The 144,179-nt window shown below is 36.4% G+C and overlaps 1 protein-coding gene and 3 long non-coding RNA genes across 15 annotated transcripts; 2 read left to right on the top strand and 2 right to left on the bottom strand.

The window, feature by feature from the left end:
* Positions 1-1,560: 1,560 nt before the first annotated feature.
* On the bottom strand, positions 1,561-11,123 carry LOC311433052. 3 transcript variants are annotated; one of them, XR_014690527.1, is made up of 5 exons: positions 11,036-11,123; positions 7,698-7,816; positions 6,580-6,745; positions 3,805-3,942; positions 1,561-2,427 (listed from the first exon to the last, which is right to left on the bottom strand). It is a non-coding gene; the product is annotated as an uncharacterized lncRNA (long non-coding RNA). The 3 variants fall into 3 exon arrangements; XR_014690528.1 differs by having other exon boundaries at positions 11,043-11,123; XR_014690529.1 differs by lacking the exon at positions 11,036-11,123 and having other exon boundaries at positions 7,698-8,363.
* Positions 11,124-44,348: 33,225 nt separating this feature from the next.
* LOC311432098 lies at positions 44,349-102,903 on the bottom strand. The gene is made up of 7 exons (XR_014689821.1): positions 102,775-102,903; positions 97,934-98,018; positions 67,946-68,009; positions 63,929-64,037; positions 51,911-51,998; positions 50,011-50,149; positions 44,349-44,718 (listed from the first exon to the last, which is right to left on the bottom strand). It is a non-coding gene; the product is annotated as an uncharacterized lncRNA (long non-coding RNA).
* LOC311432097 lies at positions 102,666-104,132 on the top strand. The gene is made up of 4 exons (XR_014689820.1): positions 102,666-102,990; positions 103,073-103,230; positions 103,425-103,511; positions 103,664-104,132. It is a non-coding gene; the product is annotated as an uncharacterized lncRNA (long non-coding RNA).
* A 291-nt stretch (positions 104,133-104,423) lies between these two features.
* Positions 104,424-125,350, top strand: PEX2 (peroxisomal biogenesis factor 2). Of its 10 annotated transcripts, none has more exons than XM_084510175.1 (5): positions 104,424-104,528; positions 104,798-104,912; positions 111,616-111,666; positions 113,643-113,772; positions 123,658-125,350. In XM_084510175.1, exons 4-5 carry the CDS (start codon positions 113,717-113,719, stop codon positions 124,601-124,603), a joined length of 1,002 nt encoding a protein of 333 aa, XP_084366301.1. In that variant the 5' UTR covers positions 104,424-104,528; positions 104,798-104,912; positions 111,616-111,666; positions 113,643-113,716; the 3' UTR covers positions 124,604-125,350. The 10 variants fall into 10 exon arrangements, 9 of the variants coding, with proteins under 9 accessions (XP_084366301.1, XP_084366302.1, XP_084366300.1 ...); XM_084510176.1 differs by having other exon boundaries at positions 111,613-111,666; XR_014689813.1 differs by lacking the exons at positions 111,616-111,666; positions 123,658-125,350 and adding an exon at positions 114,584-115,167.
* Positions 125,351-144,179: the final 18,829 nt, after the last annotated feature.

Here is a 144,179-nt window from a genome sequence, read left to right as displayed (position 1 = left end):
GACAGACAGGATTTATTATGGGATACCAGGCAAAAGAATTTGGGGATCATGTAGAACTTGAAGTGTTCTAAGTGGATTGTCGGAGAATACAAGAGAATACAAGTGAAAAGAGAATTTACAGATTATAGAAAGCCAGGAGGGAATCACTATAAGGCCATTGGTGCTGTCTATGTTTGTATGTGTGCTGTTTTATGTTTGTATTGATCTGTGTGGCCAGCAGCGCATCTATGTATATACATTGTATGTATGTGGGTTTGTGGGCCTGTTGTGAATTTCTACTCATCCTTACTGCTGATTCAATCTGGGGACATCACCACAGCAGTTTCAATTCTATTGAAAAAATGAAATACAGTATGTCCAAAAGTTACTTTGCCTAACAAAACAAAACAAAACAATACAAAAAAACTACAACAAAACAAAAAAACACAAGGGAGTTGGAAAAATACTCAAATTCGTTAGTTAGAAAAGATGTCTTCATACTTCAAGGTATTCTTAACTGTTGAAATACATCTGTGGAGAGGTAGTTCAAATCTCTGTAAAAGAAAATTATCACTTTTCAACAGATGTATAACAGACCAAAACAACACACAGCTGAGAGATATCAGCTATGATCTACTCTATGCCTTTGTAAGGAAAAACAAAGATTGTGAGATACCAGGGCAAGGTGATTTCCATCCTGTTCTATCTTTTTTTTTTTTTTTTTTTTTTTTTTTTCCAAGGACTCTGCAATTAGTAAATAAAAGGGAAAGAAATATAACCCAAACACACAAGGAGTGTCCATTTCCAAAATCACAGTATCAAGGGATTACATCTGCCATTGGGGCAATTTTGTTGCTAACCTGCCAGTAGGTAAAAGAAGTGTTAAAGAAGAATTGTTAAAGAGAAAGGAAAACTTTAGAAACATAGGGTCCATTTTCATCCCAGTTATTAACTTAACTGAAACAGGGACAGAGCTCCATCATTCTGCTCTTCCCTCTAAAGCACACTGTCCCAAAAGAGTAAATTGAAAAGTCATAGTATTAGAGAGGTATGAACATTTCTGATATCATTCTTCAGATTCATCCATTTTGTCTGCAATACATAATAGCTGTGACATTTATGATGAAAGGTTTTAAATGGGTAGAAGAGCAACGACGAAGAAAAAAAAAGTGAAGAGAAACACTATATAAAAGCTAGGAATTATGGCTTCAATCTGCTTCTTGATGAGGAGACAGAAAAGCAAAAATGTTTGTATTCATATATTGACCTTGGCTGATATCTGTCGGGTCTATTGTGGAGCAAGTGCAGTTTGTAGCATGCTTTACAGTCATGATTCCCTCAGGAATCCAAATTATTTGCTTTGTTTTCTCCTTACAGAAGGGCAAGGGCATGTAATTTTTTCCTTAGAGGGAGATGGGACCCTGCTGAGAAATGTATATGGACATAGACCTGCTACTATACCTGTATTAATGCTGTGACCCAAAGCTTGGCAATGACCTCTCAGTCCCATTGTACAGATGTGGCTGTTTTCTCCCCACAGACATGTAGGGAACATTTGTTTTGTATATAGAACCACAGAGCCCTTGCTTCTCCGTTTTTAACAAAGGTATGTAAAAGGAATTTAAAAAATAAAAATAAAAAACACTCAGAATACAAGTTTCCTGCTTTAAGACAAGACTCATTTGACTAGCTATATCACAAGATATGAATCCTTATGAATCAGCCTTTAAGATTGAGATAATGATAATCCACAAGTTATATACCATTCAGATTCCTTCCTTCTCACACACAATAATGTATCTTGAATTGTGACACATATAGGATATTAGATGTAAATTTCATAGCAGAATTGAATGTACAAAATATTTGAGAGTTCCTGCATCACATTTTTAAAGGATTAGTTACTAGTGCTCTCCTCAGTCACCACAAATCATACCATACCAAAAACTGATCAGAGAAAAGAACACTACCTAGTAAAGTAGCAAGATATTGAAAGGAAGCACAGAGCATGACAATAAACTTTCACTTATAAAATAGCCAGTTAACTCATATGGTATTTCAACTGTATTATTCTTTCTTTTAGTCTCATCTATCTTATGAATAACAATAGACAACAAAGTCTTCAGGGCTACTTAAGTATTTTGGATGACCATAATATAAAGCAGACTTGCCCCAAAAAAGCAAAACAGTGTGTGTTTCCCTTTTTCTGAAGAGATGTAATCACTTCTTATTAATACAATAACACATAGGAGAAATTTAAAATAAATGACCACTATCAGTTCTAAACAAAAACATAAATAGTTCACACTGTTGAAAGTGTTGACAGTCACAGCACATGGTTCAGTACATCATTTGCTTTCTGCAAATATGTATCAGGAGCCCATCCAGAAGAAAAGAGCTTTTTTCCAGATGCTTCTTGTGAGTAGCTTTGGGTCGTGTATTACAACACTGTAGAAATGTTCCAGGCACATTTTTTAAAAAAACAGATGAATTATTTTACCAGCTGTAAATGTAGGTGACATTTATACCAGCTGAAAGTTAATGCTAAAGAATTCACACTGTTCACAATTGATGTGCTTTACAGAAAGTGAAATTCAGAGACATTATGATCTAGATTATACTGAATATACATTGTCTGTAGACAAGATCCAGCTCAGACCATGGAGATGTATGTGCACACTGGTGAATGTTTTTTTCTTGTTTCTTCAGAAAAGCAGATATACAGAAGCTGATAACCTTGGTTGGTGCAGTATATGATCACTACATGTACTGTCTATCAATTTAATAATCAAAACCTCTTTGCATTTTATTAATTAAAATTATATTTCCCTGATTTCCTAGTTTCTGTTGGCATTGTTACATAAGTAAAGTTTTAGGTGTTTTTAATCATGTTTAGCAGATATATTCCATCTATCCTGTTCTGAGGCTGCAGCAAGTGGATATTTTCAATTTTATGAAATAAAATGAAATGACTACCTTGCAGTAAAGCCTCTATGCCTTAACCCATGCATTCTGGGTAACAGCAGTGCATGCTATAACCCATTATTTAAACACTCTGCCACTATCTTATTGAAAAATGATGAGGATCCTGGGGGGTTAGATTGTCAAAAACCATACACAACACTATTCACAATTTCAGTGACACATCACTAGTGCATTAATTACAGCACAGGCATTACCAAGTCATTTCACAGAAGGTAAGGTATCTATAGCAGCCGCATTTTCTAAGATTGTTTCAGCTTAATCTTTTAAATTATACTTTCATTTTACTTATTGTGATATAAATTCTGATATAAATAAAGTGCTAATTTTGGAACTGCATACTCTATGATAAGAGTCTATGATACAGTCTTTAAACAGTAAACTTGTACACCTACATTTTGAATTTTGAATTGTTTGAATTGTTTGAATTTAAATAGAGAAAAATGTTCCATCCTCACAGTGCTGCCACATTTTCTGTGCTTCAAAAGTAAACAGTCTACACACTTAAGTCTACTAATTTTACTCAATATAAACATGAGACACACAATGGCATGTTTTTATAATAATGCTAAGTATAAGTTCATAAAAATCATGTGGTATTTTTATAGTGAACTAATTAGGGAAAAAGTGGTGTTTGTACTTAATTCTTTTTCCCCACCATTAATAAATCTACTTTTGTCTAATTACCATGGTTTCTATAGTCCAAAATAAAATGGGAATTTATTTAAGTTTCACACACAGTACCATTTTCAATATACTTTGCATGTTGCTTTTGATAGTTTTGTTATGAGATCTTTTGTCATTCCTATTTTGTGGCTGAGCTGTATTAAATCTTTGACGTACCTTCTTTTCAAGTTCTGTGAAATCAGATTTATGAGCAACAAAGGCGTCATGCCAGTGAGTTTCTCCAGCTGTAGGCACATTCTGATTGTCCACTGAAGGCTGCCTGTGCTCTTGAACAATCATCTTTCAGTCTTCCAGCTGTGTATTTAAATCAACAGAAAAGACAGAGATAAGAAAAAGTAATGATCTAAATATGCTACAAAGAGGTTAACCTTTCTGTCATTCTATACCGTTCCTTACTGTTTAATACATATTTACATCTACCAAGCTATCTTATTGTTCCATTAACTTACATGTTATATGCACCACAAAAGTCTTTTTGTAGTGAGCTTTTTAATAAATCTTTAATAAGCATTTCCTGATATACAACAAAATCTTAGCTTGTAAGACTTCTTATCTCATCCTTTAGCAGTAGCTACCTATAGTATATCAAAAACATGTTGCCAAAAGATGTTTGTCTAACTACTAGATTTCAATTTTCCATCACTGAAAGATAATCTTTATAGCATATATTTTCTTAACAGTAAATAGAACTGGAACTTCTCTGAGAATATTTTTCATTTTAGTATTTCCAGCTTCTATGTCTTTATATTTGTTTTTCAAAACCCTTTCTGTTGTGCAACAAAAGAAACTATTCTATGTGGCAATCTCCAGTCTGCAAAGGTCATTTATTATGAAGCTTACTGTATACGTCTAATTTTATATTGCATAATAAATCTTCAGCTACCCCTAGATGTGACAACTCTGAAGGTTCAATCAGAGGTTGGATGTATCAATGTTTAATGCATCTCTTAATAAAAAATTAGCACATGCCCTCAATGAAAATAAATGTTCTTGGTTTATGTGGTCTGCTTCATAGGACTATTAAAATGATTTTTATTACAGTGTTAGTATTCATATAGGCATAATAACAAAGTTAACTATTAGGTTTAACAAAGCAAAATAGGCACTGAAACATGTCTGCCTTCACAAGGAAAATGTCCTCAGTCAAATACTGGCAAGCTATGAAGTACAATGAAATCCATTACAAAGAAGAAAGAAATGTCTATGCACGTAAAACAGTTACCCATTGTAATGTAGCTCTGAAAGAAAAAAAAAGTCATCTTTGATGCCATATTATTGTAAAAAAAAAAGATGTGGTCATCATATTTTAAATAAGACAGTGATGAAAAAAGAACAATTATATTCCTTAAATGTTGTATTTGGCAAGTTACTAAACTGGCTGAATACACCAGTGTGAAACAGATTCTGTTGTAAGGGTCTCAGATTTAATAGTCAACACTTTATTTTCAAATTAAATGAAATAAATTTTTAAAAATCAAACACCTATTTTGGACTTCCTATAATGGAATTTTTATTTTTCTGTAAGTCAGTAATGTATTCAATAAATATTGTTTGAGAAGGAATTTAAAACCAAACATTTTTTTAAAAAGTTAGCTGCTTCAATTTTGCTTGAAAATACTTTCCTCTCATTTGGATACGTAAAATAGATTGATGTTAAGTATTCTAATTGAATCTATTATGCAAATGAATGTTCTTCTTTTTTACTTAAATGCAAGATAGCATTTGATGAAAAGAGATGATTTATATTGAGCCATTTTAGACAATAAAATTTCTCATGGTTTCATTTGTGCTGCAGCGGATTTACCATAAATTCCACCAGTATGACAGATTCAATCAGTCCATTTATGAAACAACAGGTCATATTTGCAGCACCAAATATTTCAAGAATCACCAAAGATATTAAAAGTGACAAAGAATACAAAAAGCAAAAAGTACATTCTTGTAAAATAAAATTTCAGAGACAAAAAAGCCTACAATCTGCACATGCTGTATGCAAATGTGTTCTAGCAAACAGTACATTATGGTTATCATTAAAAAACACACTTCTGAACATAATCTTTAAATAGTATTATATTTTGCGGATTAAAAGGTACATTTTTGAACTCTGTTCACATTGTCAAAAATGAAATAAGGACATAGTCTTCAATTTCATTTTCCCACGAAGAGAGTTTATTCTCAATGGACTTGTCTAACAAAAGCTAATTTTACAGTTTTGATTGTTTTTCTCTAGGATATTTGAGCATGCTAAAAACCATAGCTGAGCAAAAAGGAGATTGTGGGTACCGTGACCATTTCTAAAAAAAGAATTAAACGTCTGGAAAATAGCATGTCAATTAGTAACATTTTTCTAACTGGCTTTACTGGAAAACTTATATTACCTTGTTATTAAATAGACATTTAATATACATTTTTAAAATCTAAAACATAAATACTGGAGCCAATAAAAGTTCAAAGATGGTAGCAACACCATTCTTGCTAAAAAGCTTTATATACATATAAATACTAAACTATATATATGTATATATAGTTTTAAACTTAGCTGAAACATAAATATTGGTTTATCTAAATTTATACATATTAAATAAAGAACATTTTAAAAAGCATAAGCATACATAAAAAATATAATGTCATTTGTCAATGGCTGGGTATTGTTCCCTTTGCTTGAACTAAAGATCATTGAATACAATAGAAACAATAAAAAGATAAAAGCTACATTCAATCCAAAGTTCCATTGATTATAATACAACTCCTGAAATACCATTAAAATAGTTTGTATTGTCCAGACAGGAAGAACAATCACAAAATACTTGTTTCATAATCAGAATGATTAATGAGGCTTACCTTACTATGAAGTTTTATCACTCATTACCTAATATATCCCTTTTATTCCACTGAGTTGGAGAATATAGCAAGGCCCAGCTTGTCACTAACCTGTGATGGCAATTGAGACAGCACGGTGCTTCTACAAGGAGCCTGTAACACACTTAGGTGTAGATGAATCTGGTGGACTTGTGGACATCTCTTGTCTCAGCCCAAAAGAGTCAAGGCTTCTGCAGCTCCACGTTCCCAGAGAGCAGCAATATGGAGTTATATATTCCTGATAGGTGCATGCACATAAAAAATGCAAACAGTAAACAAGTGGCCAAACACTCATTTCACAGAGGAAACATCCAATACCACTACAGTACAGTAAACTAAGTGCTTTAGGCACTTAGTTTAAGTGTAATTCCCACACCCTGCTCGCTCTACTTTTTGGCACCCAGACCCATTGGTCCTTCAGACCATAGTTTCTCTCTAGCATCTGGCACTAATACTCGTACTCATCCAGCCTGGAGGTTGTTACTATTCGCATGTACAGGCCCAGGTTAGAGAGCATGCCCACATACAAGGTAGCTAAAAATAGGATTTAATAGAAACATGGGTAATGCTCGGGTGATAAAATGCAGGACTCAGTCAGATACATCCTATTGTAAGTTTTATACAATACCAAAATTCTCTCTCTTTTCCCTGGCATCACATAATAAGTCTTAAACCTCTTTATTTTAGAGCAGTGCAGGGAGATGGCCTTTGTTGAGTTATCTTGGTAGATGTTGCATCAGCAACAATGGGCTAATTGTTCTCCTCAGATGGTAGACAAAGCATCTAGTTCAGTGTATTCCACTACGCTAAAAAGTTTTCTCTACCTATCATATTGCTCCTCTGATCCTCACCAGGACACCTTGTTTAATCTGCTAGCTTTCAGTATGATAACCTAGCATCTACCCTTCTGTCAAAGTGAATTGTATTTTGAGTTTTCACTGTATACCTGCATTGAGACTTGTATTTCATGTTTGATTCTGAAATTAAAGGAGGGATTGAAAGTGTGGCCACAAATGACTAATTTTCTTAGGAAATGAGGAACAAAATTTCAGTGATCTTCCTTCTCTTCTCTCCTTACTACTCCACTGTCTTCTTTACCTTTCATTAACTAGTTTCTTTCCTTCGTTGCTAGCTAAGACTGTTCTTTTCTCTCTAATGAATAAAATTTCTTTCAACCTTGTATTACTTACTGATCATTCCTGCTGTTGGTGTTTTCTGTGTTTTGTTTCATTCTCCCCAGTTTGTCACTTCAGCCATACAAATATTTTACAAACTGGATTCTTCACCTTTAGTCTCGTGGAACACAAACCTAAAATTGTTGCCTTAACATTTTTTTATGCAATTCCATCTTTGATTTTTGTCAAACTTAAACCTTGAAAACACACTTAAACTAGTCAAAGTGCCATTTTAGGAACAACATTTCTTCCCATCATTCTTAATTTGTTTGCTGAGCTAGGAAACAGGTTCTGTTTTTCTTCTTTCATTTTCTCCTAGTGAAAACAGATCATGGCCTGTTGCTACCTAGTGCTGGTGATGTAAAAGGCAAAATAACCTTGTCAAGACTTTTATTATCGAATTGCTAAATACCTGGAAGATTTCTATGGAAATATATTTCAAAACAGATGGTTCAGAAAAAAAAAAAAAAAAAAAAAAAAAACAGACACTTAATGTCCTTTGTTTCTCCTTTGTTTCTGGTATGTAGCTTCAGTAGACTTTCCTGGATTAAATTGATAAATGGACACAGATATCCACCTATTTCTGTGAACAGCTTACTTTTTCATGATTTCTACTGAAAAAATACAAATGATACTTGCAATACCATCAACCACAATTTATCCTTTAAAATATACTTTTAATAAATATGGGCAAACATTATTTTTATGGTTTTTAGAATGTAATATTATAATTCCATTTTGTAAATTTTTTTGAACAGTGATATATATTAGTTCCAAATCAAAGTCATATGCAGATTGCTGTAAATTTAATGTGAAAAAATGAATTCAACAGATAGCATGACTAGATTTTTTCAGCAAGTTAAAATAATGCAAAAAGGTTTGTGTGTTTGCATTTCTGTTTTAGTTTGAATATAACAGTCTGTACTGTATATTACAGAATCACAGAATCACAGAATTTCTAGGTTGGAAGAGACCTCAAGATCATCGAGTCCAACCTCTGACCTAACACTAACAGTCCCCACTAAACCATATCCCTAAGCTCTACATCTAAACGTCTTTTAAAGACTTCCAGGGATGGTGACTCCACCACTTCCCTGGACAGCCTGTTCCAATGTCTAACAACCCTCTCAGTAAAGAAGTTCTTCCTAACATCCAACCTAAAACTCCCCTGGCGCAACTTAAGCTCATTCCCCCTCGTCCTGTCACCACGCATGTGGGAGAACAGACGAACCCCCACCTCGCTACAGCCTCCTTTAAGGTACCCGTAGAGAGCAATAAGGTCGCCCCTGAGCCTCCTTTTCTCCAGGCTGAACAAACCCAGCTCCCTCAGCCGCTCCTCGTAGGACTTGTTCTCCAGGCCCCTCACCAGCTTCGTCACCCTTCTCTGGACTCCTTCAAGCACATCGATGTCCTTCTTGTAGCGAGGGCCCCAAAACTGAACACAGTACTCGAGGTGCGGCTTCACCAGAGCCGAGTACAGGGGGATAATCACTTCCCTTGCACTGCTGGCTACACTGTTTCTTATGCAAACCAGGATGCCGTTGGCCTTCTTGGCCACCTGAGCACACTGCTGGATCACATTCAGCCGACTATCAATCAGTACTCCCAGGTCCTTCTCCGCCAGGCAGCTTTCCAACCATTCCTCTCCCAGTCTGTAGCTCTGCTTGGGATTATTGCGCCCCAGGTGCAGGACCCAGCACTTGGCCTTGTTGAACTTCATGCAGTTGACCTCAGCCCATCGGTGCAGCCTATCCAGATCCTCCTGCAGAGCCTTCCTACCCTTGAGCAGATTGACACACGCACCTAACCTGGTGTCATCTGCAAACTTACTGAGGGTGCACTCAATGCCCTCATCCAGATCACCGATGACGATATTAAAGAGGCCCGGCCTCAACACCGAGCCCTGGGGAACATCACTAGTGACCGGCCTCCAACTGGATTTGACTCCATTCACCACGACTCTTTGAAACTGGCTATCCAGCCAGTTTCTAACCCTACGAAGCGTATGCCAGTCCAAGCCATGAGCAGACAGTTTCTTGACGAGAATGCTGTGGGAAACAGTGTCAAAAGCCTTGCTGAAGTCAAGGTAGACCACAGCCATAGCCTTTCCCTCATCCACCAAGTGGGTCACTTTGTCATAGAAGGAGATCAGGTTCGTCAAGCAGGACCTGCCTTTCATAAACCTATGCTGACTGGGCCTGATCGCCTGCTTGCCCTGCAAGTGCCATGTGATGACTCTCAAGATAATCTGCTCCATGAGCTTCCCTGAAACTGAGGTCAAAACTACTTATGAATACTTATATTCATAAGCATTAATAAATAAATAAATAAATAAATTTGTAGAATCACAGAATCACAAAATGTTTTGGGTTGGAAGGGACCTAAAAGATCATCTCATTCCAACCCCTCTGCCATGGGCAGGGATACCTCTCACTAGATCAGGTTGCTCAAAGCTCTATCCAGCCTGGCCTTAAACACTTCAAGGGGTGGGCCATCCACAGATTCTCTGGCTGCTTGTTCAAGTGCCTAACATTCCACCCTCATAGTGAAGAATTTCTTCCTTACATCCAATCCAATATTCTTGTCCTATCACAACACTCTCTGACAGAGTCCCTCCACAGCCTTTCTGTAGTGCCCCTTTAGGTACTAGGAGGCCACTTTAAGGTCTCCACAGAGCCTTCTCTTCTCCAAGCTAGACAACACTAACTTTCTTATCCTGTCTTCATAGGAAAGGTGCTCCAGCTCATTGATCACCTTTGTGGCCCTCTGTGGTGGTTTTACTTATATGAACAGCTGAGCTCCACCACAACCTCTCTCTCACTCTCCTCAAAGGGAAAGGGGGAGAATATGATGGAAAGGGCTCAGGAGTTGAGATAAGGACAGGGAGATCACTCAACAATTATTATCACAGGCAAAATAGATTCTGCCTAGGGAGATTATTGTAATTTACTGCCTATTACTAAATGTAGAGCAGTGAGAAACTAAAAGCTAACTAAAAACTTCGCAAGTATGATGGATAGTGGCTTAGCAATTTGTGGTGGTTTTACCCTGCTGGGCAGCTAAACCCCACAACCATTCTCTCACTCCCCCTCTTTTTAGATAAGGAGGGGGAGAAGTAAAGCAAAGAACAACTCACAGGTTGAGATAAGGATAATTTAATTAAAGGGAAATAATAATAATAATTAAATAAAGATTATTATGAACTAAACAATTTAACTAAAGGGAAATAAAAAGGGAAAGGGGAAAAAGGAGGGGGAAAGGGAAAATTTAAAAAAAAAAAAAAAGGAGGAAAACAAACAAATAAAACAAATGAAGGCTATGTGGAAGTGCAGAGGAAAGAAATTATTCTCTACTTCCCACAAATGAGCAATGATTGACCACGTCCTTGAAGCAGGGCCTCAACACATATAGCCTGTCTTCAGGAGGAGGACCGACATTTTCACAACGAGAGCCCGCCCCTCCCCCTCTTCTTCCTGTTTCCACCTTTTATTGCTGAGTGTGACATCACATGGTATGGAATAGCCCTTTGGTTGGTTTAGGTCAGCTGCCCTGGTGATGTTTCTCTTCTCACTTTTTGCCCACCCCCTAGTAGGGTTAAAGAGAGGCCCGATGCTGTGTCAGCACTGCTCAGCAGTAGACACAACACTAGTGTGGTAACACTGCTGTTCCAACTACAAGTGCAGAGTACAGCACTGTATGGGCTGCAGGGAAAGTTAACATTCCAGCCAGACCCAATACACAATTTTATCTGCCAGTTCCCTCAGGACCCACAGGTACATCTCATCAGGTTCCATGGACTTGTACACTTTCAGGTTCCTTAGGTGCTCCTGAACCTCTTTTCCTACAGTGGGTGGCGCTTCATTTTCACAGGCCCTGCCTTTGTCTTCTGGGACTTGGGTGACACTCCCTCTATGCCTCCCCTCATTGTTGTTCCTAAAAGGCTGCATACTTCCATTCAAACACTCCAGTCCTGGGAGCCATCCCACCATGTCTCCATAATGCCAATGAGGTCATGGCTCTGCAGGTGTGCATAGATTTCTAATTCCTCTTATTTATTCCCCATGCTACATGCCTTAACATAGAGACATTTGAGTTGTGCCCCCGAAGAAGCTGACTTACTGGCTGGAGAGGCTGGAATTCCTTTGTGCTGCTCTTCAGGTGCTCTCCCATTGACCTATGACCATACTCCAGGCTCTGGACATCTATCACTAACACTGGTGTCAAACTGAGAGGAGTTGGATGGACTGAAGTTCCTTTCCCCCGGAAATTGTAGTTTAAAGCCCTCTTAACTTTCTTGGCAAGTATATAACCAAAGATGCTCTTCTCCTCTGAAAGTGTACCCCATCAGCCTCCAAGAGACCAGGTTTTTCAAAACAAATCCCACGGTCTACCTGGACAAACCTCTGTCTGTGGCACCAATCATAATGCTCAAAGTTACCCTACTCTCTATTATAGATCGTAGAATTAAATACTATGATTTTGTTTTAGGAGTTTTGTGATTGCTGTTGGAAACAGATAGTTAATAAATATAGTATTAGTGAGATACTGAGATTTCTTAAAATCTGAGTGCAAATCAATGCAAATCTTTACTTGTTTCAGATGAGGGATTAGAAAGTACAGTGGTAGATATCAGAACCAACATATATTTTACTTCTCTGTTCAAAAGGTGTCCATGCAGGATATAAAATGGCCTAATGATGCTGTCCTAACTGATGCCCACCAGATCTTGAAGGTCTTTTCCAGCCATGATGATTCTATCATTTTGGTGTAAGAAGTGAAGGAAGAGGAAAGAGAAAATCAGGAGAGACACTGCTTGAGGACCTCGGCAGTGTCTGCTAGGAGAACCTTGGCAATTCTAAATGCTATTGAAAACTTTTGGATTGGGAACCATCCTGGAGGAAAGAGGCTACTCTGCAAAGAAACAGTGGGCAGGGTTTCACATGCATTTCACATCTCCTTTGTCTAAATAATTAACTTGTTTTAGTTAATTAGTTTGTGAATTTTGAGTTTTTTTTGTTTGTTTGTTTGTTTGTTTGTTTTTACATAAATAAATAAATCGCAGCTCGGAATATTATAGTACTTACAATATGTGTTTATTTTTAAGAACAGTGGAGCACTTTCACTTCAAGACTGTTTGTACTGAGTCACAGAGTCACATGCCATCTCCTAGTTCCCAATAACTGCTATATACGCATAGGATGTGGAGACACCATGATTTCCTTTTTGTGTGTGTGTGTGTGAAGATTAGCCCTTTATTTTGCCAGTCTTAAAAATAAATAAAATTTTAAAAGCCCAAAGGGGAAAAAAAAAAATATCTTTCTTATATGGTGGGTTGATCTTGGACAGAATCTCAGTGCCACACAACTACCTGGCCCCAAAGCAAGACAGGGAAGAGCGGAAAGAGCAAAAATGAGAAAACTCATGGGTTGAGATGAGGGCTGTTTAATAAGTGAAAGAAAAAAGAAGAAGAAGAAAAATTCAGAAGTCAATCACTACCACCGCCCACAAGTACAGCAATGCCCAGCCAGTCCCCAAACATAGGTACCTCCCATAAACGCCCATCCCCTTTAGGATTTCTGCTGAGCAAGACTTTGTACAACATGGAATATCCCTTTGTTCATGTGGGTCAGCTCTCCTTGTTCCGACTCCCACGTTCTTGCCCATCCCCAGCCTGCTCCCTGGAGGGGCAGAGTGAGAAAAACAGAAAGCCTCAATGCTGTGCAAGCCCTGTTCAGCAAGAGCGAACACAGTGTGTTATCATCTCAGTTTTGGTCACCAATCTAAAACACAGCACCATACAGGCTGCTATGAAGAAACTGAGCTCTATCCCATCTAGACCCAGTGTACTCTAGAAGTATTTTTTATTTTACAAAGCAACTCAAAACGTTTTTTGTTTGTTTATTTATTTATGTATTGACTCAACTGTTAATTAAGCTACCTAAATTCCATCCATCTGATGCCTGTATAGTCATTTTATCTATAAGGTTTTAAGTTAGGCATAACTCAAGTAAATTAATGAAGAATAATAGTGAAAACCTAGACAATATGTTTGTCTAGGAAAGTTCAAAATATATCTACTTGCATTCACAAATATTGGGCCTTTTTTCAGTATATTAATTTTCTTGTAGTTATACTACGTGGCATTCTTTGTAAGATGATATTTTATCAGCCCAGGATACTGACTAAGTTAGTAATTTGTATCTAAATCTTCTGAATGCTTGAATTGACAAAGTTGCAGTAATGTGAACATCTTGGCTGTATGTACACCTTTTAGAACCATACAGAACCATATAACATTTTAGTTCTCACTTCAAAAATGTATACAACTGTATATGTCCTGAAGGATACAACAACATATTAGCACATTGAAAAACAAATATATTTTAGACAGCTTATATTTAAAAATAAAATAATTATTCTTCTCTTATAAGATTTTACTCATGGAAAATTTAAGGGGGAAAAATTCATGCATGATGATGAAATTCTGAGTAAGTTAGCTCAGAATAATTATTTTTTTAGCTGTTTATGAAAAACAGTTTAACAAAATTACATAGCTCTATAACATTTCTTAACTGTAACTTCACTGCCATTACCTATGTCTTCTAATTACAGAAGACCTATGGAATATGTTTTTTGGTAAAAATGTTGATAATCCACACAATATCTGTAATAGAAGTATGTCATAATGATCACAGAATTATTTTTGCCAAACTAGTTCTTCACTCGTTGTAACTGCAAATACAGTAATGAAAAGCAATATTCCCAGTGATCATATGGTAGAAATCGGATCTCTAAAATTAAAAACTAAAAAAAAAATAAAATCCTCTTCTATAATCAAACAAAAATAGAGCAAAGTTGGGAAACTAGACGTATGCATTTGTGTATTTGTCATTTATTTTTTATTATATATAGTTTGAAAGATTAGATAAAACCACAGGGCACTCCTACCAAAATGTTTTGGCAATGAAAATTCAGATAATGCGAACATATAGACAGACAAGTTTTCAAATGACATATCTAAGATAGTTTTCAACAGCTAGCCATTAGAAACAACACCATTAGGGCTAGGGTCCAGCTACATCTGCATTATCTCACTTAAGAAAAATGCTTCAAAAATACTCTAAAAACAAACAAACAAAAAACGGAGAGAACAAAATGTAAAGAAAAGAGACATGAAGAAATAGTGCATAAACTGATGCCTCCAGCATCTCATCTTGGAGATATGGCAAATGTATCAAAGTGAGGTTGGGAAGCAGATCATAAAGCCCTGGGTGTGTTGACAATACGTTGTTGCAGATGCAAGCTCTGTGCTGAAGGGTAGCTGTCCAAAAGTACAGAGAAAGGTTTTCAGAAAGATAGAAATACAGTGATAAATGGTAAAGTACATGACAACACATTCCTATGTTGAGGAAAAGATACAAGGACAGACCTTGTACCTTTGAAGATGAGTACCTTGTACCAATGAAGAGAGTATTAAAGAAAATGCATAAATAGTTTCCTTTGTCACATTTCCCAGTGAAGACCTTTTTGTGTGACACACTTCCTAATATTCTTACCTAAACAACAGAAACATTTGGGAACAGATAACAGGTGTAATGAGCTGTAACCTGTAAAGCTGAGTTTCTTTATTGTGGCTCTTCTAGAATCATAGAATCATAAAGATTGGAAAAGACCTCCAAGATCATCTGGTCCAACCACCCCCCTACTAGCACCCACTAAACCATGTTCCTAAGTGCTACGTCCTACAGTCCAAGAACTACAACCTAGAGCACAGATTGATACAGGTATAAGAGTTTTGTCAGAAAAGGGGAATGATATCATTCAGCAGGAATGCCTACACCCGTCACTGTCTGTGATGCTGAAATACCCTTCAAGGTCAATGACTATGGAATTCTGATGACTTTAGCTTACATGTTGAAATTGTGCTAGAAAAGGGGTCTTTAGCAGAAGCCCTCCATCTCTGACAGGAATGCAAATATCTAGGCAGAAATAATTACGTATTATTCTCTGAAAAATATATACTACATCTTGTGCTGCATAGAAAGGATCTTGTTAATCATTTAAGATTACTTACCCTCAGATCTATTCTTAGTTTATGAAAACAATATTATAAATTCCATTTCATCTTCTCTCAGCCTAAATTGTTGCAGTTATTAGTAGAACTACTATTGTTTGTGGTAAGGCAATGATAAAAGTCAGTCAGGATCAAGACACTTTGACTACATTCATGCCAGTAAATTAAACATGCCACACACTGCTATTTGTCACTGAGGCCTGTGGTCATGGTTCAGCCAGCATCCATTGTATTAAACATGTTGACTTACTGTTGGATATGAGCCTATGTCCATACAAACACCTGAACAATTCCCATAAATTACTTGTATGTGCACAGATAGCATTAGAATCCTTACTAGCAGTCCCTGCTACTATTACATTTATAAATATAGGTGCAGCCTTTTATTCTGGTTGAATTAAATACATAAAATAAAATAAAATAAAATAAAATAAAATAAAATAAAATAAAATAAAATAAAATAAATAAAATAAAATAAAATAAAATAAAATAAAATAAAATAAAATAAAATAAAATAAAATAAAGGAGGCATGATTATCTCTAATTATCTCTAGTCTGTTTTGAAGTTAATCATAAGTGAATGTGATAAATAGAAAGACAAGAGAACCAAACACTGTAATTAAAATACAACAACATGAATGTGCAAGTTGTAAAACTTGATGGTCAAGCACTACGAAAAGGTCTGGATTCTTGTCAGGAAGACAAGAAAGACAGGGTAGGGTCATCAGCTTTCTTCCAGTAAAGCAAAATATAATACATTTACATATATATATATGTATATATATATATATACATGTATATGTGTGTATATATATATATACATATAGCATGCTTCAGAATTATAATGGGAAAAAAAGTATAGGAACAGGCAGTGAACAAGCAGAAACAGAATATAAATTAACTGGATGGAGAATACAGATAAAACACTGAGAACCAAGCAGGTGTGAGGCAAGCTTTAAAACACATAAAATGTTGTTTTTTTTAAAAAAAAAAGTAAATAATAAGTCAACAAAAATCATGGAAATCACATAGGAGAATAACAAGTTACATGTTAATATACACATCAATAAGAAGGATAAAATATAGAGTTGGTTCGGTCAGTTGGTGATATTCAAAGCAGCTGGACAGCAGCTGGGCACCACATGTTGGGGCTGCCGCTATCATCTAACTGTAGTGAAGTAAAGGACCTATATCAATTTACTTTTATGTATTTTGTGTTCTGTATATGACTAGTAAATATCAAAGGCTTGTAGACAGCATTTGAATGAAAAGTGCTGCATGTGTAGACAATATAGTCATCTTCAGTATAGACTGGGAAAACCTTAGGGAATATTTTAATAAGGTGATCACTGAATTACAAAGGGCAGGTTTAACCATAATCCTCAAATGAGTGGTATGCCATAACGTAACTGAATACAATAAATGTGTCAAGATGGAAAACTCATATTAAAGAATCACCACCATTTTAAAAGCTGAAAATAAATATTTAATCTTTTTATTTATTTATTTATTTTTTTAAGATTCAATTTTGGAGATGACTAATATTTTGGAGATGATTTGTCAAAAGATATAATAAGTTTTAAAAATTTCAAAGATTAATATTGTATATGTGTTAATCAGCCATGAAGCAAAATTATAGATTTATTTGAATAAACAATTTTTACTGGAACATTTTTTTCTAATAATTCAAGAGCATACGAAGCAACAGAACATTTTCAAATAACTTACAAATTTAAAAACCTGCTACAAAACATAAAAGTAAACTCCTTTTCTAAGTAGTCTCAGTCAATAGTAGAACTAATTGAAAACCTATAAATTTAGTACAGTGCAGCATGTAGTCTCTATCTTATTCTGCCTATACATCAATAGGTCACTCTCAGTTAATTAAGTGAAGGCATAATCAGCTTAATTTATGTAGTTCAAGGCAGTTAATGATATCTTAGTACAGTACGTGAACATTTGGCCTGCCCATATAACTAGCTGGATATACCCAATTCATTCTGTAGCTCTTCAACTTCAACTCTCCATTTTTTATCTCAGATTTCATTTTACAGAGCTCCGTCTGGAGCTGGTGAGTCTGATTTCTTAAGGCTAGAGCTGAAACAAAGCCAGAACAAATTAGCAGGTTAACAAAGCAATATGATCAGGTTGTTGTCAGTGATAGTATATTATAAAGAACAATCATAAAAGAAGATAATAATGGTGAATGGACTATTTGTATCATTTAAGTATGCAATATATTTATTTAAATAGTATGATAATAGCAAACAAAGGAATAATAATTGACACAGAGGTAGCACTGAAAAGCATATTATTTCTTCCATAAATTATATAGTGAAAAATGGCAACAAATGCAATAATTTTACAGAGCACACTTACAATATATAGTGAGGTACTTCAGTAAGATCATCCTTCTTCTGTTGCAGAGAAAGTGTTTCCTTCTGCTGTCTCTGTAGCTCATCTTCTCTTTTCTGAAGCTGCAAGTTTACACACAAAGACAAACCACAATGTCAACCAATTGGACCTCACTTAAGGAACCAAGGAGATCGATTTGTAAAGCAAAGGATGAACAGGACCCCATTTCTGAAGTACGTTGCTCAAACTGCTCTTTCATTAAAAGATGCTCTCTCTTATTGATTTTGGCTTAAGTAATGAGAAAGCTTATCCAAAAATCTTTAGCATTTGGGCTCAAGTTAAGGAAATCAATAGAGTCATTTCCCATTTGAACTGCATATGTGAGTTTTATGTACGAGAGACAAGACAAAGCCCAAATCAGATAAATCAATAACATTGTCAATAGAACATGAAGCTGACAAATGGCATTTTTAAGCAATTAAGGAGAGCTGTAAACATACAGAAGCTAATCAATTGCAGTGTTCCGCTATTAACAGTTTTTAATTTATACAAACGTTATTAGGAATCCAAGGGAATGGAGATAACAAAACATGTTTCTTGCTACTGTTTAGGGATTATGACAGTAAAGCTCTTCTTGTCTCTGTATGTAAGCATCTTCCAATGTTGTGGGATGAAAAGGAAATATTTAATTAATCATTGAATTCCTATACTATCATGTCTACATGTGTAATAAACATAGTGGTCAGCGTCCCTGACTGCATTTTTTCACCCAATTTAGTGTACAAGGACAGATGAAGTATGCAAGTAGCCAATAGTACTAGGCATAGAATCATAGAAATGTTGATTACAAGCCATCTAGCTTGAACATCTTACTCAAAGTAAGACTACAACCACTACTAGATCAGATCAACTATGGCATTGTCTAGAAAGTCAAAAACAAAACAAAACAAGCAAACAAAAATAGGATGAAGATTCCATCACCCAGCTTCATAAATTGTTACAGTGCTGCACAACCCTCCTGGTGAATCCTACTTGGCCATTTATTTAATGTCTGCAGTGGAGCTGCATCTTGTGGCTTTTGCCTTTTATCATAACAAAAGTCACCACTAAGAAGAGTTAGTTTCATTGTCCTTGTAGTTTCTGTTCAGATTTCACAGGCTGCTATTAAAGGTGACTTTATCCTTCCTTTGCCCAGGCTAAGTAAACCCCTTAGTCAAACCCTCTCTCACAATCCCTCATTGAAGGTCATGTGCTCCAGGCCTCTAACAAATTTAGACTCTTGATAGCCCCCTTTTGGATCGTTTGCAATATTTTTTTTTTTCAAGATCCTTCTTGAACTATTAGGCTTCAGTGCAAAGTATAAAGGAGTAATAAATTCTTTAGATATTTAGATTCCCCGTGCTCTTTCCATTGTAGCCCAGTTTGCCTTATTTGTGATGACAGCACACTGTTCATATTCAGCTTAAAATCCACCACAGCCTCTGCTTTCAGCAGAGCTGCTGCAATCTGTTCCTAGACTATATCAATGAACTAGGTTATTCTGTCTGAAGTGCACTACTTCAAACTTTTCCTTTTAAACTTCTTTAGGTTTCTGTAGGCCCAGTCCCCAGATTTGTCAAAGCTTTTCTGTCCAGCATATCACTCATCCTTCTCTTTCCAACATAGCCTCATGAAAATTTTCTGTAGATCCATTCTATGTCATCATCCTGATCACTGATGAAAATGACTGTGTAAGAAAAACTATGATATTGACTGGCTGCCATTTGGAAGATGAGACATTAGTTACTATACTTTGAGTCCAAAGACCCTTTTAGTTTTCAATCCAGCTAAAATTCCATTAATCCATTGCATCCATTTCAGTTTACAATTAAAAATACAGTGGAAAAGGATGCCAAAAGCCTTCTTAACCTTAAGCCTTCTATATTCCATACACAGCTCTTCCTGGTCCACATAACCAAACATTCCAACACAGAAGGCAATCATATTAGTAAAACATGATCTATCTGCCAATGGTGACTGTTCAGGCCCAACAGGTGCATGTGCTTAACTCAACATGTGCAACATGTACTTCTGACACAGCATACTTCTGACAATAAAAACACACTTACTATAGTTGAAGATAATTTAAACAAAACATATTGAGGCTTATAAATGAGGCAGCATTTAAAGAAAGGAGAATGCTTGAACTGACAATACGTACACTAACATAAAGCACTAAGTCTCTTGAAGACTGTAGATTATTATTTTTTTTAATTTTCCTACTTACATTCATATTCTACAGTTGCTTATGCTCAGCACACACACAGGATTTTTACATAAGGTTATAAGGCCTTTCTGTTACTGTTCAACTAGTAAAATTTATATTCAGAAACATCAAAGAACTTTGAAAGAGAAAAGCAGACAAGAAACGTACAATTTTACTCAAAATCTCAAACACTATCCATTACAGCTATGCAACTTCTTTCTTCTGTTGATAGCCCAAATGTACATTCACATATTAGGCAACTCCAAGGAAATGCCTCATCAACTACTTAATGGAGTGCGTTTGAGTACTTGATGCAACTACCAAATGTAGAACTATATTGGCCCTTAGCAACTCAAAGTACTATTGCATTTTATGATGGTATGCCAGACAACATGGAAGAAAAATTTTCCAACAGTGCCAGTAATATTGCCTCTGGTGGAGTATGCCCTCATTACATTAGAAGATTCATAGGAAAACTTAATTCAGACTACCATCCCTTGGACACTCATTGAGTAAAAATGGCTAAATATAGAAAATGAACACTGCAGAAAATTTCCTGTTGTCTGTGGAACTGTGAATATCAACAAATTTGTTTACGTTGAACATATGAAAGTTAAATGCTTATTTCATAGGTCTTATCAGGAATAAAAACTGGGAGCTTAATTTAAGCTCTTACAGACAAAAAGAGAAATTTTGAGAACATTAAAAGAGTGAAAAAAAAATGCAAGGAAGGTAAATGGTGGTAAATTTTGGTCATTCTCTTAGCACCAGTAATAGCAACAAGAAAGAGACTTTCAAAGTTAGATGAAGAAATAAACAGGTACATGATGTTTCAAAAGGGGACTCATGAATATACATAACACTAATTTTAAATCCCACTGGATCGTAGCTTCTCTAATGGCAGAGCATTTTAAAATCCCCCTCAAGAAGTCTCACAACAGCAAAAGAAAAGCAGAAACCTGATCAACATAAACATGGTAATAAAAACAGACCTTAATTAAGAGTTGAGTGAGAGTGGACTCATCAGTTTAGCCAGATGTTTCAAAACTGTGGGAACCTAAATGGAAAATGAAAGAAAAAAATAACAAACAAAGCTAGTCTTCAATAAACTTGTTTCTATTATTGTTAGGATAAAATACTGTGTTCTCATCTATCTTATACAGAAGTTTCATCATCTTATCATGGTGGTTGGTCAGGAGGTCAATTGAACAACCACGAGACTGGAACATTTCTGCAGGCAAGGAAGCTCTAATGACTATTGACTCTCAAGTCACTTCAATGACTCCATGATTTGTAAAGATACATAACCTGACTTTGAACATTCAACTTCACAACCTAGACACTGGAAAGAACCTTGGTATTCTACAGAGATGTGAGTGTGTAGAGCACGTATTACTCTGTTAATCTCTTTATTGACCACTCATTTCAATAGGCATCAAGAGAGATCTTTATATGCCAGTGTTTGTGGGTAATTATTGTTAATTTCTTGTTGACAACTAACAGCATCAAAGAAGACTAAAATGAAAGATCTTGAAATTGACCCTGCTGAGAACAACTGAATACATGAAAAAAAAATAAATAAATAAAAAATTGGGGGGATCAAGAGTTTTCAGTATTTCATAGTTTTCAAACAGTTTTCAGTATTTCATAGGATTTCAAGCTGTATTTTTTTATCCTTTCACTTTGTATTGGTTTTACATGCTGAAAATTTCTATTATTATTATTATTATTATGTATTACTTTATATTTTTTTATATTTATGTTTTAAAATTCCGATTATTAACTGGAAGATAAGAAAGTTTTGCTTTCTTATATCCAAAACGGTTTGCTAAACTTCTTCTCCTCTGGTATCAAAATATTGTTACTAAAGAAGACAATAGGTATATAGGTTTAAATATTCCAAAGGTGTAGAAACACTGGTGTCACCAGTGGCCTTTAATAGAAGAAGGGTGTATGGTTTATTTTCTTACAGAAGCCAGAAAAATATATACAGTGGAATAACATCCCAAATGGGAAATATAAAAGTTAAAGCAGCATTCTAAACTTAAGTGGCAGGAGGGAAATACAATATTATTAAATTAGCATTCATTACAATAGACAAAATAGACAGAAACCTGCATCATATGTCAAGGTTTTCATATACCTCCAGGCAAGCTACAACAGGAAAAAAAAAAAAAAAAAAAAAAAAAAAAAAGCACAGAGCATGCCCATTGTAACTCTGCAAAATGACAAAAATGACAAAAATTAACATCTTTAGCTGAAGATGAAAACTTTTTATTGGCTATGTTTCAAAGTGCATTCATTCTCTTTCTACATTTCTCTCTAGCCTAAAATGTGTTTACGATGTCTATATTTTATTTTGGTCTCTATAATTTGGAAAAATTTCAAGCACTGAACTGATATTACATCACACACATGCAACAAGGAAATAGTATTCAGTGCTGTTGAAGGCATATGACCTTGCACATGGTAGTGAATAAAATAAGTGGCATAACTAAGTCCTAAAGATAAGTACATGAAATACAGTCTATTTGTTTGTTATTGGACTCTGGGATTCAGAAACAAACAAATAAAAACAGCACCACCATTAAAAAATATAAAATAAAAAAATAAAAATCCACCTAGTTTTTTTCCCATCAGAACTTTAAAATACAGTTACACAGAACATAACCAATCCATTAATGACATAGATTTTTCTTGGTTTTCTAACAGTTTAAAATATTATATACCTGGACAATGAATCATAGAGTATCCTGATTTGGAAGGAACACGTAAGGATCATCAAGTCCAACTCTTGACTCCACACAGGTCTACCCAAAAATTCAGACCATATGACTGAGAGCATAGTCCAAACACTTAAACTTCAACAGGCTTGGTGCCTGTCCTGGTTTCAGTTAGGATAGAGTTAATTTTCCTACTAGTAGCTGGTAGGGTTGTTTGTGGTTTTTTTTGGATTAGGATGAGAAGAGTGCTGATAACATGCTGATGTTTTAATTGTTGCAGAGCAGTGCTTACACTAAGCCAAGAACTTTTCAGTTTCTCACTCTGTCCTGCTAGCGGCCAGGCTAGGGGTGCACCAGGAGCTGGGAAGGGACAGACCCAGGACAGCTGACCCAAACTGGCCAAAGGGGTATTCCATACCATCTGACCTAATGCTAAACAATACATATGGGTGGCTAGCAGGGATGAGGGGGCGGCTGCTTAGGGATAGGCTGGGCATCGGTCAGCGGGTGGTGAACAATTGCATTGTGCATCACTTGTTTTGTACACATTATTATTATTATTATTATTATTATTACTATCATCATCATCATCATCATCATCATCATTATTTTCCTGTCTTAATAAACTGTCTTTATCTCAACTCACAGGCTTCACTTTCCCATTTCTCTCCCCCATCCCAGAAAGGGAGGAGGGTGGGTGAGCAAACAGCTGTGTGGTGTTTAGCTGCAGATGGAGTTAAACCACAACAGTGCCATGACTATGTCCCTAGGGAGCCTGTTCCAGTGTACAACCACCCTCTTGATAAAGAACCTTTTCCTGATGTCCAATCTGAACCTCCCCTGTCACAGCTTGACTCCATTCCTTTGGGTCCTATCACTGGCCACCAGAGAGATCAATGCCTGCTCCTCCATTCCCCCTTGTGAGGAAGCTATAGAACATGATGAAGTCTCCCCTCAGACCCCTCTTTTCTATGCTGAAAAAAACAAGCGACCTCAGATGCTCCTCATATGTCTTTCCCTCTAGGCCATTCACCATAGCCCTAAACAAGTTAACCAGATAGATATCTAACCAGATATACAATTCCCACTGCATGCATGATACAATCACATTGAAAAACTGACTGAACAGTTATGAGGTATTTGTGAAAGACTTCTTAATGCATTTTTCAAAAGGAAAATACTAAGACTAGAAAATGATAATTAAAATTATTAATGTCAAGAGATATTGATATATTTTAAAATTAATGACTGTCATCGGCTTCCACAGAGGCTGTGTTCTTGATGCAGTGAATCTTCTTTTAATCTGTCTTCAGCTACTTACCAACTATTTCCTACTGTCTCTCTCTGAGAGTATAGCTATAATCTCTGACTGGTATAATTAACTAATTCATTCACCACGGTTAAGTTCTTCCTTGAGTCTTCTCAGGATATAAAACAGAACAAATTAGGAGCTTACAAAGTCATGTAGGTATACCTCATTACCGGCCTAGTCAGCTCACAGAGGCAACACTGGGCCTTGTAAAGCACAGAAACAGAATTCACAAGGTTCTTTTGTCTGTCACAGAGCTTGGTATTCTTGATTCAATTCATCTTTTTATGCCTTTCTTCCTAATCAGTAAATTCCTGACAAGATCTCCCTAGATGAAAGGGCCCTTTTGTAACAATATCCATAAAAACTTAGAAAATACTCAGAAAAAAATAAGAAATTTATAGTCTGAATTTTTTGAAAATTTAGTGCATTATGTGTCGGCTCTGAGCCTTCATTGTGTGATTTCAGGAATGGTAGAATTTCACTGAAGTCTGCATTAGTATGGAGTTTCTATTTCTTTTCTAGTGTTGCCTATGAAATTTGAAAGACTGTGGTTAAGCTCGTTAGAAAACTTCTTGAAGACAAGAGGATAAAGACAGGGATTCCTGCTCCATTTGATATTTTAAAAAGTCTCAGACAAACCCTGAAGTTCTTTTTTATTCACATCTCAGAAAATAAAAAGAAACTTCATCCTTCTTCCAATTTCTTTAGGTTTCCTTGTCGTCTTTTTTTTTTTTTTTTTTTTTTTAATGAAGAAGACATTTATATTGTATATTTCACAGTGAAAGTTAATTGGTTCAGAAAAGCTGCATTCTCCAAAACACCTTGCCAGTTTAAGCCTGACGCTATAACTGCAAGTACTCCCTTAGCAAAGGGAGAACTCCAGGGATTGGGAGTTGAATGGTTATATGCTGCTGTTAAATGAAGTAGTGGTGCTTGAGAAGCCTCTGCCTGAATGCAACTCATTTTATAGCATCATCTGGGGACAAAGTATAGTTTAAGATGTAAACTGAAATGACATCTTCTGGTAATGCAGAAATATCCCTCAGTTGACTTGAAGAAAGAAATGAAGCTGAAAACTGGACCAGCAGAAAACAATTGATCATTTTATTTTTGGTAGGAGTAGTCTTAACAAGTGTTTCTTGGACTGAATGTTATTCTGTGTATGGGAATGCATTAAGTGTGTCACTGAGGGTAATCATATCTAAATTGCTTAACCATGCAATGTCACTAATGTAATTCATTTATTTTTTATTTTTTTTCCAAGAAAGGGAAATGAATTAAAAATATGAGTTGTAAATGCAGGTGTGCTTTCCAAAATCTATGTATTTTTGAATGTACAGATATCCAGAAAAAATGCAAAAATACATTATAACAGAGAAAAAGAAAACAGCTCAAGTAGCTCAGGACAAATACACTGAGATAAACTAGGACCTAGTTTACATATTTGTTTCAATATTGGTAATTGTACCTGTCCATGAAAAGGATCCTAATCCATTACTGGTTAACTCTAAACTTAATAAAGCTTTATTTATAAGCCAGGAAAATGTAAGAAATTAATTCATATCAGTAAATTATCAATATCAATGAAATGCATAAATCCTGAAGATAAATGAGCAGAAGTCAAAATAAAAAGAAACAAAAACAAATTTTTGAACAAAACTAAAACTCAGTGGATAAAGAATTGGCTTGAAGGTCACACCCAAAGAGCAGTGGTCAATGGCTCTATGTCCAGGTAGAGGTCAGTGATGAGCGGTGTCTTACAGGGGTCTGTCCTGACACTGGAACTTTTTAATATCATAGAATAATAGAATCACAGAATATCCCGAGTCGGAAGGGATTCATAAGGATCATCAAGTCCAACCTGTGGCACCGCACAACCCAAAAGTTTAGACCATGTGACTAAGTGCATGGTGCAACCGCTTTTTAAATTCAGACAGGCTTGGTGAAGTGACTACTTCAATGGGGAGCCTGTTCCAGTGTGGAACCACCCTCTTGGTGAAGAACCTCTTCCTGATGTCAAGCCTAAACTTCCCCTGCCTCAGCTTAACATCATTTTTGTAGGTCCTATTAATGCTGTTTACAGAGAATAGGGCACCTGCCTCTCCACTCCCCCTCGCAAGGAAGTTGTGGACCGCAATGAGGTCCCCCCTCAGCCTCCTCTTCTCCAGGCTGAACAGGCCCAGTGACCTCAGCCGCTTCTCACACGTCTTCCCCTCTAGGCCCTTCACCACCTTCGTCACCCTCCTCTGGACACTCTCCAACAGTTTAATGTCCTTTTTGTACTGTGGTGCCCAGAACTGCACACAGTAGTCGAGGTAAGGCTGCAGCAGCACAGAGTAGAATGGGACAATCACCTCCCTCAACCAACTAGCAATGCCATGCTTGATGCACCTCAGGATATGGTTGGCCTTCCTGGCTGCCAGGGCACAATATTTTTATCATTAACATAGACTGTAGGATCAACTGCGCCCTCAGCAAGTTTGCAGATGACACCAAGCTGGGTGGTGTAGTTGATAACAAAGAAGGAAGAGATACCATTCAAAGTTTCCTGGATAGGCTGGGACCATGTGAACTGGTTCAAGAGCAAGGTGCTGCACCTGGGTCAGGGCAATTACAGATAGGAGTACAGACTGGGAAAAGAACTCATTCAGAGCAGCCCTGCAGAGAAGGACTTGGGGGTTCTGGTGGACAAAAGGCTTGACTTGAGACAGCAGTACACACTCACAGTCCAGAAGACCAACTGCATCCTGGGCTACATTAACAGAGGAGTGGCCAGCAGGTTGAGAGAGGTGATTGTCCACATCTTCTCTGCCCTTGTTAGACCCCATCTGGAGCACTGGGTCCAGGTTTAGGGTCCCCAGCACAAGAAAGATGTGGACCTGTTACAGCGAGTCCAAAGGAGGGCTACAAAGATGATCAGAAGGCTGAAGCACCTCTCCTATGAGGAAAGGCTGAGAAAGCTGGGGATGTTCATCCTGGTTAAGAGAAGGCTCCTGGGAGACCTCATCGTGACTTTTCAATACTTAGAGGGGATGGAGAAGGACTTTTTACTCAGGCAGATAATGATAAGACAAGGGGGATTGACCCTAGACTAAAAGAGGATAGATTTATACTAGACTTTAGGAGGAAATTCTTAATTGTAAGGATAATGAGGTACTGGAAGAGGTTGCCAAGAGAAGTTGTGGATGCCCCATCACTGGAATTGTTCAAGGCCAGGCTGGATGAGGCCTTGGCCTGATCTACCTGATCTAGTGGGTAGTATCCCTGTTGGTGCCAGGGGGGTTGGAGTTAAATGATTTTTAAGGTTCCTTCCAACCTGAACCATTCTATGATTCTATAAAAACTAATTTTATTTATTTATTTATTTTCTAGTCCACAAACATGGAAAAAGCCCATGGTTTAACAGACCTAAAACTGAACAGTGATGAAACTGACTAAATGTATAAATACATAAATAAGCAACACCTTTAAAAATTCAGTTCCACTGTATATCCAAGGATTTTGATCTTTGCTTTTGATGAACTTTTCACTGACAGTTTTTCCTCCCTGTTATTTATGAACAAATACAAGCAAGAGTTGTGAATGTGAATAGACAGTGAATATAAGGGTTAGCACGAAGGGCAACCAAAGCATTCGGTGTGGAAAAAATGTGATGAAAAGCTAGGTCACCTGAGGTATAAAATAAGTACTAATAAAACACGAGGTGGAAGATGAAGCTAGAAAAACACCTGGCACTCACAGACTCAGCAAGAGACATATAAAAGCAGCAATACAGTAGAATAAACCTAAGGAATAATGACATTAAGGAGAAAGGGTGTGGAAAAGTTGGACAAGGAAGGGACACAAAGTAGATAGAAAGTGGCACTGGAAAAGGTACATGAGTAGCAATATAGTATGTTTCAACCATTTAAGGTTGTATGTGAAGCTTTGTTTTCATTAGGTTAGCTTCATTTTCACTAGGTTATTTTTTTTTCCTTTCTCCTCATCTCTTCTTTACATACATACTTGACAGACTCTTCCATACTGTTATTTTACAATCTTATTCTCTTACTAAATGCTTTGAACTGCTTCAATTTGAAGTTTGCATTTCTCTAAATTTTATAATCCAAATGATGCTTTTATTTTGATGAGAGGCTCTCTTTGTCTCAGCAAAGAAAAAAAAAATAACCACACAGAATTCTCTAGGTGGAATCAGGCCCTTTTATGAAATTTATTCATTACATGATTCAGCTCCTTTAGCCAGGAACTTAAGCAGAAAGACCTTTTGCATTATATTACTGCTATTAAGTCACAGGAGCATGTTGTGTTAATAGAAGACAGGTGGAAGGATACAGGATATTTCATTTATGCAGGAAATTTGTATTGGCAAAATATTTTCTACTGTCAATGTATATGAGTCATCATTAAAAACTCAAAATCTGTGTTTGGATAGACTCTGAGTTTGTCAATATTTTTCTAGAATTTTGTCTTGTCAATGTAAGGAACCCTTGCTCCACCAAACTCTTCAAATAATATATGAATTTAAAATAACTAATTGCATAGATTGGCACAGATTACTCTTATTTTACTTATAATCAAGCTTTTTCTATTGAAAATATTTCAGAGGCTTAATTTCTTATGCTTTTTACATTGCATCATAGGTCCATATGAATGTACTATTAATTCATTAATATCTAAAATAAGCTTTTGTCCACTTAGAACCAAATTAAATAAATAAAAAGAACCAGTGCTGTTCTGTTACCTTCTTTATAGCTTTTAGAATTACAAAACACGTGCTACTTATAAAATTACTTTTTTGCAAAATTCATTGTTCATTTCATTCTGTACTTGTAGATATAACTCTTTCAAAAACTCGTTTGGCTGCAATGCTTAAATGTGAGTTTAGCAGCAGTGTTGGTGTCACAGAGATTACATGCTTGGACTTCGAAGAGGTCAATGAGATGACTGCAGTACTCACTGTACAATAGCTTTCACTAGCTAATTCATAATGCAGCACTGTCAAATTATGAACATGCACCTGCAGTTTTTCAAGGAAGAGAATTCAAAATAAGAAACTCCATCTGGAACATTCTCTCTCTCTCCCTCTTTCTCTCTCTCTCTCTCTCTCTCTTTCTCTCTCTTTTTCTTTTAAAAGGTGTTCTCCTCCTATTGAATATAACAATGACAAAAACAATTAAAGACCTTTATGGTAAGCATTAGACACTGGTATAGAATGCAACATCTACTTACTAAACACGCTTTAGTGCATAAAGACCTATCTGAAAATACTTATTCAGGAGTCTTGCTGAATCTTTGGAAGCTGTGTGAAGAAATACTGTTATAGGAACTAGCAGTAACAATTCAGTAGCTCTGTAGCAATAAATAAATAGGCAAAACCAAACCAACAAAGCAAAAAACTACAATAAGAAAATAATAAAGTACATATAGATCACTAAATACAGAAGAGAAAGATTATGAGACAGAACGCCTTCAGAAAATTAACACTTCCCAAATATTTTACATAATATCTTGTGAAAACATTTTGAGTATTTGAATATATTCAAGTTTAGTCTTCCCCTAGATATAGTGGATGTCTTTTTACTTTACTTACTTATCACTATTAAATGTCTGCAACCATCTTCTTCCTATGTTCAGTGCTGCATATATAACTCAAATAGTAGCTTTTTTTCTTGTGACAGGAGATCTCCCATACCTTTAGTACATGTAATAGGTTGCACATGATTCTTAGTGTACAAGAACTCTCCTTTCTCTTCCTTCCATCTCTACTCACAGGTATGAATTCTATAGTTATAAAACTGCCCAAAGCTCAGAAGCAAAAATTTATTTCCAGATTGGAATGCTATTATTGTTCTCTTAAGTTTTTACATTTGCCATGGACAAAGCCCTGGAGGGAAGAGGCTCCCAAGAACACTGGTTAATATTCAAGGATCACCTCCAAGCTCAGGAGAGATGCATCCCAACAAAGTGGAAGTCAAGCAAAAATGCTAGGAGACCTGCATGGATAAACAAGGAGTTCCTGACCAAACTTAAGCAGAAAAAGAAGGCTTACAGAGAGTGGAAACTAGTGGTGTTCCCCAGGGGTCGGTGCTAGGTCTGGTCTTGTTCAACATCTTCATTGACAACCTGGATGAGGGAATAGTGTCCACTCTCAGCAACTATGCTGACAAAGCTGGGAGGAGTGGCTGACACGCCAGAAGGCTGTGCTGCCATTCAGCGAGACCTGGACAGGCTGGAGAGATGGGTAGGAAGAAACCAATAATAAGAGCAAATTTAATAAGAGCAAGTGTAGAGTCCTGCACTTGGGAAGGAACAACTGCATGTATCAGTAAAGGCTGTGGGACAACCTGCTGGAGAGGAGCTCTGAGGAGAAGGACCTGGGGGTCCTTGTAGACGACTCGTTGACCATGATCCAGCAGTGTGCCCTGGTGGCCAAGAGGGCCAATGGGATCCTGGCGTGCATTAAAAGGAGTGTGGCCAGCAGGTCAAGGGAGGTGATCCTCCCCCTCTACTCTGCACTCAGGCCACACCTGGAGTACTGTTTCCAGTTCTGGGTTCCCCAGTACAAAAAAGACACAGATCTCATGGAAAGAGTCCAGTGGAGGGCCACAGAGATGATACAGAGCCTGGAGAATCTTCCCTATGAGAAAAGGCTGAGAGACCTGGGTCTGTTCAGCCTGGAGAAAAGAAGACTGAGAGGGGATCTCATCAATGTGTATAAATACCTGAGGTGTGGGAGACAGAGGGATTTGGCCAACCTCTTTTCAGTGGTTTGTGGGGACAGGACAAGGAGCAACGGCCACACAATTGAGAACAGGAAGTTCCACACCAACATGTGAAAGAAATTCTTCACAGTGAGGGTGATGGAGCACTGGAACAGGCTGCCCAGGGAGGTTGTGGAGTCTCCTTCTCTGGAGATATTCAAGGCCTGTCTGGATGCCTACCTGGGCAGCCTGCTCTAAGGGCCTGCTTTGGCCCAATGATCTCTCGAGGTCCCTTCCAATCCCTACAATTCTGTGATTCTGTGATTCTTTGAAATAAGGATGGATAGCCTGGGAGACACTGTCTGAGCAGCTGGGGGTCAGGTCAGGAAAGCCAAGATCCTTTTAGAATTAAATTTGGCCAGGGACATCAAGGGCAACAAGAAAGGCTTCTATAGGTATATTTGTGGTAAAAGGAAGACTAGGGAATCTGTGGGCCCTCTCCAAATGGAAACAGGAGACCTGGTCATCCAGGATATGGAGAGGGCTGAGGTACTTAATGATTATTTTGCCTCAGTCAGACAAGAGCTCCAGCCACATAGCCCGGGCCCCAGATGATGAAGGCAGGGACTGAAAGAATGATGAACCACCCAGTGTAGGAGAAGATCAGGTTTGAGACCATCTAAGGAAACTGAAGGTGCATAAGTCCGTGGGATCTGATGAGATACATCCACAAGTTCTGAGGGAACTGGTGGATGTAGTTGCTAAGCCACTGTCCATCATATCTGAGAAGTTGTGGCAGTCCTTTGAAGTTCTCATTGACTAGAAGAGTGGAAATATAACCCCCATTTTTAAAAAGAGAAAAAGGGCAAGATCATGGAGCAGATCCTCCTGGAAACTGTGCTAAGGCACATGGAAAAGAAGGAGGTGATTGGTGGCTTCACTAAGGACAGATTGTGACTGACAAATCTGGTTACCTTCTATTATGGGGTTGCAGCATCGGTGGATAGGGGAAGAGCAACTGACATAATCTATTTGGACTTGTGCAAGGGATTTGACACTGTCCCCCATGATATCCCTGTCTCTAAATTGGAGAGACATGGATATGATGGATGAATTAACTACTCAATGGGTAAGGAACCGACTGGATGGTCGCACTCAAAAATTTGCAGTTGTGTCCTAGTAGAGATCACTGTGGAGCAGTGTTCCCCAGGAGTTGGTATTTGTACCAGTACTGTATATCATCTTTGCTGATGATGTGAACAGTGGAATTGAGTGCATCCTCAGCAAGTTTTCCAATAACACCAATCAGTGTGCTGTGATCGACAGGCTGGGGGGAAAGGATGTCATCCAAAGGAACATGGACAGGCTTGAGAGGAGGGCCTGTGCAAACCTCATGAGGTTCAACAAGGCCAAGTGCAAGGTCCTGCACTTAGGTAGGGGCAATACCAAGCACAAATACAAGGTAGGTGGAGAATGGGTTGAGAGCAGCTCTGAGGAGAAAGAATTGGGAGTGCTGGTTGATGAGAATCTCAACATGAGCCACTACTGTGCTCTTGCAGCCCAGAAAGCCAACCATAACCTGGGCTACATCAAAAGAGGCATGGCCAGCAGGATGAAGGAGGTGATTCTCCTACTCTATTCAGCTCTCATGAGACTGCACCTGCAGTTTTGTGTTCAGCTCTGATGCCGCCAACACAAGAAGGACATGGAAGTATTAGAACAAGTCCAAAGAAGATCCACAAAAGTGATCAAGGACCTGGAGAACCTCTCCTATGAAGACAGCCTGAGGGAGTAGGAGTTGTTCAGCTTGGAGAAGAGAAAGCTCTGGAGAGTACCTAAAGGGGGCCTACAGGAAAGCTGGGGAGGGACTCTTTATCAGGGGGTGTAGTGATAGGACAAGGAGTGGTGGCTTTAAACCAAAAGAAGGGAGATTTAGATTAGATATAAGGAAGAAATTATTTGTTATGAAAGTGGTGAGACACTGGCATAGGTTGCCCAGAGAAGCTGTGGACACTTCATCCCTGGAAATGTCCAAGACCAGGTTGGATGGGGCTTTGAGCAACCTGGTCTGGTGGAAGGTGTCCTTTCCCATGGCATGGGGTTGGAATTAGGTGATCTTTAAGGTTCCTTCCAATCCAAACCATTCTATGATTCTGTCATTCTACATGTGTTTGTTTTGATTTGTGATTTTAGTTTCTCCTGCTGAACAAAGTTTACAGCCTGTTGCTATGATTTTTTTTTTCCTTTTCCACCAGCATAGACTTTGTATGTACTTAAGTATTAAATGTAATTACATTATCAAAAAGAGTCTTACTGAGAAAAATCCCTTCATATGTAGTTAGTAATTTACATGATGCATATACCATTACTACCTATTAATTGAATAAAAGCAATAAACAAAAGTTATTTTGGCAGATAAAACCATCACAGCTTCTATCAGTAAATGCACTGGCAGTCAAACTGTGAAATAAACAATTAAAAAAAAATAAAGAAAATCAAAACAACAGAACTAAAGTCATGTTGTTTTCATGCTTTTTCATGGGAAGCCAAGCCAAAGAAACACTAGAAAAGGAGGTTGCAAAAACTGTGGTCCTTTCAGAAAAATATTGCCTGAATTCTCCTATGGAAAAGAAGAGTAATGTGCATTTGAATAGCCTCACAGATATTTAGTGGTTAAGAATCTCTCTTAGGAAAACAGACATAGATTTGAATATTATCCTTTGTATTTTGGACTGCTTCCAAATTTCAAAACAGTCTCTATAGGTAATAATCTGTAACGCATATCACAGAAAATAAATTGACAATTACTTTTTGGTGTGAAAATAATATACCTTTTCCATTCACCTTTCTATATTCTTCTAAACAATTCAGTAACAATAAATAAATAATTAATAAATAATAAAAATGAAAATAAAATCACATCTTATCTACTTTGTGTCACTGCCTTTCAGTTTAATAAAAATACCTAAATTGCTTACTTAAGTAGCTGCAGTATAAAGAAGAAAAGAAGACTGCTTAATGACTTTTGATGTTCTATTAGTATTGTATTCCATCAAAATTAAAAATCTCATTAACAAAGTACAGTAAAATTTTACTCTTAATTTAATGCATATATTTTGGAAAGTTGATATCTGAAAAAAAAAAAAATCAGAAAGAATTAAAATAATGTTTCATTCTTCTAGTCCACAATGATTAGAAAACCATTTTTTTGTTTGTTTGTTTGTTTTCTTTCCCTTAGTCTTGTGTCAAGTAGATGGAAAACTATAAACATTGGGACAATGCTGTTCAAAGAAAAAAAGACAGGAAAAAGTCCTCATAGACACTGCATGAAGAAAGAAGAATATCTCCAGAAGATTTATAGGATCCACACAAATGCCTGAAATAGCCAGTGTAAATGTCCAATACCTTCAGTAAGAAAAAGAGCCTGAAAATTGAGACAAAAATGAAAAAAATGTAATATCCCAACACATTAAAACATTTAGATGTTAACATTTAAATGTTAAATTTCTGGAGGTTCCCAAAGTCTGCTTTACTGGCCTTATTTTATCCAGTGATTTTTTTATTTTCTCTTCAAAATTTATTCTTTTTAAAAAACTATTAAAAATTTGTCCTTAATTCAATCTTGGATAAATAACTGAAATGACATATGGATTTATGAATACCACTGGGACTTCCATATTTCACACATTCATTCCCATTGTAGATATAATACTAATGCCATCTAGCTTATGCCTTACTGGTCATAGAATATAACTACATTTATTTATTCAGTTGCCAATGGCCACAAGATAGATGAAAAAATTGGCATTTCTTAGTCTGTGTATTTTTAGTTTCCACCTTCTGAGACACTGTGCACAACTCAAAACCTAATATTGTTTGTCATTAGGTAGTCATTAGGTAGTCTAATAGTCCCAGTAATATGATATGGACTGTGTACAATTGTCTGTGCAATGGACTCTTCCTTAAAAAGTACTATAACTCTGTATGTTATGTCCTGAAAGCAAATGGAAGAGAAATATGAGGACATGTTCCATGTCTTTCAGTGCTTGTTCCCATATCGTTCCAGGGGAGCTGGAAAATCTTCAGCATCATTTGCTGCTTCTCTATGTGCAGCAACAAGGCCTTTGATTTCTGCCACTTTACAGAGCTAAGTGATGGTTCTAGCAGTGTGACGCTAACAATTAACCAAATAGAAGTTCTCTGAAATGATGCTCAGTTGGGATCACCATTCACAGCAGCATATTCAACTTCAGCTAAGCTTGGTACCTTGAAGTACTTATTTGTCAACTTTTAATAAAGAACAGAAAATAAACTCTTTTATTTCCTGCCAAGATATAGTGATGAAGGGTGGAAGAAAGTTAGGTTCAAGAATTTCACCTTCCCTCTGTGCTGTGTCCTATCAGGATGCCCACAGGTTTGACATGATTTGTCTCACTAACTCAATTAAAATCATAGAATCATAGAAGCAATGTTAGACATATATTTTTGGCTCTGAAAAATTTCCTTAGCATGATGTAGGTCTTACCTTGAATGTTTCCCCACAAACATATATTCACTTCTGTCTTTTGTTGTTCTTGCAAGATGAGTAAACAAATGTCTTAAATCTAAACCTACTAGTGAGAAAAAAAAAAAAAAAGAGAGAGAGAGAGAAAAGGAAAATTAAAAATGAAAAAGAGAAAAAGAAAAAAAAAAAAGAAAAGGGAAAGGGAAAGGGAAAGGGAAAGGAAAAAAGGGAAAGGGAAAGGGAAAGGGAAAGGGAAAGGGAAAGGGAAAGGGAAAGGGAAAGGAAAAGGAAAAGGAAAAGGAAAAGGAAAAGGAAAAGGAAAAGGAAAAGGAAAAGGAAAAGGAAAAGGAAAAGGAAAAGGAAAAGGAAAAACAATGTACCGTAATGTTTTGGAATCAAAAGCAGGCAATAATATTTTTTTTTACTCCCAAGAAGTTCACTTTTCTTTTTTTTTAATATATATATATATATATTTATATATAATAAGAAAATAGACATAGCTCTAAACTTCCCTCAGGCTGCTAGGAAATCATATCAAAATTTTGGTACACTACCATCCAATATGCTTGAACGTATTGCGAGAAACCAGTCTATCACAATGCTTTTAATAGACAGACATGTTTGTTATGCTAAAAAATACAATTAAAAGTATCTGGGTTTTATCCTCAATATTTTGAAAGGTACATTTTCTGCAGATTCAACAATAGTAGCCTGTATCAAATTAATATTTTTTATGTGCTGTATGTGAGAGTTCAAGCACTGCTTTAAATGCATAGTTCTCCACAAAAACGAGATTAGCAGCTTCAACACTGCAATGTAACAGTATTATGAAATTATTATTGAAATCAATAACACTTTCATTTCCAGAACTAATCTGATGGTAAGATCTTGTTTATAAAGATATTAAACAGATGCATTATTCACATTTTGTAACGATTCTCCAGGAAAAGGATTTTTTTTTTAATTACCACATGGAAGTAGTGTAATAAATGAGTGTAATTTTTAATAATATAAGTTAATTTACATAAAACAAATGCTCATTGAATTATTGAGTATGATAATATCTACATGCCTAGTCCTGTTTGTCATATTTTGTGCCTTTTGGCGACATCAGAATTATAACAACCTGATTTATGCACTAAATTTAATGCATAATATGACAACATACCGATAGGTATGCCTTATAATGTATAATTTAAACATGATTGCTATATATTTCACCCATATTTTCTTGGCTTTACAAAGATTTCTCATGCATCTAAAAATCTCAATTGTAATGTAGGTTGCCAGATATGAATGTCTGTTTGAATTAATGAACATTTTTATAAAAATACTCTGACTATGAATGTTTTAAAAACCTTGTCATAACATTCACCAAACTTACACATGACAGCTAGCATGTGTTACTGCATTTTCATCTTAAATATTTGATGACTGCCTCTTTAAATCCAAGATTCATAACCCAAAGGGTTTCATTTTCTTACAGCATATGTAATTCAAGAGACATTTATTAGTATAGTTCTCATTTTATGCATCAACAAAATATTTTTCAGAGAACCATTAGATGAACTCCCTGGTTTTCAGACTTCTTTCTGAGCATTTGAATTATAATTGTATGTTTTCTTTGACACTATTTGTACACAGTCTATTTGCAATGTTCCCTGCTTCCTTATCTTCATCCCCATTGGAACTGAAAGAATTCTGCAATATACAATAATGCAGAGTCAGAAAATATGAAAAGCATCAACTGGAATCTTATACACACTAGATTAAATATGTGAAAACCCTTGGTAAGCTTTTTTTAACCTCTGAACATAACCTAAGAAATGTTACTGTAAACAACTATGATTCATAAAATTTCCTAAACAAAGATGTTCATCTAATGCTATTAAAATATTACTGAAGCATAAAATGAAGATTTTCACATTCATTGTTATCTCCATTTTAAAAATTCAGCCATGAAAAATACCAAATATTAAAATGTTTATAATTATTTAAGAAGCAAATCAACAAACCGTTGTTGGTGCAATATATTACTATGTTAGCACTGAAGGTTGTCCACTGACAGGTCACTCTCACTTGACCTTGTATGCACAGAAAGGTAGTTCACCATGGTAACCTTGGTCTTGTGGCTTTCCATACAGTAAATCATTTCAGCCCTCTTCATGTAATTCTTTTATTGGCTGTGCAATTGAAATGTCATGCTTCACGGACAGAGAAGCTAGTAATTTCTTATGGGTGATTAAACTACGTGAAATGTATGAGTATGGATAGAACTATATGCAACAGACTAAGGCATATACTTCATCTATTAAAATTTTTGATTTTTTTTTTTCAGATGCTTACAAGGAAGTTTTCTGTGAGAATGAAGATCACTTCTTTTTCATATATGCATAATAAACAAATACTTAACATCTCTTTTAGATCATCTATATGAACAAAAGGAAAACTGCTTAGAAAAAAGAAGGAAAAAAATATATTTTTAAAAATTAATAGCTAATTTTAATCAGAATGGCAAATTCCAAAAGTTAAGATAGTTTATAAAGGCCAAGTTGGGCCCAAAGCAGGAGCTGACATTGTTATTGACATTGTTATTTTAATTATAATACAGTTATATATATATATATAGTTAGATAATGATAGTTATAAATAATAATTAATAAACATATCATAGTAAATATATGATATGCAATAAAAATATAATAAATTATGTAATAAATGAGAGTTTATTATATAGCTATATTTAAGAATAATTTAGTTTATATATAACATATATATAACAATGTATATAATATATATATAACTAAATTATAGCTATTATATTAGCTCACCTATATATCTCACCTGTAAAGGTGAGATATTACAGAAAACAATCAGAAAAAAAATAGAGAGAGAAAGATGGGCAGACTCCTTCAGCTACTATTTTATTTAGTATTTACATTGATATAGAATTGAACAAATAAACCTAATGCTTTCTTTGAACAATTACTCCTTCGAATTTAAACTACAACAGCAGAAAACAAATGGGCTTTTAAACTATAAAGATACATTTAGAAGAACTTGATATCTTTTACATTTTCTTTTGTAAAATGTCACACTTCCATATATAACTGTAATATAAAACAGTCTACTTGCCTGAAGTTCGTACCTGGATTTTTTTCTTTTTCTGCTCTTGCATTTGTCAGGCTGATAAAAAGTCTGAATGACAGACATATGTGAGTATGTGAGTATGCAGTAAACAAATGGATATGTATTTCAAAAACACAAAAAAAGACATTGATACTTTAATTCCACTTACATTGTTTTATAAAAGTTTTTTAAAAAAATCCTCAAGTAGTAAAAATAATCATGGTTTTTGAAATGGTTTTCAAAACTTTAATTAATGATAATTTACGATAAGCCTGACTTTTATTTTAGTTTTTCAGTTGTGCCAATTTCTGAACATATGGAAAAAAAAATCAGTGATTTATTCATAATTAAAGTAATTAATGGTCAACTGAAGATACAATGATAAATCTGGAAACAATTTGATTACTGAGTTCTAGATTAAATCTGATAATTTAACTACCTCTAATCATTGCATCAAATAAATAATGTGGAAGAAGCTTATCAAGGACAGGGTGGGATGATCTAACAGATGTTACAAAATTCTACTTCTGTGTTTTTATAAGACCGCAGAAACATGTTTCCACTGAGCTTAAGAACCCAGTTCTGCTATCAAGGGATCTATTTGTAAAGGTATACAAGTGATAATATAGCGGACTGACACCCCATTCAGCTAGATTAATGACCTCATGATGAGAATGGCAGCTGCTGGCAGAAACTTGAAAACACTCCTAGTTCAAACCTTGAATTTTGTATCTTGCCTATTTTCTATAAAATATTTCATGTTGTATTTATGGCAAAGGTATCATAGCAAAAATAATAATAATAAAAATATCATGCAGACTAGGAATTTCATTTTGACAATAGCATTATTATCAAGCAGTTGGACATCTCAAATATGTGGAAGTGCACAAAAAAAAAAAAAATCTCTTTGCCCTTCAGTTACTAGTGGTACAAAATGAAAGTTATGATTGCATTTGTAAACTGTAATAATGGAAGAGATCTGCTCTCATGTCATTTTATACAGGGTCAGCATTTCACACAATGTCTGAGCACTGGCCCAAGTATCATTTCATTTTAGAAAAAAATCTCAGATAAATTTATTTTTACAGTTGGGAGACAGCAAACACTTTCTTGAATGAACGATCACTGGAAAAGGGCTACCTCCTGTTTGAGTCAGCAAAATGACAAATAAAGAGAATGGATTTAAATAGTACTCATTTAATCTTTTTTTCTCTTTTGCTTTGTTGTGGAAGATTAGGCTCTGGAACAAGCTGCCAGAGAACTGGTGGATGCCCCAGTATTCATGTGTTCAAGGCCAGGTTGCATGGGGCTTTAAGCAACCTGATCTAGTGGGAAGTATCCCTGCCCATGGCAAGTGGGTTGGAACTAGATGGTCTTTAAAATACCCTCCAACACAAACTATTCTATGATTCCATGACTGAAGGAATTCCACCATGTTTGAGAAAAGTTAGGTACAACTCTTTAGCATGCATTTGCAAGCTACATCAAGATGTGCTCATGAAAAAATCACAAAAGTGGGAGATTATAATCCCTCATTCATCTACTTGTCGCTTTCTACTATCCAATAAGCCAGACTACACCTTTAAGGGCTCTTAAAGAGAGAAAAAAAAAAAAAAAAAAAAAAAAGACTTCAGTTAGATTGTGTTCTTCTAGGTATGTTATTAAGAAAATACCTACATATCCTCATTGGTCCCACGGATTTTGTTTAGGTGTTAAATCTAAAATTAACAGCGATAATAGACCAATAACTCAGTGAAATGGCATGGTGTTGTTTAAGCAGGGAACAACAACAGCAAAAGTTTCTTTACAAGCATAATTATCTAGGAGAAAACAACATAAAGGAAGCGTCACAACAAGTATGACCTTACATGGGAAAAACAGGTGTTTTATCTCCCTGATGGGAAATAAATAAATATGTTAGAAATATCTAACACATATATATTTTATTATTAAAATAAATTTATAAATAAATTTATTAAATTTATTATTAATCCACATATATTTTTTTTCTGATACATATAGATATATCAGAAAAAAAAATAAAAGTAAGGATTCTATAATGAGAAGTACTTACATCAGAACTGAGATTGCTGACTAGAATTCTTTCTTTTTAAAAATATATATTTTTATATGTTATATAAATATATATATTAATGTTTATATATATATAATTATATATTTAAACATATAAATATATATATTGTATATAAATATATATATATTTATATTTTTTAAAAAATATATATTTTTTTGTAAACGGTGTTACGATTGAATTTTTGTTTTGTTTCCACATTTTCACATTTGTACATGTCTCTATATACTACATCTAAGCTCTACAGACTATAGCACTTAGACTTTCACGACAAAGAGCTGTGCATCATATTAAGTTGGAATCTCTCTTTTTTTTTTTTTTTTTACTGGAACTTTAAATGAGAATTCTAGCCTGTTGTCTTTTTATTTTCTTGTGAAAACAAACAAAACAAAACAAAACAAAACCTGTCACTACTCCACAGGTTCATCTATGTATCTTGCCTGATATCTAACATTTTCACTTACAACTAGATGCAAACTGCCAGCAGGAATTAGATTTTGCTTCTTAAGAGAATTATTCTTTCCTTCATATCATGAAGGAAACAAATAGCCAGGAAATCTTTAAGATTGTACATTTAGGGTCCACTTCACTATGGTTATTTTCTCTTGATCTTTATGAAAATACCTTTCTTTTTCCTTTTTTTTTTTTTTTTTTCTTTTTCTTCTTTTCTTTCTTTTTTTTTTTTTTTTCCACTGTAAAAATATTGTCTAATAACAGGTAGTTTGAACTGACTTTCCAGGGATTTCTGTATGAATGTAAAGGTGGACCAATTAACTTGGAAACAGTAGGGACCTAACTACAAGAAGCTCTAGTTAACCTTGAAGATCAAAGGACAGCCTGGACAAGTGTATCCAGCACTTTTTTATTACAACAAGAAGCTTGCTCCATACCCAGGAGGACTCACACTTCTTTTCACCCTTAACCAGTCACCCTCCCTCATGAAGGTAGCATTTGTTTAAATGTTTAAAAATAATTAATTAGTGAAGCTGCCAGTTTTAAAGTTAAGCTCATTAAAAGCAATGACAACAACAACAACAAAATATTTTTGCAGTTGTGCACTACATCAATTCAGTTGGAAGGAATTTAGATTTTTGCTGAATTTTTTCTCTAAGTAGAGAAAATTTTGGCTTTTTTTTTTTTTTTTTTTTTTTTTTTTCTAAGTAGAATCCTAATGAATCAAATATGATGATAAACTTTAAGGTGTCTTTACAAGAACAAGAAATTTAGTAATATATTTGCTAAGCTAGTGTTTTCCAGGTACATTACTTTGTTTTACAGTAATTTTAACTGATAAAATTTTATGTTTTACTGCCATCAAATCCAATTTGTTTTGATCTAATAATCTATAGATACTTTGACAAAGCACTATCCCACTCTGAACCCGTTTGTAAACTGTTTACACATGCTATCCCATGATGTGAAATTAAATACCACCACAACTATTTTCTGCACAGTATAACTCCTTAATTTTTTCTGCTATACAATGTCTACCTTCCTACTATTGAAAACCATCCTTGAATTCACTCAGTGTGAATTCAACTCTATCTCATAGTTTTCCTCTGTTTCTTGGCCTATGTATTTTGGTCCTCCATGCTCAACACTAGATTTTTCCATTCCCAGTAACTCTTCTGTGTAATTGTCTGTTGCCATTTATAGAATTTAGAGGACAGATAAAAGGAATGGCCATGTTTCAGTGAACTACTCAATTTTTATTGGACTACTCTCCCGTACTTAATCCTTTACACATCATTTAATCTCTCTTCAAACACTCATATCAAATTATTTTTTATTTTATTTTTATATATTTTCTCTGGAATTCCCTTCACAAACTATTCTGAAATAATTGACTGTTTATTTGTACATGACAAATATATAATATGTTGGCATCTCAGAATACATAGCATGGAAGTGAGAAAACATTTGTGAAAATGCCAGAACGTCATATGTGCAAATACTGCACCATATGTCAATGAACATTACTGGAGGAGGAAACTATATTATTTTACTGCAATTATTGCAAGGCATTTTAAAGTATAAAAATACATAGAAAAAGTCTGAGCCTGAAATCACATTTATATATTGCTATTTCTGAGATACTTTATCCTTGTCCTTACTTGAATTCAATGTTTCTGGTATTTCTCCACTTCAGACTGCTTAGTTAAGGTATCAGGTTATATTTAAAAAGAATTACTTCGATTTTCTTTAAAAATGTACTCAGTTCATTTCTATGTTACCTTTTCCCTGCGGTCTCTCATACCAATTAGTGAGGTACTTTTTAGATACAGACTCCATTGCAGGTCTTTGAATTTCCTGAAAAAATAATAATAATTAAAAAAAAAATTAAGAGATTTCTTGACTTTGAATTCATCCTACTTCAGACAACATAAGTAGTGTTATAGTCAGCAGAGCCTCATTAGTCCCTGATATCACAATAGCTGAGGTTTCAGTCAACTGAGAGTCTTCAGTTTGAGAAAGATCTATTATACCCTGTAAGTAACTGCCAGTGATACAGGCTGGTCTCATTGTGAATTGAAGGGTTAAAGAATGCAACATTTGTACTGCAGGCTGTTGTACTTTCAAGAGATGTCCTCCTGCAATTACTTGTTTTATAGAACACTATAAATTTGAGGAATTAGTTGGTACTGCAAAGAATAAGGGTCTGAGGGGAGAAAAAAGTTAGCACTGTGAGATTAGATGATATGGTAACAAGCCTGCACCCTGGAGTTCTCCTTTCAGAGACAGTGTGGGACCTATGGGAACCTTGCTCTGTAAAGGTTTATTGAGAATTGGTGCCTCTTCTTCATAGCCAGAGCTATGAAAGATGATTGCAGAGAGCCAATCATACCCAATAGTCTAGTCATTGTATACACCTGATGCTTCTTTGGAAAGAAGTTTGACAGGTGTCTAGTAATAGACTCAGAACTTACAGAGCCTTCACATGTCATATCATGTGGAGACCCCCTGCTGTTTGAGACCATAAGTAACACAAAGGTATTTGCCTTCTCAATCCATTTTCTTTGCTGTAAAAGAGAGATTCCTGCAGTGCTCATAGGGATAGGAGAGATGTAAAGATAGCATAGATGCAAGGTATTCTTTTTCTATTAATACTTTTCTTTTACTTTTTCTATTAATATCGTATAACATCAAATAATATGTATTTCTTTAATATAAGGCATGTAGCTCTGCAGGTGTGGTAAAGGAAAATTATTTGAGGACTTTGTTTTCTGTCTGTCTATAACATGCTATCTATTGTAAGCAGGGAAAGTAAAAATATATATGTTTGTTTGTTTGTTTGTTTGTTTGTTTTGGGGGGATGACATCCTTACCTGATTTCTGCAATATATAATACTTTCCAGTTTTTAAATGTCAATACCAAAACAAAGAAAATAAATTCAACAAAGAAATTCAACTGCGGACTTTTTTATTTATTTTTTATCTTCCTTCTTAATAATAATAAAAATAAATAATTCAGTTCTTTCAAGAGACAGCAAAATAACTACAACAGAAAGCTAAGAAACAAGATCCTTGGAATCATTTTCGATCCTTTATTAATTATCTTTCTCTAAACAGCATACCATACAAGTACAAGGTGAATCTAGCTACGTCATACATAAAATGATAATATTCAAACATTGGGAAATTGTTAATATTAGCAAATCCAAATATGAAATCTTCCAAGAATGTTTCATCTTCATATGTTGACCACAATACTTAGCCAAGAACTTCACCTCTTGATCTACTTAAAATGTATTTGGAGAAACAGCAACCTCATTAAAATCATTCCACTGAGTGTCATAGGTTCTCAAGCGAAACAGAACCACTGCATATCCTCATGAAAAGGTCAATGTTGACTCAGATTCTGTTTCTTTGATCTAAACTCATCTCAAGATCAATTTCAATTCTAAAGAAAAAAAAAATAACAATTTAAGGTTATTTTTATCATTTAATTTTTTACATATTTAATCTTGTTTATTATTAAGTGTGAGTACTGTTTATTCAATTTGCTATTTTTTCTGCTTGGCCTACTGCAGAGAAAACCAATGATGCAAGAGAAGCCATATAACTAAAAAAGAAAAAAAAGAAAAAAAAAAAAAAAACACTGGATCATAAAATTTGCTAAATCAGATGTTAGCAATTGCCTCTTCTATCCAAAAAGAAAACAAACAAAAAAAAAAAGCACCCCAATATTCTTTAATCTTCATTACTATTTTTCTTTACAAGAGCAAGAAGTGTATATGACGTCCTTTGACCACTTCTACTCTATGTGTTAATAAAGTATTTAAATTTAATGTGTCCCTCTGAATGACAACTTGCTTCTCCTAGTTACTAGTTAGTTAATAACCAAGTAAATAGTTCGTTGGTAACTTGTTAATAACTAGTTACTTAGTTACTTTCTCTGAAACTAAACAATTAATAAGCTAGGAGTTACATGAGTTATAAATTATTCATTCAAATAAATAGTCAATTTTAAAGAGATAGAGTTTGTTTGTTTGTTTGTTTGTTTGTTTAAAAAAAAAAAGGAATAGAGACAACTGCTTTTAATATAAAGCCTACACTAGTCAAAGTCTCTTTAAACACATGTAATTTGCATAAAGGAAATGTAAGCAAAGCTATATTATAGTTATTTATGTTAAAATAAATGAATGCATGGTTCAAACAAAATAATGAATCCATGATAATTTACTGATAAACAGAGGGAAATAAAAATATTACAGTTCTGTACTCTGTATACGAAAAGTATATTAAAGTTCTCCAACAGTGCTAGTCTTACCAATATTCAAGAATCTTCTCTCTTGGACTCATACAAAAGTTACAATACAGCTTTAAACTTTCTCAAGTTCTTTGGAAAATATTCAGTGTTCTCATGGGCATGTCAAATAATTTTCCTGACACTTAGAAGAAAGCAAGACAATGGGCATAGTCAAATTTTAGTTTAGCCATGACATACATAGAGATATATGAGAAGCACAGATCAGTTCTTATTTCTTGATTTAAGTTAGATTTATTCCAGATGTGGGCATTTGTAGCCAGAAGGAGACCAGAATTCTTCTCCTATAAAAAATGTTCTTTGTGAATAATGTTTGCAGTCATTTGTAGGAACCGTGGAAAAGCTGCATATCTTTTATTTATTTATTTTCCTAGAAATGAAGTACCAGGATGATACCAGGATACAGATGTAACAACAATAAGGTCAAAATAGGCAGGAACAGACACCCTTTCTTTATCAATGCAAGAAAACCCATGCCCTTATTATAGATACAATCTCTCACAGATGAGCCATCATTCTTTAATTTTGTATCTCATTCTCCATATTTGTTAGTTACGCAGATTTTAAGCTCTTAAATATAAGACTGTCTCCTACATAATACTGGTATAGCACATATCCTCCAGTCTTAAGGGACTGACAAAAAAAAAAAAAAAAAAAAAAAAGTTGTATGTTCTCTAACAAAAATACATCATTTTTTAAAGGATCAAATCTTACCATGAGAATGTCTGTTCTGTATTACAATTTTTTCACTGAAATGTAGCTTCCAGTTTTCCACATAGAGGGACACTTATTTTAATAGCATGCTGGTATTAACTTCCGACAAAGGCAGTACTTGATTTTGAAGTTTTTCATGATGTCCAAAGGAACTCCAAAGTAAACTCCTGTTTTTATTTGTAACCTAATCAATTCCTTATTTTATAAGACTCTACACCAAGCTACCTAATCCTACTCAGAAAAAAATGAATGAGAAAATAGTAAATTCATATTAGTCTTCACACAGAATAGCTGCAAGAAAGTTAAAATCTAAAGAAAGCCTGCTAAAGACAACATGCCAACTCATGACAGTTTGTTTCATTAATAATTCTTTTTCAAGTCTACAACTTTCCATGTTTCTATTACTTTGTAGATTGATTTAACTGATCTTAACTGCTTCAAACTGAGGTAGCTACAAAATAAACAAACAATCAAACAAACAAAAACAACAAAACAAAACAAAACAAATAAACAAAAAAACATTTTCAAGTGAAGACTAAATTCCATTCTGGGAGCATTTCATTAAAACCTCAAGAATTCCAGACATTAATACTTGCTGTAGGGATTTCCATAGACATAGTAGGAAGGGAATGGCACCTCTCTACAGTGAGCATGGAAAACGGTGCTGTAAAGTTTCTGTTTCCCACCATGCAATCTTCACAATTACCTATTAATTATATTCTTTGGTTGTTGTATCAACCCCAAACTGCTCTAAAAATATTCTTAAGGACAATTATCTAGCAAATCTAGAAGAAAATATTTATTGTTTACAAAATAAGTATCAAAAAGAAGACTAGGAAATGGACTGGGAGGAAAAAACAAACAAACAAACAAACAAACAAACAAACAAACAAACCTGTAACAGGATATACAGCAGGAGGAATGATTTTGCTTCATGTTGGAGGTGCACAGCTGGGAGACATGCTATTCATTCATTTTCATTAAAATGCCCTTAGACAGTTTAGCTATTTTTATTCATCACATCATTTTTAATAAAAGAAAAAGAAGGAAGAAGAAGGAAAGGGAAGGGGAAGGGGAAGGGGAAGGGGAAGGGGAAGGGGAAGGGGAAGGGGAAGGGGAAGGGGAAGGGGAAGGGGAAGGGGAAGGGGAAGGGGAAGGGGAAGGGGAAGGGGAAGGGGAAGGGGAAGGGACTTGGTTTCTACTGTGATAGAACCCAAGTTCACCAAAATCTGGAAGTGGAGCAGTCTCACTTTTCCCTTATCCGTTGTTTTTAGGATAAGTTCTTTCCTCCAGCTCAAGCTCAGCGATTTTCATTGGCTTTCAGTTTTATTCACACTTCACAATCTCCTCTACATTTTCCTCCAGAACACTTTCTTTCTATCATATCTTGAAGCTTGTTTATGCGACTCTTCACAACTACAAGAAGAACTTTTGTTCAATTCAAGATTTTGTTGAAATGAACTCTATTTTCTTCTCTTTTAATTGTTGTTCAGCTCACAGTTTGATACTTTTTCTAGCTGTATGCTGAGAAAGTACTCTCTGAGAAGAAACTGTCTGTCCTTTCCCCTGTTATGCATCCTCTGCTGTCTCTACAATGTTTGACTCAGAGCTCATCAGCCAGAATAAGGTAAGCAGGAAGCCTTCCCTTCTGTTTTCCTTCTGGCTACGTTTATTAGCAAGAAAAAATACGCAGTGTACTGATGGTACATGGTGAAAAGATACTATCACATCCATCACAGTTTTCACCAGTCTTTCTAGATTCAGACTGCTGGAACTTTTTCTTTCTACATTCAGACTGCTATAACTATTTGTGCTACTATAAGCTGACCATTCAGCAAGTTTAGACTATTTGCTCTTCAGTGTGCCTTGAAACATTAAGAGCAGTAAAAGATTTTTGACTGCATCCAGTGATTGAAGACCTTAACTGTGTGAGCTCCACAAAGATCATAATTTGAATTTATAAGAGCACATCTCTTTCTGAATAGCTAAGCATTTATTTGTGAATGGGGGACAAAGAAGAAACTGGATAATACAGAACCATAAGAATTTTTACTGTTTATATAATTTCTTGTAACATATATGAGCTTAAGCAGATAAAGTTATTCTTAGAAGAATTCTTAACTTCCCCTTAGGATCTGTTTTATTATTTCCTTTCTTGAGAAGAATGAGATTCCTATCTACTACTGATTCAGAACCTCAGCAAAATCTCCTTTTATGCCTAAAACCAGGGATTGCCTCTGCTCACACAGGAAAGAAATCCAGAATACAGGAATAAATATCTATCAACATAAATAGTTTTTCTTCTTCAGAATCCTAATTAATATTCTTCCTTTCATCCAACTCTTCATAAAACCTAATGATTTCTAAGCTGCTGAATGTCCAGATTCCTCTTATCATGTTGACAAGTATCACATTTTGTCCCCTTGTTTCTAGTTCAAACTGCTTCTAGTCTCATGTCTAATAATTCATTTTAAATACCTTAAGGATAAATACCTTTTTATTCTGTATTTGCATGTTACTAGCTTAACATAGGCTTATGACAGAAGTACTATGATAAGGCAAGTAATAAGGAATAGAAAATGATTTTTATTTCCAGATTAAAAGACATACCAGTAGCAGTTCTAATGGATCAGATGATAAATTTGCAGATTTAATTAAGTACACATTAAAACTTTGATTTAAAAAAATTGTCACTGGGCCTGGGCTTATTAAAAAAAAAAAAAAAAAAAAAAAAGTCACTAAGTATAACATAGGAAAACTATTTAGAAAGCGGCAGAAATGAGTGTAATGTTTCCAAAGAAACAGAAAAGTAATTATTACCAGAGAATTTTGTCATGAAAACAATTTTCTCTTCTACACTTTATACTAGTGAGGTTAGAAGTAAAGCTTGGTTTAAATATAAAATTCATTAAAATTCTTAGAGACATTGCTACTCTGGATAGACAGAAGCAGAGTTAAAAGGAAAGGTGAGGCTCTCATCATGGACTGTGCATGTGTATCATATAAATATATGAGAACTCTGATGCTCAATATTTAATATACATTTCTGTTTATCACCAGCATCATTATGAAATAACAGTATGAAAGCATACTGTTATATCTTGTAAAGGACCCTTAACATAGAGCAATAATTAAAAGTAGGTTTTATAGACAAATTACATATATGAAATGTTCAAATACATGTCATTCTCCAAAACACTTCCTTCTTGCCCTAATTTTCAATATTGGCATTCACAGAGAGGATAAGCCTACTTGTAAACATTCCCATAGTCATGCAACACATAATAGTTTCAAGTGACACAAGATAGAAACATTTTTTTATTATTTGACAAATTGACACTGACTGGTGCATACCCCACACATCAGTACATGCCTGGGGACAACTGGCTGGAAATAGATCATTGTGGACATGCTGGATGTGACAACTTGGATAAGTTGAACATGAGCAAGCAACATGCCCACATGGCAAAGAAAGCCAAAAGCATCGTGGGCTGCATTAGGAGGAATGTTGCCTGCTGGCCAAGGGAGGTGATCCTTCCACTCTCCTCAGTACTGGTGAGGCCACATCTGGAGTACTGTGTCCTGTTTTGGACTCCCCAGTATAAGTGACATGGACATATTGGAGAGAGGCCAGTAAAGGGCCAAACAGATCATGAAGGAAATGGAGTATCTCTCATATAAGGAAAGTCTGAGAGAACCGGGACTGTTCACCTTGGTGAAGAGGAGACCCACAGGTGTCTTGTCAATGTATACAGAAAACAGAATTTATCTAATGGGGAAAATAAAGCAGATGGAGACAGATTCTTCTCAGTGGTGTTCACTGGCAGGGCACCTCAATGATTCTGTGATTCTTCATTGCAATGGAAAAAAAGAAAAACAAAACAACAGAACAGAATAAAACAGAACAGAACAAAACAAAACAAAACAAAACACACTGCAAGTTAGCAACAGGAGTTAAATTCACAGTTTAGTATCATGTTTCTTGAAGTGTGAATATTTACTACAAATATTAATAAAAATACATGGTTGGCATCAAACTTGTAATAAATATTCTTGCAATTTATAGAAAAATCCACAGTTTCTCTAGTATGGGAATTATTAATTCAAAATACACCATCCAACTATAACATAATAAAATTATTGATATTAAATAACAAAATATTTTTCAGATCAACTAAATATATGGAACAGAAATAGCCAAAATCAATACAAGTCTTGTTTCAGTAAGCTTTAGCCAAACCAAATTTTTACTATTCTTGAGGCTTTTTTTTTTTTTTTTTTACTCTTTCTTGTCTTAACAAAAAATGTGAAACAATTCTAGATGGTAATTAAAGATGAATATGCCAACACTCACATCTGTCAAAACTGTATCAACCTCAGCCACAAAGTAAAGGATTTTTCCATACTGCAGTACTGTTGATGTGGCAGCATGAAAAGATTTCACTGTATTTCCACATGAGGAAAAATTTTAGATAGAAAAATTATCGGTAATGGCATTTGTTGTTTTCTTGCTCTATCACTATGCACAAATAAAATCTCTTAAAGACAGCTCTATTTTTATACCCACCACTAATCAGAACAGCAAAAATTTCTCAAAACCAAAAGGTCTTGTCAATCAAGAAAAGTATTAAGACAGCATCTTGCTAACACGTTTCATAGTCAAAAATTCCAGAGTAAATTAATATCTAGAAATAAGCATAGAGATATCTAGAAATCAGCCTAGCATATAGTATATTATAAAGAATATAATAGGAGAAAGAAAAATAAAAATGAGCAAGACAGGAAAGATACAAATAGGTGAATTAAACTATATGTAAACAATATTTCCCTAATTCATATTTCCTTTTCTGTTTGCAGCTTGCTCATCAGAATTCCTTACATATATAAAAACATTCATACATACATATGAATGGGAATGTATATGAAGATGCACTGCAAAGTAGGGTGGAAATAATTTCCAAAGGAAGCTGTGTATATTTATTTAGTAGTACCTACTAAATATAAATATTGGTTACCTGGCTTTCTTAGTGCTCTTGATGTAAGATTCCATTTCAAGTGTTTTGTTTTGTTTTGTTTTTTCCAGAAATTAAGGAAGACTTAGAACAATCTGTATAAACCCAGAAAGAAATCTTAGAGTACAAGGCCTCAAATATTATGTTGATTTATAACTGTGAAGTGATAATACAAAAAAAAAAAAAAGGTATATTTTATGAAAATGTCTATATAATTCCCATCTAAATAAATGGAAGTGGCTTAGAGTCTGAGCATTGTCTAGCATGGATTTTCACTATGAGAGAAAATAGATATATGATAGAAATTTGAATAAATGACTAGAAGACACTAACTTTTATACAGTGAAAAGGAAGGGAAACTAATGAAAGGGATAATAATTATAATAAAATACTTTAACAAGAACCTGTTTAGAAAGTATGGTGCATATGGGTTACTTATTAATTTAAAATTGCAGCATACTAGATTAAGACAAAAACAAGTAATAGTAATAGGGTTGGCTAGAAATAATTGTTTTGCAGGGAAAGTGATTGCAAAAGATAACTACAATTATGAGATGTAGAATTTGATACAGGAAACATGCAATGGAAAACTCACCTACCTGCAGGAAGGAATAACGAGGAGTCGAATACATCCAAACTACAGATTGAGAATAACCTCATTGTAGTAGATTTTTTTTTTGGTAAATCCTGAAAGAGGAAAACCAACCATAGTCTTCTTTGCATTTTGTTAACTTATCTTTTCAATCTTATCTTGGCAGATTTTCTATCTGGTTTCATACTAGAAAGTAGGATGGCACCAGATTAGTTATATGCTGAAAGTGCAGATGGCAGAACTGAAGCTCAGCTGTTACTGTTCAAATGAAAGAAAAGAAGATTTAAGGAAGTAAGTGGACAAGACCTCATAATGGCCTTGATTGACGTGCCTTTTTGCAACATTGTAAGTGGATTTTTACTGCTTTTCTTCTATGGAGATTTCTTTGAAGGACAGGGGTACACCAGGAATAGAGGATTTTCACTTACAACAATAATTAAATTAAACCTAATCAAACCATTTTATTATTTTGTGCCGAAGGCCAATATATTTAGCATCTCCTTCCATGCATAATAAATTACATTAGCTCTAGGCATTTTCAGAATGCTGATTTGTTAAAGATGTTCATATATATTCAGTGGCATTTTTCATATTATCCACGTAAATATAACCAGTTGAGTCCTTTTGTTTTTGAAAGGAAATAAAGTATTAAGTTAATTTGGTTTATTTTAAAGATAAAAAATATAAACCTATCCACTGATATGTCTTTTACACTTGAGACTTTGCTAAGGTCATTCCTACACTAACGTTGTCTTTTGCTGCAGTTTTAAAATAAGAGGCTCAACATTTTAACATAAGAGGCTCGAGGAGAGAGGAGAGGAGAGGAGAGGAGAGGAGAGGAGAGGAGAGGAGAGGAGAGGAGAGGAGAGGAGAGGAGAGGAGAGGAGAGGAGAGGAGAGGAGAGGAGAGGAGAGGAGAGGAGAGGAGAGGAGAGGAGAGGAGAGGAGAGGAGAGGAGAGGAGAGGAGAGGAGAGGAGAGGAGAGGAGAGGAGAGGAGAGGAGAGGAGAGGAGAGGAGAGGAGAGGAGAGGAGAGGAGAGGAGAGGAGAGGAGAGGTCCACAGACTGCAGAAGTTAAATATCTTGCATAAAACATATCAGTACTCATCATTAAAATAATTATTCTTGAAATGGCTTCATTATGTGTTGGAAATATTTTGCATAAAAACAAAGTAGATGGGATATAAAATGTTTCTACCAACTATGTACAAAACTACGTATGAACTACCCACAGTATAATATTTCCCATGTTGAAAATATTGCATTTGTATAAACTGACTTGCATATCAGTCAAGAATTCCCAAATAATATTAAGAAGCTTTGAGTCTCAAATTTCATCTGGCATATTCAAAATTTCTTTTAATTTTGCAATGTGAAAGTATGCAAACAACTGAAACTGTATCTCAGTTTATTCTAACTCCCTCTATTGTATCCAAGTTTTGAGAATCTCACATATTGTTTCACAGATTAACCAATATGGAAATGTACATATTTATATGTACATCAAAGAACTATTGAAAATCTTATTTCTGGCCTTCCATCCCAAGTTTTATATTATGTCTGTTGTTACCACCAACTTTTTCAGGTCTTAAGGGCTACAAAGATGGTGAAGGGCCTAGAGGGGAAGACGTATGAGGACCGGCTGAAGTCACTTCATTTGTTCAGCATAGAAAAGAGGAGGTCGAGGGAAGACCTCATTGCAGTCCACAGCTTCCTCACGACAGGGAGTGGAGGGGCAGGTGCCAATCTCTTTGGTGACCAGTGATAGGACCTGAGGGAATGGTGTCAAGATGCAACAGGGGAGGTTCAGGTTGGACATCAGGAAGAGGTTCTTCACCAAGAAAGTGGTTGCATGCTGGAACAGGCTCCCCAGGGCACCAAGCCTGTCAGAGTTTAAGAAGAGTTTGGACTATGCTCTCAGTCATATGGTCTGAATTTCTGGGTAGACCTGCGTGGAGCCAGTATTTGGACTCGATGATTTCAACTCGGGATATTCTATGATTATATGATTCTATGACTTTTAAAAATTAAGCTTGTTGATTTCAAAATTTTTAGAGGCCACTAAGATTTTAATGTATGTGATCTATAGTAATGTTTTCTGGAATATTAGTCATGTCTATGGAACTGTAGGAAAGAAGGGAATTAAAAATGAGATTCTATAAGTTCAGAACAGTAAGCCATTAATAATATACAATGAAACTGAATCTGAGGTACAATTCTCCTAAAGAGGTAGTGCTATTTTTGTAATGTTTTTGGCACAAATATATGAGATAAAAATGCATTAGATTTATGTCTTGAGATATTTACACCTATATATTGGGTTGTAACTCAGCTTAAATTGAGTATATCACTATTTTTGTATTTAGAATCTATAGATCTGGTACAGTATTACTTGACAACTTCTTAAACCAACCTGCAACCCCAATCCTTTAGAAATATCAGAAACATAAAATAAATAAATAAATAAATTGCTAAATCAGCATGTAGCAACATGATTATAAGAAGGATTTATCATCAGCTTCTGGTTTATGTTATATTAATATCTGAAAAAGCTATTTAAACATTAAAATTAATACATCATAAAACAATAGAAATACTTCATATAAAATAGTTTTATTTGAATCACAACTACTCACAATAGCTATGAATATCCCCATTCAAATTGCTACCATGAATACTGTATAAAATGAGAATAAACTAAAAGTAAAATTAGAATACTCCTTTATAAATTACTATATGTCAAGCTAACAAATGGTAGACTTGTCATATTGAACAACTAAATGTCTAAATGATCATTCAGCACTCATAGTGTAGGGAAAAAACACTAGCTTTGTTGGCTATAAAGCAGTTGCTCGATTTTTCATACTGTCATTCTGCTCTATTAGCAAAGCCTAACACAATTAGGTATGAATATGCAGTAATAACATGCAAATTGTTCCCTCTCAATTGCCCCAAGGCAGCAGTCTCAGCCTTTCAAAGCTTGATTTCTTCTACATCATTACAGGCTTGGCATAATTCATCAGAATAAAAAAATACCTCAGCCTTATTGCATGTGGCCAGCTAGTAAAATCATCAGTAGTTGTTAACCATTCTCCCTCAATAGGTTTGTTAGCAACGCTGTCCCCAGCTCCCTGCCACTCCTGCACTTGTACATGTTTCCCTTGGGTAATGTTAGACACTACATTTGAGCCTGCCAGAACAATTAACCCTACTGTTAATTAGAATGAAATGTCAGGCGCACAGATGGTACAAGCTGGCACCCTGCCATCCTGCCAACTGCTGCTGAAAGCAGCTACCCCACTGCTGACAGCTGTTCAGCTATGTCCCAAACCAGCAGATGTCAAAACTTTCCAGCTGAGGAAAGCTAAAAAAGCAATGATGGGGGTTTCTAGTCCCAGCAGTAATGATGACTGTTTTACTGTTATTGTATCTATTACCTGTTGTCATACTGTACCCATCAAGTGGAGTCATCAAGCAGCAAGATACAAATTAAAAATACCGAAAGTCAATAATTGTAAAAGTGCTTTTCAAGCTAATTCTGTAAAACTGTCTCTCTCTCTATATATAAAAGAATGGAAGAATGACAAAGAAACATACCTATATGATGATACATTGTATTAGAAAGTATTATTCTAAATATTTAAATATTTGTACAGTGGAGTATGAAAATCTTTCCTGAAGACAATTGTTAACATATGAACTCATTTCTTCAAATCTTAGTAACATGAGCAATTTTCACATGAGCAATTTGCCTATTTGATTTTTTTTTAATTGTTTTGAGATATGAAACAATGAAGACAAAGTTTCAGAAGTCCAACTGTACCCAAATTCTCTCATTGCCTAAGCAACCAATAATATGAATTTAACGCTAAATATGTGAAGGAAAGATCACAGAACTTCTTCTGGAGTGAATCAGGGTTCTAATTCTGGCAACTATGCTTTGGTTACTTAAATTCCTCTTTGATTTTAGAAAATCTGTTTTGGCTTTTAATTTTTGAAAATTTAAAAAAATATTATGGAAGATACCATTTCTGCAATGTGAGAAATTCTCCCTTACGTTCATAGCTGCATAAAGATAGTAGAATGAGTACTTTCTTCAGGATTTCTTTACAAATATTATATCACTTAGCTTTTGGCAATAATAATAATAATTAAACAAATTAGAAATATTTTTAAAAAAATAATATTGTTTCTTATATACTTATTCTAACCAACTGTTCAGCAATTAAATGATTTTTACCAAATAAAAAGAAATACAGAATAAAATACTATTATTAACATAATTATGATATATTTCTTTTACAATTCAACAAGATTACACTAATATCTGCAAAAAAAAAAAAAAATCCATGAATTATAAATTTTGAGCAAATGACTTCAGTTACCTTAGAAGTTTTTGGGAAAGAAGTTTTTGAAAAGAATTTCTGTAAAGTTAGAATTAAGGAAAAAATAGATGTCAAATATATAAATAACAAAAATCAGTTAAATTGACTTTTTTTTTTTTTCTTTGAATACACATTTCATATATTCCTATAGGGATGCACTTTCAAATGTATTGTTTCTGACTCTGTCTTGTCAGTCTATAAGACACGTATCTGTCCATATTTATTATGTTTATATTTAGCTAAATGCCTTTGATATAGGTTCGTTTGGATTCATATATAGCTTCAGCTTATGTGGTGCTAGTAAGAAAGTAATCACTTGCATATTTTAATATTAGTTTGGTTCTGGTTTAGATTTTTTTTTTTCTACAGTTAGGTAGTTATATACAAACTTTAGGAGAAAGACATAATATAAAGAAATAAATGTAACATATACTTAGTTCATCAGATTGCTAATGGTTCATTGAACTTACTTTGCAGTCAGAAGCTTCATATAAATATCATGTACACTAAAAAAAGGAAAACAAATATGTGCTAGCAGAGGATCTAAGGCACTTGTTGCAGAAGGCAGTCTTTGATAGTTATACTAGAATCTTGCCAGATATGGCAGCTCTAGCTTTAGATACAACTAATAACTGTCATGGATAAACTACTCTACAGTAATTCATAAGACACTTCAGACACAGTTGTCTTCAATGACCGTAGTAAAATTTAAATCTAAGGATAGGTATCAGCCCAAAGTACTTCAATTTTTCTAAAGAACGTAACTGATAAAAGACTCTTGTTTCACTTCCTTTTTTCACGTCACGAAGCTTTTCTAAGATATTGCCTGTCCTTTATACGGTGTGGAGATGCTTGTTGGAGGCCTCATGTATTATTTTGGAAGGCATACCTTTCAAGAGTGTAAGAAGAGAATTTAGGATTAAGTTGTTCCTGCTTTGTCTGGACATGAAAAGAATTTAGTAGGAGACCTTGTTGATATGGTGTATGTTTGCAGGCAGCTGTCACTAGTCATGAAAGCCCATTTGTTATTTGTTGAGCTACCATTAACCTGGATGTACAGTTTGCATTGTACAGCCACGTATCTTCATATAATACTTCTGATGCAGACAACACACCTTCTAGACAGAAAAGTAGCCAGGCATACTGCAAAAAATCAAAAAAAGGAAGGGAAGGGAGGGGAAGGGAGGGGAAGGGAGGGGAAGGGAAGGGAAGGGAAGGGAAGGGAAGGGAAGGGAAGGGAAGGGAAGGGAAGGGAAGGGAAGGGAAGGGAAGGGAAGGGAAGGGAAGGGAAGGGAAGGGAAGGGAAGGGAAGGGAAGGGAAGGGAAGGGAAGGGAAGGGAAGGGAAGGGAAGGGAAGGGAAGGGAAGGGAAGGGAAGGGAAGGGAAGGGAAGGGAAGGGAAGGGAAGGGAAGGGAAGGGAAGGGAAGGGAAGGGAAGGGAAGGGAATCCAGAATTAAAAGATTGGCAGCTTCCCCACACAGACTTTGCAGTAAAGTTTCAGTGACTCTCAGACAGCGTCAGTGCTGGCACCCTCCCTGTTACTGAGCTGTCTGCAAGCCTAGACTCTCTGCAGGACTGCAATTCCACCATGACCCCACAGCAGTGCTGAAAGTCTAAGGTCCCAAGCTGTACTGTCTGGTCAAGTGGTATTCAGTACCATGCATAGTGCATAGCCTGTGGCAACAGTCAACCTGCTGATAATGGTCAACACAAGGTGCAATTGTAACACCATGTCATAAGCATCATATAAATGACGAATTTTCTGTATCCTATGGCCAGGACACACTAGAATCCCCTACCAATTTATGATATAAGCTGGGCAAAGACCTAGTTACTGCACCAAAAGGTCCTACCCAAAATTCAGGGTCTGTCAGCAAGTATCAGGACTTCAGTTATGGTTCCTCTGACACAATGACTCTTAGACCTGTTTGACAATTGTTTGGCAACACAGGAACTTCTGCTAAGACTCTCCCAAGTCACCATCTTCTCTGAGTTTAGACAAAATACAAGAAGAATTTGTACTTGATAGTTTTGGTTTCCCTGGCTCTATGAAGCTGGAAAATTTGACTGGACAACATATCTCTTTGCTTCCCAATGGAAAAAGTAAATTAACAAATGAACAAAAAAGACTTTAAGAGGATCCTTCAGACATTTGTTTTCCCTTTTTTCTATCTCCTGATTCGACCTATGTGGTGGTAACTCATTCAGTCAGCTCCCACATGAGCCAGGACTAGTAAGATCTCCCACTTTTCCACTTTAATCAATAATTTCACAAATAACTTCCCCAGCCAAGGAGCAGCACTGACTCATTTTGATACAGCTCTTACCCCTTTCTCCTATCTTTTTATCCTGAACATTTTAACTACCCCTCTCTTCAATAAGGAAGGTTTTATGCAAGGACAAAATATACCATATATATGAAATAAAAAAGAACACTGAAATTATTATAACTAGATAAACATCCTCACAGGAGGTTCAAGATTTAGGTCAGGGAATTATTATTTCACAGATAAAGAGAAATATTGCTAAAAGAAAGAAGGAAATAAAGTAACACTGATCTAAGAAAGATTCTCAGAAACATTTCTTCTTTTTATCACAGAATAAAAGTAATATCAAAGAAAGTAATATCAAAGACAGTAACCTCTTTCCTACAGAATTACTTTAAGAAAATTTCAAAGTTCAGAACTGGGCATTACTCTTTGCAATAGCAAGAGTAATGCCTCAGTACCACACATACTTCTTGGCTAACAGCCTAGTGAAATTGAAGTCAAGGGTTAAAGGGTTAAATTTCTGATGCATCTGTTGGGCCAAGATTCGAGTAAACTATACATAAGATTATTGTTGTTGTTTATTTACTGTTTCTTTCACAGAAGAAAAAAAAAAAAAAGGAAAGATATGGTGGAGCTCATCAAACTCACTAAGAGATGCTCTATTTTAAACAAGTTTCTTTCTCAACTTTGGTAAATGAAAGACAAAAAATTGATTTGAAAACCTTCGCAGAAGTGCCTCCCCCACCCCACTTGCTGCTAACAAAGGTACTTGAACTAGTGCCATCTCACAAACAACTGTCAGATGTTTCAAACCCACACAGATCCTCAGGGCATTCAGTACATTTATACGAATCAAGGACATTGGGTATGTGCTTTGGATCAGAGGGTTGATAATATGCATACTGAATGCATCTCAGACATAAAGGATCTCATTTATGTTCTCAGGGTATAGTGCTTCAGGCACAAAACAAAGTATTTTCTCTGGTGTTCAAGCTGCACATACCTCCCTATGCACAGCCTCTTTTTGCAATGTATGCTCACTGTATCTGAGACAGTGCACATAGTCCCTACCATGTTTTTGATCAATACATGCACTACACACCATATGTAGATTACTACAAAACAATATAATAATAAATACATAAAAATTAAAAATTAAAGCTTTTGTTCAGAGCTCATTCAAAGACTGAACTTTTAAATACTGTAGGCAATGTCTACTAGTTAAGCAGTTCCTATTAATAATTACTAATTTTAGTGAATCTGACAATTAGTAATTATCTTTACTAAACACTTAAAGAATTCCTTACAAGCTTTGAGTGTCTCAAATAAACCACCAACAGCAACCATTTAAGCCATTTAAAGATTTTAATCTCAATGTACAGTACATGAGCACATATTCTGAACATGAGATCTATAAGCTGAAGGAAAAATGAAATTTCAGTGGTTACCATCAATTTAAGTCTATATTAATGCTGTAGATTTTCTTCAAGTACTTGCTTAAATTAGAGTTGACACCTATTTCAAATCATGCATTTCTGAAATCCTTATTAATAAGTCACCACTATTTTAAAATATTCATCACCAAAATTAGGTCAGATTATTAAGGGATTATTCCTACAACGCTTGAAATTTAGAGTGTCTGAACACCCACATTTTCAGTGACTTAAGTGGAACTTCCTTGAAAGCTACATGATCTCGTGGATTAAGTTTAGGCCTGGGAGCCATAAAGTTCTGAGCTCTGTTTCCTCTTATTTACTTACATTACATTACATTAACAATTTTTTGTACTTGACATTAGTACTATTTAGTCTGAAATCAGGTTTATATATATTTATATTTATATGACTGATTAGGACACTGGCAAATTTATGATGTTAAATGATATCCTGAAGGTGTGAGAAACAACATACCAAATTCACCTCTGGCGTTCTGTATTCTCTTCAATATCAAAGTGTACATGTAAGTGCATGGTGGAAGAGGTGGGAGAGAAGAATGGGGACCCCTCTAATTCTGAATCTCTGTTTATGTCCCACCAAAATCAAACAAAAAAAGAAAGAAAACATCATTTGAGCATTCAAAATAAGCGTACATTTAGTAGAAAATTAGTGGTGGAAGACTGGCGAAATAAAGTGCCGATCTGTACAAGGCTTACAAATAATAGATATATTTCATATTGAAAATATCACGTACTTCACAGAGAACCTATGAACTGTCTAGGCAGACCTTTTAAAAATACGGACACTCCAAAAATATATTAATTTACATTTCAAACTTTGACATAAGATTTTTTTTCTCTGAGCAGTATTTTTATTGAAAATAAGAATGTGGCATACTTCTCCCCATCACCTCACACTTTTTCTAATCTCTTCTTGGAGCCAAAAGGATTTCCACTAAATTTTCCTGCTTATACTAACAAGATCCTGAATTCTACAATAATATTCCCCTTCCTTTTGCAGTAGCCAATTTCTTCTTCTCCAAAAGGTCATTACTGAGTTACACGATGTGTTCCTGTCCCTCTTAGGGTTTATACATAATACCTCATAAACATAAAACTAAATGGATACTGTGGCTAGATGACATATTTCAATAACAGGAGATTATTACATTGAGAATTGCTACCTATTTGGTATATTCACAGATTAAATAAATATGCTGTACAAAACATAACATTTACAAAATACACTAACAGATATAAATATATATACACACAGAGAGCAACAAATTGTATGTACATACAGACAAATACATAGCACATTATAAATATAGATTAATGCACTTTAGAATATTTAAACTGAATAATTTCTGACAAATGATCTAATCTACCAAGAAGGTTTAAAGGTTCCACATAACTACACATGTAAGTATGCCCTTACTGCTGACCTTACAATGCACTTAGTATCTTGTACTTCACTAATGCTGTTTCTACCACTACAAGCAATTTATTCTACCTCACGTTCATCAAGTGCTCATAAATCAGCATTAGGCCACTTTTTTTTACTGAGTTGCTGATTTTTAGCCAGCAGACAGCAGCAGCAGTTGGATTCAAAGCCTAATATTGGCACACATATTGATTTTAATTAGTCTAATTAGTTCATTACACTAAAAATCAAACAGACCATTTATTACATTCCCAACTAATGACATATGATCAAGGATTTAATATGATAATGAGCAAGATCAATTATCACTCATAAAGGAAGTCATTAACAAGTGTAAACACTGCCAAACTGAATACCATTACAAATTATGAAGTCATAGCTAGGTCATTTGCATAGGCATACTAATTTTATTTCCTGATATTCCTTCCATTTAATACTCTGACTACCTTTCATAAAGCTCCTTTTTTTTTTTTTCATGAGATTTGATTCATTGCTGTAAACTCAATTCTTACTGTCAGTAATACAATTGTTCACTACATAGTCCTTAAATTCTGTGCTATTAATTCAAGGTTCAAGCACACCAGATGATGTGTATGGACTCTCTCAGAAAATATTATGGAATATTACAAGAAGGAAGTGAGGTTTCCAGCTGTATCAAAGCAGATCCAGGACTAGGACTATTTGTCTACTTGGGAAAATTTAAGAACTACCTTCTTTGTGGTCTGGAATATTTCACACACAAAATTGAGCGTATGATTGAAGTCTGTCCTGCCCCTGTTGTTTAGCAGTATTAAAAGAAGGAATCAATATCCACCAGGGCATTTTCACCTTACTGTAGAAACAGCAGAATTAAAATTTTTAAAATAAGATATACAACTTGAGCTCTAAGTAGTTAAATATTCTGTTCTCTTTAAAGTCTCAGTACTTAATTCTATTTGAATTTCTGCAAGGTCCCTGTCACAATCATTATCTATTCAGTATCTTACAGTAACATCCAAGATGTCAATCAAAATCATAGCAATTATACTTTCTATTATAGGAGAATTATACCTACATGTGCACAACAATCAAGAATGTAAAGTATAATACATCAATTTGCAAAAATTACTTTTCTCCCATTTTAGTTTATAAAGGTTACTTTGGAATACTTTTACTATGCACATCTCCAGATTTTACTCATTTGCTGTATTTTTTATAAGAAAATGGAAGAAGTCTCCATTCCGTTGAAGATTTTTAAAGAAAAAGCTATAAATCCCACCAATAGACCAGTGACTTGATGTTTAAATTCCATGGGTAGAAAGAAAATTGAATTTACTAATACTCAGATTAGAACTTCATACAAGAAGCAAAAGCTTTTAAGTATAAAACTAAATTTTTAATTCAAAAGATACCTTGCATATTGTGAGGATAATAGTCTAGAAGCAGCACATTATTAATAGATTTAACAGCGTTCAATCTATATCAAGGTGATAGGCAACTCTAGGTATGTTTGTATGCTCATCAATAACAGAAAGCTATACCTTCAGATTCTTTGATTAACTTTCTTACAAGGCCTCAGTCTTGGATAGCGTCATCAAAAAATATTCCGCACTTTGCAGGAATAAACTCAATGTTGTCAAATTCTAGTTTTTCCATAACACGTATTAATATATAGGTGCTTGTTCCTTCTACTAAATTTCAAAGTAAATAAATACTCATTAATAATTCTTAAGTTAGTGCATCCCTGTACCAAATAACTCAGGAAATGTGCAAAACATGAAAAAACTAGCTACGTAACTTTTCAATCATAAAGATCGGAACAGCTCTTTAAGGCACTGCAGAGCCAAAGCTGCCACACCCACTATCCATCTCCATTTAGTTTGAGATTGGTAGAAGTTAACTGATATATAGCTGGGTCATTAGCTGTTTCATGACTTCAGGTTTTATGTGCTTACATGCATTAGAGCTTATAATTTTGTATATATTTTTGCTTAGTACTTAATTGGATATATTCTGGATTCTGCTATTTAAATAACCAGGTCACCGATTTTATTCAATACATACTTTCTTAATGTCATTTTTATTCTAGTTCAAGTCCACTTTTTTTTCTTTTTTTTTCACACTTTTTGTTTTTCCTTTCTTCTCACTTCTACTCATTTGATCATCCCTTCCACTTCTTTACTCTGAATCTTTACTCCATTTACTCATTACTCCATGCCATTTTTTCTCTCTCTCTTTTCCTAACACATCTCTGTGCCTTAGCTGCCAAATTAGTTTGTGATTGCTTTAAATACAAATGGAAAATTGTATGGAATTTAAGTATATGTTTATATGTACACAAGAACACTATTTAGATGTCACAATAAACACTGAACTAATTATTGGCTACTATTCTATACAGTATTTACAGGAAAGATTTAGAATAAAGATTCACAACACCTTTTTTTGTTTTGTTTTATTAATAAATGAATAAATAAACAGACAAATAAATAAAAGCTATCAGTTATCACTTACCACCATAGGAAGGGAAGTTCTGTGCCATGGTCACAATGACGGATGTACAGTCTATTTGTCTCTGACCCAGAGAACGAAAAACCAAATATCACCGTACAGTTCAGACTGACTAAACAGAAAACAAAAGGTGGGAACAGTACTTAAGTAAAGAAAATAGAAATACATTCTGACAGATTAAATGTAATACATAAAAATGCAATTCAAGTATAAAAGAAAAAACACAGACCTTTAACATCTTAACTAGTAATGAAATCTAAAGATTAATATTAATTTCCAAAACATCAGGAAACAAAACTCTGTCAGGGAGATGGTAGGACCAACTGACAACCTCAGAGTCACTGCACAGAAGCTAAATGAGGTCTCTGTACTAGCATTCACTGTGGAAGGAATTGAGGAGATGACTGTATTGGAACCATTTGGGGGCAGAATGGGCTGCAACAGATTGTCTGTCTGAAATTGAACTGTGAAAGCAGTTGCGGTACAAACAGGCATAATGGACCAGACACCATAACCACCTTAACCCGACATCATAACAGACAGTATGCATCCACATACCCACATGCAACTCAGGGAGGAACAACCTGAATTAATAATGTTAGGATGTAACCTCTTGTTCTTCCTTAGTACAGAATGCAAGGTATCAAAAGCAATGACTATATATATAAGGGGCACCAGGGGACTTTGAGCAACCACACACCCATAAGCCAGAAATTATATTGGACACATTAGCAGAAGAGGTAATCGAGTTCAGAACCAGTGAACTCCTCCATACATATGGATTATTTGAGCCTTTTTTCCTCCTTCCCAAGCACCTCCCAATCTGTTTTGGAGAAGAACATTGAATTAAACAGACTCCTTTAACTGATATGGCAATTCTTATGTTACAACACTCATTCATCCACACCCATATATTCTGATTCCACTGCTTTCCATCTTAAAATAATATCTAATCTTAAAAAGTGTGAAGAAAGGATAAACAAGGTACAGAACATCTTCCAGACAGCCAGAGATAAAGACAGCTTGCCTCTGGAAAAGAGGCAACTCAGAAGAGATATGACAAAGACCTATAAAGTCACAAGTAGTATGAAGAAAGAGAGAAAGTATTTTACTTATACCAGAAGAATTAAAAGACTTCAAAGGAAATCATCAAAATGATAGATTCAAAACAAGGAAATACTATTTATTTCCTTGTAATATTATACAATAATACTACTTGTAACTAAGATGAATGTTGTCAGGAGTTCAGAGAATATTAACAAAAATAATAATTATATATATATATATGCATATATGCTTGTATTATTCTAATATTTCTAATATTAGAATTAATATTAAGAACTAATATAATATTAAGAACTAATTATTAATTAATTAGTTCTAAGCTAACTATATTAATTAATATTAAGAACTAATAATAATAGAACTAATAATAATTAATTAATATTAAGAACTAATATATTCTAATATTTCTTATATTACTTATAGCCCTTTACTACTGGTCACAGTTTTAGACAAAGTATTGCCTGGATGGATTTGGGGTGTGGTCCAGTGAGACAATTCTTAAGTTTAGAGACCAAAGACATGGCCTTTCAGTACAGGCCCTAGAGTTTTAATTGTTATTTTAAATATGCAGGTTAGTATGACTCTAAAATATAAGGCTGTTAGGATGCTACTCTCATTTAGATTTCAGGATTTTTCCCAAACCAGACATCTAACTTGATTATTAAGTTGAGACTGTATTGCAATGCTTTTAATTCTTACTTCATGAATAAATGCTGGAGATTTCATTTCTAAGAATTCTACTGATATCTACTAAGAATTCTACTGATATCTACTATGGCTCTAGCAGCAGGGATCTCTAGATATCCAGTCTAAAAGACTTAATGGATCATGGATAAATTGGAAAAAATAAATGAACGATTTAGATAAATTTTGTGACCAAAAGCTATTTCCTTTTGGTAAACCATGCAAAAGTAGTGTTCTGCATAAAATAATTTTAATATGAATCCATGTTGCACACATAAATGAGAAAAGCATTAAGAAAAGAATGGTTTTACTAACACAGTACAATAAGGGTAACTGGCAGAATCAGAGCCTGTAATATACTTTCAGTATATTCTCACTCATAACTTAGTTTAGAATGGACATTTTCAGGTCAGCTGGCTCAGCCCTGTGCTTAAAATGGGGCTAACTTCAAAGGTAGATGAGGCTGCTGTATTCGTCAGACATTCCACTGAGAAAGTAGAAATCCTGACTGCAAACTGTAGCATGACAAATCTTAGAGTAAACAAAAGAAGAAAGAGTTCTGGGGTGGGAGGACAGATTCTCACTAGGTCTTACCACTAGAATGAGATGACTCATGAAGTGGAGAAAGGAAAAAACAAAAGGTCTGAAACAAGGAAAGGATATTGATTATCACCCAAAGCATTTTTGCATCTGGCAAGTAAACCAGGGAAAGGAATTACATGTAGATGTTTTTAAGGTTTTCCATTGATCTATAGCACTCCTGAACCTTTTATTGATGCTGATGGCACTTCACTGCAGAGCCAGTATGTTCCTTGCTTTAACTGTTATATGGTCCCCGGACAGTTAGACTGTAAACCAGAAGTGCCCAGAAGGTTGGAGTGCAAGGGTCAATGTACTCAAGCTAGTACATTCAATGCTAGTCTTAGGTGCTAGGGTAATTGGGATACAAGCCACGTATTTCAAGATAAAAGCATCAAACTCTGCACTTGGGCAGAATGTTCTTTAGAGGCCATGCTTAGAGGTAGTATCCAAATATTACCCTAAAGTACATATAGTATGGATATTAAAACTGATATAACAATTTGATGACTATTGGCAGCAAAGAGATCCATCAACCCCTTAATAAACTTTTAACAAATCCTCCTTTTTAACCTGTTTTAATAGCTTTTTTATTTCAAGAAATAATTATATGAGGAATAACTTACAAGTGAATTGCTTTTCCAGTAAGAGGCTGAAATTACATATAATGATTAGCAATTGATATTACAAAGTATTTCACATGCTAACATCCTTTATTTCAGGTTATATTTTTTAAAAATCCATGATTTTCATGTACGTTACCTGACATTATCTGTCTTTAAACCAGTTTTTCTTCAAAGAGTTGGCAAAATAGAAGGCTAAGATCAGTCAGATCACTTGCTGTTTCAGCAAATTGCTTAGAAGCTTCAAATTCTTGGGAGACTTTACTCCACTGATTATGAGGAAAACAAAGTAAGGATAACAACTTTGAAAGGAATACCAAGTCTGATACTTGCTTTCAAGAAAGAAGAGTAGGCCTATGACACATAATGGATGGCCAAAGGCAATGTTTTCTGATTCCACTGACCTTTCAACACTCTATGGACAGGATGTATAAATCTAATGATTAAGTCACGGGCTGCTAGACTAGACAGTAGAAGACTGTTTTTTATAGGAAATAAAGTGAAAGAGAGCAAATTAGTAATATAATATGGAATTTCACTCAATAGTGCAATTTGAATGAGCATTTCTGTGAAGTTTAAATATTTGTAATGGTAAACAAAGATATATTTTTTTTTAACTCTCTAACAGTCCAACTGCTTTTACAGGAAATCAAATAATTAAAAAATGATCAGTTATAGACTAGATGTTAAAAAAAAAAAAAGTTTTCGAATATATCATACATTTCACTAAGTATGTGACTGATTAAATCTACACTCTTCATCATACTTGTATCTTGCCGGTTGATTAGCAGCATCATTACTCAGTAACTCATATTTTGTTCAATGCCAAACTTAAAGTATGTCTTGATTTTTTTTTGTTAAAATTTCTAGTATTACACATATTAAAATGCAACAAAAATGTAAATTAATTTTCTTGTAATATAAGTAGTGCTTTTAACGTAATTTCAAGGGCCAAGAACTTAGGCTTTTATTTGCTCAGTTTATTGTAATTCTTGTGTAACTACACTCAACAGATCTTTGATTCTATTCTGATTACTGGCACAGCTTCAATAGTGAGAGTGATACCAACCTATAGAAGCTTGTCCTGGTACAGTGCATAAAGTGTAGGTCAGCTGGGAAACACACTGTGAATCCTGTCAGAAAAAGAAAGAAATTGAACTTAAGTTTCCTCATGTTTTAAGTACTTTAATATAAAACAAATTACCGTTATTTACATATTTATTAGTTATTTAGTTAAGTCCACTGGTATCTTTTGAACAATATTTACATAACTGCTTTTACAGCAGTACAGCAGCCCTAAACAACTAAATGCTAAACTGACACTCCAATTATCCAATAAGAAATCACTAAAGCCCCTTTGTAAGCCCACTCTTATCTTTTTTTCCATACAATTAAAAAAAAAATCACATCTAAGTCAAAGGTCCTCTCCTCTGCCTCTCCTCTGCCTTTATCAGCACTTCACCGCCACCCTGGCTGCCAAGAGTTGTAAGGCAGTAAAAAACAAATGGTGCTAAGAAGGTTGAGAAAGACCACAGGCAGGAAAGAAGTCTAGAGAAAAACCCACAAACTCTTGGGGTTGGATTTAAAACCAGAATTCTGTCAATGCATCCAGGCTTGAAAACTGCAGGGACATGGGAGTACTGTTTTGCTTTATCACAGAAGCCATTCTCATGGGCTTAAATGCTGTAGCAAGAACCAACAATGTTGGAAAGTCTAGGGAGACATTACCTGTTTTTCACCACGTTGATGGTTTCAACCAAAACAAAGACTACTTCTGTGTTTAACCATGACAACACAGAGGTAACATGCTGAAAGCCACTCCAAATAAAAACAACAAAAAATATCTTAGGTTTAACAAATATGATATAAGATTTATAAATAAGGAATGCCTCAAAAAGAAACTGTTTTGAATCATATCAGTGTATCATGGCATGAGATGCTTTTATGTTAGCCATCTTCTCTGACCAAGTTCAGTAGCTAGCCAGCAGTTTATCTAATCAAAGTTGAGGTACAGATCCTAACTCTCATCCAGCTTTTACAGCCAGATGATCTGAAGGACCAGGTGCTTTGTCTATGCTATCTGAAAGAAAGACAGTGACAGACTCAACTTTTTAATACCTTCTGAATACCTTATCTAGTAATGTGAACCCTAACATATAAACAAAAATCTTTTTTTGCCCTAAGCTACCTTCTAGATAGAAACAATAGAAAAGTTCTGAATGGCATCAGCACTGTTCTTCATTCTAGGACTTTTAAACTGCGTCTGGCATCCATTACTGAACAGCAGGCTGTTAACACTGTCTCCTGCAAAATTCTTGTATCCAATGTAAGATGTTAGTCTGGATGCACGGACAACTAGATGAATTTAAAAGCCAGTGGGACAGTCAGGCTGAGAGGAAAGGGGTTAATGTGCCAAACTACTGTAGGCCAGTAAGTAACAATGGAACAACACAGAGGTATGTACTGTGACCTCTTCTCTTTAATACCTCAATGACCCAAACAACACAACAGAGTTCATTCTAATCAAGTCTGCAGATGATGCTAAACGGGGCGGGGGATTTGTGGATATGCCTAAAGGTATGGCTGCTGTTCAAAGGGACCTGAACAGGATGAAGGAATGGACAAACACAAATCTTAAGGGTATTCAAGGACAAAGGCCAAGTCCTTGGAAGGAAGGACTCCTTACACCATTACTGTCTGGTATTGGACTGCTTGGTGATCAGCTATCCTGGAAAAGACCTGCCTTGGGAACCAGCAAGCAGAACATAAGCCAGCAGTGCGTCCTATCTGCAAAGGCAGCCAACATCATTCTAGGCCACATGGAGCACAGCTAATAGATCAGAGAAGTGATTAATCCCCTTCAGCACTTGATCTCAGTACTAGCTAGCTGTTATCTAGAATACTGCATCCTATTTTGCCAACTATCCTACTACAGGAAAGTGTGGTGGTTTTACTCAGGTGGGCAGCTGAGTTCCACCATGGCTGCTCTCTCACTCCCCCCTCCTCAAAGAGGAAGGGGGAGAAAATACAACACAAAGAGCTTGAGGTTTGAGATCAGAATGATTTAATTAAAGGGAAAGGGAATGGGGAAAACAAACCAAACCAAACCAAACAAACAAAACAAACAAGGCCACGCGGAAGCACAGAGAGAAAGGAAAAAAAGTTATTCTCTACTTCCCATCAACTAGCAATGTTCGGCCACGTCCTGGGAAGCAAGGCCTCAAAATACGTAACAGTTGTTTGGGAGGACAGCCTCCTCCCCCATGGCAGCCCCCCTTTTTATTGCTGAGTGTGACATCAGGTGTTATGGAATATCCCTTTGGTTGGCTTAGGTCAGCTGCCCCGGCAATGTCCCCTCCCCATCACTTGCCCACCCCCAGCCTGATGCTGTGCCAGCACTATGCAGCAACAGACCCAACACTGGAGTGATACGAGTGCTGTTTCAGCTATAAGCGCAGAGCACAGCACTGTGTAGGCTGCTGCAGGGAAAGGTAACTCCATCCCAGACAGACCCAGCACAGAAAGCCACTGATAAACTGGACCAAGCTCAGTTGAGGGCAACAAGATGCTGAAGCACATGCTCTGTGACATAAAATATACATTTAAGTTGAAACAAAAAAGGTTGTTGTGGTTGTTTCACATTGATGGGAAGCTAAACTTCAACAGACCACTCCCACACTTCCCCTCTCAAAGGAAGAGGTGGAAAAAAATTGATGAAAAAGAGTTCAAGGGTTGAGATAAGGGTAAGGAGATTGCTCACTAATTATTGTCAAAAAGAGCAGTGAGAAATTAAAAGCCAACTAAAAACACCTTCCCCCCATCCACCCTCTTCTACATGCCCTCTCTGCCCCTCCCCCCCCTCCCTTGAGCAGTGCAGGGGAATGGGCGTTGCAGTCAGTCCATAACACCTCATCATCTGCTGCTCCGTCATAGCCACTCATCCCCCAATCCACATGGGGTCCCTCCAACGGGTTGCCATCCTTCCTGGACTGATCCTGTGTGGGCTTCCCCACAGGCAGCAGCTCTTTAAAAGCTGCTCCAATACAGGTCCATACAACAAGGTCCATCCCTCAGGAGCAAACTGCTTCAACATTGGTCCCCCAGAGGTGGCAGCTCCCTGCAAATCCCCTATTCCTGTGTGGGATCATCTCATGCTACAGAGCTGACCCAGATCCTGCTCCTGCAGGGGCTCTCCATGGGCCGCAGCCTCCTCCAGGCCACATCCACCTGCTCCGCCAGGGGCTCCTTCACGGGCTGCAGCGTGGAGATCTGCTCCATGTGGCACCCATGGACTGCAGGGGAACAACCTGCTCCACCAGGGGCCTCTCTGCAGGTCACAGGGGAACTTCTGCTTTGACACCTGGGGCACCTCCTGCCCTCCTTCTGCACTGACCTTGGTATCTGCAGGGCTGTTTCTCAATCTTCTATCCCAGCTGCTTTTGAGCTGTGTTTTTTTTTTTTTTTTTTTTTTTTTTTTTTTTTTTTTTTTTTTTTTTGCCTGCAGTGGGTCTCTTTTGGAGCTGGCTGGAACTTGCTCTTATCTGACATGGGGCAACTTCTGGGGTCTGCTCACAGAGACCACCCCTGCTGTTCCCCCGCTACCAAAACCTTGCCATGGAAGCCCAATGCAGCTGTGACTAAGGAATTTTTTTTCACCAAAAATTTATTTTCACCCAGTCAAGAACTGGCACAGGTTGCCCAGAGAAACTATGCAGACTCCCTCGTAGGAGGTTTTGGAGTCCAGACTGGACTAAGCCTGACTTACAACATGTCTTGCTTTGGGCAGGGGGTTGGCCTCTTGAGGTCCTTTCTGCCCTGAACTACTATATAATCCTATCATAATTCCTCAGTTATAAATTGATCTACATGATCATTCTCAAGACCTAAAAATTTGCAATAGGCATCAGAAGAGCATTTCTGTGTAAATACTATTTCCATTCATTCACGTCAGAGGGAAGAAATATTTTCACTAGAATTTTTACTAAAAGCCCTTTTCCACTATGTTTTTTTGGTTGTCTACTGACTTGAACAAAGCTTGAAATGGCCTAATGCATAATCTGTCAAATAACATCACAAATGTGCAAGCTATCTTAAGCCTCCAGAGACTAGTTAGACTTTTGTAAGCATTCAGCTGTGTACCATAGACATTTTGATTAAGACGCTAAAAAGATGCAAAAAGAAAAGTGCTCTGAGTCTTTCAGTCACAAGGATGTTAAAAAATATCTGTCAGTGTTAGAGACTTGCCTTTGATGACAGTATTTCATCATCTTGTGTGTTAGTATTTCATAGAACAGAAATAACTTAGCCACTGCATCTGCCTTTTTGTAACACATGCATTTCCTTAAAAGATTGCATTTTTTTTTGTTGTTTTTTTTTTTCCCCATGTGATTTTTTTTAGTGACAGGACAACGCTGCACCTTTGAAAATACATAGCCAAATGAGATTAACAGAAAGACTTTTATTGTTGTTCTGTTTTGCTGGTTAGGTCGGTGCTGGTGGTTTTTCAAGACATCTTTTCACTGTGATTCCATTTTACAGAGCAAACTGTGGCTTCTGGAAATGAATCAAAAAAGTTATTTGTACTTTCCCAGCTATATGCCTGGTCTTCACTTACATGCAGTCCACTAGTTGAAATTTATACTAAACAGGCATTCTGGAAAATGTAAATCCTGACAGAAACAGAAAGTATATATATAAATAAAATGTCTAAATTATCTTTATTAACCTTAGTCTGTACTTCAATCTTCTATCTTCATAGCAATTATTAGAATTAATTTACCTTAGTAACTCAAAGTACCCTTTAGTGCCTTGACATATTCTTTTGTCTCCAAAAAGTTAGAGAAAAAGTTTGATTAGAACCTGTCAAAACATTACTTAATAAAATAGTACAGCAAGGTATGATTTACTAAATGGCACCTATTATAAATTAGCTCTGCATCTGTATAATATAAATGAATTTGTGGACCTAGGTTGACATCAGGGTATATGAAATTAAATATCTTTATACCAAAGATATAATTACACAGAACATAAACTTAATAGTGAGACAAACAAAATTTTCAAGACCAAAAAGGCAACTTGAGAAACTAGAAATTATTCTACTTATTCTCTTGCTAAACTGCAGTTCAAACACACAAGGTAAACTAGCAGAAAAGAAACTTATGTTGCTGAAGCAAAGGAAAAACAAAGACCTCAAAACATACTTAAACTGATCTGATACATCGCTTATAGCCAGACAAGCCTTTTGTTCTCATTAACCTGCTAATACATTTATCCCAGAAAAAAAAAAAAAAAGTAGTCAGCCACTCTCTGCAGCAATGTAAAAGCACTACCGTGTGTTTATATGTATACATTTATGCATCATTTCTTTACCTTTAATCTTCATCTTTCAGATATGAAATCAGAACATTTTCCTTAATTGTGTCTTTCTTAACCAAGAAAGACACAATTCTTAACCAATTCTTTTTTTTTTTTTTTTCTGTGTTCTCAGAACCACTCCAATTGAAAAACAATCAGAAACATGTTATCTGTGCTTTGCTATGGTAGACGACTACTTTTAAAGTGACTTATTTTTAATTTCTGGTGGGTGTTTTGTTTTCGTTTTATTTTTCATTTTTAAAATCCTAATTAATGCTCTGTAATCTATTTCAGTTTAAGATTTTTTGCAGCATACAGATAATGTAGATTGGATTAATTGCAAAGAATCAAGATATCTGCAATAATAGCTATAATTAGTGTAGCAAAAAACATGTCTAAACTATCAAGTTTAGATACGGTATTACAGGAAAGCTACATTTTAATATATTTATTTTAAAAGAAAAAAAAAAAAAAAAAAGACACAATTGCTGAGTTTAGCCTTGACCTGCACTGAAACCCATGAAGCCTAACATACCAACATACCATTGTACCATCTCAAATAAGCAATGTACTTATTTGTTCTGGATTCTTTCTTAGATACATTTTTGTGTTCATAATTTTTCTTCTTACTTGCCCAAAACATGTGCTTGATGAATCTTGCAAGTGCTTTAAATACTATTCCTATTCTTTTCTCTCGTGCACACAGTCTGCCATTACAATGAAAACTACTTGCTTTCCCATACATAATGGGAAAAATAGTGATTGTTATCTCCCCAAATTATTTGATTTAGATCAAAAAAAAAATTACATTCATATTGTAAAATATATAGTATTGATAAAAATTTACTATATATGTATAGTAAGTGCATAGAAAAATGTTCTTAAACAATGAGTGTTTCTGACAATGATCAGTACAATACATTTCAGTGCAAAATGGAAAGGAACATGAAGCAAACACTTGGGGGAAAAAACATGCCTGTAGAAAAAGCTTAACTAAAAAAATGGCACATAACACCTGGAACATATCACTACTGAAAACAGGAACTTCAAAGGAAAACAAATCACAAGATAGAATTCTTATGTTCCTATAAATTATTTTATTTTGTTTCTTGAAAATAAAAATGTTATTAAACACATTTTTATGAAGTGCATTTTTCTGTAAAATCTTTTTTCAATAATAGATATGTTCAAGTTGGAGCTTTTAATAGCTTTATTTTAGAGGAAATATTAAATTATGAAAAATCTGCATACTTATATGACGTGCTATTCAGGGGATTCACAGTACTTTAAAATATAGTTTTGAAATTGGAATCTAAATGTAAAGTTTAAAGTCAGAATTTACTTCTAAAATATTTACAGTGATATTTAAATAATTTCATTAAAAATAGCTTGCCAATATGTACTTCTTTTAAATTCATTTATTCTGCTTAAAATCATTACAAGTAAGTACACATTAGCACACAAAGACAGCAGTACTGCAAAGCTCAGTACTTTATCTAGTAAATAAACCTGAATTTTTCTTATTCTTTAAACATTAGTTTCATATGCATGTCAGATACTTTGAAACCATACAAAGTACATTTTATAGAAAAAAAATCAAGCTATTGATAAAAACAAGTGAAATTAATGTTATACTTGGAAATGAACCCTCCCCCACTCTGAAACAGAGTTGATTCTATTAAAAGTGATAAATGAAATGGAAATTAAAATTTTAATGAGGTGCTTGTTAATCCATTTGTTCACATCTAATTTGAACTTGGTTAAATTGCTACTTATTATGAATACTATAGATATGATTCCTTCTAAATCTCAAGGGCAAACAAAATGTTAGAGGACTGCTTGTCCCAAGATAGGTCCACAGTATATTATCCAAGCTTCTGAAATTAAGCACTGGAGCTATTTCCTGTGATACATTTCATTTAAGAAAATTAATGACATTTTAAAGCAGTTGGTTAAGTCCTTTGACATGGTAATTGTCCACACCAGAACAATAGCAGAAATATAACCAAAATGAGATTGCCTACCTGCCATTGATCATTTCCAAGACTGGAGGGTTTATTTGTACCTACTACAATTCCCAAAGACTTTATCAAGCACTATACTTTCTCTTAGTAGGGTTTTGGGTTATTTTATCTTATTTGTTCTTGACATGAGCACAAGTATTTGGTACAGACACATATCAATGATTTTTTTCTGCTTGATTTTCACAAGCAGTAAAAAAAATAAAAATAAATAAAAAATAAAAAATCACCTAGAAGACAGCACTGAAACTACGCTATTGATAGCATAACTCTGGACATGATTTATATGCAAAACCAAAATGCAGAGCAATTGCAGTAATGAATAATGTACAGTTTTATAATAATTCCATAAATTCTGTATATTAAAAGAAAAATGTATCAGACTATAAGTAAAAAATGCCACAATCAAGGTTGCATATATGCATCCCAAAAGGGTTTTCCTGGATTTATGTATTATCATACTTCCTTTAGTTAAATACAACACATCAATAATATAATTAACTAAAATGCTATCTTAAAAATAGCTGTGTTGTTTGACATTAATGTCCATTTTTAATTTTTTTTCTGAAGTTTCCTTATTTTATGCAGAGTATAAATCCTCCCAAGTTCCTGGACAGTGTATGTAGCTTGTTAGGCGACAATAAAACATTTAACTTAGAGAATTTTTTTTTTTCCTTTCTTGGTATTTTCCCCAGCAGATGTTGTCACAAAATAAAATTTTAGGAACCACCTACTTTTTAATAAAAAAATCATTCATACAATTATTAAAAACCAATTACTAACAATGTCTTTATACTCTGATAATTTACCTTTCAGTATAACCTATTTTCTTCCTTTACTAAATCTTTAGTCATGTTATATTCCTGTCTGTTCTCTCCATTTCATATTTTCCCATCTGTAACCTCTAAAACTTATCCAAAATTCTAAACCATCTCACATATGTCTGTCATATCACAATCTAGGAAAAGGAAAAGATATAGAGGAAGGATCCTTGCAGGTGAAATCTAGATCACACATTATTTGGTACACATTACCCTCATTTCACTGACTTTTTGGAGCAACTAGATTTAATTTTTCCTCTTTTTCCTCTTTTTTGAGTACCGTCTCCAGTTCTGTGCTCCCTGGTACAAGAAAGATAGGGATCTCCTGGAAAGAGTCCAGTGGAGGGCCACAAAGATGATATGGGGTCTGGAGCATCTTCCCTTTGAAGAAAGGCTGAGAGACCTGGGTCTGTTCAGCCTGGAGAAAAGAAGACTGAGAGGGGATCTCCTCAGTGTATATAAATATCTGAGGAGTGGGGGATAGAAGGATGTAGCCAACCTCTTCTCGGTGGTTTGTGGGGACAGGACAAGGGGCAATGGCCACAAGATAGAGCACAGGAAGTTCCGCACTGACATGCGAAAGAACTTCTTCACAGTGAGGGTGACGGAGCACTGGAACAGGCTGCCCAGGGAGGTTATGGAGTCTCCTTCTCTCGCGATATTCAAGGCCTGTCTGGATGCCTACCTGGGCAGCCTGCTTTGAGAAACCTGCTTTGGCAGGGGGGTTGGACCCAATGATCTTTCGAGGTCCCTTCCAACCCCTACAGTTCTGTGATTCTGTGATTCTTCCTGGTATAGCTTGTTATGTTGGTTTCCTAACCTAAGATTGAAGTAATCTAAATAAAATACAGTAGTAATAAAGTTTCAAATTGCAAGAAAAGGTACTGCTTTGATAATCATCAAAATTCAGCTAAATAAATTGAGCTGAATTTTGGGGCACTCAGATAATAAAGAAAAACACATGGAAAAAACAATAGCTATTTAATATTAAGGATTCTACTTTATATGAACCCCTTGCATTCCGTACTGAAATGAACGCGGACCACTTACAAATTCATTTATCCTATCTCAGTGGAGGAGGATGTAATGAACAGCTGCAGGATAATAAATCTCTATGTTTTGTATGTAACCACCTGTCTACGTGTTTAGTTACACTACTTTGTCCATTCCTCAGGTACTCTCTTTTAGAAAAGTTGTTCCTTATGACTTCCAAAAATTGTGAACGCACATCTGCTATGAGAGTAAAACTGATTACACCTCATGAAAGAGGATTTCCTCAAATTAACAATTTCCTTGCTAAAAAATTATTAATATTTGGATTGGAAGGAGAACAGATACAAAGGACAAAAGTAAGAACACAGCACTGGAAGGCTCTATGCTATCCTCCAAGCCAGATTAACATATTTCTAATCGAATACAAAACCCTGATTATACTGCCCTGAATATAAGGCCTTTTTTTTTTTTAATTTTCAAGAAACCATTTTAAAAAAATCCAGTTCAAATCCAACTCACAGTAAATTCATACATAATCAGACATAGTCAAGGATTAAACAGGCAGTAGCCATGTGTCAACTGCTGAGTCCCATGCTCATACTTTGGAAGAAATACTTTGTCCCATGCTTTGAACTAAGCAGTTGCACACCTACCTACACATGCAAAATGGCCCATCTGGAAAGCAGATCTCATGAGAAAAAAGGTAGACATAACACATGCAATTCCCAACATAAGGTTGGGAATTTACCTATGAAAAGTAATTTTTCATGATTGCTGAGGGTTTGTTTGGTTGGTTGGTTTGCTCTGTGTGTGTGTTTTTGTTGTTGTTTGTTTGTTTCCTTTTATTTTTCTTTGAGGAGTGCACTAAAATTGGAGGCAGCTCCAGTCAGTAAAACATGTATAGAGTCTAACACTGCTGGTAACTACAATATACCAACTGTAAAAAGTTTCTAAGCCAAGATGTGCTGTTAACGGTAGAGAAGCTCGATGCTCTTTGCAAATTTTAGACTCTAAGAGGAGAAGCTCAAGATTCCTATTAAATTATAGACAGGCTGCTAGAGACAGCCAAGTACCTGTAGTGGAGTAAATCAGTGGGACTGAGGAGAACAAGCCTCCAAGAGCAGTCAGTCATGGGCAGAAAAGAAACCTGTTTGATGTTGTAGTTGAGTATATTGAAGAGTAATATTCTCCTAGAACAAGATTTAAGTGGCAAGTCTGAATTCGGTTGACATCCTACCTTCCCCCAGGTTTGAGTCCCACTGCCTGCATTTCTACACAAATATGCACACAGCAGTCAATCTGCAAATGCACAGTAAATTCACTGAGTCCTGACAGCATTTGATTTATAAAGTTCAACTGTACTGTGTGCACAGTAAATATCTAATCCTTTCCCATAACTGAGGAGTAAACAACAAAGAAATAGGTAAAGAGCAGACTGCCTTCCTCAAAGTAATTCATTCAGCCCACAGCTAGTTTTTGGCTGACACCTTTCTTGACAACATATCAAATTTCAGCAACTGATGCAAGGCAAATGAATAACACCAGTGGTAGCAGCTAGCCCTCTTCATTGCCCCTTCAAGTAGCCTCTCCCATTGTGGCTCACAAAAGATAATAACCAAGGCAAACTACAGAGCAATCAGATTGCATGTGCAGGTTGAACAAATTCCGCAGGTGGAGCACTCTCCTTTCTTTGTTCTTGACTTTTTTGAGCACTTCTGTCCAAGTGGTTTTATATTCATGCACTACTGTGGAGTAGATACCTGACCCATGACCACAAATCACTTGGTAAGTCATGTTGATTGTTTGCTATTGCTTAGAAGAGATATTTCCTGCTGATGATTTTTGGGGGGTAGGGGTGGGGTTTTTCAATACTGCCAAAGAGAGAAGCTCATTACCACTATCATTTCTCAACTCTATGAAACGTAGTGCTTCCTGTCACTCTGAGCTCTCTTGAAAGCATACCATCTTTCCCAGATGGTAGGCTTCCAAGCACTGGTGCACCTTAGCCTGGTTGTGTTTACATTGGAAATCCCTACAATGTGGAAGAGTTTTAACTATGAACAATTACAGTTCGCTGTAAGTCAAAAGGCCATATACTATTAGTGTTCAATATTACTATTCATTTAATCCCTCCCAAATCCAGTAAACTTAATTGAAGGAAGTGATAAATATTTATGCTTTCAACAGTGAAAGGTCAAATTATTATTTCTGCTTTTCACCTCTCAATAGTAAGTTATATTCACAAAGAATATATATTTTATAAAAACAAATAAACACCAAAACTCAGCAGAAATTGAACCTTTTAGAGACTTACTCTACAGATTCCTTAGGAAAAAATAATAATAATAAAAAAAAATAACCATTTTAACCTTTACAGAAACCACCAGCCATCAACAACTTCAGTAACTGTAAGCAAAATCTGTCAAAACACTGGATATTAATCATTTTCTAAGCCACACATGCTTATGTACTGTAAGTCATCATTACTGAAAATTCTAGCTGTCTCTGAAAATTGGACCCACCAAATCCCACCTCTGGAAAAAGATACCAAGATTTACAAAAGACAGCCATGAATGATGCGCACAAAATAGATATAACAAAAGATGTTTGGGAAAACTCTCTCAGGTTAAAATATATTTGGATAGAGTTGGATGCAAAAGATGATCTTTCTATGGGATGAACATATAAGAAATGTCTCTCTTTTTAGCCCATTTCTTACCCCTAAAGAGAGAAATATTTAGCAGTTATGATACCACCACATACCTGAGAAAGAGATTTTTACCTGACACAGGTTATGAGGATGGAATAGGGGGACCAGGCTCAAGTACAATTCAAATTCCATGTGTGCTAGGTGCAAGCAACTGATACGTGGATCCCAGGCTATTTTACATACTATTCGCATACTCTGTCACTTTGCCATTAAATTGAAAAGGAAAAAGAAAGTGACATGGAGTAAATATATATAATTTATGGAGTTACTCCCTCTTAGATCTTCAACTCAAAAAGGTACAAAGACATACAATAATATCCAAAGGGTATGGGATGTATTGGATGTATTTCTGCATCAGAAATAATGTGGCCAGCAGGAAGTGATAGTCATCTTGTATGTAGCACTAGTGAGACCACACCTCAAATACTCTGTTCTATTTTGGGCCCCTCACTACAAAAAGGATATGGAGTTGCTTGAGTTTGTCCTGAGAAGAGTAATGTAGCTGGTGAAGGGACTAGAAAAAAAACATTAAGATAAATGGCCAAAGGAACTGTGTTTACTTAGTCTGGAGAAAAGGAGTCATGGAATGGTTTGGGTTGGAAGAGACCTTAAAAATCACCTAGTTCCAACACCTCTGACATGGTATAGTGATGGGACTCAATAGGTCAGGTGTATAGCTGGACATGATGATCCTGAAGTTCTTTTCCAACCTAACTAATCTTACGATTCTGTAAGCCAACAGGAAAAGCTTACAAAGGCTCCAAAAAGGAGCGTTTGAACTGTACCTGGGGTTACAGTTCAGGAGGAGTATCCTTGCTGACTTGGGCTATGCTGCATCAACTTGCAAGGAACACAAAACAGGGAAAAAAACTATGGGCAAGACACCTGTGAAGCTGCAAGGTGAACCAGGAAACCCTGTGTTGGTGTTGGTAGCTCAGCAGGCTGCATCTTTTTTTTCTTTTTTTCCTCACAGAAACAAAATCCAGAGAACAAGTTTTTTCTTCCAGAAGCAAATTACAGAGCAAAAGATGATGCATTGCTGGTGACAGCATTAGAGGTATCTATAAACTTTAAAGATAAATGGCAAGGAAGATCAGCTTAGGAGGACTAATCATCTGTGGAATCTTCCACCATTTCCAAAGAAGACCAAGAAAAACAGCTTCTGATACCAGCCACCTTGCTAGAGCTGACCAGATGAGAAGGAAAAAGTCTATTCTGCTGCACATAGCAGGCTTTCATCTCCAGATCCATGGTGAGTGGGGGGAAAGAGGAAGTGCACAAGTTTGTGGGACAGTATTTTGATGTGAGCAACCATAAATAGATCTACTTACTGTGGTGGTACTTTTACCTTGCTAGGCAGCTGAACTCCATCACAACCACTCTCACCCCCCCCCCCCCCGTCAGAAGAAGAGGTGAAGTAGAAAGTATGCTGGAAAACAAAACAAACAACAACAACAAAAAATCTCATGGGTTGAGATAAGGATAATTTAATTTAAAAAAAAAAAATGGGAAAAAAAAAAGGCTGTGTGGAAGCACAGCAAGAGGAAAGAAATTACTCTCTAATTCCCATCAATGAGTGATGTTCATCCACGTCCCTGAAACAGGGCCTCAACACCCGTAGCCATTGTTCAGGAGGACAGACATTTTCATAACAAGAGCCCACCCCAAATATACCTTTCCCACCTTTTATTACTGAGTGTGACACCATACGGTATATGTCACCATATTATGGTCACCATAATATCCCTTTGGTTGGTTTAGGTCAGCTGCCCTGGTGATGTCCCCTCTCCACCTCTTACTCACCTGATTGATGGCTTTCGGGGGGTTGGAGGGAGCCCTGATGCTGTGCCAGTATTGTTCAGCAATAGACACAACACTGGTGTGATACCAGTCTGTTCTAGCTACACATGCAGAGCACAGCACTGTATGGGCAGCTGCAGGGAAAGTTAACTCCATCCCAGCCAGACCCTGTAAACCTACAAGCTTTGAGTACCACATAATAGAGACTGTGTCTTTCATAAAGGAGGATTACTTCAGTCAAGTGCAGCAATCCTTCTAAGACCCCCCAACAACCACAGTTTCTAAAGGCACTGTAGTTGCTGATGTGCACAGTCAAGGACACTGTTCTCCAAGTTTTCAGATTATATTATGGAAACCATAATATAAATGCATATGCATATGTATGCAGAAAGCATATGCTTTCTCAAATATGAATATATTTGAAAGGCAGTAGAAGTATACATGATAGTATTTTATTTGCCATGCAATTACACATAGGTTATACTTAGCAGCTTCATCCCATATCTAAGACAGGGCTTGCAACAACAGAATGTTTGGCTAAGTGAATGTAATAACTTGGATCCAGAAACATCTGTTGTCAGCAGTAGCTAGTTGGATATTTTTCTCAAAATCAAAAATGATAATGTTTGTAAGAGACACAGTGGGAACACACATATGGATTAGATTAAACCGACCTAAGACATGCAGCCTTAAAAGAAAGGCAATCGTCATATTCCAGAACGTGTTCCAAAAAATTCGTGAGCTGCAGCAGCCATCAAGTGCCCACATGATTAATCCTGAATTCTTTTCCCCTGGACTTTTAGCCAAAAAAGCAAGCTTCTCTTGTGTTACTGATAAAAGGACTTCATAGTTTGCTTAAAGCATTCCTTGCAACTGCACACTTAAACTGTTTTCTTTATTATTACAGAACATGGTCCTGCAATTTATAATATGCCTTTCTCCTGCAGCTGAAGAGATCAAGCATGTGATACATATTTTGAACTGGACATCAGCATTTCATATTTACTTGACAATGTTAAATTGGAAAGGAGTAGAATTTACTCAGTCCTTAAATAAAACAGAAAGAAGACCATCATGAAGAATTGTAGTTCATACAGGACCACAAATCAGGTTCACTCTGACATGGAACTTTAAGATAGAACAGCAATTGAGTGTAATTAAGGACTGTAAGCATAATGAAGATTAATAATTGTACCCTTTTTAATATATGAACTTTGTAGACAGGCTTTTGCAGCATGAAAACTGCCTAGCACTTGAAGCAGGCAGCTTGCAGGTCACGTAAAAGGATGTACAGTGGATGCAAGAAAACAATAAGTCAGAACGGGAAAAGGTAAAACTGCAAAGAAAAACTGCAACTGCTTAAAGTGGGATTAACAGCTATCAATGTTGCATCTTAAAAGTCCTTTATAAATCTTGTAGAAAAAAAAAAAAAGCAATGTGTCATACTTGTTCACATGAACCATTGGAGGTAATTCAGTTCACTTTTTCCTGGTACACTACTTTCAGCACTTTTCACTTTCTAATTTTAAGGTTTTTCTTTCTCAAACAAGACCCAGAAGACACAGACCTTTATTTTATTTTTTTTTTCATTTCTTTCTTTTGGATGTAAATGGATGTATCAGTGTATTCTGGCACATATGATGGATCAGAAAGTGAGTGTTCCTTAGATTACTGTATGACTTCCAGCTAGTGGATGGGTTTGAGATCAGACAGATAGGTAAAATCATGTCAGTAATATCTGTACAAGAAATCTAAAAGAACAACAAGAACAGCTGGTCCAGAACTCTTTGCAAATTTACAAACAACTGGATGTTCTTGCAGGAGGAGGTCATACATTCAACAAGACAAACCAGAACCATGATTTTTGGGAGACAAAGTAGATAAGAAAGCATCACTAAGGCAGCTGCTATTTGCATTCAAATGCGCATGGTGCATGCACTGTGATAGAAGAGTAATGGCCAATTACTGTCAATTGCTAGTGAATTAAAAATTACAGGGTAACAGGAGGAGGACATAGACATAGAAAATTCTTTCCTGGGTTGGTACACTGTTTTCTGTGTCAGCATACAAGAGAAATTCCAGTTACAGCTAAATGTATCCAGAATATTGAATTGCACTATGTATTTGGAAAATAAATTATACTTAATATTGACCAAATCACTGAAAACTAGGATATCACCAGTAATCATTTTAATAACAATCTCCAGTGGCACATCCAGAACAGCAAGAATTTCCAAGTATATGTCTTTTGTTAACATCAGATAAGAAGTACTGTTCTTATCAACATCAAACAGAAAATTAAGCCCTTTAAACTTAGCAAGAACCTTCAAGCTTGCTTTCTGTCCTGTAACATCTGTTTTTCAAGCAGTATGTGTGTTAGAATGGAACTATGGCCTGCAAGAGACAAGATAACATCCAAGAAAATGTCTCGTTGGTTCACACAGGAATCCCAAATACTGCCTGTTCAGATTTGGAACCATAGATGCATTCAGCTGAGGGAAGGGATAGAGAAGACCCTTTCTGCAGGAACTTGCAGTGTACTTCATCTCTGTTTCTGCAGTTTCAGGGCATAGAAAAAAATGGAACACGTGTACATTTTGTTGCAACAGATACGATACTCATCTTGAAAATGTGACAGAAGTATAATAACAGCTGCCACTTTCAAGGATATGCTTGGCATCATAACAGGAACATTCCAGGATATTCACTGATCAGGAAAGGTTTTACTTGTTTTTGCAGCATTGTCTTACTTTTTTTTTCCCCCCCTCCATTTAGGTTGAATGAGCTGGTAGCCTTCATCAGATATGCACCACAGAAACAATGAGATAGCATATGCATGAGCTATCTTGGAAACAGTGGAAATCTCCCTGAAGAAGTCCAAAATGGACAACATAAAAAATAATATTCTCAGTTGATGTTGCAGATACACAACAAGTGCTGCCTACTGTCAGGATTTTGTAGCTCTGATAGGCACTTAACATGAACAAAATTTTTCAGTGATTAGTTTCCAGAGGTTATACACAGAGTTGTTTAGCAAAAAGTCATTTAAGCATTAAGGACTTACTTCCACATTGCTAACATACCATAACAGAGGAATATCAATAATGTATACACGTGAACATTTAATAGTTAAACTGTGACCGTTCCTTCTTTCCATTGTTGAACTATCACCATGCATTTTAGAATTAGTATGGAAACACTAATCTCAGTGATCCATATCAACACACACAAAGTATTTCCTAACATTTTATTTGTCCATAAGGAAATGGTAGAAGGTTCACTATGAAGAGGAGTTCAGGTGCAAAGTAACAGGTTAAGTGTACTGAGAAGGCCAATGAAAATGATTAGAGAGCTGGCAATATTGCTTGTAAAGGAAAACACTGCAAAATTAAAAACACAATTTCCCTGCAGAGGATTGATAGGCAATACATACAGTCACTTTGATATTAATAATAACACATAATATTTATATGGTTAATATTTTGAATTATTAAAGAATTGCTTAGAAAAGAAAAATAAAATACAAGCAGTAATAAATAAGTACAGAAAAAAAAATATGCAGCTGAATATCATGAAAAACTACTTGGCAATGAGATTTGCAAAGCAGTACAAAAGCATCCCAAGGGAAGCAGTGGAATCTCCATCATTTGGGATATTTAAAACCAAACTAGACAAAATGTTGGAAAATGTTCTATAGGGAATAGTCCTGAATTGGTAAGGAGACAGACTGGATGACCTAACAGGTCTTTTTCCATCTGTAATGTCTATTACTCTGCAATTGTCTCATGTCCTCAATCCACATATTAAGCAATCCTCACATAGCTCCAGTGCCAAATGGTTTGGTTCCAAAGCTCCCACTCTTTCTTTACTCATCATTTAAGACTAGCAGAGCAAGTCCTACTTAGCAATGAAAATGTTTGTAGAAAGATGAACAGAGAAAATAAATGATTCGGAGGCCCATGTAATGTTTCAGGTTCTCAGACTGCTAACGCACACCACTCATAACAGAGTACCATTAGAGTACGAACAGCTTCAAAATGGTATGCAGCTCACCTCAGTGCTTCTGCTTCTTAGTTCTACTTGCATTTGTTATGTCAGCATTTGGTAAATCCTGCTGCAACTATCCATGACTTTCAAACATTTCTATTAGGTACAAAAAAGTTTTTCAACTTTGAGAAAATGAGTAGAGTAGTCAGATCACAACCACACCTTGCTGAACACCTGTAGGATTCTTGGGTTTGGCTTTTCATTTAACTGGAGCTTAAACAAATGTGGTACTTTAAATGTTCATGCTTTATGGCTCTGTTATTCTCATGATTGTTTTATATTGTTGTTCATCAAAAGGAGCATATATTAAGAACATCTAAAGGTAAGAAATTTACTTGTATTGAATACATTTCATTTAATAACATTTAAAGCTATGGATTTTGAAGGGTTTTATTTCAATTTCCTAAATATAAATGTTTTGCATTGTATTACATATATATGTATACTTTATATAATCCAAAATACTGGATTAAGTACTATAAAATCAAATCGTAATTTTATTGTCTCTGTAGAGCAGGATAATTCAACTAAAACGTTGGGGGTGTTTTTTTTTTATTATATTTTATAGCAATGTTAACATGTTTTTTACATTGATTTCTACTTTGCTTCCTTTTACATTCACAGAGGGAAAATTAACCTGTTATAGGCAGTCAAGCTTAGGTCCTTTCCTGGCACAGCATGCAGAAGTTATCACATGGCACACATACGTCCAACTTATTACTCACATATTAGGAAGAACATCCAATTTTGAAGACAGAAATTATAATTAATATGCTAGTTATTTAAATTTTAACACTAAAGAATAAAAATATCATGCTGTGTAACACTGAATTTTCCATTCTTGATTTTGCTTCACAGAAAGAAACCCAATATTTGACAGTACCTCATTGATACATTATTATAATTGCCAGTTTCATTCTAGGTAACCAGGTATAAACAGCAGAAATAATGTAGTCATATAAGATGACAGATTCATGTATATTTCTTATATATGTACGAATTAGCAGGCAAATTCAAAATATATTTCAAGTTAAAATTTAAATTCAACCTTGTTTATTCAAGCTATTTGTTCTTTATATGAAGGACATATTTTATTTTTAATGGTTTGAGATATCGTTAATGTTTAAAATGTCCTTGTTTTAATTGTGATGTCTGGAAAAGTTTTTGTGGATGTAGTGCATTGTCTTCAAAAATGCACCATCAAAAACTACCACACTACACAAAACTTTAATGGCAAAAGCCGTATTAGTGGCAAAAAGTTGAAACAGTTAAAAGCAGAAGTGCATCTTCTCACTGAGTGGAGAAAGGTATTAAACAGTACTGAAAGCAAGCATTGGATATCATTAAGTAAACAGTAAATTAATAAGAAAAAAAAGTACTGTTTGACATCAAAACAGGGTTCACCTCACAGATCTAACTTTTTAAATTAATGAGAGTAATCCATATAGACAACAGCATTAGCTTTAGAATAGCATTAGCTGTCCCCATCAACTGGCAAAGTTATCTTCTATAACTCTAGAAATTGGTCCCAGGGTAGTAGAAACATCAGCAGTGCCCAAAAGTGACAGGCTACTTGTTAGCTCAGCTAGACTTTACATGACACAGAGATAGAGCTGAAGAAAATACTATTATATGGAACTTAGAAAGGATATCTAGTAATTCATAAGCATCGTCAAATTTGTTTCAGATAAAGAACAATTAAGTCAAAATATTTGAGTTACATTTTAGAATCCTTTTTATAGCTCTTCATCTTGAATCATATTACAGTTAAATGTAGATGTAAGCATTAATACCTTCATGCAAATACAAGTCAAGATTTTTATTTTATTTTTTTAGAAGACATAAAACATCCAGTATCTCATACTTACATTTTGCTTTATGCATAGGTATACATGGCAGAGAAGCTGCAAGACATGGCTATCAACATGGCTGACTCCAAAAAAGTGGTTCTCTGGAAACTTGCTGCCTCCTGCAGCTGACAGCTGCTTCCTGTTCAAAGGTTTGGATGGCTACCTCTAATCTCTACTGCCACTGACTTCCATTTCTTGAGAATCAAGCACCTATTCTGAAGAGCAGGAGCATTTCTCTCTCTCTAAGCACAGAAGAATGGCATAGGATTAAGGTCCTGTTCAACAGTACCAGCATTTGGTGCAAACCTCTCTTCCCTTACACATGTATCATACTCCTGACCTTCACATCTGTTGTTGCACTGTGAACTGACAGATCGTTTTGTTTGGTTTTTGTATGTGGTCATTTTTGTATCCCTATAAACAGGAAACAATGCAAAGGTTTAATTACACCATGTGAATGCCCTAATAAAATTAGACATATTTCATCTGTAAGTGAAGGATGAAACGAGTGCTTTCTTTCCATTTGTAGCCCAGTCACTTTGCTTTCTTGTTGGAAAACAACATAATAAAGGGGCTGAAGAGATGCTGGAGTGGTCACTTCACATTTGTCAAACCTTTTCCCCACAAAAAGAGAAAATAAGTATGGCTAACAATACTAGTAGCCTACTGATCTACCAACTCCATACAAGTCAAAATATGAGATAAAGAGTCATTGAAACTGACACTAGCATCATTTTTAGCTGGTTACTCTTTTTTTTTTTTTTTTTTTGCTGACCTGTCATACCATAGTGTTAAATCACCCCCAATTCCAATTCCAATTCCGACTCTAAAGAGTCTATCATATTCCTACAGCATTTGTTCAACAGGCATAGTGAGTACCCTCACTATAAAAATTAAATCTCACCTAAATCTGCCAAATTTCACTTAATGTCCATTGACGTGCTTAGTTTTCTACTATAAGCACTAGCCTACTATCAGCTACCTCCTTTAGGTTTTTGCAAGTTTTAATTAAAGCTTTTCTTAAGCTTCTTTTTTCTCAATCACGGTGTTGTGAGGGAGAAGATATAATCTATTTTAGCAAATATTTTGGAGAATCAGTAAACTCAAATCATATGGAGAAGGATATGGGAAAAAACATACACAGGAATAAAAAGAGAGAATAACAAGCAACCACAAAGCTGGGAAAAAAAAATACAAAGAGAATTCTGTTTACAGCAATATAAGATCATCACAACTGAGTTAACTATTTAGTCTACTATCAAAATGACAGCATCCACAGGAGCTTTGTCACTGAACTCTCTTTCAAAATCTTCAGCTGTTTGAAGCAAAACTCTATTGTGGTCACCTAGATGATTTATGCAGAACTGAAATTCTTATTTTTAGTTCATATGCAAATAAAAGACAAATTAAGCCCATACCATTAAAAAAGGATCACCTTGTTCAAAATTTTCACTTGAGTTAAAAAGTAAAAAAAAAAAAAAAAAAGAGTTAAAAAAAATGTTCCTCATCGTTCTACATTATTTCATCATTCTTCCTTTTTCTCTTCCCCTAATTGTCATAACAAGTGTGTGCATGTCACTTTATATGTATTGAAATAAAAACAATTATGGGGAATCCAAATGTTTGAAAAAGTAGCCCCAAGGAACTGCTGAGGAAAAAGGCAAGCTTTCTTACTTTTATTAGAAGTTTAGACTGAACTAGAGGTTAAAGGTTCTATAACAGACTAACAACACGGTTTCCTTTAGGATATAGCTTTTGGAAGCTGACCAAGACAAATTTTAACTCCTTGTACAATTCTAACCCTGTTTGTTAAACAAACTTCTTTGCCTCATTCAATTCCTTCTATAAACTCAAGACTGTCACAAAGACTGGAAGAAGTGAAATTATTTTTGTTAATTATTCTCTCAGTTAAAATATAATACTTTTCTACAGCTCCGTCCTTTTCCCCATGTGAACTGGACTTTCTCTCCTTTACAAAGCACCAACACATTTTAAAGTAATGGATAATTATTATATGAATGTTTTAGAAATTGACGTTCTATACAAAACTGAATTCCATATATGTCCTATGTCCTTATGAGAGACCTAAAATAGTATCATACTTGACCAAAACAGATTTCATATGAAAGCAATAACTATACATAGGACTCCCTGAGGACTACCTTGCTGGGAAAATGCTGACATACTATGATGTTACGACGAACAAAAAGAAATATTTTCACCAAAGTATGGAACCAGGAAATTATTTTCCAGAACAAAAATAATGCTATTAAGATTTAAGAAACATGGCCTAACCAATTGTAACATAAGTAAAATGAGATAGTCTGTTCAGAGAGAAGGATGGCATTTTCTGAAGTGTTAACATTAGTCAGAATAAAGTAAGCCATTTGAGAAAAGTCTGAACGAACAGAAAGCTGGAATTCTAAACAGAAAATTCACATCTTCACCAAATTTTCATATTCCTAAGAACCAAATGCAAGTCTGAACAATATGTATTTATTTTTATCTAATGAGTATAGTTAACTGCTTATTTATGAATTAAAACAACTGTAAGATGGAACCACCAATTTAAAAATGTATAACAGATGGGATGTCAAATGCAATTTCTCCTCTGGTCTTTGCTGTTTAACAGCATTCTTTGAGGAAGATTCCTGTTAAATACTTGTATGAGACTGAAATTCACTGAAAAATCTCTCCCTTCACAGTAAGCATCTTATTCATCCCATGAGCGTTAATGTAAATATCTTACCTTTTAGGAGAAAACAGCAGAGGAAAATTTAATGCTTTGGATAACTCATGCACCACACACTGCGCAGAATGCCATAGAATCATTAAGGTCAGAAAAGACCTTCAACATCAGCTGTCACCCTACTACAAATGTCACCCCACTAAACCATGTCCTTAAGTGCCAGGTCCAACCTTTCCTTAAACACCCCCAGGGACAGTGACACCACCACTTCCCTGGGCAACCCGTTCCAATGCATGACTACTCTTTCTGAAAAATGTCTCCTAATCTTCAAACTAAAACTCCACTGGCGCAACTTGAGGCCATTCCCCCTACTCCTATCACTACTTACCTGTGAGAAAAGGCTGACCCCCAGCTGCCCACAACTTCCTTTCAGGTAGTTGCAAAGAGCAATAATGTGTCCCTGGAGCCCCCTCTTCCCCAAACTAAACAACCCCAGTTCCCTCAGCTGTTCCTCAGAGGACTTGTGTTCCAGGCCCTTCTCCAGCTTCGCCCTTCATTTTTTTCTTTTCCCCCCCCCAATATTTCTGTAAGGAAACAAATGGTACACATCTATGTCATGTACCTATCATTCGATCTGTTTTATCTAGTAGTACTGTGCATATGTTACAGGCTTTAAATATCATGGGCTGTAACGGGGACCTGTATGGCAGGAAGTCATGAACTGCTATGTGCTGGTCCAGCCTGTCCCACAGAAGATAAAATTGATGGGGAAACAAACAAAAAAACAGAATCAGAAAAGTGCACAGCATCTCTGCTTAGCCATATCTAAGACAGAGGCAGCTGTGAGGGGCTAGAGATGCACTTGGTGGTGGTGTGACACTGTAAGCCAAAAGCAGTACAGACACAACTGAGGGACAGTGACTAAGGGCCACTCACAGTAAGGCAGGGACACCGCCAAGGTTCCTAATGTTCTCTAGCCACTAGACAGGGCATGAACACCCCTTTGGGACAGTGGCTTGCAGGATTACAGGAACCATTAACACAAAGTAGCAGACAGAATCCATTACACAAACCACCTGAATCAAAGGAGGCTTTGATGCCCATTGCCATACCAGAGGTATTCACATGGACTGAGTACAACTCACAGCAAAATGTACTTGTACTGGGAAGCAGGTGAGAATATGCTTATGGAAGTGTTTGTCTAATTGCTCATCATTTTCTTTTTCTCATCACAATCAGAGATTCATGCTGGTTCATAATCAGTTATCTCAAGTAAAATTCTGCAACTCTGGATTGTTTCATATACTATACTAGCTTAAATTTTAATCCAGTGACCTACTTCCATGAAAACTTAAAGCAACTGAATTGCCAAAAACATTAAAACTTGTGTGGTACAGAGGAGGGTGAAGAAAAAAAAACAGTGGAAATAATCTCTATCAATTTCTTGACTGGTGGTAGAATAGGGAGACAGGCAGCAGGCCATTCAGCACTTGTATTCCTGTATTAAACACAAGTATCGTTTGTAATAAGACACAGCACATGATGCCTTTTGCTCAGCTGATAGAAGCAAAAGGAATCTGAGGGTACTACAAGTTTTTAAAGGGACATAAGAAAGAAATGAAAAAAAACTGCATGGTGATTTAAGGGATATCAGAGGACTGAATGTATAAGGACATAAGTGGCATTGCTTTAGATAGCCCTGAAGAGGGTTATCTGAAGGTACTACTAAACAATGCCACAGAAAGAGAGAAGTAAACCTAGATTTTACAGTGTCAGAACGTAGGGGACCTAGGATACAAAAATCAATTATGAAGACATATGCTTTAATTCCATGGCACCCTAGCCACCAAGGATGGGCTGACAATGGGATACTACTCATCCCTCCTGCAGCAGCAGGTAGTCAGGTGTCCAAGACACCTGGGACCAAGTGTGCCATCACAAGAATTTTGCCTTCTCATCCTTGTTCCAAAGAATGCTTACTTTCTATGCAAGATCCACTTGTACACTATATCAGATTTTGCTGTAAAATGACAGAAAGTGATCTTTGATGCAAATTATGGCAGCTTCCTTTATCACTCACTTGCTAATTATTTCTTTTTAAACAATTTTGTTACTACTTCTCATTCTGCCCTTACTATTCACAAGATGGTCCCTATAAGACCTACATTTTTAAGTTTTACCAGGGAAAAAAAGAAGTATTTTACCAATAGAATATTTTAACAAACTAATTAGTAAGAATTTGAAAGCTATTAACTTACTGAAAAAGCTATTAACATATTTTCATTACACTATCTTGCAAATTAAATATTATCTATGAGACTAGAATCGTGTCTCTATTCCGAGAGGAAACCTCTCTGCTAAGGAGATTAATTTAAAATTTAAAAAAAAAAATAATAATAATAATATAACTTGTGGTGGTTTCGCCCTGATGGGCAGCTAAACTCCACCACAACATCTCTCTCACTGCCCCTCCTCAAAGACAGGCAGAGAGAAAATATGATGAAAAATGATTCACGGGTTGAGGTAAGGACAAGGAGACCACTCACCACAGGCAAAATAGATTCAGCATAGAGAGATTAATGTAATTTATTGCCTATTACTAGACTAGAGCAGTGAGAAAACTGAAAGCAAGCTAAAAACACTTGCCCTTCCATCCACCCTCTTCTACCTCCTATCCCTGAGCAGCTCAGAGGAACGGGGACTGCAGTCAGTCTGTAATGCTTTGTTTCTGTAGTGGGTTTATGTGGCAAGGTTTTGGGAGCAGTGGGCAGCAGGGGTGGCTTCTGTGAGAAGAATCCTGAAGCTGCCCCATAAGAACCAGTTTCAGTAGGTTCCAAAAGGACCTGCCACTGCCCAGAGCTGATCCAATAACTGATGTTTGCGCATCTGTGAGAACAGATTTTAGAAAGGAGAAAAAAAGGAAAAACAAAAACCAAAAAACTGCTGCACAACACAACAGCAGCTGGGAGAGTGAGGAGTGAGAAACAGCCTTGCAGACATCATTGTCAGTTCAGAAACAGGGGGAGAAGGCACTCCAGGTGCTGGAGACAAAGTTCCTCTGTGGCTTGTGGAGAGGGCTGTGGTGGAGCAGGCTGTCTATAGAGGACCTCATTTACTTTTTACAGGTCCTCCTGATCAGATGGCCTGTAGCGGACCCCACTATGTCACCTATCTCTGCCCTCCTTTTAATCCTGACCCATTAGCTCTCAGCTCCTCATTCATCCCCAGGCAGAGCTCCATGCCCTCCAGCTGCTGACTGACATAGACAGTGATGCATCCCCCTTTTCCCCCCTGCCTGTCATAGAATCATAGAATGGCTTGGGTTGGAAGGGACCTCAAAGATCATTGTAGTGGGTTTACGTGGCAAGGTTTTGGTAGCAGGGGGGCCATAGGGGTGGTTTCCGTGAGAAGGATCTAGAAGCTGCCCCATGTTTGGGAAGGGCCCCATTGTTTTCCAGAGCTGAGCCAATAAGCGATGTTGTTTTGCGCCTCTGTGAGAGCATATTTAAGACAGGGAAAAAAACGCTGCGCCACACAGCAGCTGAGAGAGTGAGAGGAGTGAGGAACGGCCTTGCAGGCACCAAGGTCAGTACAGGAGGGGGAAAGGTGCTCCAGGCGCCGGAGCAGAAGTCCCCTGTGGCCTGTGGTGAGGACCATGGTGAAGCAGGATGTCCCCCTGCAACCCATGGAGTACCACGGTGGAGCAGGGTTCCACGCTGCAGCCCATTGAGGAGACCACAGTGGAGCAGGTGGCCCTGCACCGACGGAGGCTGCCGCCTGTGGAAGACCCCTGCCGGAGCAGATTCCGGGCCGGACCTGTAGCCCGTGGAGAGGAGACCACACAGGAGCAAGTGACCTGGCAGGAGCTGCTGCCTGTGGGGGAGCCAGGTTGGAGCAGTTTTCTCCTGAGGGATGGACCCCGTTGTACGGACCCATATCTGGAGCAGTTCTGGAAGAGCTGCTGCCTGTGGGAAGCCCATGCCGGATCAGTTCATCAAGGACTGTATCCCGTGGGTGGGACCCCACAGCACAGGGGATGAGAGTGACCGAGAAGGAGCGGCAGAGAAGAAGTGCTGTAGACTGACCATAACCCTCATTCCCCCGTTCCCCTGCGCTGCTCAGGGGGGAGGAGGTGGAAGAGGGTGGACGGGGGGGAAGGTGCTTTTGGTTTCTTTCCTTTGTTTCTCACTTCTCTAGCTTGTTAGTAAAAGGCAATAAAACTTACTATCTCCCTATGCCAAGTCTGTTTTGCCCGTTACAATAATTACTGTGTGATTTTCTCGTCCTTATCTCAACCTTTGAGCCCTTTTTACATATTTTCTCCCCATTCCTCTTTGAGGAGGGGGAGTGAGAGAGCAGCTGTGGTGGAGCTCGGCTGCCCACTCGAGCGGAACCACAACAATCATCTAGTTCCAACGCCCCTGCAGGGATGCCACCCACTAGATCAGTTTGCCCAGGGCCCCATCCAACCTGGCACCTCTAGGGCATCCACAGCTTCTCTGGGCAACCTGTTCCAGTGCCTCACCACCCTCCGAGTGAAGAATTTCCTCCTAACATCTCATCTAAATCTCCCCTCTTTTAGTTTAAAACCATTCCCCCTTGTCCTGTCATTATCTGATTGAGCAAAGCATTGCTCCCTATCCTTTTTAAGTCCCCTCTAAGTACTGAAAGGTTGCAATGAGGTCACCCTAGAGTCTTCTCTTCTGTAGGTTGAACAGCCCCAGCTTGCTCAGCCTTTCTTTGTAGGAGAGGCACTCCAACCCCTTGATCATCTTTGTAGCCCTCCTCTGGACCACTCTAACAGATCAATGTGTCCTTCTGCAGCCCATGAGGTACCACGGTGGTGCAGATCTCCATGGAGGAGACCACAGTTGCGCAGGTGAACCTGCACTGGAGGAGGCTGCAGCCTGTGGAGAACCCCCAGTGGAGCAGATTCCAGGCCAGGCCTGTAGTCCATGAAGACGGGACCACACAGGAACAGGTGACCTGGCACAAGCTGCTGCCTGTGGGGGAACCATGTTGGAGCAGTTTGGTTCTGGTGGATGAACTGGGGTACAGACCCACATTTGGAGAAGTTCTTCAAGAACTCTCTTCAAGAGCTGCTGTCTGTGAGAAGCCCATGCAGGATCAGTTTGGGAAGGATAAGTTTGGGAACCCCACATGGAGCAGGGGCAGAGAGTGACCATGACGGAACAGCAGAGATGAAGTGTTACAGACTGACCATGGAGCTCATTCCCCCATTACCCAGCACCACTCGGGAGGAGGAGGTGCAAGAGGGTGGATAGTAGGAAGGTGTGTTTGGTTTCTTTCCTTTGTTTCTGACTTCTCTAGCTTGTTAGTAAACGGCAATAAAACTTACTAGTCTCCCTACTCTGAGTCTGTTTTGCCCATGATAATTGTTGAGCGATCTCCCTGTCCTTATCTCAACCCTTGAGCCCTTTACATCGTATTTTCTCCCCCTTTCCCTTTGAGAAGGGGGAGTGAAAGAGTGATTGTGGTGGAGCTTGGCTGCCACCTGAGTAAAACCGCCAGAGTCTCTGCCATTCCTTCACAGTCACTCTCTTCCCCTTCTCCAGTGTGGGGTCCCTCCCATGCAGCTGCTCTTTCAGAACTGCTCCAATACAGGTCAGGAACAGACAGTTATGCACAGGCAGCAGCTCCCCCCACATTCCCTGCTCCTGCGTGGGCTCCTCTCCACAGGCTGCAGCTCCAGCCTGGGGCCTGCTCCTGCGGGCGCTCTCCATGGGCCGCAGCCTCCTCCAGGCCACATCCACCTGCTCAACCGGGGGCTCTTCCATGTACTGCAGTGTGGAGATCTGCACCGTATGGGACCCATGGGCTGCAGCCTGCTTCACCATGGGCCTCTCCACAGGCCACAGGACAACTTCAGCTCTGGTGTCTGGAGTGCCTTCTGCCTTCCTTCTGCACTGACCTTAGTGTCTGCAGGGCTGTCTCACATTCTAGACTTCTCACAGAGGCTGCCCCTGCAGACCCTCACTATGAAAACTTTGCTACATAAAGACAATACACAACTTTACAAATGTGTGTGTATTTCCCTTACAGTTATTTATAAGTGCTGTTCTTTGTACAACAAATGCTTCCAAGATGTCAGACTTTGTCCAACTAAAAAGAAACTAATATTTCAGCTCCCCAGGTGAAAAAACGTAACTAAGCTGGCAGTTTAAAAACAAAGTACATAGGAAATGTTTTGTCTTTATCAAAAGTCAGGAAATGTTTTTAAAGGAAAATCATACTCATTATTTAATGCAAGAGATTGAAATAAGGCATATGTGATGAACTATCTCAAAATAATATTTTCCCAAACCTTGCACCGTTTCTCACCTTTGGGCAAGTTGTGAATCTCTGCAAATTATATTTTGCGTATGTTCAGCAGAAAATTCATTCCAAAAGAAAAAGTCTCTAAAAAAAAAAAAAAAACAACTATCCCTACTAAGTGTTCTACAACTTGGAGATGAACGAGCTAATCCATTCCCTTGTTGTCTGTGTTCCAGGCTGTAACAAAGCCAAAGACAAGAAAAGACAGCAAGGGAACATCTTTTGTGCATTTTGTTCTTTCACTAATTGAGCACTGAGAGTTCACATATGACGGAAGCATAACAGAAGGAAGAAAGACCAAAGACAATTTAGGTAGATTAGATAGACAACTTCTACTGAAACAGTGATGTAAAAGGTCAGAAAAAAAAAAGAAAAAAAGAAAAGGAAAAAAAAAAAGCACAAGAAACTAGGGAGGAACTAAGATGAGACAGTTTTAGACACATATTCACATATTTACTTATGAAGGACAATGAGCAAAGTCAGAACAGACAGTAAAGCAACGATAGCAAGAAGAAAAAAGATGCCAGGAAAAGATGTTAAACAAGAGGGACATGGACAGATGTGGTCAGCTGAGAGGAAGTAACAGACAATTCTGTACCTAAATAATGTAGAAGCAGGATGTATCCTGCTCAGAAACTTGAACACAATCTGAGTCTATAATTCTCAGTTTTCAGTGGTCAGCAAAGCACATGCTTTAACAACCTGTAGAAGTCAGTGCAAATATAGATGACTGTCATTAGTTCTCTCTCAAACTAAGTAGCAGATCACAATGAACTATGTGAAAATCAATATAACTCCACATGATGAAAACTGTTTTTTGTTGTTGTTGTTGTTTTTGTTTTAGTTGGCTTCACTTAAAAACTTTGCAATTCATATTGATAAAACTACAATTTTTATTAAAATTATTAAATCAAACTATTTAATTCCATTACCAAATTCAAAGTCATTTAAGAAAAATATCCTTCACAGTAGGCCAATTTATAAAATCAATACAGCAAAAGCAATCTTTGTATTTACCAAGTTTTCCCTGTCTAGATAATCAGACAGATAAAAGTGAGACTTGTCTTGATAAACATGCATGGCCCCATTTTTTATTCATTTAAATCTTTTTTGGCATATTTCATTGTGAGGGTGATAAAATAGCATGCTTTCTTCATTAGCTGCATGCAATGCTGAAGTGAAGTTTACAAAGAAGTTTGGATTTTAATGTTTACCTTTGTATAATCATCAAATATAATGTAAACACTGTAGTATACCTGCTTTCATTAAAATCTGTACAAAGTAAGAGACACCTACGGTTTGAGAATCAAGTTAGTGTACATAATTCTGCAAAGATCTAAAGGACAAAAACTGCCAAGAACCTGAAGTGTCAATCTTAAAATGAGAAAGATACTACAAAAAGGTGCTTCCCCAAAAGAAAATGAGACACATACCTACAAACAAGACAAAGCATACCTTCCTTATCTCTAGCCACTGTTCTGAAGAATCATCTTCAGCCTCATATCAGAGCAATGTTGACTGAAAAGCACAGAAAGCAAATTTGTTGCATTAATAAGTACCATTTCAAACAGTAACTTTTCAGATTAAAACTGCATTTTACAGATATGCAAAGAACTACAAAGCTGAAAAGAAGGATTATAAGACAGAAAGGGTGCTCTTCATTTTAAGAAATATTTCTATTGCTCTCCAAGGAGATTTATTTCATCCACCATATAGCATGTGTCAAGAGTTATGCTGATCCTTCACTGGGAGCTAAGTACCCAATAGTTTTTACATTACCATGCACCACAATAGCAATCCTTGACATTGGTTATAAGTGTCAGACAGAACCTTCATTAATTGTCATCATCTCTAAGACATAAAAGAAACCCTCTCTTCTTGAATGTTATTACACAAGAAGTGTACGTTATCTATATACAGCAAGTGCAAAAATGTTTTGTACTGTAATAATAATCATTTAGAATATATGGGATAGAAAGTGTACTATTGTTAAACTGTCAGTCAAAACCCTTGTTATACAAGGATAGAACATCACATCCATCTATAACAGCCTTTTCTGTCAGTCAAACGTGTTGTTCTATACAAATCTAACATCCATTTGATTTTTAAATTGGCAGAGGCTGTAAAACATTATTCTGATGTGATACCAACGTGATCTAAGTTGCTGTTGATATCAGAACACAACAGAGGTTTCCTCTAAAATCCAGTTCTCCTCCTCCTTTTAGGTATCTGCATAACTTAGTTGATTTTGCATGTATAATTGCATGAATATTCATATTTTTTTCTTCCATTACATCACAAAGAACATACTTGCTGATAAGCTCCTCTAACTTGAAATAATCCATAACGTGAAAATTCTATCAGTTTGATGAAAACATAGTACCCTAGTTTTTTACTAACACCCTAAAAAAACCAACAAATACTACTGTTTACCATTACATAAATTCATTCAGAACTTAGCCCATTTAAGCCAGTTATGAGCAACAGTGGCTTATGAAAATTGAGTTAAACAGCACTGAATTCCTATAGGATTTTTCTGTGACATTAGTTGCACAATGAACTGAATGGAACGAACTATTCTCTTATAAAAGAATACAAAGTTGGACTCTGTCATCTTACTGAAAAAAAAAAACAAACAAAAATAAAAGGGACAGAAATAATTCAAATTTGATTATAAAAGAAGAAAAGAAAAGAATAAATCAAGAAAGGCTCTTGCCTTTCTTTAGCCTATTTCCATGCATAATGTCTACAACTTTTGTACTAATGTACTAATTTTTGTACCTGGGATCAACACAAGTAGAGAAAGCACATCAAATCAATCTCTCCAACAACCACTAACAAATGAAGCCATATATTTTGTTCTATCTATGAAGTGTGCAAGTAGATGTAATAAATGTACAGGTTACCAAAAGCATTATTAGGCTTTCATGTCTTTTTTTTCTTTTTTTTTAATTATTATTATTATTTAAGTTCGTATAGGAATCATTAGTCTAAAGTTATTTATTACCCTCACAATTATTTGAGCACATGCAGCACAGTACAATTATTTGAGCACGTGCAGCACAGCACACCTTTTTCCTTTGGTGTCTTTTAATGCAGTTGGCATACACAACAGCTTTATGGAATACTTCCTAATGATCGATAGGATTCTAAAATCCTTAAGAGCTCTTGGGGCAAGTTCAAATGAATTGTTACTGAAATGGTATCACAGATCCGTTTTCCACTTGTATTGTTTTAGTAGCACCTACAGTCAAAAGTGAAGAGTACCTATGCCAGCTTTCAGACCCCTAAAGCTTGAAACTGTTAACAAAGGCACAGGACTATAAAACAGAAAGGCTAAACTGACTTTAGTTTACCTATTCGGCTAGCTTTCTACAGAACTGGGGTAAGCGACTGGATACAGTAACATCACAACATTAATGAACCAGGATTAGAAGTTATATAATCGATTCAAAATCGGACTATAACTCAAACGAATCCCAGTATCCTGCTTTTGTTCTCAACTTCAACATTTTAACTTCCCATTAAACCACCTCATATTTCTGACTTAGTTAAAATTTAACTATTATATAAAAAAAAAAAATAAAAAATGTCTACCTCATTCCTTCTTGTTAAAACCTTAAGATAAAATCATTATACTTAATATAAAATAATTTTAAGGCAATTGGGAGTTCATGCATGAAAATTAAACACAGGTAATTAATGCAAATAGCATTTATTGCAATATTTGTTTAGTAGCATGTCAACTGAGGCTAAAATATAAAGCAGCTTGCATTAAAAGCTTGCATATCAATTCCTTGTACAGTCTTTCCATTCTGAGAAAACTAATTTATTCAGTACAGTGCATTGTATATATTCTATTGTTTAGCCTTATAACATTCCACATGGCCAATCACGTTATGCTAACTACTTCTGCTTACATGCTTTTAAATTAAAGATAGGGATAAAATAGGGCTACTCAGCCTCAATTACCATTTTAAATATTTGAATTGATATACAATGAAAGTCTTCACAAAATACACAAATTACACAATCACAGAATGGTTGAGATTGGAAGGGACCTCTTGTCCAAAGCCTGCTCAAAGCAGGGTGAACTACAGGAGGTTGCTCAGGTATGTGTCCAGTCAAGTTCTGAGCATCTCTGAGGATGAACACCCTAAATCCTGCCTGAGCAACTTGCTCCAGCATTTAATCACACTTAAATGACAGGGAATATAATAAAACACTCACTTTGTGACAACCATTATACTGGTAAAAATAATAAAAGCATTGTTATACTAGACAAAGAGAAAAAATAGCTAAATTGTTTTTGAAGATGTTGATTATTCTCCTTAGAAAACTGGTCTATTATTAGTATCCAAAATAAATATGTATTTTTCCCCCATAGAAGCTTCCTTCATGAGAGGTCTGGTGCTTGACAATAAAAAGACATAGGACACAATCCCTATCTCAGTATGTCATCAAAAAAAAAAGTTAGGAGAAAGAACCTCAAGTACACAGAAGCACAACTAAAATCTCAGAGGGTGGGGTGGTAGGTATGCAGTTGGCAAGGGTTATAAAACAAACCTGTTCCTTCTCTTTTTCTGGATGTACTAAAAATGTATATATGTACTAAAAATGAAGTGAGCTAGATTCAACTTTCATTTTCAACTTCAACGTTCTATGTATACTTAATATAACACTGAGAGGAATAACTAGTTCTTCATTAAAAGAAAAGAGTAATGGAGAAATAAACTCAGGTTACTTGATATAGATATATATTGAAATTAATCTCTGAAATTCACATGATGAAGAAAAATGATATAAATGTATCACACGTTGTATACATTGGAGTCAAAATCTGAAAGTATACTTACAATACCATTCACAAGATTTTTCCATGTATTTCAAGATACTGAGACAATACCATCAATACCAGTGGAAATTTGTTGCTTTCTAATAAAGACTATGAACCACGTAAAGGCAAAATAAAATTAATCAGAATAGATGCAAGATCTTTATGTTACTTCATAAACAGCAGAACTGAATCACAAAATTGAGCATATATAAAGTACCTTCACCTGACACAAGAAAAGAAAAACTTAGACTGTGGAGGTTACCACACAATCTTTTCCTCCAGAAAGTAAATATTAAGATACATTCTTTCACCAGATTTATACCTGCAAAGACGACTACATCATAGTTAATTTTCAAACTTATGTAAATAGTGACAGAAGACAGCACACAAACATTAATAGTAACAGTCAAATCCTAATCATGATTTTGATCAATAAAAACATCTAATGTGTATAAAATATAAAAGGATTTGCCTACGGTACAACCTCTTCCACCAAAAAAAGAAAAGTATAATTCCCCTGCCTTATGCATCATAAAGTAATGGAACAGAATTAGTTCTGTCAGCAGATCTACATCTCCACCAGGGCTTTTGCTAGGTTTTTTGGTTAGGCTTTTTTTTTTTTTTCCTCCCCACCTCCTGAGCTGTCATTATTATGCCAGTAGAACACAGTTGGATGGACTAGTCTTATGCTTTCAAAGCAGAGAACAGACATTAATTTATGTCTACATCACTATGAAGCAAGCAGGTATTTTACATATGGGGAAATCAAAGAAAGGTGAAGTGCTTTGTCTAAAGGCACTTAGAAGAAATGAGCAACAGAGCTATAATTAAAATTCAACATCAAGATTCATATTAATCCTCTAGACCTAACTGCCTTTTTCAAAGCGCATGATTTGGAACATCAAAAATAAGAATCAATTCAGTTCTTCGCAGTGTACATGTTAATGATAAAATAAAACATTGCATTCATCTTCCTCTGCATTAGCATAAACAGTCATCCTTAGAAATCAAATTCACAAAACCATTTAGATTTTAAAAAGATATTTAAAAACAAAGTCATGTCACAGTTAAAATTTAAATTCCACATTTGATTTGGCCTCCACATCTATGTACTGAGAGACTCATAGGAAAAAAACACATACATACCAGGTATGTTAGTATACCAACTTATACTAGACTGATTTAATTAGTTTGCTTTCAACGCAAAGGTGCAGCACCTCAGCAATTATGAGATCGTTAATACAACAGAGCATAACAGCACCTTTAGAGGTCTTGTCTAACCTCTAGGCACACATATAACTCCCATTAAGGCTAATGGGAGTCACATGTGTGCATCCAAGGGAGAAGAGGCCCATTAAAACTGATACAACATATCCATTAATCTTCAGGTCACTCTTAAGGTCAAACATTATAAAAATGTTTATGAACAGTACTTACTAGGTATGCACAGTGGCTACTTTGGTTTTAGGACAGACCTGTGAGCAGTTAAGGCCATGGAAAATGTCTGCTTTAAAAGCATCACCATGTTTCAAGTAGTAGCATGGAAATTTGAGTGCTTTTCTATAGTGACAGAGGATGTTTTTCTATCTCCTGAAAGAATTAGAAGGATAGAAGTGACAGAGAGGTTAGATACAATGAAAACCTTGGACAAAGGTATGCTCTAGCTTTTCATTTCTCTTCCATCCCCCATGCTTTCCTTGTGTTTCAGTCCCTTAGTTGTGGTTTTCTGCTTCAGGAAGAACATTTAACTCCAGTGACTAAATTCCTTATCTGTGCAGTCTGCTATAAAGACACTACAAATAAGATTTTGATTACTGCATCAGCCACAAACCACTACAATTCAAGCACCACTTGCAGGGTAGAAGGAGCATTGGAAGTTTTTCGAAGAGAAAGGTAATCTTAATTTGCTACCCCTTTCATTCTGCGTATCTGATTTATTTTTTTTTTCCACCACTATGGTATAGTTTAAGTAAGCACATTCTCACATTCTTTTCCAGCTTAGAAAAAGCTAATAGTGCCTGTTTTCAGCCATTCAGTCTATAAAACTGATATAATTGGAAATGAATTTGCTATCTTCATCCACATAGAGTCCTGGAGGAGAGAGAAATTTCTCAACAGCATGGAAGCCATATGATATCCATATGAACAGAGCAGAAGAAACAGCACGAGGAAATGTGATTGTCAGATGAGTATAGAAACAAGGATAAAATTCAGACATGAACTATCCATTTGTTTAGTGTTTCTTTCAAGAACTCGAGGGGGGGGGGGAAAGGTGGCTTCATTACAGGTTCTGTACTCACGAACTGTTCTGAACCTTGTCTTCCAGAACCGATGTCAAAACTTTTATTCTGCATGCAAAATTCAGTGTCCTATTACAGGGTCTCTCTTTCAACCATTGACAACAGCACTACAAGCTTGCATTCTGAAACCTTGTGTGACAATCGGAGATTGTCAGCTGTATCTGCAGTAGTGGGTCAAAACACAGGCAAGAGGCTGGAGAAGACTCTCACCTAGAAAGAATGGCTCCCAGAGAAAAACAGTAAATAAAATCAGCCCCAAAAGGATGCAGCACAGCGATCAGTCTTGAGCTACAGGTCCTCTATTGTTTTACTGTGGTATGCTATTTCACACCACATTTCACTTTGTGATGTTTTTTAAAGAGCTGTATCAGTGCTTGTACCCTGCACATGGAAGCGTTCTTTGTTTTTAACTCAAACTTGCTGCCTAGAACCGCAACACCCAGCTTTCCAATGGGGTTCTCCTCAGCCGAAAACGCATTAAGCCCAAGCTTTTTGTACAGAAATGACATCAGAAGCTCATTTCCACGCTCCTTCCGCGTTTTTCAGGTCAGCCCCTGTCTGAAAGCAAGTCAGGCCAAAGCCCGTGACCTGCTTTTAGCACACGAGCTGAAGTGATTTATCTGCACACGCCATGCAACAGCTCCTTTCTCCCTCTTCCCCACCGCCCCCGCCCTGCCGCTCCCAGCTCCTCCTGCAGCAGCTGCCCTTCCCGCCCCGCCCCGCCCCCTCCCCTCTCCCATTGGCTCCCCGGGCTCCCGCTGAGCCTCTTGATTTGCTTTTCCGCCTGTCGATCAATGCCCCGCCGCGGACACCATCCCGGGAGACGTTCCAGTGCGTCATCTCCACGGCCGCGGGCACTTCCTGTGCAGTCGCTCTAGGCGCTCACCTGGGGTATCTATCGCCGCCACTCTGGGCTGCGGACGTTGCCTCGGTGACCTCGGGCTGGTGCTGGTGGCGGTGGGGGGGAGGAGGCCGGGCCGGGGAGGCTCCGGCCGCACGGGCCTTCACGGGGAGGCTGGAGACAGAGCCCCCGTGGCAGCCCTGCGGGTTGGGCCCGGCCACGGGGGCGAGCGGGCGGGCGTTGGGCCTGATGGCATCGGGCCCTGCTTGTGGAGAAAAAACAAAACAAAAACAAAACAAAACTTGTGGTTCTCCTCTAGCGGCCTACCTGGGCTGCGCAGTGTCGTGATACCCGTCGGTGTGCTTCCTCCCGGTGCCTGCCTACCTGAGCACGCAAGGAGGCTGCAAGGCTTCCAGCTAGGCCCAAAGCGTAAGGTAAGAAAGGAGGGAGCCTTAGCACGTCGTCTGGAGAGAGGACAGGGTGATGGATTCGTTTGAATTCTTAGGCCGATGTCAGTTGAGAGAGTCAAACAATTATAGAGCTCCAGAAGTCTTTCCTGTAACTATGGTCACAATCGCAGGTAACTAGCAATAGGACCAGAGGGAATGGCCTCAAGTTGCACCAGGGAAGGTTCAGGTCGGGAATGAGGAGACATTTATTCTCAGAAAGAGTAGTCGAGTATTGGAATGGGTTGCCCAGGGAGGTGGTGGAGTCACTGTCCCCGGGGATGTTTAAGGAAGGGTTGGACCTGGCATTTAGGGACATGGTTTACTGGGTCGTATAGGTGGTAGGGGATGGTTGGACCAGATGATTTTGGAGGTGTTTTCCAACCTTTGTGATTCTATGATATACCTTAACTCATAGATACTTGCTGTTGAGGGGATGGGTCTTTGCTACTTTCTGTTAACTCAGTTTTGTGCAGCCTGCAACTGTTTTGCAAACTAATGGTTTGCCACAAAGCAAATGGAGATTGAGTCTGATGGCCAAGTAATTTAAGCAGAGAGATGAATTCCATTTCATGACATAGTCAGTACTGAGAATGAGAGGACTGCACATGTCTTTAAATCCAGAGTTGTTGTATTATCATTTAACTGCCAATGGGAAGGAAATGTTCATCAAGGTCAAAGATAGAGTATGGTCACTTTGTAGTAAAACCCCATTCCAGTACAATCAAACAAATGGCTAAATATTTTGCAAGTTAGTGAATTCTTGTCTGACTTGTTTGGAGCCATTATCAATATGCAGTTCAGCAGCAGTAGCTGACGAAGCATTCAATTTGAGACTATTTTTATTTATTCTATGTGAAAAGGTATTTATTGATGCTTTCTGGTACAAACATTTTTTTCTCTTTAAGAATCTGTTTAATCTCAGTAGCAGTTTTTCATTTTCTGCATGGTGTCATTATCACAAGTTTATATAATGAAGAATTTGGTAAGAAAACAGAAGTATCATTGATGGAATGTAACATACAGTAGAAATAAACTGTTAACGAGGAGTAACCGTTCACACCTCTGAATTCTTTAAGTCTGTTGACAGGGCATGAAGTCATCCATTGCAGTTACTTGATCTTGACTTGTGGGGATAACTTCACACCTACAGGATAGTTTTTATGTATATATATGTGTGTGTGTGTGTGTGTGTGTGTATATATATATATATATATATATGAACTCTTTAAAGAGCTCTCTCTCTTTTTTTTTTTTGTTTTTTTTTGTTTTTTTTTTTTTTTTGTGGAAGTGCAATAGGCCAGTAGGGTACATAAAGTCAAGTGTTGAAGGGATTCAACACTTAGGCTTTACTACTATGGAAATAGATGATTGGAACATCTGCTGTGGTGGCTACTGCTCTTATTGGAATACTTCTTCAGAATTAAAAAATTATGTTATCCACATACTCTGTCTTTGGAGATAATATTTCAGCACTTGGTCCATATATGTCAGCATAGATACATGTTGTATATGAAATATTACACCACAAATAGGCTAGTCCAAACTAATACCCATTTCTGTAAAGGAAAAGAAAATCCTTTCAACATCTTACCATCTTATACATTAATATAATGTTTTGAAAATAACTCAGTGTATATATACATATTAAATACAGTACATTCTAAAATTACATTAATCTGGGGACAAAACAGAAGAGGCAAAACTTTAAACTAAAACTTACTTCAATTAAGTCCTTTTAACTTATAGTCCTGCATGGGTTTAAACTTGTGTTTTTATTTGTTGAGATCATCCTTTCCAGACCTCAGATGAAGAAAATTAAGAGTTTCACTGGAGTTTTAATGGGAATTAATGTTGATATAATTGGGTAAACAGTTAAAATTAGACACCACATTGAATTGTTAAAATTTACTTCTGTTGAAAATGTTGCAAAACTGTAGAGTAATAGAGGTCAACTTACACGTTTCTAAATACACTCCTACTAGGGCCTCTCAAAAGCAGTCATTAGAACTCTTAGGACATAAGTACAAGCACATAAAGTATCATCCTCTGAACTTAGTTTAAGAAAAGTTTAACCTCTTAGGTAATGGACCTTCAGATGCATTATAAATTCATTCTCTGATTAATAAGCTGTAAGGTAGCTTGAATGGTATGCCCCATTTCATGATGGTGGATTAGTAAGGATAAAGCAAGATACATCAAACATGAATTTAAGGATACAAACCCTTATTAAAAAGCAAAAGTAAAATTGATTCAACTTAATTTCATTATCTAAGGAGAAAAATGCATTTGCAGATAATTCTTTAAAAATGCAAACATTGCTGCCTTTAACTGATACACTATACCAGAAATCGCAATCACAGAATATACCATGTTGGAAGGTACCCACAAGGATCATCAAATCCAACTACTGGCTCTGCACAGGACTTCTCAAAAACTACGTCATATGTTTGAGAGCATTATCCAAACACTGCTTGAACTCCAGCAGGCTCAGTGCTGTGACCACTTCTTCCCTGGGCAGCCTGTCCCAGTGCCTGACTACCTCTAAGGGAAGAACCTTTTCCCAATATTCAGCCTGACCCTCCCTCCCCTGTCCCAGCTCCGTGCCGTTCCCTTGGGTCCTGTTGCTGTCCCCAGAGAGCAGAGCTCAGCGCCCTTTGTGAGGGAGTTGCAGGCTGCTGTGAGGCCTCCCCTCAGTCTGCTCTGCTCCTTATATGTCTTGCCCTCTAGACCCTTCACCATCTTCATAGCTCTCCTTCAGGGACACTTATAGTGTCCTTCTTATACTGTAGTGCCCAAAACTCCACACTGCTCAAGGTGAGGCCATGCTAGTGCAGAACAGAAAGGACCAATCACTTTCTTCAGGATAAATATGTGTAGGTAAAATGATTTGGCTTGATAAAGTGCTCAATAACTGAAAGTGAATCTAAAAACTCTAGATAGAGCAAAATCAACTCATTTGGTAAGATAACTTTGCTTCTGAGTGTTGCACCTTTTCTCATTCCAGATTGAATGTCTTTCAGGCAAGGAGGGTGTTATTTAAGTTTGTGAGGAAATTTTTTTTGTTTGCTTGAGAGCTTTGTGTGCTTGTCTCCTTTTAGATTTTTTTTTCTTTTTTCCCCTTTTTTTCCCCTGAGACTGTAGATAACACTTCTTTTCTTTTGTTAGTGAAGGCAGTGACTCACAGAAAGCTTTTGGTAGTTACTGTGATTCAGGACATGTATGAAGCAAATGTTCCTGTGACCGGCTAGATAAAACTCAATTAAAACTTGCAAACAGGTATTGATAGTGTATAAAGACTTCCTTAGACAACTTATAGAATAGGAAAGGTAATTTCTGTACTCTGACACTGTTAGTAATCTGAGGACCTCCATTTGTGCTTTTGACATCAAATGCTGTGGTGCAAGTCAAGAAAGACATTTGATCTTCTCTAGTGTTTAATCTTTTATAGTTTATAGTCTTTTATAGTGACAGTTCTGAAAACTGCTCAAGGCTGCTACTCAGAGAATATTTGGGAAGGAAGGAGTGAAACGAATTTATGACTATTGAGTATCAATATCATATGACTACACAGTAATCAATGTCAAAAAATATATTTTAGAATGAATAAAAATGTAGGTAATCAAAGGGAGGGAGTGATGTCTGAATCCAGTATGAGCATATATCTTGTTATAGTAATTCATCACATAGTATTTCAGAAATAAAACACTTTTTCTCCCATTTAGAATATGTGATAATAAGAATGTATTTTACTATTCTTTTAGAAAATATTGAAGTCATTTTATAGCTTTGAGGTTCAGAGAGAGTATGAGGAAGGAGAAGAGGGAGGAGAAGAACAAATGTCTAAAGGAAAACCTGGTCAGTTAAACATAGACAAATCATACAGCAATATCAGCTTATGAAATATATAGTGTGTTGCCTGAGCTTTTTTTTCCATGTTGGTTATAATGACCTACTTTTCTTTTTGAATCCCGTAACACTATTGCTTTTGCAATCTCTGTTTATTCATTTTCACTGGGATTAGAAATCAAGATTTATTTAAAAAAAAAAAAAAAAAAAGAAATTGCATTAGGAGAAATGTTGCTAGCAAGCCAAGGGAGTTGGTTGAGGTTAAGCATCTTTTCTCCTCAGCACTGGTAAGGCCAGAGTACTGTCTCTAGTTCAGGACTCCTCAGTATAAGGCAGTTATGGAGCTACTGGAAAGTAGTTAGTGAAGGGTTACACATGCAGTTTAGGGATTGGATAATCTCACATATAAGGAAAGGCTGAGGGCTAGGAGTGGTAACCATGGAGAGGAGTAGGCTCAGGATGAAACTGATGGTTGTACCTGCAGGGAGGGTGCAAAGAGAGCAGAGAGCAGGTTCTTTTCAGTGGTGCCCAGTGCCAGGACAAGAGGCAATGGACACAAAGTGGAACACAGCAGGTTTTCTCTGAACATCCTTTACTGTGTAGGTGATGGAGCATAGGAACAGGTTGCCCAGAGAGGATGTGGAGTCTCTCTCCTTGAAGATCTTCAAATATTCTTGGAAAGAGTCCTGGGCAACCTGCTTGAGATGACCCTGCTGAGTTGGACATCATAAGGTTACAGTAAACACACTAATCCCTTTCTATTGTGCCTGTTATCACGTTTATTAAAAACTGAAAATTTAAAAAGCAGGGAGGGGGAAATAGCAATCCAGAATTCTTCTTGTTGTTGTTAGTTTACAGTAAATATGCAAACAATATTTGTCAACCCAGTAGTTGAATTTCGCAAGCATATTGTACTTTAAGAAACTCAGAGAGGGAAACCCCTTTTACTACTTTCAAATGACAGAAGAAAAAAAAAATCCAGCAAACCTCAAGAGAGGTCTGTTTTTCTTCTTTGCATTACAGTCAACTCTATCCTGTAAGTACTGTAAAGTGTATGTTGTTCCTTCACATTATGGGTGTACTTAGCTCTGTACAAATATATTTGCTTTATGTATATGTGTAGCATATGCTAAGCTCATAAGAAACAAAAAACAAAAAGGGTATTTTTGCAGTTGTATGTAATGTGTGCTGTTAGCTGAAGTTCATTTGGCCAATTAAAATTGTTCTTTCCTTAGAACATGTTAATGTGTATTTCCTCCCCACAGGGGCTGGTTTCCAAATGTGAACTTTCCAGGCGGAAGGTCTAAGTTCACAAATTTATAACAAATAGAGGGTGAATTTAATATTTCAATGTAAATTACGGTAACTCTCTTATGACAAAGCCACTGTATTGCTGCTGCACTTAATGATGACAGCCCCTAAAATTTGTTATGTATTTTGGAGTACAGTGGATTACTTCAGTATGGTATTTTAAAGCAAGCTGCTTATTCTGCTTTGGTTTTGTTTTGGTGTGTTGTTGTTTGTTTGTTTTAGAGTAATAGAATAGATACTTTTTTCACATAGACCAGTGCAGGGGGAAGAGAATAGATGTGGTACTGCATCTCTAGAACTAGTATGTTGTAAACACCAGCTAGTCCATAGCACTCCCTATACTCTTTCAGGAGTAAAGTTAAAAACAGTGAATTAGAGGGGGAAAAAAAAAGTGTGTTCTACTAAAAGGCTGCAGACTCATGAGTCAGATGAGTCAAACTGGAAGAGTGTCCTACTACTTTTTCAGGTGACTTAAATGGCTCTTGCAACCATGTGTTTGTACTATGTCTACAAGCATTGTCAGTGCATATCTAAACTTTGCAAACATCTTCAGGAGAGGGAGAACAAAAAGGGTACTGTCTCTTTGCATGTGGCTCTCTCAGAGACAGTGGTAGGACTTGTTTGCTTGAAGGTAAAAAGCAAGACAATTTGAAAGTCTAAAATTAATTCAGAAAAAGAAACTAAATATGGATTTTTCAGAGGAAGAAAGGGTAAAGATAATGAGGAAGAAATAAAATTTGAGAAGGAGGAAAAAGAGAACAAATATATAATACAGGAAAAGAGAGGAATAATGGCAGTGGAGCAACTCTTAATTCATGGATTGACTCTGACTGGGTCTGAGCACTTCCTCTTTTCCCTGCAGCAAAGGACCTGTGGAGATATCTAGCCTTTAGATGCAAGTTCATATTCATTGAATTTGTATTAGTATCTGCCTGGGAAAAATACAACTAAAAATGCTGTCTCTGCCCCTGCTTATCTCCACTGTCTGCTAATATTGGCAGTGGAGTTGGAAAAGAAAGAAAATAAATTAAGTTCAAATTCTAAGAAAGCTTGAAAAATATGTTCAAAAACAATATTATTCAAAACCAATGTTACTAATTCTATAAGCAGAAGAGCAGGCAGGAGATATCACAGGAGGGGGCTGGCATGAAGAAAGGAAACTTTTCTGGAAAGGAAGTTAATGTAGGGCTATGACTCTGTGGGGCATAACTAAATCATGAATGTGGATTTGTGCTGGAATTGCAGAAGGACTAAGAAGCTGTCAGAGGTGTACAGCTCAGGTTGCATGGTAAGGAAGTTACTGTTCCTTTTCAAATCTTCTACTTGTAATATGTGTGCGCACCCCTGCTAGTAGAATCTGAAATGCTAGTGAAGGTACAGGATTGAAGAGTGTGTAAGATCTGGGGACAGTGAGCACGTCTGATTTGCTAAGCATTCTTATTAGTCCCTGTATGCCAAACATTTCAAACTAAAATCATTACCAAAGAGTTAAGAGTTGAGAGAAATCATATCGTATTCCTTATTTAAGCAGAGTTGCCTCTCACCTGCAAGTCTGCCTGAGTCCTACAGCTGACTTATACAGGTAATTCTTTGTGTTCTTTTAATTTTCAAAAGACAACAAAAAAAGTTCCAATGTGCAGATTTACACTGTTAGTGCTGTCCTTGCACACTCAATGTATTAGGCTTGAAGACTAAAAGAGCAGTTCAACTCATTAAATAAAAGGCTTGGTTTTCTATCTCCCTGTGGATTGGTGGCAGATGCAAGAGTATGTCAAAGGCTTGTGAGTGTTTATTTCTTGGCCTGGTGTGGGGCACACTGATGTTGCATGGGTCTTACATGATGCTGGGCTGACTGGTTTGTGTACCAAAACTGGAGAAAAATAAATTGAAACAATTGAAACAGGATTGTTTTCTGCCTCATCAACATACTAAAACAGTTCAGCAGAGAGTGTTGGAGCTAGTCTGCTTAAGAAAATGGGAGAGGGATGGGAGCAATACCAGGTTGGATTAAGATGGGAAGGAGTAACTAGCTTTCGGAAATTCCATCAGCTTATATTTCTGCAGAACTGGAGCCTAAAAAAATGAGATATATGCTGATGTACAATACCATTCTTTATCTTTTCAGTAGTTGAGAGTTCTTGACTATAGTTAGATCCAATTATTATTGTTACACCATATAATGCAAGACCAAAACTTAAAACTGATGGTGAACAGGCATAGCTTCATATTGATGAAGGGCCTTGGCTTTAATGTGCTGTAAATATATACAGTCTGTTTGGTTTTATATATAGTACTTCTTTTGGTACAGATGTGGACAAAGGTTAATCATGAGTTAGCTATGCGTTTAGGACAGATTTTACCTTTCTCATCTAATAAGTATTTCTAATAAAAATTTCTAATAAAAGGTTAAAGGACATTATGTTCCTGCGGTGCAGTACTTGGATCAGCACTTGCATACTAATGAATATTCATGACTGTGCAGTTGGTATGCATATGTGTGTCAAAAGAAAGATGGAATAAAATCTGAGCAATGACTGTGTTTGCAAATGGTGAAGCTAAGGTATGTATAATGCAAGATTTCAGTGTTCTGTCATCTGTGGTAAATTATATTTAATTGTATTTCAGTATGTAGAACAGGCATTGCTTCTGAGTCTCTTCTATATATCTTAGTCTTCATCCTGGGATTTCCAGAACTGTCTGGTGATCCATTCATACAGATCAGACAGAAGCAGAGCTGTGAAATGGGAATTTAAGCAAGATTCCTTTTTTGTTTTGTTTTGTTGTTGTTGTTTTTTTTTTTGTTTTTTTTTTTAGTAGTATGGAAGAAAGGCATGGAGGCCACAGAACCAATGCATAAAATTAGCATTGGCACTGTGCATGACAAATAAGGCTATGTGAGATACAGAGTCCTTAAAACAGATATTACATGTTAGTATACAGAAGGCCAACTTCTTTGGTAAGTAACAGTAACCAGTAAATGAGTAGTAGTTATGGCTATTACTGCCCACAGTGTGCCAACAACCACTCATTCAGGTTCTTCGAACCGTTCTGAAAAGGAGCTGCATACTTTTGCCGTAGTGTGATGTTTTACCTACTTAGCACGAAGGATGGCACATGTAAGCTTTGCATTCTTTTCACTTTTACATGTGAAATGCCTTGTAGACTTCTGCTTATCAATCCATATATCAGAACATGGTATTCTCATCATAACCAAAATCTATTCAAACACAAGGATATCTGCCTCATCCGCTGATGTGATTGTCAATGGTTGAGACCTACGTTTGTAGCGTAAGGTATCCCTTGTGATCATACCTCCTGATACTGGTTTAGTCAAAGATGTCTTTTCTACTTAACTCTCATAGTCTCAACTCTGTCAGAGTGCTTCAACCAAACCCTCCACCATTTTGATTTAACTACAGTAAATACAAGGTATGTCTTCAGACAGTTCTCATTACCTGCTATTTTTTTCAATTGAAAAATGTCAATATCATTTATTAGGCATATATTTTGGCTCTCCATCTTAGTGTTTGAGATGTGTTTTTTTTTTTTTTTTTTTAGCAGTTCAGCAGGGAATGGAAATTTACTTGTAAAATTGATGCATCCCTGTAGAGATGTTTGCAATCTAACGTGCTATGGAAAAGGATGACGAGAACATAAAATGGGGGAAGAAGAGGAAATGGAATATGAGGTAAAGAAGAATAAGGATTGCATGTAATTTATTACATGCTTCTTATTTATTATAATAAATTAAAATTAGAGCCATATCCAGAAATTTGGAAGGATGATGCTATCTATGCCTATTATACTGCAGGGAATGCAAATACATGATCAGTGTTTCTTCCCTTCAGTTTAACATCATAATGTTTACAAAGTAATACTTTAAATATAAATTATGATGGAATTAGACTCTCAGATTTAGGTGTTTTTTTTTTTTTTTTTACCTAATAATATGTCTTTTAAGAGTGCTGACTCATCACAGATTTTTCTGAAGTCAATGGGAGCTTTTAGCACTCAGTGTATCTTTAACTCTGTCCAATAAAGGAATTCTGTCTCAGTTGCTAGAATTCATTGACAGAATGTGTTGCATTGATGCAGGATTTTCAGTTTCCATCAAATACTGACAGAAATGACGGATGAACAGCTTCTAACAGTGCAGCACTTTTGTACTGCTCTTCATTACTGTTTTATCAATTCTGGCTCTTGCGAGCTGGTTTTGATTTTGTAACTTGAAGCCCTAATATTTTGACTTTGCCAGGTTGTTTATGGAAGATAAGTCAATGAGCTATTGTTGTTTTCTTTGCTGTCTCGGGGCATTCATCAGTTGTTAATCTCTTCTATCACATTGTATGAAATCTAGGTTTGCTGAGTTGAAGTTGGAAAGGCAACCTATGATTCGAATGTATTTTTGTCTTGCATTTGGTCTTCTGGCATTCAGTGTAAATGTTGTGGTTTAACACTGGTAGGCAGCTAAGCAACACGCACGTTCTCTCTCTCCACAGCAGGACAGGGGCAGGGGAGAATATGAGATGGATGATAGAGAAGCAGTGTAATGAAAGGAGAAAAGAAAAAGAAGAATAGGCCCTGCATGGAAGCAAAAGGAGAAAAAAAATACTCTCAACTTCCCATCAGCCAGTGAAGTTCATCCATTTCCTGGGAAGCAGGGCCTCAGTATACATGGTAGTTGATCCAGAAGACCTTCATAAGGAGTGTCCCCCCATCTCTTTCTCCCCCACAGCTGTTGCTGCTGAGCGATGATGTTACAGTGTGGGATATCCCTTTGGTCAGTCTAGGTCAGCTGCCCTGGCCATGTCCACACCCCACCTCTTGCCCACCTTCAGCCTACTGGCTTTTGCAGGGGAGTTGGAGAAACAGGCTTGAAGCTGTGCCAGCACTGCTCAGCAGTAGCCAAACATCAATGTGATACCAACACTGTTCTATCTACAAGTGCAAAGCACAGACAGCACTGTATGGGCTGCTGTGGGGAACGTTAACTCCATTCCAGCCAGACTCAGTACAGTCGCATTCTGGAATTTGTTACTAGTTGCTCACTCAGCCTCTTTAATAAAAATATTGATTTCATCTATGGGATTCATTCAGTGTATTCCTTTTTTTTTTTTTTTTTTTTTCCAACTTCTAAAAATAGTCCTGTTTCACAGGAATATCAGAAATAAATGATATCTTCTGTAAGTGCAGTGTATTAATGATATTTCAATTAGTGCTAGTAGCTATTTCAAATGGTTAAAGAGTCACTTTGTTCTTTACAAAATGATAGGTGTTTAGCAGAAGCATATCAAAATCCAGACAGTAATACAACATCAATCTTCTGTAAGGTTATTTTAGGTAATGATGAAGTGATGTTATTTTTACAGTGATTAAGAGACAACGCAGTTGGGGCTTCCAATTAGTCTTTGATCTGAGAATATTTCTCTCTACAGTTGAAGAGCAAGAAAGAGATGAAAATTAATGATAAAACGTGGTTTTCAGCATCTGGGGTCTAGGTTTTGTATTTTAGTATGAGGGTAGATGTAAAGGAAGATTTTGTAAGTAAATGCATACCTATAGTTTGATTTCTCATCTCTAACATCTATTGATTTCAAATTGACATCTAAAACATCTACTATTGAAATAAGTGAACAGTTAAACAGAATATTTCTTCACTAAACATCAAAAAAAACACTTTGCACTAAAAAAAAATCACAGCATTCTTGTGACTGAATCACAGAATCTTGAGTCCCAGGCCCATTCAACACAAGTTTTTCAGCAGACTTAACGCAGCATTAGAAAGAGGACCTCTGTGACCATCTATCTGGGAGATTTAAGCTTTTGTTCATCCTAATATTTCAGTTCTGCACTCATCTTCCACATATCTGTCAGATTATCAGAGATAGCTTAATGCAGTATAAATATGGAAGAGGTCAGGACGCTTTTTTTTTTTTTTTTTTTTTTTTTTTTTTTACTTCTCCTGATGCCTCATTTAAGATGTCTTTTCAAAAATTTGATGAGTAAAGAAAGAAGGTTCAAGTAACTATTCACTGTTCTATAAAGCTAATCTGGAAAGCAGAATTACAGGAAGAGAGTGAAGTCTTGCTGACTTAGGAAGATAGAGTTCATTTGTATGCAAAGATACTATTTTATCTTAAAAAAAATTTAGCACTTATGAAAAACCTACAAGTAAACACACAAAATCAAAGAGTTTTCTGAGCAAAAATAATACTGATTATTAGGGACGAATGTAAAGGAGTAGCATAAGAATGTGATGATAAAATCAGTGACTCCAAATAATAAAATAAGTGTCCATTTACAAAGCATGAGAATAGAACCAATGAAAGGGTCCAAAAATCTAAGCAAGAGGCAGCATAAAGGGTCAATTACCTAGATCTCTTATTTAATAAGAAAGGAGGACAAGTAACAGACTTTCAGATACTGATTGTTTAGTTTATAAGAGATATGTTGTGACCTGCTACTTCAGAAAATTAATTTTAGACAGAAAAAAAGAGTGGAACTGAAGCACAGAAGAATAGCCTACGGAATCTTAATATAGATGTGCTCAAGAGACAAATTCTTCTTAAAATGACTGTGGAATTAGGCACTGCTGATTTTATTTATTTATTTGCTTAACATTCTAGAGAGTTAAAATAACCAGAAAAGTGCCAGAGGTTGTCTGTGTCTGTTTGTGTTTGTCTCTTCATTCTTTTGTTGAGAGTTATCGAAGTTGTTACTTTCAGTTCCAAATTAAGGTTTAGTAGCAAATATTTTAGCAATTAATTTGTACCTTGAAGTACTCAGAAGAGAAATTGTAAAACAGACAGTATGTTTTGACCCATACATGTTTTTAAAAAATCTTAATATTTATCTCTTAGAAAGGATGGCAAGCTTAGTAAGGGAGAAACTTTAGGTACGATACTACTTCATTTTAATAAAGACTTTTTCCTCACATAGGCAAGCTGGTGAAAGATAATACCAATATTGTCCCCATTAGGTGGTGATATTATCAGCATCAAGTTGAGAAATTGCCTTTATAGGGTAATTATCTATAGTATCCTGTCTAAATGCAAAGGCATTAATGAGATGGATGATTGAAGAGAACACACTTACAAAAGTTACTGATGCTGTTAAGTGGAAGAGAGGTTGAAAATTTTGGTGTTTTTTTTTGTTGTTGTTGTTGTTATTTTTTTGTTGTAGTTTGTTTGTTTTAACATAAGGTCTGAATCCAACTCACTCTTGATGAATGAGAATATCTCTGAAATCAATGAGATGAAATGCAATGCGTTTCATGCAATGCAAGCATAAAGCACTACGTATAAAAGGAAAAGCATATATAAATACAAATCAGGAAATAATTACTCAGTAAAATGACAGAAAAGGATCTGAAGATATTGTAGACTTCAGTTTAAACTAACTATGACATTGAAAAAAAAAAAAAGTTTTATTCTGGAGGATAACAACATATTGTAGGAAATAGCATATTGTCCAGTTTGGCAAGTCTTCTGTATACTGTTGGTCTTCTCAGCATCCCCACCATTTTTTTTATCTTGAGAAAATGCAGACAAACTAGAAATTCTTCTGTGATGTTGTTATTCTTTTCTCCGGTGGAATGAAAACCATCTTTATTTATAGCAAGAATGATTTATATTGAGTATGAGAAACAGTTTTTTGTGTAATTAAAACACTCTAACAGTGATAAAACGCTGTAACAGACTACCTAGAGAAGTTCTGGAATCTGTTGTTTTGGTAGTTAAAAAACTTTCTCTAGGTATTTCTCAGCCTACATTCATGCTGAGTTAGGATTGGGTGGTCCCTTGTGGTCTCTCCCTCATCAGACTGTTTTATCTGCGTAGAAGAGACTGTGTAAAATAGTTAAATCATGAACTCATTGAGGTGAACAAGGGTGCTACTTCTTGCGTGCTAAATGCAGTTTTATGTTAGTGTTGCAAGGTAATGTTTGGTTTTGATTTAATAAAACATATTTTTATTTGGCCTCCAAAACAGTGTTTTGCCAAATCATACTAAAAAATACTTTGGCACTTCTGTTTATAATATATTAGTCTAATGCTCCTGCTAGAAAAGCAGGGAATGAGATTGCAGTAGCACTGAGACAGTAGAAACCCCTTGATTACTCATCCACAGTGGAATAGCCCCATGGAAAAAAATGGCACTCTGGAGATTACTTGGATTTGTGTATTTCTGCAGGCAAAGTTTACAGACCTGTAAATTTAAATGTAGAATTTTTGTAGGCAGAACTCATTGACAAATATGCCTGATGGTAATACATCTCATACTGATAGTCCCAGAACAGGTCAATAATAATGCTTATATTGATAGCAGGAGATGCTACTTGGTATTATAGCTAAAATCTATGTTATCCCCTTAATCATAATTACATTAATATTGGCAGGCTGTTGACAATACTCACATTACTATTGATAGATTTCTGTCAATAACATGTTTCCAAATAAAATATATTCATTCATAATTTGTACAATGCTCAATAACAGCACTAACATATACCAGGAGAAACTCCTATTTCCCTCGTGATATACATTTTTTGTAGTTGTAGTGCAGTGTGCTGTATAAGTAGGATTGTTGATGTGCTTAGTTGGAAGAAAAAAAAAAAAAGACAAAGTGTAGGTTATTTAAGACAGAAAAGTTCCTTGGGGACGGACAGACAAATTTTTAGTTTTTGTATGCAATATCTGTGAAGTTGTAAAATCAAGGAAAAAACATTCATGTAGTAGTCTTTAGAGTTTTGTCTTAAAGAGTATTTATGTATCAAGCTAATCATACACAGAGCTTATTGTTTATTTTCATCAGATTTTTTGACTGTTCAATTCTGATCATAGATTATATAACCGTGTGTGATAACCAATGTGTGATGGCATCCTTAACTGAGCATTGATATTTTTCATTACTGTGTCAACAATTCAGAATTCTTAAGTTCTTCTTATTTTAAATAATGTAAATGTAAAGTAGACCAAATCTTAGGAAAAAAAAAAAAAAAAAAAGGCAGTAAGAGCATGACAAACAGAATTTAACTGGAGGTAAGACCACATTCTCTTTATGGTCTGGTAAGGTCTGGTAAGCTCAGCACAATATAAAATGTAATATTAGTATAAAAAGGTATAACTATTGACACTCAAAGTCTGTGTTTCTTGTATCTGGTTTTAGGACAGAGAGCAGATTTCTCACTTATTCCTACTGTAAGACCACTATGTTATGAAAGCAGTACAAACTAAAAAATCTAATAAAGTTCTGAAAGATTTTCACATGGAGGAAGTAAAGAGGGAAAAAAAATATCTTACTATCACTTGAAAAAACAGCCATCACAGACCAAAAAAAAAAAATTATATATTTTATATATATATTTATATATATATATATATATATATATAATATATATACATAAAATGGAAATTCCCTACAAAATAAGGTAAGTTCAGAATTCAGGCCTCTTCTGTTGAACAAACAGTTGCCGTTACCTAGGGCTTTTGAAGACATTTTTCGCAGGTGAATATGTGTTTCAAATTTTCCCTTTAAATGTATTTATTTGGAAAGTAAATAGGTAATGTGTATCTCAGGTGGAAAATCTACCCTGTAAATGCAGTAAAACCTTAAATCAGTTCTGAAATAAGTATAGTTTATAGCAGAGTGCTTCAGCATGTATGTAACGGTAAGTACACTAAAATGTGCTTAAACATTAAAATCAAAGCTATATGGATATAATGTTTAAATAACTTGCAGGGTCTTCTGGTTAACAGCCATGACCTATGGCAAACTTTAGGTATGCTTTGCAGTAATCAAAAAACCTGGCAATAATGTTCAGTTTTATTACTTTGAGAATTCTTACCTAACTGTTGGGGAAATAAATGCTTTTTATGCATAGTAATATTATAAGCATAATTTAAAGGAATTTTAGAGGAATATATATAACTTGTATTAGCTGGTTACATTTCTGTCTTAGCCTTCCTTTTTCATATAGTTGACATAAAATTTACTTTGAAGTTGAATCAAAATGTTAGTTGACAATTCAGGAAGAAACACTAAATATGCCACAGTTAAACAGTATATATAGTATTGGTTTCAGTTTTAGGAAAGGAGTTTTCATGGGTTTGGGATGATTTTGGAAATTTGACAAACAGTGGTTGGACTCATTGGTTCAAAAGTGGTTTCCGTTTTCTGTAAACAAAATTCCATCCTACACTGACAGGCTCACTGAAATTACTTCCTTCAAATAAAGTTCTGTAAAGGGTCAGGGGCATGAAAAATATGTGTATTTCTAGTCACAAAACATAAAGTTATGTTATACGATGAGCCATGCACAAATTTATTGGAAGGTTGAGGTCCAAGGTCAAGGGAAAAGATCTTGATGACATCCATTACATTCTTCTATGAAAACAGGGGATAAATTCAATGTTAGAACAAGTAAATCAGGACATTGTTTGACCAAGTTTTAAGAATCGCTAGTGATGGAGATTTCACAGTCCCTCTAGACAAACTTGTTCCGGTGTTTAACCACTCTCCTGAAGACAATCTTTTTCCTTATGTGTGGTTGGAATTTCTCATGTTGCAACACATGACCAGTTGCCACTTTTTCTTTCACTGTGCATATCGCAGAAAGGTTTGACTTAATCTTCTCTGTAACCTTTAGGAACTGGGAGATTACAATTACATTGCATTTACCCATCTTATCTTCAAGTTAAACAATCTGAGTTCCTTCATGCTCTCCTCATATATCACATGTTGGGGCTCCCTGACGATATTAGTGTCTGGACTCTTTTGGGTTTGTTGACATTTGTCTTGTAGTGGTGATAGTAAGAAGTCAAAACTAGATGCCTGGTGTAGACCCAGTAATGCCAAGTAGAGAGGGATGAACATATCCTTTGGTCTGTGCCATTCTAATGCAGTCCAATAGGCACTATTGCCTCAAGGGTGCACTCGTGATTTCTGTTCACCTTGCTTCCTACCAGAATTCCCAAGTCCTTTTTTGCAATGCAGCCATCCAATCAGTCAGTCCCGAGCCTATAGTGACCAAGATTTCTCATGTATTTTATGATCTGTTTTGGTCCTGTGTATTTGACACGTTTTCCTTCAACTTCAAGAGGTTCCTGTTGACCCATATCTTACTTGCTGAGGTTTCTTTAAAGAATCTAGCCATACTGGAGGAAAAAAAAAAAAAATCTGCAGAGTTAGCCTACTTACCTTACACGAAATCTACAAGAACAGGATCTCAGCCCCTGGGATGGTGCTGGAAGACAGCTGGAAAAAATGATTGTGTTGAAAGCTGATCTACTAAGGCTTTTTTTCTGTGGGTGTGGAAGTTTGATGAGATGGCCGTTAAAATAGAATTAGGGTTTTGAAGGGAGATTATATGTATTGGAAGCTGTACAGAATGCTTATGAGAGGGTAATCAAAATGGGTGGGTGAGAGTGAAATGAGTAGGCGTCACTGAGATGTTACTAGAAATGAAGAAGGCACTAGATTAGGGGTGGATATTATGAGGCTGGAGTGAGGTTCCAGAGCAGGCTGTCAGAGACTGGGGTTCCTAAAATTGTAGTGGGGTGAGAAATGAGGACTGGGAGCATAGATATTCATTGGAGCTGCTGTTAATGAAGAGATACAGAGAGATACAGTAGGGTCCATATTGATCTTGTGATCACAAAGTGGAGGAGAGAAGTTATTGGGTAGTGCTTTCCAGACAAACTTCCCGTGCCTCAGTGCTTACTACAGAAAAGGTGGAAGTGCAAGTGAGACAGGCTTGGTATGTCCTTGTTTACTGGCTTGTCAGGCTGGTGGGTGTCAACCTGGTGGGAACCTCAGTTTGTCCAGAGGAGGTGGCTTTATGCTACCTTTACTCATATTTTACTTGTTAATGAGGAAGGAAGAGTTAAAAGAAACAAAGTGGAGTTACTCCATGCCCTGTTCTTGTAGCCAGTCATGGTTAATTAGAAATTAGCATTGCGTAGCATACAATAAAAATGAAATCATATTTCCTATGAGCTTTGCACAGTATTTTCCTTACAGACATGACCAATTACAGGTCATACTTCTGTAGGTACAGAAAACAGTACACATGGTACAAATAAATAATATTTCATACTGGGCTTTAAAACTTTTGGTGCACAGTGTTTCAGGGTGGTATTATTGGTTTGGAGGACTTTTTTAGTATTCTTAATATCATTAAAAGACATTTAGATGTAGAGCTTAGGGATATGGTTTAGTGGGGACTGTTAGTGTTAGGTCAGAGGTTGGACTCGATGATCTTGAGGTCTCTTCCAACCTAGAAATTCTGTGATTCTGTGATTAGCAACCATTCGTATCTGGGGTCCTATCTAGCACCTTATATTCAAAGTGATTTTGTGTTAGAGCAGGCCTTCCTCATATAAATTGCAAGCATTTTTTCTGTACCTTCTCCAAAAGGCTGTCCCTCATCTGTTATACAGTCTGATTCAGAAATTGAAATATGTTGTCCACTACCTGAAATATGCCCCTTTCCATAAATCCCTTTGTTGTCTGTTTTCTGAATAATAATAATAATAATAATAAATTTAAAAAAAAAATCAAAAAATCAGGTAACACACAGTTTTTGCATTGTGGAAATGTTATCCATATTTTGCTCTTACAATTTATTCCATTTACTTTCTTAGAGAATTTCAGATATGATGACATTTAAGCTGAACAATTTTTTGAAATGTTTTTTTTTCTCTGTAATGCTCAAACAAGAAGAGTATATGTTTGTTGAGGTTTCTAGTAGGCATTAGTCTTGCTAGGATCTTGCTAGGAAATTTAATATTTAAGGAGTATTAGTAGTACAATTCTGCACCTGTCTAAGACTCTGGAAAATATATTCTGGCTTTAGTGATGTGCTGTATGATAATTGATGGCTGAATATTTCTTTAATCACCTATAATGATTCTTCCCTAAACTAAGCTGCCTTTATTTAGCAGGTTTTATCATTCTTGCCTTAATTTTCTTCTATATTTTTCTGTATGTAATCTATACATTTTTTTTATATTGATAAGATTTTTACTTTCAGCTGCAACTACTGAATTATAATTGGAACAGTATTTTCTATCCACCCCACTGTTCTCTTCTGGATTTTTTTCTGCTTATTTTCCCTGTTTTTCCATAAACAATCTTACAGTTTTACAAGGTTCTTCCATTTTAAGATCCAGTTGAGTGTAACAGTTGTGCCCAGGATTGTGTTTTTTTGTTTGTTTGTTTTTGTTTTGTTTTGTTTTAATTTACACAATGTGAATATGAAATGAGAATAGTGAAATGTGAAATATGTGAAGTTTTTTGAATATTTGAAACAGGTTACATACTTCTATCTAACCAAGTAAAAGTGTTACTATTTTTGAAAAATAGTCTAATACAAGCTCTTTTGAGAGGCAATTTTATACTGTCAATGTAAAGCTTGCTGAAGGGACTCATAGTAATTCCTGATAACATAACAATATCTAAAGAAGCATTTGTTATTTATTGTTTATTGCTGGTATATTACAATTTTGTTATCTGTAATAAGAATGAAAATAGGAAATGCTCTGTTACACTAAAATCTATTTGTGTTTATTCCTAGAAAGTTGTGTGGTTTTTTTTTTTCTGAAGAAATGTCCTCCAGCGTTGGAAATGAAAAGAGTGTGAATCCTGTGCTTAGAATAAGTCAACTCGATGCTCTTGAACTAAACAAAGCCTTGGAACAACTAGTGTGGTCCCAGTTTACCAGCTGTTTTCATGGATTTAAACCAGGAGTGCTGTCTCATATTGAACCAGAATTAAAAGCATTTCTATGGCTTTTACTGTGGAGATTCACTATCTATTCTAAGAATGCAACTGTGGGACAGGCTATTCTGAATATTCAGTACAAGAATAATTTATCTCAGACAGAAAAATACCAGCCTCTGAGCAAACACCAGAAGTTATGGTATCTTATTTTCACTGTTGGTGGAAGATGGTTGGAAGAAAGATGTTATGATTTATTTAGCAATGGTCAACTACAGTCCTTCTGTAAAATCAAGTATTACCTTAACTTCGGAGCTGGACTTCTTAAACTGTGTGGACTTGTAAATTTTCTGATTTTTCTTCAGAAAGGAACATTTGCAACGCTTACAGAACGCATTCTAGGAATTAGGTCAGTTTTTTGCAAGCCACAAAGTGTTCGTCAGGTAGGATTTGAATACATGAACAGGGAGCTCTTATGGCATGGTTTCGCTGAATTTCTGATCTACCTGCTACCCCTCATTAATGTACAGAAACTGAAACTCAAAATTTCTTCGTGGTGTTTGCCTATGGCAAGTCTTCCTAATAATGAAAACACATTAGCAGTTCACTGCAAGGAGTGTTCATTGTGTGGGGAGTGGCCTACCATGCCACATACCATAGGCTGTTTGCATGTTTTTTGTTACTATTGTATTAAAAGTAACTATTTATTTGATATGTATTTTACATGTCCTAAGTGTGGCTCGGAGGTACACAGTCTTCAACCATTGAAATATAAAATTGAAATGACAGAATTTCATGCCTGATAGACTTTGTAGATTTTTTCAACCTTGTAAAAGCTTCTTCTGTTACCAACATAACTAGTAGATTTTATGTGAAAGTCATCCTAGTTACACCTAAAGAATAGTTTTGAATATTTAAAATCTGAATTCTCAGTGTGATGCTCCACTGAAGGAAGGAATGGTGTAAGACGAAGTCTTATCTCAGCAGATTATTAATAGTTGTCATCAGATTCAGCCACCATAACAGGACATATGGTCTACTTGTAAGAGAAGAATAACCTTTTAAGTGATCTGTCTGGTCAACAGACAAAAAGTTAACTTGTGCCTGCAGGAGATATAACCATCTCCTGATCAAAATACACCTTCTAGTTCTTCATCAGATGACAAAACTCATTTTCTCACCCACCAATGTGTCTGGGATCTTCAGTGATGTATGTATGACCACCTCCCGTTTCTTTCCTATGAAGCTGAGGGACACAAACCCACTGGGATGCAGAAGCTACCTGAGGCAACATGCATTATTCTAAATCAGATACTTTGGAGAATACAGTTTGCTCTCAAGATGCTGTCTTTGGGACTTGCCACTCTTTATTTGGAGTGGTGATGGTGGGTTCCAAACCTCAATAATGGAGAAAACCTCTGTGAGGTTCCAAACCTCACTCACTCACTACCACAGAGAAAAGAGATCAAACCAGATATGTGTGTGTAAATGTACTAAAAATTGTGTAATTGTTCTTGTTTTGGGCTATTATAATTTGTTTTTCTCTTTCAGCTTTGTGATGTTTTTTTTCCCTTGTTTATTCCCTTATTCCTTCATTCATGTAGTCTTTGACTTGGTTTTATAGGGTATATTATTTTTTTCAAAATTGCATTATTTTTCTTTAACAGAAAGTCTTACCCATAAGTGTCTCGTTAACACACAAACACATTTTATTGTGCTCTGGCTCTTAAATCAAATTTGCAAAATCTTATACAGTTCAACCAATTAAATCACTTTATGATGACTAGGTTCTTGATTGGCTATCATCAATAATCAGTCCCCAAAATAGTATAGTAACAACTGATGCATACCTTTGATCTCCTTTTACAAAATGGTTTATTACATTCTTCAGTGTGATTAAAACAACCCACCAGTCTATTTGTTTGAAGATCTTAAATTCTGTTTTTTGATCTTTAGAGTGACACATAATGCTTTCATCTGATGCAATTAAAGTTAGTAAGATCGTAAGTATCTTTGGGCAGCCCAAAAATTCATTAATTTTGCTACTATTCTCTGAGTCAACAGAGACTTCAGAGCAACTGCTTCCAGATACTGTGTACTGTAATATATAATTTGTCAGTGTGTATCAGCAGTCTGCCAAATTTCTGCAATTCGCAGTTGCTATTTGAACCATGAGGTACCAATATGTCCTTATTAGAAGTATCAAAGCTAGTAAGTCTGTTGGAGAATATCCACTAGCTAGTGCTGAAGTGATGATTCTGTATCAGTTATCACTGCACGTTATTTAATAGATCTTCCCAAAGAAATGTAATAGCAGCCTCAACTTGAAAGTGGTCTCCTGAAAGGATTATCAGTATTCTGGCTACCTCTCCCCTCAACTGTCCTTATTAATTAAAATATATACACATCCAAAATCCAGTGTTCATAGGTTATAATCATAGCAGACCTTTGTTTTCTGTGGACTCTTCAATCTTTCTGAAGTCACAGTGCAGTATTGTGTCAAAAGTGCCCAGATTTTCTATATTGGACTCCTTTAGGTGTTATGTTCTTCTTAGTTAAGAGTTGACTTCTTTCCTGTTCAGTAATGTTGCCTTTTCCTGAATATTTAAATAATGTTTTCTTCCTTATTTGCTCTACCTCTGTCCATTCTGCGCTTTGACTTACTTAACTAAGCTGTACAAGTTTCCAAAGGTTTGTTTTATCTCTTGCAGCTTCACACAGGTGTAAATCCTAGTACCAAGTATAGTCTATTTTTCATCGTTGTTACAGAATCAGTACTATACCCGTTTCTAGAAGTTTTGTACTTATGTTGTACAGAACTATACCACTGCTAGCTCTGGTATACTGCTGTTGGCTGCCCTGTTTTTCTTATGGAGTGGAATCTTTGATAATTAACTGATGATGAATTATAATACCAAAGCACTGGCCTACTTCTGTAGTATCTGATCATCAGCGTGTTAGCTTTGTAGCCTGCAGCACTGATGACGTTTGTAGTCTGTCTCTTATGGTATGGATAAAGTAATACAAACTGTCTTAAATTCTTTTTCTTACAAGGCTAACAGATTTGACGTCCAGTTTGGTATCTTCAACATTGTTCTGAAGTGTTTCTTCTGTACTGGTTGCTGAGGATCCAAAGTCATTAAGTTATTAAGAATAACTCAAAATATTTTCAGATTCTTAGCTGCTTTTCCAGGGATTAATAAGGCTACTTCTGTTTTTCATATTTGAAGATTCTTAGATTTGGTTTTAGTGTATAGGTAGATACCTGCCAGAAAACTGTTGGTTCTTGGTTCCCTCTAGAACTGTCCTTGCAGAATCCAGAACCTTACTTTTAGTCCTTGGCTCCAAATGCATACATTTCAGAACCTCATGAGTTCAGAATATTGCAGAGGAATAATTTTAATTTCACTAATGGGAACTTAATATTTTCTATGAAAGCTACAGATGTATTTAGTCAATTGTTTTCATAATCCTTATTGAAGATAGGAGAACACTTAAATCTACTTTAAAAATAAGAGACTGATTAGTAATCATAATAAAGGTAACCTTCAACATGAATAAAATGGAGAGCTGTGATACAGGAGAATGTTACCTTAACCATATTCACTTTCTATTGTATATTTGTAAATTTCATATGTGCTACTTAAACTGTTTTTTGAAATATGTATAATTAGTCCGGTGTTCAGCTAGTTGGCTGTCTTAAAAAGACTTAAGGTATTTAGTGCATGTCATGCACTGTAGGGTATTTTTGTTTGCATTTGGAGATGCAAATATTCTATACAAAGTAGTGACAGTGTGTGTCCAAACTTCAGAGTGGCTTTAGTTCTTATATTTTCAATGCGAGTAAGCAAGTACCAAACATCTCTTTAGAATTAGAAGGTTTGGGAAGAGGATGGTTCATTTTGTTGTTGGTTCTTGGTGTTCGTTTTGGTTTGGTTTTGTTCTTTAACTGACATCTTCCTCTCTGCCCTGCTCCCTGCCCCCAACTGTCACCATTTGGTGAAACCTTTGGTCTGTTGTAGCCAGAACTCTGATTGCTGAGACCAGAATTTCAAGTTGCATATTCAAAAATCATTTGCTTTTAGGGTAGCATTTTATGATGACAAACTCAATACTCAGCAGCTTCCTTATAACTTAGTGTTTTTTTTTTTGTTTTGTTTTGTTTTTTACTGCAGTTCTGTTTTGTGTGTCTTGTGATGTGTAAGCTGCGGAAAAGTTTTAACTGAAGAGATGACAGAAAAAATAATAATTTGTAGACTAATCAAAGGATAATTAATGTTATATACTAATTGCATGGATAACTTGTCCTCATAAGCATTGTATTTTCAGGAAAAAGTAATGCAGTGATGGACCAAGATAATTTACTGATGCTTCCTGCAAGAGAAAGAAGAAAACTTTATTTTGGAATGTTAATCTTTTCAATCATCTTCTCTAAACTAAAGGCTTTTAGTGTTCACCTACCATGAGAATGTACTTCTGAACAGTTATATATGCAACAGTGAAAAGGATCAATGCCTAGAATTTAAGAAAGCTAAATAACCAGAACTCTTACCAAGCTTACCGAGTCTTGGATGTGAGTTACAAGCCTGTATTAACAGTTTTATTTGTTTTTATCTGTTGTAGGTCTTGTGTGCTACATGAACATTTTCAATATATCAGAAATAAAAAAAAATAAAAAAGTGAAGACTAATTACTTTAATAAACATGTTAGAAAATACTTAATGTGCTTTGATTTGAATGAGAAATACCAGTTGTCATAAGGTATGTTTTTGGGGGTATTTAGAAGAAAGGAGGTGGAGAATGCTGATTCCTTGCTTCCACAAATCACAACTCTGTGTACTCTGTATGCTGTAAAAGAGATCTCAAATTTAAGTAGTATGTAAGACTTAAAATCAGAGGTTCCAGTATACTGTAAAAGAGATGACAGGGATAGAATCCCATTTCTGCATCATCTGAAACCATCTATTTACCTTTCCATACATGTGAGATGTTGTAGAGGGCAGTGATCTAGACAAAATGGTGGAAAGGCAGTAAAAACATTGGAAGAAATATATTTCCTGAATATGGTCCAAACTAAAGAATGTCCTTATTTGAGGATATAACTGCTATTGATGTCTGGGATGCATCATTCTTATGAAAACCAAGTTGGCTTTTTTTCTTTTTTTTTAAGAGAAATAGTTATCATCCCTATTTGATGGTTTGACTGTTACACTATTTCATACTTAACATTTATGAGACCAAAATGCCAAGAGGGAAAACAGTTTATAGTTACAGTTCATTTAAAAATAATTTCTACAATTTTAGGTTGCAAATCAAAATTTTTAACTGATTTTTTTTTAACAACTTTCCTTTCGCGTAGACTAATTGCATTTTCTACTTCACTGTGTGCTTGTTAGGAAGCTGTCTTGGCTTGTACTAAGAAGAAAATACTGTGACGTGGCTACACATACAGGATAGAGTCATTTGTTTGGTGCCATGTTAGGCAGTAAAGCTCATGGTGTCCTGGTTTCAGTTAGGACAGAGTTAATTTTCTTCCTAGTAGCTGGTAGAATGCTATGTTTTGGCTTAGGATGACAAGAGTGCTGATAACACGCCGATGTTTTAATTGTTGCAGAGCAGTGCTTACACCAAGCCAAGGACGTCTCAGCTTCTCACTCTGTCCTGCCAATGGGCAGGCTGGGGGTGCAGCAGGAGCTGGGAGGGGACAGGCCCAGGACAGGTGACCCAAACTGGCCAGAGGGGTATTCCATACCATCTGACATGCTAAACAATATATAGGGGTGGCTTGCTGGGGTGAGGGGGCCGGACTGCTCAGGGTTAGGCTGGGCATCGGTCAGCGGGTGGTGAGCAATTGCATTGTGCATCACTTGTTTTGTACACATTAGTAGTAGTAGTACTATTATTATTATTACTGTTATTGTTATTTTCCTGCTTAATAAACTGTCTTTATTTCAACTCACAGGCTTCACTTTCCATTTCTCTCCCCCGTCCCAGAGAGGGAGGGGGGAGGGTGAGTGAACAGCTGTGTGGTGTTTAGCTGCCGGCCAGGTTAAACCACGACACGTGGTCACTTACTTCTAGTAATAAAATTATTGTAGTCTGAGCACAGCACTTGCAACCAACATACCAAGGATCAGTTTTAAAATGGTGCTTCATACCTTATTCATTTCGGGGTAGAACTGATTAAGTAGATCACAACCATCTTCCTTCACCCTCCCAAAAGGTTTTTTCATGTTGTCGCTACCAAAGCATTCACTTAAAATTCTTACTGCAGTCCTAGTAGCATTCCAAGGGAGCCCACTTCCGTGGCAGGATCTAGCATAAGCCTGGCAATGTCACCAAGTAGATGGCATTCAAACAGAAGATATTTGTGAGGGGATTCCAGTCCAGGACCAGAGGACTACACAAACATGCATAGTGAGTGATACAGGGCATCTGCCAGGGCCAGGCAGTGATCTGTTTCATTCTCTGGAACCCACCTTGATTTTTGTACCTCTGCTTAAGGTTGTGCATGGTTGTGTGTGATGCAACAACATTTGGCATTCTGGATGTCAGTATCCAATCTGTTACTGGAGATCTCCATCTTACAACACGAATTGAACATCTGACTGAATATGCAACGAGACCCATTATTCTGAAAAAAAATCCATGACCCTTTTTAAAAAGGCATTAGAAGCAGTGTTCGTGACACAGAAACAGAAGCTGATTAAGCTTTTAAAAAATGCTTTTGAATTGATGAAAAATTGTCAGTCTCTGTACTCAATTAGGTAAGAGTTTCTTATATTAGTGACCACCACAGCCAGTCATATCTACAAAACAGTCTCTGTAATTAGCAAAAGCCTACGTGATGTGGACAAAATATTTATTGACAATTCCTAATTCCAGGCTCCTTCGATAAAGGCTTATGCCTAAGACTGGATCCTGTGGGTTGCCCCACATAATAAAGTCAATTGGTTCAAAGCATTTTTCAAAGATAGATTCAGAAAGTCGATAATTACCATCACTTCAGAGTAGTATTCATGATGCTAATGAACAATCTCTGATTTGTTCAATATTATCCCAAAAGATCAGAACAGGGACAGACTAGAGGCAGCGAGGGGTATAGGACATAGGAATCAGAGCTATATAGAGCAGTGGCTTCAGGATAAATGACATGAGGATATCAAAGAGGGCCTTTTCCATGCACAAGCTTTTGCAGTCACTGCTGTTCATTCCATATACATAATGGTCCCATGCAGTGAGTAATATTTCTCCTACAAAACCAATCTTTGAATAGCCAGAGCATGCTGCAAACACAAGGATGAGATGGACAATTAGCCAAGTGGCAAAGCTTCTATTACATACACTGTGGAAAACAGTAAGTTAAGTCATGCTCAGGCCAGCTGTCTCCAGGTTTGCTAGCAGAAGGCATAGATGGACCTGCAGCATGCCTTTTCAATTGCACTCTTTTCACAATCCCTGTCACTGATATCAGCAACGGCAGGCAGTGTGTAATGATTTGAAAGGTAAAGCACAAAGGAATGAAGGTTACTTATTGTGCCATTACTCAGTGCCACTAAGACTCATCTTCATAAAAATATAAATAGATCCAAGAAAGTGTGCTACATTAGCAATACTTGAAAACCAATATAGATGTCAGACAAGTGAAGAATTCTAAAGAAAATAGCACTTGAAGTTTTTCACTTGTATAGCAAATACAGCTTTTGCTAAAGAAATGCAAAGTGTTTTCATCATTAAAATATGTTTCTGTACATTTCTAATCACTCCAGTTATTCCTGGAAATATTTGGCAGGATCAAAAAAGAAATCACATTCAAGCAGTGACATCTTTTACTGAAATTATCTCAAGCTACCAAAAAATAAAAATAAAATAAAATCTGTTAATTTATCAAAAATAGAGCCACTAATGGTAGATATACAACAGTCTGGACACATTTGACAGTAAAAAGTAATTTTTTGCATTTTTCACAATGATCAGTTCTAATCCCCCAGGTATGAGTTTAATTCTTGCTTAAAAGAGACCTAGTGATTTTTGGTTTTGTTATTATTTATTTTTTAGAACTGATCGGTACTTTATCTTTTATCATTCTCAGAACAGTTTATTCAGAATTGCAATTTTCTCCCATAGTCAAGACATTACTCACAGAAAGAAGAAAGTGTGTAGTGGGTTTACGTGGCAAGGTTTTGGTAGCAGGGAGCCATAGGGGTGGTTTCTGTGAGAAAGATCTAGAAGCTGCCCCATGTTTGGGAAGGGCCCCATTGTTTTCCAGATCCGAGCCAATAAGCGATGTTGTTTTGCGCCTCTGTGAGAGCATATTTAAGACAGGAAAAAACGCTGCGCCACACAGCAGCCGGGAGAGTCAAGGGAGTGGGAGAACAGCCTTGCACCAAGGTCAGTGTAGAAGGAGGGGGAGAGGTGCTCCAGGCGCCGGAGCAGAAGTCCCCTGCGGCCTGTGGTGAGGACCATGGTGAAGCAGGATGTCCCCCTGCAGCCCATGGAGTACCACGGTGGAGCAGGGTTCCACGCTGCAGCCCGTGGAGGAGACCACGGTGGAGCAGGTGGCCCTGCACCGACGGAGGCTGCCGCCTGTGGAAGACCCCTGCCGGAGCAGATTCTGGGCCGGACCTGTAGCCCATGGAGAGGAGCCCACGCAGGAGCAGGTGACCTGGCAGGAGCTGCTGCCAGTGGGGGAGCCAGGTTGGAGCAGTTTTCTCCCGAGGGATGGACCCCGTGGTACGGACCCATATCTGGAGCAGTTCTGGAAGAGCTGCTGCCTGTGGGAAGCCCACGCCGGATCAGTTCATCAAGGACTGTATCCCGTGGGTGGGACCCCACAGCACAGGGGATGAGAGTATGAGAGTGACCGAGAAGGAGCGGCAGAGAAGAAGTGCTGTAGACTGACCATAACCCCCATTCCCCGTTCCCCTGCGCCGCTCGGGGGGAGGAGGTGGAAGAGGGTGGATGGGGGGGGGAAGGTGCTTTTGGTTTTTTTCCTTTGTTTTCTCACTTCTCTCGCTTGTTAGTTGTAGGCAATAAATCTTACTATCTCCTTATGCCGAGTCTGTTTTGCCCGTTACAATAATTATTGCGTGATTTTCTCATCCTTATCTCAATCCTTGAGCACTTTTCACATATTTTCTCCCCATTCCTCTTTGAGGAGGGGGAGTGAGAGAGCGGCTGTGGTGGAGCTCGGCTGCCCACTCGAGCGGAACCACGACAAAGTGAGACTCTGAAAGTCAACATATCTTACATGCAAACCCAGTAAGTACAAGAGAAGGGGCATGCAAAGAAGAGCAGGTACTTGATTGACAATGATTAAGAGAGAAAGCTGGTTTTGAAAATTTGAAATGTGAGCAAGATTGCTCACAAGCAAATTTTCTTCTGCATTTCAGATCTAATTCTTGAAGCAGAAGAATTTTTACTTGAAGAAATTATTCTTCTTAAAGGTATGTTAACAGACAACAGTGTTATTACAGTCCCTGTTATTTTTTCTTTTAGAGGATGGATGGAAATTTTAATTCTATTACAGAAGTAAAAGCTCTCTTTTGGCGTTTTATAAGCAGATGATATTCTGCTAGTGACTGTCATTTTAGTAATATGTTGGTCTAAATTCTGAATTCTATTATTTCACATCTACAGCAACTGAAAGTATATTTTTTTATAAACAGCAAACTTCACCTCATAAAAATTCATTACATAAGGGCATAAACAAGTACTTTTCCTTCCAGTCATTGGCAGTAAGTGATTCATCAGTTTTCCACAGAAAACCAATTTCATTGCAGATGTTCTGTAATTTCCAGACTCCCTGAATTGTAGAATCATGTCATTCAATCCTAGTGCAAGAAATGCAGGATTATTTTTTTTATTATTTGTTTATTTTTTTAAAGAAAGAAAAGAAGAGAAGGGGAAAAAAAGGCTGTGCTTAGTCTTTTTAATAGGATTGAATATCATTTGCTGTCTCATCAGTTTTGTGAAATAACCATAAAGTAATCAGCTTGCCATTCTTTCCATTGCTATACAGGCTATCAACTTACCTACTATGCTTATTCCATAGCAAGTAAGTTAGTAACTTGCAGGAGAGAAAAATCTTTCTTTGAGGTTAAACAAAATGTACCTGTCTTACAAAGCTGTCTTTCTTTCCTCCCTCCCTACTTCTGTCCTTTCCTCCTTCACTTCTTTCTTAAACCTCTAGTCTAGGAGTCTAGTAATGTATTAAATAAAGCAATAGAATACTTCAAAAGACAGAATTAATTAATTACTGCTTCAATTCTGGTTTATCTCAGAAATAAAGGATGACCCTGAAAACTACTCTTTGCAAAATCATACCATTCAGTGTAGAATCATAGAATCATGAACATCCTCAGTTGGAAGGTGCTTACAAGGATCACTGAGTCCAACTCCTCGCTCTGTACTGGACCACCCCAAAACCAAATCATGTGTCTGAGTGCATTATCCAAACACTTCTTGAACTCCATCAGGCTCAGTGCTGTGGCCACTGCCCTAGGCAGCCTGTTCCAGTGCCCAAGCACCCTCTTGGTGTAGAACATTTTCCCAACACCCAGCCTGACCCTCCCCTGTCCAAGTTCCATGCCGTTCCCTCGGGTCCTGTTGCTGTCCCCAGAGAGCAGAGCTCAGCGCCTGCCCCTCCACTCCCCTTGTGAAGGAGCTGCAGGCCGCCATGAGGCCTCCCCTCAGCCTGCTCTGCTCTGGGCTGAACAAACCAAGGGAACTCAGCTGCTCCTCATACGTCTTGCCCTCTAGACCTTTCACCATCTTCATAGCCCTCTTTTGGGGACACTGTAATAGTTTTATGTCCTTCTTATGTCCTTGGCCACTGTGGTACCCAAAATCACACACAGTACTCAAGGTGAGGCTGCACCAACACAGAATTTAATTCTATTCTGTGTGGCATACAGGATCCAGCCTACTGTGTTTCCATAACATTAAATTATGTTGACACCAAATTCAGTTCTGATAGCCGGAGGAGAGTAAGGAGGTAAAGGAAAGAATATGTTCAGGTGAAAATGAAAATGGGGTGGGAAAGTCTGAAACAGAGAAACCAGGCAGGCCGACAGTAGGAAGTAAAAATAATTATTTTCCAGTAAGGAGAATGAATTTCACCATTAAGTCCAATAAAGGGTAGATTCAGGGCGTGTTCAATGTGATCTTGAACACCTCCAGGTCTGGAGTATCTATAACTTCTCTGGGCAACCTGTTCCAGTGCCTCGCCACCCTCTGAGTGAAGAACTTCCTCCTAATTTCCAATCTAAATCTCCCCTCTTAGTTTAAACCATTCTCCCTTGTTCTGTCATTGCCTGAGCAAAAAGCTGCAATAAGCTCACCCTGGAGCCTTTTCTTCTTCAGGATGAACATCCCCACCTCTCTCACCCTTTCTTTATAGGAGAGGTGTTCCAGCTTTCTGATCAACTTCATAGCCCTCCACTGGACCTGCTGTAAGAGATCCACATTGTTCTTGTGCTGGGTGTCCCACACCTGGATGAAACACTCCAAGTGGAGCCTCACAAGGGCAGAGTATAGGGGGACAATCATCTCCCTCAACCTGCTGACCATGCCTCTATTGATGCAGCCCAGGATGCAGTTGACCTTCTGGGTTGCACGCATGCATTGCTGGCTCATGTCAAGCTTTTTGTCTACCAGACGCCTAAAGTTTTACTCTGCAGGCCTTCATTCAACAAGTTCTCCATCCAGTCTATACTCATATATGGGATTGCACTGACCCAGGTGCAGCACCTTGCACTTCGACTTGTTGAGCCTCATTAGGTTCATGTGGGCCCACTTTTCAAGCTTGTCCAGATCAACTTGGATGACATCCCTTCCTTTATTGTATCGACTGCACCACTCAAGTTGGTGTCATCTGGGAACTTGCTGAGGGTGCACTCAATCCCATTGTCACTGATAAAGATTATCAATTATTAAACAGTACCTGGTCACTGGCCTCCACCCGGACACAGAGCCATTGACCACCGCTTGTTCTGGTAGTCTTGATATGTCTTTCAAAGCTCTTTAGTTTTATATGGAATCAGGTCCTTACCAAAGGAAAGAAAAACAAACAACAACAACAGATATAAATTAATTGTCTGTCTTCATCAGTGAAAGCCATTATTACTTTAAATGTGGTACTACAGAATTGTGTAAGCCTTCACAGCTATTTCCCATTTTGTTTTCTCCATAGCTACTATTCTTAACACAGCATGAAAGAACACTTCTCCAAACATTGTAAATCACAGAACTAATTACAGAGCAAGATCCAATCTTGTATCAGTATTCACAAAAATAATACATAATTTGATATTGAAAATATTGGTGAAAGTCCTAAGAGAGAAATCTAATTTTCAAAAGACTGAGAAAACAGCAAAATACTGATCCAGCTGAGTTTTGTTGACCTGAGCAGATTTCAGCAGATATAACAGTTACACTATGTCTATGCTAGCAAACTGAACCTATCAGGACCTTGCATTTTCTGTTGCTGTGGCCAGGTGGCACAGCACAGTCACCATCTATGCTGGTTAATTCACCATTTTTCCCCATTATAACTTTACACATATAAATAGAAACAACCACAGACCTTTCTTTTTTAAGTCATTTCAAATATATTTGGCAAGGTATACACTTCACATGTATTGTAACTATGCTCACAGGTTTTGCACTGTAACTGGTCTCAATAATAGAGAAAAGTAGACAGATGATACATGCTGCCTTCTTATACTAACCCCCATAGAAATGGACTTACTTAGAACTTAGGGAGTCATAAAAGGAACATCAGCTTCAACTTTGGTATCTCTGATCCTGCAAAAGAAACTGAAAATACGCTCTGCTTTCTTATTGCTTCTCCTGTTCACCTTTTTTACAAGGCAGAATCCCTGTGTGGTTTCCCTGTGCCTGTACGAATAAGCAGAAGAGTTGTCCATGTTTCCAAGATAAAATCCATACGACTTGCTAAGAACAATGCTACAGAAATCATCTGCCCATCCCTATCCAACCTGAAACCCTGGTTAGTACAGGAACATAAGTTCTGGCCTGCTCAAGACCTAGACTGATCTTAAGTGTGACCAGCTCCTATGTTCATTCTTTCCAACCTTATTTCTGGCTCCAAACCACACAGAACCAAGACATTGACTATCTGTTGAAAAGTGGCATACCTTCTAGAGGACAGTGCACTTGAGCTACCTGTATTTGTCCTTTTCAGGCTATAACAATAAAAGTTTGAGTACATACTAAAGCTCTAATCATAGTCTGTTACTCCTTCAGAAAGCTCAAAAATTTGTCCTGTATGCCTATGTAAAACTATATGAGGGTGAGGAGGGAGCAGAAATAGGCACAGTACTCCAGGTGCTCTCACCAGTGATAAAGATCACCTCCCTTGGCCTTTTGGTGATACTTTGCCTAATGCATACAATAATAATTTTAGTCTTCTTAGCAGCAAGGACACATTGCTGATTCATGTTCAACTTCATGTCCTCCAGAACTCCTAGAATTCCTAGAACTTTCTGTAGAACTGCTTTCCAACTAGGTAGTTGGCAACATGTATTGGTGCCTGGGGTTGTTCTCCCTGAGTTGCAGAACTTTGCACTTTCCCTTTCCAAACTTCATGATGTTCCTGCCAGCCTACCTGTCCAACCTATCAAGATTCCTTTGGATGGCTGTGCAGCCCTCTGGTGAGTCTGTTTTTTGTCATCTGTGCATTTACTGAAGGTACACTCTACCTCATTGTCCAGATCATTAATGAAGATGTTAAACAGGATGGGACCCAGTATTGAACCTTGGGGTACTCTGCTAATTATTGACCTCCAACTAGACCTTGTGCCACTGACCACCACACTCTGGGCCTGGCTGTTCAGCCAGTTTTTAATCAACCTCACTGTCTGCTCATCCAGACCGTATTTCAAGAACTTCTAAAGGGAGATCTTAGGACCTTATGAAGGACGGTGCCAAAGGCCTTACTGAAGTCCAGGAAGACAACATCCAGTGTTCCCCCATCATTCTTCATGTGCCTGGAAGTGTTTTCCAGGATTAGCTGTGCCATCACTTCCCAGGGATCGAGGTGAGCCTGACCAGCCTGTAGTTCCCTGGGTCCTCCTTCTTGTCCTTCTTGAATATAGGAGTGACAGTTGCTTTCATCCAGTCTTCAGGCACTTCGCTCAGTTGCCACAATCAAGCAAAGATATAGAGTGGCCTCACAATCACATCTGCTAGCTCTGTCAGCACTCGCGTTTCTGTCCCATCTGAGCCCACAGACTTGTGAAAGACTAGTTTGCTTAAGTAATCCTTAACATGATCCTCTTCCACCAAGGGAACATCTTAATTCCTCTAGCCTTCCAGTCTGGTCTCTGGGGCCTGAGGGCCAGTCTTGCTGGTAAAGACCAAGGCAAAGAAGGCATTCAGTACTTCTTTTAAAGCCCTTCTGCCTAAATGCCTTTGACATCCCTGGCCAGATTCAATTCTGTCTGGGCTTTAGCTTTCTTGATCTCTGATACTTGGACAATGTCTCTGTATTCCTCTCAGCTTAGCTCACTTCCAGATTGATAGCTTAGATACATATAGAAAGGATGAACATTGATGTTGGCATTAAGTCTGCATTCCTTGTGTATGCATTGAGATAAAGCAATGAAGTAAGTGCCAACCAAAACAAAGAGAACTGGTCAGTCTTAAATTAGTGTGGTAAAGACTGAGAAATTGCACACTATCAGTAATGAGGAATGGATTTCTTCTTATGAGTGTATATATATACATGCGTACCTACATGTAAGGTGGTTTATTAACTGTAGTTTTTAGGATCTACTGTTGTAACATCATAAACTTTCCTGTTCATCTGAAAGCAGTGCAGCAGTCTTCCAGGGTGCCAGACATTGTAAGATCAAACACCTAAGGAGAAGAATTTGCACAGTTTTCTAAGAATGAGCTGTGGCAGGACATAAAAATATGGTTCAGGAGAAAGAAGCAATAGACAAATGAACAGAAATAAAAAGAAGAGGAAGTAATTTGAGACAAAAGCTTAAGGATGACTTGAAAAAAGGGAAGGCACTTGGCAACTGGGGACAAGAGTTACCTCATGCAGCCCGGTGGAGTTGAGGAAAGCAGCACATAAAATGAAATAAGTTGATTCTTACTGAGGTATTGAAAACTCCTATTGAATTAAGTTTTTCCTTTAAGATGCCTTGCTGGAGCTTTCTGTCTGAAAAACAATCAGCCTGCTAACTGCAGACTCCAACTGAATATGTGGGAAGAGATTTTTCTTTCTGTGATATAGCTTGCACTGACATGTAGAATGAAGGCTTAATGCTATACTTTATCATTAGTCCAATGAAATTGCAGATATCAACTCTTTTAATAAATTAAAGTTATACCACATGGAGAAAAGGATTAAACCACATACAGAATTAAGACTATCTTCATTCTTCTCTGGTTTCAGATCCATTGAAATTAAAAGGACTAGTTTCAGAAAGTTGCTAGGAGACCATAATCACATGTGTCAGAATAATACATTTTTATTTAAAACAGGAAATGTTGATTAATGAACATACTTAACAGATAATCATAGAATCATAGAATATCCTGAGTTGGAAGGGACCCTTAAGGATCATCAAGTCCAACTCTCGACACCGCACAGGTCTACCCAAAAGTTCAGACCATGTGCCTAAGTTCACAGTCCAATCTCTTCTTAAATTCAGACAGGTATAATGAATAAAGGTATTGAAAGCATCTATGTTCTATCAAAGTTCAGGTGAAACATTTAATTTATATGTTGAAAAGCCAATGTGAATTGAAAGTTTTCAAGGTAAAGCAAACTAACACATGCAGGACACAATGAAGGACTGAAGGACACAATGGTTTCATAAGTACTTGATTAGAAACCCCTAGATAGAGTACTGAGAAGCACAAGAAAATGTTTCCAGTTTGCAAGGCCAATAAGACTAAAAACAAAGAATGAGAAAGGTTTAGGAGTCTCATGTAAGCATTTTGTTGAAAGTAAGATGAGTCAATTACATTTTAGACAATGAATGGATTTAAAGGTAAGATACTGGAGAAGATGATGTATACGCAGCATAATCAAATTAGAGAAGACTAAGCAATAATTGACGGTATGAAAACGTCGTCCTAAATGAAAAAAAATAACATATTCAACCCTGAACAGAAGGCTCCTAAGATTTCTTAAACCAAATCCAACAATTGTCTCTATAGCTCTGTTGATTTAATTTATGCTATGACAATTTAAACAGGTATTTTACACTGAAAATTCTAGCATGATACTTTGCATGTAAGATTTATGATCCTTATGTTCTTGGAATCTGAAGTCCAACAATGTTCTGTGCTCTAAAACCACAAGGTATTTACTCCCTTTCTTGCTTTTACATGTAAGAGATGATATATAATAGAAAACTCACTGTGGTTACCACCTCAGACTCATGTTCACAGTATGGATTGTGTTCTTAGTGATTCACATTAGAGTCTTGACAAGGAAACAAGTAAACAAGACCCATACAAACCAAGCAAAAATAATTTTAGTGCTACAAACAATTATTTTTTTTTCAAACAAGCTAACACCTGAGAAGACAGGAAATGAGATACTGGTCCAATGTCTGGCTTCTGACCATTCCTCATACTGGTTAAAAAGTTTATCATAGATACAGATCTTGAAAAGTATATTAGGGAAAAACATACTTACTAACAGAATGGGAATCACAAACCCCTCTTGAAATAATGGTACTTTGAATTAAGCTGACAATTTCAGTGTGGGATCATCATCATAAAAGCAACAAGATAATATATTTCTTTTGTGATTTTGCTTGGTAAATAGTAAAGCCAGACATTTCTTTTTACCAAGCCATAATTAGTTAATTCTAACTTAAATATTTCTAATAAAATATTATATTCATAAGTTTAACTCTAAGTGAAGCAAAAATTGTTTCTAATTAAAAAAAAAAAAAAAAAAAGTATTTTCATACAATGAGAAAATGGTCATGCTTAAAGCAATTATAATGCAGGAATTTATTCCATTGCTGGAATAATGACAGCTACTTACACAGGCAGTGCATAACTTGTAATAGTGTTTCACTTAAAAGTAAAATAGATTACTGTTATTTTAGTAGTTGGCACGTATTTGAAAAAGCAAATTGTAAAACTGATAGTTTTCCACTATTCAGTAAAATAATAAATTTTTAAAAATAATTTTTAAAAGTTTTGGTAACTAGTAACTGAGAACAGCAAGTGTGTTTTTTGTGTAAGGAAAAGACACAGCCCAAACTCAGAAAAAGTTTGTATTTCCAAAGTTTACTTTTAGTTCCTGCTGAAAGAATTTCCATTAACAGTTCCTTGTTAGTTTTGGTCTGAAGAAACCTTTCCTGGTAAATTAGAAAGTACTGGCACTACAGATAATAAAAAATAAAACAAAAATAAAAATGAATAAGCAAAAATAATACCATTTATTATTACTTGATATAAATTACAGACTTAGATGAAATATATTTGTTTGAACATTGATAGCATTATTATTTAGTCAACTTTATATGACATGATATAATTCTGGAATTTATTTTTTTATTTGCATTCTAATTTAATTTAACAGCATGTCTTGAATCCTTATATTACTTAACAAATTTTAATTAACCAGAAGTGCAACATGTGTAATCACCCAAGAATTAGCAAAATTAATTTATTTATTTTGTGTAAATAAAAAAAAAGGTATTGCACTGTGTAAATAAGTGTACTCTTTTTCTTGTTATGCCTTCAATGAATTACTTGTTGAATCATAAAACAGAGTTTGCTGTTCTTAGGAATCTTCAGAAAGCTAAATTTCATAGCCATTAAATGGGGAAAGCAAACCAACCAAAAACAAACAACAACAACAAAAACTTAATTTATGAATGTTTGAATATTTCAAATATATGTCAAAGATGTTCAATGTATACCAAAGATAAATTTTGGAGTATACATACAAAGACAGTTTGACTTTAAGATTTGGTAGGTGAGTACAGAGATTTGTTGTTGTGCAGTTCTTCCTCCACACAATGAATTTACTCTGAGTTTTTATTTCCATTTGCATCAAAATACCCACAGATGCATTCTCACTGAACAGTTAAGAGCTGCATTTCCTTCATTTCAGCTGAGCAGTAAGACAGTATAATAAAGTAAATGTGGCTTTGTCTATTATTTCCCTCTCACCTTCAAAGCTGTTGATAGTGTTCAACAGTTATCTTGAACAGAGTTTAATTTTATCCTCCAAACACTACATGAATTTCACACATAAAACAGGTGTATAAATTTATGCTTGTAAGACAGAAGGTGTGGAACAAGGAATATCTACATGGTCTTACACAGTATGCAGTACTATCAGTAATTTTACACAGATCACCACAAGAAGAGTGGAGTTATAAAGGTATACAGACCAGTTCTAAGTCCTGTCTAAATATTTGCTGTGATACTGCTACTTGTAGTTATACAACTACCTAATCAGAACAGAAGAGAAAATGAAACAGAAGGAATATAAGAAAGATTGTCAATTCAGACTACAATTTATGCTTAGAGACGGTATTCTGTCAGTTTCCCTAGAACTGATTTCAGCTGATGGGCTAGAAGTGAAAGTGCAGCATCAAAGCAGAGGTAGGATTACCTCTATTAATCAAAACCTTTAGACAAAATTTACAGATTTGCAAATTTATTCAGAACTATTGTTTGCTGTGTCCATCTGTACCATCAGAACAGCCAGAACTACTAACCCAATAGCTCATCTAAACTGTTCCTGAAGAAAACTGCAGTAATTGAGCAATTATTTTTTTTGTTCAAATGTTCTAAATGTTCTTTAAGGATCTGGGCTGGCAATTCAAGGAAGTTGATCAGGACTGGAAAACAGAGGGACTGGTATATTCAATCTCCAATTTTATGCAGTTGACAATGTTCTTGAAAAAATGGATTTTGAAATTACTTTCATGAAACATTTTATCTATATTTTTGTTTTCCCAATACAACAGAACTTTCAAAACTGAAAGTAGACAAATGCAGGTATTAGGTAAGCTTCTAGACATTGTGCAAAAGTTCTGTAAAGTTGTGTAAAGCTTCTGGAAAAGTGTGGACAATATAAAAGATTCAAGTATAAGTAGAAGAAAAATCGAACTTTACATTCAACTATTTTACTTGATCTTACCATTGTCTGCTACTTTCTCATGAACATTTAATTTATGGTCAAAATCATATGTAGCACATAGTAAAAAGTTTTCTATCTTCAAAATTATTTTTTCCTCTTTCTTAAACAATTTATCCAATGAAATAGTACTTACTGAAAAGAGATTTCATAATTTAGGAAAACAGGAATAAAGTTTCATTATGTCTGGCTTTTACTTCATTATTCTCAAAAAAAAAAAAAAAAAAAAAAAAAAAAAAAAAGCAGTGATACATGACAGGATCTTTGCAAAATCTCATTCCAAAAAAAAAAAAAAAAAAAAAAAAATTGTATACAGAGCACTTTCCAGGCTTTCCTAAAAAACAATATAATGATAAATGATGGTAAATATGGTTTAAACTTTAAGATAAAATGCATTTTGAAAACTTGCTGCCTGCCATCATCCTTCTCACTTGTCTCCCCTCTTCTCTTTCCCAACCATATTAAGATGGAGAGGAGTGCTCAGGTTTTATTCCAATAAAATTTGTTTTGAGTTTACAAGAGGATTTGGGAAGTAACCCTGAATCTCACAATGTCGTTACAAGCTATAGCTAAATGCCCACCATAGTGCTTCAGTTGTAACAGCTACATTGTCTCAAGCTATCAGGTAGGAGATGATGTGTTTTTCAGCACTAGAGGAAAAACATCTCTGTTCCTTCTTTCTCTGCCTGAAACTCAGTATTTAAGACCAAAACAATAAGACTGGATTATTTACTAATCCCAAATAAATTCTTCAAGACTTTAAGTGACATTGTTTCATGTTCTACCAATATTTAGGAAAGAAAACCAATGAAACTTAAACATTCATTAAATTTCTAAACAAACTGCAAAGCAACAGTGAAGAGAGAGGAACAATAAACCTCAGTTTGTATCTATCTGTATTACAAATAAGTGTTTTACACTAAAACAAAACCAAACAAAACCACACAAAAAAATTTTGAAGGACTTGAGTGACCAGAATGCACGCTTTTAAAGAAAATATTTATACATGTCATATCTAACAAAATACGCAATTGAGAGAGTAGTTTTTTATTGTTTTGTTTTATTTGTTTATATATATATATATATATATGTATTATGTATTTTTATGTTGGAGAACTAAAGGACTTTCTAAAAGAGTCAAAAACTGTCAAAAGTGAAGATTCTGGGAAGTCCTTTACAGTGGGGGACCCAAAGCAAGATGCATGGAATCTATGGTCACTTTT

Source organism: Aythya ferina (genome assembly GCF_964211825.1).
Source record: "Aythya ferina genome assembly, chromosome: 2".
NCBI classification, from domain to species: domain Eukaryota; kingdom Metazoa; phylum Chordata; class Aves; order Anseriformes; family Anatidae; genus Aythya; species Aythya ferina.
The sequence above is the reverse complement of the archived record's forward strand: the minus strand, read 5'-3'. Positions and strand labels throughout refer to the sequence as shown.

What these genes read in the sequence shown, in the direction of transcription:
- PEX2 (XM_084510174.1), top strand. Translation starts at nt 113,717, where the DNA reads ATGGAAAAGGATGACGAGAACATAAAATGGGGGAAGAAGAGGAAATGG. An exon ending in AAGAGGAAATGGAATATGAG is followed by an intron (nt 113,773 to 123,657) that starts GTAAAGAAGAAT and finishes GTTTATTCCTAG; the next exon opens with AAAGTTGTGTGGTTTTTTTT.